The 116,183-nt window shown below is 42.0% G+C and overlaps 2 protein-coding genes and 1 non-coding gene across 3 annotated transcripts in view; 1 reads left to right on the top strand and 2 right to left on the bottom strand.

The window, feature by feature from the left end:
- LOC139338182 (G1/S-specific cyclin-D1-like) overlaps positions 1-6,174 on the bottom strand; it is a 7,425-nt gene extending 1,251 nt beyond the window's left edge. Inside the window, exons 1-5 of the mRNA XM_070973144.1 lie at positions 5,525-6,174; positions 3,216-3,431; positions 2,554-2,713; positions 1,142-1,290; positions 1-1,038 (exon numbers count right to left, since the gene is read on the bottom strand). The exon at positions 1-1,038 is cut by the window's left edge and continues 1,251 nt beyond it. Of these exons, the coding sequence (XP_070829245.1) occupies positions 877-1,038; positions 1,142-1,290; positions 2,554-2,713; positions 3,216-3,431; positions 5,525-5,728 (891 nt within the window). The 5' untranslated portion in view covers positions 5,729-6,174 and the 3' untranslated portion in view covers positions 1-876. The remainder of the gene's footprint in view (positions 1,039-1,141; positions 1,291-2,553; positions 2,714-3,215; positions 3,432-5,524) is intronic.
- Positions 6,175-36,665: 30,491 nt separating this feature from the next.
- Positions 36,666-36,737, top strand: trnap-ugg (transfer RNA proline (anticodon UGG)). The gene has a single exon. It is a non-coding gene; the product is annotated as a tRNA-Pro (tRNA).
- Positions 36,738-38,671: 1,934 nt separating this feature from the next.
- On the bottom strand, positions 38,672-101,611 carry lrp5 (low density lipoprotein receptor-related protein 5). The gene is made up of 29 exons (XM_070972025.1): positions 101,355-101,611; positions 90,339-90,539; positions 89,993-90,209; positions 85,618-85,686; positions 85,338-85,466; positions 80,179-80,375; positions 79,645-79,776; positions 75,316-75,404; positions 74,955-75,173; positions 74,704-74,792; positions 73,932-74,103; positions 56,050-56,266; positions 55,779-55,932; positions 55,101-55,236; positions 54,553-54,797; positions 53,419-53,603; positions 51,848-51,996; positions 51,384-51,561; positions 49,682-49,878; positions 48,531-48,736; positions 48,157-48,347; positions 45,070-45,279; positions 44,818-44,943; positions 43,999-44,235; positions 43,564-43,674; positions 43,222-43,461; positions 42,989-43,131; positions 42,439-42,536; positions 38,672-42,065 (listed from the first exon to the last, which is right to left on the bottom strand). Exons 1-29 carry the CDS (start codon positions 101,437-101,439, stop codon positions 41,741-41,743), a joined length of 4,947 nt encoding a protein of 1,648 aa, XP_070828126.1. The 5' UTR covers positions 101,440-101,611; the 3' UTR covers positions 38,672-41,740.
- Positions 101,612-116,183: the final 14,572 nt, after the last annotated feature.

Raw genomic sequence — 116,183 nt, 5'->3', positions numbered from 1 at the left:
CAAAAATGCTCTTAAATTTAAGAAAGGTCTCTTAGGAGTATTGAGGTCTTTGATGGCTGCAGTGCAGACATAGAGACGCAGACACACACACATGCACACACACACACCCCTTCTAAGACATGTTTTAAAATGTAAAAAGCAGTATAGGTAATATGTATAATACATAATATGAAGCAACACTTGTAATTCAGAATAGGCTAGTGTTAAGCAACTTCGCTTTCCCGTAAACTTGCATCCAAACGCACATTTGATAGGATGATGCATCGCTTTATGTTTCCAGTTGATCACTGTAAAAAGTGAGCTTCACGGTCACTTGATAAATCTGCCTTATTGCTCCCTTTTAGCAAAGACAATTTTTCACTCATTGGAGCATTCTTAGTGTTCTTCTTAAATGTTTGATAATTATGCCCAGCAACGTCTCAACACACCAATCAATTTCTGGCTCTCAGGGTAGACAGTTTCAATTTGGGAGGAGGTGTAGGTTCAGAGAGGACTACTAGGCCTTGAAACACCGTAGCAGGTGCATCCAGCTGTTACCCACAGGTAACAGGCTGCCCTTAACACACATTACTCTTTCAGACTTTCCTTCAGTGTTAGAGGAATCCCAGTCTTAAGCTTGTCGATGTCCCGGACGTCACGGTGTCCTGTCAGCATCTCCCTCTGGTACCTGCCACAGTTCAAACTGGACTTTATATTGACAGTTCTGATACACTGTTGAGTCCAGTCTCTTGCGAGTGCTCCAAAACACAAGCACTACATCATGTAAAACAAAGCCATGTGTGTTTTTGTATTTGTGGGTATCAAAAATGGCCGTCCACTTTATCAGTTCAACCTGCTTCTCTTTTCTCATCCAGCAGCATGATTTGCAGCACTCAATCAGATGTTTACGTCCCGGACATCTGTGGGTGTAGTCGAGAGGTCCTGCCCCTCGCTGATGCTCTTCGTTTCCATGGTAACCGAGTGCTGCTGCTGTTGTGCCTGTCTGAGACTGGTTTCCAGCAGCGACTCGATCTGTTCCTGGCACGCCCTGAGACAGTCCTGAAGAGTGAGAGTGAGAGTTAGTTTGAACATCAGAGCTCATCTTCGTTCTGTGAGTGTGGCTGTAATGTGTGCTGATCATGTCGTGGGCAGATGTACCCACCGGGTCGCTCCTGATGGTCTGTGCCAGCTGCTCTGTCAGTTTCTGAGACATCGTGGCACTGCCCACCATTCTCATCTGTAGGCCCTCCATTGCTGCCACCGTGCTGCCTGCTGCGATCATGGACGGAGGGCTCGCGATGAATTTAACATCTGGGGAGCATCAGAATGAAGCTTTATGTTAATATGACCCCTTCTTTAAGAGCTGATGACAATTATAAGAACCAAGAAAAACATTCAGAATTCACTCTTTAAAGTCACTCTCAGACAGGATTTTACAACTCTGGAAAGTTATCAAGGTGGCAACGATTTCATTTTTTGTTGAAACAAACATGAGATAAACAGTAGAAGTACAGCATTCATGTTAAAAGGTAATCTATAGCCTCTGAAACGCTCCAGGTGGGGTGCGCAGCCACGTGGAGGGTGTAACAAGAGTGCGTTGCAGACATAATGCCGCTGAGATGTTGTAGGTACAATGTGAAAATGGTAAATTAAAGCTGCAGTAGGCAACAATTAAAGACACACAAAGCAAAGCCCTCCACTTCTCTCTCTGCTGCCTTGCATCGGTTTGGCTGTTTGTGCTTCCAGGCCAGTAAGCAAGAGATCAAAGTCTACATTTGTTAAGATGTTTTTTTCCTCGTGTCAGTACTGTCGTCCTCCAAATTTCATATATGAAAATTAGCTTCATTATGGAAGGAAGTATGAATTATTCAATTAGTCCACATTTCCTCAGATTGATGTGTTAATTAAAGCTGCTGCAGGATCAATCTGACGTAACGGAATTGTTGGTTTCTTTGTAGATAAAAGAGCTTGGTCTGTACTAGCTCTATATGGAAAGTGTCCTGAGACAACTTCTGTTGTGATTTGGCGCTATACAAATAAATAAATTGAATTGAATTGAATTGTAGCGGGCTGCACAGTGACGCAGCAGGTAGTGCGCGTGCCTCACAGCACGAAGGTTGCCGGTTCGATCCCCGGGTCAGGCGGGGCCTTTTCTTCCCGTGCATGCGTGGGTTCTCTCCGGGTACTCCGGCTTCCTCCCACAGACCAAAAACATGCTCATTAGGTTAATTGATGACTCTAAATTGTCCGTAGGTGTGAGAGTGAGTGTGAATGTTTGTTTGTCCTTGCATGTGGCCCTGCAATCGGCTGGCGACCGGCTCAGGACCGCCTCTCGCCCATTGTAGCTGGGATAGGCTCCAGCCCCCCGCAACCCCGAAAGGGATAGGCGGTATAGATAATGGATGGATGAATTGTAACTGTCAGAAGGAATACTGCACAACTAAGGATGACCTTAACAAGTGGCTCAGTGGAATTGGTGCCGTCTTAGTAAACAGATCTAAATGGTAAACCGCCCGAGACAAATGTCCCCCTTATATAAACACAGTCATGTATGTAATAAAGACCAATGCATACCTGTAGCACACAGCGCCACAAAGGTCTGAGCGTGCTTCCTGAGGATGGGCCTGTTCTCTCTCCTGACATGCAGCTGAGACAGGAAGTGGTCAATGAAGTCAAGGGGGGTTACTGAGGCCAGGTCCCACTTCAGCTTGTTCAAAACCAGCAGCTCCATTTGCTGTGAGCAGATGTGGACAGAGAGAGGGACAGAAGGACAGGTTCAAGTGTGATCCAAACAGACAGATGCAGGGATTAACAAAGATGGTGATGGACATTTTTGTGTCTGCTTGGTGGGATTTTGGGCTTTAAGGTGGCAATGGAGGAAAGGTCCAGGGGTCATCCTGGACCTTTGACTGTCTATAATGTGACTGTCCATGACTGTCTATAATGAACTTTCAGTTCATTCTGTTCAGTCATGGTCAAACGTGCTGGTCAAGAGGAAATTTTAACCTTGTGGTGGTGCTGCATGATTAGATCAGGAGATTACCAAAACTATTAAGAATCCTCAAGGGACCATAAAATCCATAAGAATATGGCCACTACCTGCTGAGATATCTTGATCTGAACAGAAGAGTTCAGACATGCAGGAGGCCACAATGTTTTATACATATGACCATAAATTATGGTGTCCACACTTAGACAGAGAGCTGTAATGTGCTGGTCACTACTGAATGACTTACCAGCAGCTGGGTAATTGTGATAGAGTTGTCTGTGTAGATGCAGAGTTTCTCAGCAGTGAGTGGGATGGTCTCCTTCAGTTTGGAAGCCAGGAACATACAGGCAGCCCCCAGCAGCTGCAGATGGTTCTTCTTGGTGGGCTCCACTGACAGGAAACGGTCCATGTAATTCATAGCCAGAGGGAAAACCTCCTCCTCACACTTCTGCTCCTCACATACCTGCAAAGACAAACCGGGCGACAACACTGCCATTAAATACGGCTTCTTCATCAATGATGTTTGAAAATTCACCGGTGCAACTATCAGTTGTATGAGTTTAAGTCACAGAGAGCTGCTCACTCAGCTTTTTAGGGCCACAGCAATCCCTGACTTCATGTTACTTTACCCCACGAAAGAAAAGGTTGTCTCTGTACATTTCTTTCACCTACGTGCTTCATTGAGTATATTATTCATTTTTACTGCACATACTGCAAACAAAAGAGGTCACAAGCTAGTGTGATGCCAGTGTAAGCTTTAGGGACTCCTATTTCCAGGACTCCGTTCCATGGAGTCAGCAGTACATGCAGTGATGTTTACTGGGAACAAAATGGCAGATTTTGGCGAGCATGTCAGACTATGTCATGACAGTAAGAGAATTAAGAAACTAACATAGAAACCCGAACAGTTACAGTGAAAAAAAAAAAAAGACTAGTCGCAAGACCATTTTAATTAATTAAACCACTTCACAAGTAAAAGCGAACATTACTGGTTGCAACTTTGTTAACATGAGAATTTGTTGCTTTTCTTTGAAATCATTAACTGGAAAAAAAAAAAAAAGTGCTCTATGCAGAAAAATCCCCCCATGACTGTTATATATTATATCATAACATAATTACTACTCATGCATTAATGCAAAGCAGGGTTTACTGTTGTATTTGTTTGAGGTGGAGTTCATTTTAACTATTCTGTATAGGACTGTACCTATGACTTTTTTCATTATGGATTCATCTGCTGATTGCTTTCTCCATTAACTTTGGAAAAATTCAGAAAATAGTAAGCAGGAATGTCAAATTATTATCGCAATAATTGCTGGATAATTTTTAGCTGTACTTGTATGAACTGTTGGATAAATTCTTTCACAACAAAAAAATATTTCAGACACTTTTAATGTGTTTTGTATGTAAAAATCTTAATATGTAAAGTCAGGAGTAGCTAAAGCTTTCAGATAAATGTAGTGATGTAAAGTACAGCATTTCCCTCTGTTGCCCTCATGGATTAGTGGCAGACTTCTGTCACTGCATGAGGAAAATCAAGACTGAACAGCATCGTGCAAAAAGACGACAAGCACCAGACTGCAGTAAAAACAAACAAACAAACAAACAAACAAACAAACAAACAGTCATGCTCGTGTAGAGTGGCTGTCCCGGTAGCTGTGTGACAGGCCTGGAAAGCTGCAGAAATGTGAAATCCAGGTCTAAAGGAAGGACGTGGAGCGTCACTAGTGGCGAAGCTTGAGAAGTTCCTCACGAGCCCCCAACACAAAGGCAGCGCGTGGTCTGATAGACTGGCAGCTAGCAACATTTTTCAACAATATTTTAAAAATATTTCTGGGTTATTTAACGATATCTCACGATTTGTCTTCTCTGGGGAGTTGAATTTTCTCTCTACACTCTCAAGTTAAACGCGCATGGAAATAGTTTATTGTAAGTAAAGCCGGCGTCTCGTTTGTTTAAGTCCTGACTACTTTTCAACTCCATAAACTGCCGCAAAAAAATAAATACCATTTTACACTCGGTAGACTCAATTTCACCTCATCAACACGCTACATGTAGTTACAAAATATACTTTGTGGACCAGTATTGTGCCAATGGTCAACTAATGATATGTACTTGATAGCAACTCCAGCACGTTACTCCATTGACAAAAAACCGAAAATCCAAAGTCGCTGCTTGTTTATCGACAAAACTGCATTACATGTGACTTATCCAGGCACTACCGAGCCTTATGGACTAGGACTTCAATTCGGCATCCATTTCGTCCACCTTTGGAAAAATAAATACAGACACCTTTTATTCCTCTGTCCCCTTCCATAACCTCAGCAGTGGTGCTAGTGAGCAGCCTGGATATATTCATTTCACTGTGAGATATCATTTACGTTACATATTCTGTTGCATGTACGCCGAATTCACCGACGGCTCTTACTATACTCGCAAAGAGACGACACATTATTGTACCAAGAAAATTACTGAGCAGATAACCAAAGCAGATTTAAAACACCAATTTTGTGAACGCGATCCTGGTCGTACAACACATGTGTACTGGCTTTAACTCACCTCCAAAATCCAGGTAGCCACTATCCTCCTCATGTACGGAACTACTTCTCTCTGGACGCATTTGAAGTAGTTTGGAGCGGGCAGATACTTGTCCTCAGCACGCAGCAGAGTCTGCAACACCCGGTCAGTCAACAGGTTGGAGTCCCGGTAGGCCCTCCGGATGGCAGGCCTGTCTCCCTCACAGCACAACAACTGAGTTTCCATTTACCTTCCTCTGCCCCTAACCTAACACGCTGTGTCTGTTTCAACTCTTTCCTTCGGCCACTGTGCTATCAGACCTGAAAACAAGCTTTGACTTGGCTCTCAGTAACGAATTGTTAGCCGCTCCACATTTTAGAGACAAAAGGGTCTTCCAACTTTCTTTTTACTTGTGGCAGAATATTACCACCTTTAATTGCCGGTTTGAGTAGTGATGAAAAATGCAGGCTTGGTGAATGAAACGATTCCTTGTTTGTCCTCGTTGTGTCTGTGGCTTAGTTTATTCCTTTTCCGCCTGGTTATGAGTTACTTTCTTTTGTTGCACGCGACAGAATTACAGGACAAACCGGAGTAGCAGCAGTCCCTCCAGCGACAGACTGGAGCAAGTATACAATCAACCCCCTGCTGCTGCGCTGTTTTGTCACTGGACCGCGTCAAGTCAGCTAGCATATGACAACGTCCTACCAAGAATTTCAAAATAAAATAGCACGACGTTTCCTCTTTTCTTCTTTTTTTTTTTTCTACCGCTGAAGATCACATCAAGAAACTATATTTAAATGATCGGTTCAGCTGAATTAGACTACAAAAATATATACTTTTAGTGATCTATAAATGTTGAGTTGTTGTTTTGTGCTGAGATTTTGAAATATCCACTGTTAAGACTTCTGACAGCATCACACGCACTGCAGTGCAAAAAGGTTGTACTTAAAATGTTATTTACTTCCGAATTATTGAGAAAATATATTGAAAATCCAAGTGTGGGTTTTTCACCAGATTAATCCTGGTGGTTTTAATTAATTAGTTATATCTTATTTATAGTCGCCTTTGTATGGTTAAGTAGTATCACACCACTGAATATATTCAATATTAATATTATTAAATTCATAACCATAACCATTGAATATGATGTGAAGTAGTCAAGAATTCACCTGTATGACAAAACGTGCTTCTTATTGTACTTATTGTAAGTAATCTTTCTGCTCTTATTTTAAAGTCGAGAGAGATTTACTTCTGGTATCACAGCTAGGCTCGGTTAACTTGATTCTGAACATGAGCGCGCGCGCACTTTCAGAGACAGAGTCTTTAATTAGTCTTTAATTCCTTTAAAAGGCTTTATGACTCACTCGTTACACAGCTTAGAAGCGGAAAGCAGCTTTCCTATTGTTGAAATTTTTTGAGGAATAATCTTAATGTTCTGGCTGGAACGTAAAATTAGGAATTTTTAAGAAAATCTTTGACTGATAATTGAGGATTTGTAAAAAGACCAGAGATAGCATTAAAATGACACCAAAATTGACAGCAGTTCACACAGAAAGTTTTTAAAGATGCTATAGTTGCTTTAAATTTTTCTTAGCAAGGACTTTAATCTGTTAGTCCAGACAGCAAATTGCTGAGTGCAATTTCTCTCTTCTAAAATATGATCATACAAAGACAATAACTGTTTTCTCTTCATTTAGTTGTTAAGAAAACTTGAATCATCTAAATGTTGAGGTTAATGAGACTGGTGGCAAGGGTTCGGGTCATGTGGCAAAATGGAAAAGCACAGTTGTTGATCATCTGCATAATACTGTGTTGCTAATGTTGGCGAGCGAGCTTGTAGAAAGAAGAAATAATAAAAAAGCCTTCTTGAAAAACTCCACGTTCTGTGATACATAATCACGCTTTCCAAACAAGTATAAAGTCAGAGAGAGAAAGAAATGATATTGGTGTCTAGCAATAGTTTGAACAGAATAAGGAGTGTACTCATATAAGTTACGTCTGAAAATTTTCATGAAGGACACACACACACACACACACACACACACACACACACACACACACACACACACACACACACACACACACACACACACACACAATGCCCTGATAACAACACAACACAACATATACATATATGTATTACAGTATAAAATACATCTAAAAATTAAAAGACATATAAAACAATAGCCTTTTGTACCACAAAGGACGCAGAACATTATTCCGCGGCTGTAGCTCAGTAGGTAGAGCAGTCGCTCACCGATCAGGAGGTTGGTGGTTTGATCCCTGGCCTCAGCAGTGCACATGCCAAAGTATCCTTGGGCAAGATGCCGAACCCCAAAACTGCCCCTGATGCTGTGCCATTGGTGTGCGAATTCATATGTACAGCGCTTTGGATAAAAGCGTCTGCCAAATGACTAATTTTGATTGTAACATTAACTTTTATCTACATCTAGTACAGCACGCATGTATTATGCACTGTCCAAACAGTAAATTACATTAAATTAACTTCACAACAAACAGACAAGGACAGCATCAGTTTAAATGAAATACCTAAACAGCAGTCCGTGTCTTTCAAAAGAGATCTAAACTGATTAAAATGGATCAGCTTGCAGTTGGAAGAGTTTCTGCAGGTTGTTCCAATTGTGTGGTGCGTAGTACTTAGTGCCAGTTTCCACATCTCAGTATTGATATGGTGACCCTTGAGGACCAAATAGTCTTTGGATTAGTGCAGTGAAAACTTGATTTACAGTTAGAAGACATGAGAAATACTCAGGTAGTTTGTAGAAGAAAAGAGTGCAGTGCTCTTGTCTTCTGACTGCTAATGACTACCACCCAACTTTCTCATATAGAAAACATTGACATGTTCTGAAACTGTCAGTCAGTTAGGAAACTAAGGGTAGAATGATAGACTGCACATAAAGCCCATAAAAGTGCTAAAAGCTTAACAGCCTCAATAAAAAGGGATTGGCTAGCCTAGCCAAGGTAGCAATAGTCCAGTAAGCTGTAAGTTTAGTGTGAAATTGTATCTTAAAAACTGGATGAAAAGGGGAGTTTATGACAGAGCTTCTGGCAGACAAAGTGCTGATGCACATTCCCCTAGGTGATGTAAGGTGTTACAACCCAAACTAACACCTGGAGGTTAGCTCCTTCTGTGTGGAGCTTGTATGCTCTCCTTGGCGCTGTGTTTCTGGGTGCTCTTGTTTCCTTCCACAGTCCAAAGAATGGAGTGCCCAAACAAATGCACTATTTCCTCCTACTTGAGTAATCTTTGCTAAAAACTACAGTGTTTGAGGAAATTACTGAGCCTTCTTTAAAAAACACATGACACATTTTTGAGCCAATTTATGTGTTCACTATAGTTGCAAACTGTGTTACAAGTAAAGGTGTACAAGTAGAAGTCCTGCATTTACAGTTCTAGTTGAGTAGAACTATATTATTACTAGCAAAATGTACTGAAAGTATAAAAATATGCACAGTAAACTACATCCTGAAAACAATGGGCACATTAGGGAAGTGAAAGTCAGATTTCGTGAACACAGGGAAAAGATTTGTTTCACATTAAACCTGAATATACTTGAAAACTGAGTATAAATATGTTGTCTGTCCGCATGTGTTATTTCTGCTATAGACTGGCAACCTTTTCCAGGATGGAGACCACATGCATGCTGGGATATGCCCCAGCAACCCTTGGTCCTAACATGGGCTGAAAAGGATGGATTCACAGGCCTTTTCTAAGAGCTGATGTGCTCATGCTGGCTCTGCAGAATGCAGTACAATCCTTAAGTTTTACTGTATCATAGCACTTAAATCTCTCACTCCTTGTCTCACAGTCTGTAGACCACAAATGAACTGATTTCAAGGTGTCGATGGACTCTGAAGAAAGACGGAGACAGAGAACCCTGTCGCCATGTCTCTCTCTGTCTGTGTGTGTGACCTTTAACCTCAGTTTCTCAGGGTGGCCGGGTCCAGGGTCATACTCTGGACACGGCATACAATAGCAGTATATAGATTCCATTGATTCGCTGTGATTGATCCTTCTTACAATAGAGACTGATCCGTGGTGATCAGCTTCGCTAGCCTTCTGTTATGTTATCCATTAATGTTGCTGGACGGACTTTGGCCTGCAGAGCACAGAACAGGACTCAGTGAAGACATTATAATGGCACCAATAGTGTTCCCTTTATGAAATAAGCATCCAGGAGTGGAAACATTTCAGTTTCTACCAACACACTGCGACTGCCCACTTACTGATGTGGTATTACATTTTCATTGGTTGTATCAAAATTACATAACTTATATCTTATCTTATCTGTACCTCTGACCCAATATATTTTTTTAATCTCATATTAAGTCCAAATAAACATTCATTCTCAGCTTTACAAATATGCTAAGACCAGAGTAGGTAGAGATAGAAATATACAGAGCTAGAGAGTGTGTGAACCCAGTTATAATGCTGAAGATGAATGTGGTGGCAGCTATAGAGAGCACAAAGAGGTCTCCATGCTGAGGAATCTAACCTTACCATCTTTCACTGGAGATAAATGAACAGAAATGGACCTGACAGAATGGCTTCACAGAGACAGAAAGGGAGAGTAATGGCTGAGTAATGGTCACTTTGCCACTGGTGCTGGGTTTTGTTTTTTTCTTAGCTGTAAGCTAACATACCTTTTCTTTTTGTAGATAACCAGTGTCCTCAAATGTACACAATTTACATGCAAACAATGACAAATATTCAGTGACTCTAAAGGTAGCCAACCACCAATCAACATGACTGCTATAAAGAACATAATGTGTCATGGCAGGTTTACATCATGTTTATTTGGTGGAGTCAGCATAGAGCCTCCAGAGGCAGGCATCACCAACTGGCAGCTCTCAAATGTTTAACGAAAGACAGTTATTGCTGATAGATGAGACTCAGGTTTTTTTCCACATGACTTCTGTATATCGAAACAGCCGCAAAGAAAGCAAGACCTGATGGAAAATTCAAACATAACACAAAAGGAGACCCTCTGGAAAACGTCCACTCATACCAGAAACCCTTTAGAACCCAACCAGTACCGACCGTTGCAGTTACTTCAACATTCACGAAATGCGTTGAAAAACTGATCCTGATTACCATCTTGACAGCTGGATCCCTGCTAGTTTACCTACAGGGTCAAACAAGGGATAGAGGGTGCTGTCGCATGCCTCCATCACTCCCTCCTCCAACATCTGGAATCACTGGACAACTTGGCCACAATCCTCTTTGTTGACTTCAGCTCCGCCTTCAGTACAATTCAGTGCCACCAGATGATCAAGAAACTTCTCCACCTCAACATCCCTCCACTCTTCATCCACAGCAATGGACCACAGGCACAGTATCATCATCTTCTGTCATCACCAACAGTGGAGCCCCTCAGGGCTGTGTCCTCAGTCCCTTCCTTTACACCCACTTCACGAATGACTTCACCAGCCCCTCACAAAATTATCCCATAATGCTCTTCATAATCATAATCTCATAATCTTCGTCTCCAGACAGCATGAAACATGGCTAATACTGGCTGACATTAAAGAACAATTAGCTTGTTCAAAGGAACAAATTCCCGCAGACCTCTCTCCAAGTTAGAACGTTGGGAAGTGACAAAAGTTTTCGGTTTTAACAAATGACTTTTAATTAAGTTCTTAAAACACTTATTTATCATAATTCACATAAACAGTTAAGCGAATAGAGACTGCGCCGATTTATCACTTCATCATTTATCATTTTTCCTCCTAACGATAGGATCGGTCATTTCAGCTTGTGTGCCAAAACGACATATGTTTACATTCAACTGACAAAGCCCTTTAGTGGCTGCAGTAATTATGAGTCATGTCCATCAGGAGCAAAAAAGGAAGTTGATGATGTTATCATCGAGTCACAAAGTGATGGTGAATGGATAGGTCAGCAATACATCAGACTTAGCAGTTCAATTCCCATTTCCTACCCCAAGTCAGCATGGGTTTCTCTTAATTATGACCACAATCTTTCTGCATCATTAACCACATCGTTATTATTGTAGCCATGACCAGAAAGGTCCCCCAACATTGACAAAGACAAGGAATTTTAATCCAAACCATGCTCTCTCCTTAACTCTACGCAAGCTGTTTTTTGTCCTAACCAAACCTTAACTATAATGCTGTCACATCATAAAACAGATTTATTTTTCAGCAGTGATTTCTAACAGTTTTGGAAGGCACAGACAAACGATGTCAGCCTGCCGATCGATGCATCGGATCAGAAAATGCTGAAAGATTCTGTAGAAATGGCCGAGCACTCCTGACATTATCAGAGCACTGAATAGCATTAACAACATCTCTTAACAGAATAAGCTGCTGATGAAGGAGAAGTGCTACACAACAGACAGCGTCCTGCACACCCTACAATGTGTGTGTATATGTGTGTGTGTATGTGTGTGTGTTTGTCAAGGGAAGGAAGGACGCTCCCACTGGCTCTCAAGTGCGTCAGCGCCTTTTAAGTTTTTGAATGGCCTGGTATCACGGCTATCAAGTCTGGACACCAGGACAGAGAATGGACCAGGGCTTCTTCCCAAAGAATCTGCCCTTCATCCCTCACCACCAGCCCCCATCTCCTCTACTAACTGGGGGGATGGTACTGTGCTGTGCTTCCACTGGGGGTTTAAAACTCAGCAATTTACTGCAACATGCAGGGGAACAATTGGTAGCTTTGAGGTTTTAAAAAAGGGCACTTTTACAAATGTTTTATGAATTCATTTGAAATCAGAGGCAGAGCCATCCCAGCATTTCTTTTGCAGTAAAATGTGTGTTGTCAAATCTTCTCCTACCCACTGAATAACACCGTTTGCTAAATCTACAAGCCAAATGTAACGTCACATGCTCCTAAGAATCTAAAGTAAGTCCAGGTGCCTTAGACCCAGTCATAGAGGCCATGATGTATCTAGAGGTATAGAGTCTTGATAGACTTTAAGATAAACCAATGTCTACCATTATTAGCTTTTTCATCTTTTATATTTATATTCATTTATATCATTTATATCTACAAAGCAAGATGCTTATAAAGTGTAATCAAAGAGCTTTGGAGCTGAAGTGGGAGATGTATTTATATTTTGATGGAGGGAACCTTGAACTATCTCACAACATGAGGTACACTGATGAAAATGATTCTTTCCTTATTTGAAAAGTGCATTTTCCAACTGTCGTTTTTGGTTCGCGCACTGTGACTTTTTTCAATTGAGAACTTGACCAACCTCGTCAAATTCTTCATTGTTCTTTTCTTTTTCATTGTTACCACACATAACTGAAAACCAAAGGACACCTGTTAGCATGTGCTCAGCTGCCACAACTGCTTTACCAAAAGAATGCTAACAATGCTGCAGACAACAGATTCAATATTTATTTTTTTCATAGAGAAGGTGAGAAATGCCTGGCAGAACACAACGATGTAAAATTTCTAATCATTCAGGCAGGCCTTTAACAGACCACTAAATCTTGACAAGTCTGCCACTGACCCTGAACCTAAATCAGTATCATCACTGTTTTAAATGCTACAATGTGAATGTAGCCAAGAAGAAAGAGTTGAAAGAAGAGAAAGAGATGGTTTCCCCATAAAAGCTTTCTAAACCGAGGGTACAAACACAATAGACCATAATGAAAAGATGGATAGAGTAATTGTCCTGTTAAGTGATCCGAAAAGACAGGCTAGGAGGGGGTGAAGGGGACGGCGGTGTGCGTCTGTGAGTGTGTGTGTGTGTTTGTGTGTGACACAGCACACTGAGAGGCCAAGGGTGCTAACAAGAGGAAAACCCCAAGACAATACACTCCTCAATGGGTGCCCAACACTCTGTCTCTACCCCCCAAAAGACATACAGAAGTAGAGTCTGGATACCAGAGTGGACTGGTTAGAAGACCAGAGGAGTCCAGCAATCTGCCCCAGACAAGTGGTGTCTTTCTCCTGATCTGCTGCACTCAGTGTGGACCACCCCCAATAATAGACAAATAATAAACATAACAATAAAATGAAAGTGTAGTGAATTTACTCACGTTCTCAGCAAGTTTGAGCAAAAAACTGGCCATCAGAAGCTTAAAGGTGCAACATGTGGCAGAGCTGTTTACTGGATTGCATTAGACTTTTTGATTCATGCTTTTACCGTCAGTGGACTACCAGCTGAACTGACCACTTGATCATAATCCTGCAAGTGCACAGTGCAGCCATTACAAACTGACACGTACAACAGTGTGTTCACATAAACAGATACGAAGTGGCAGGCGGTCTCAAGTCACTCGAGCATGTTTGTGCTTAACGTGTAAGTCCTCAAAATTAAAGCACAATATGTTTGTCCATGCCCATAGAATCAACCATAGAAGCATTTTCTGATTTAATGACTGGTTAGGGTTAGGAAAAGATTATGGTTCCCATTTTGTTGAACCATCCATCCACACCAACCACCTCCCTCTGGGCATTTTACTTCTCTGTAAGAACATCATGAAAATTCATCCTTTGCTCACAACGGACAAAAGTCATAATTAATGCAGTGTATGTCCTTTTGGGACATTTGCTGGAATGACTGATGTTGTCTTTTCTTGGGTGGACAGTCTCTGTAACTCATCCTCAGCTCCAACAGTTTTTTTTAATGTTGCCACCATGTTGGCGAATGACAACAGAGCTAACAGTGATGTTTTTCATTGCATTGCTGTTCTTATTAAACAGCCCCCAGTAACTCAACATCATAAAGAACTGGGAGTTAGTTTCATGCAAATTTCATTCATATAATGTCACTGTGCTGACGGAGTTAACAGCTGAAATCGCATGCCCATACAATGTATTGAAGACCTTTATTTTTTAACAGTGAAATGCACAGTTTGTATGTAATAATAATAATAAAAAAAAAAACCTCTGACACAGCACTTCTGACAAAGTGCAAATGTAAGAATGTAAAACATTTTCATTTGGGGCATTCATGGTGTGTGGTGGAGGCTGACATTAGAAAATATCAAACAGGAGGTGTGTCAGCCATGATCACATGGCGCCCAGCAAATTCATCCGTCAAAGTTCAGCAGGATTTGTTTCACTTTCACACCAGAACAATAAGCTTTTGACTGCACAAGCACCCTCACATGGACCCTTTGCCTCGCCTTGCCTGCAACACATGTGGGCCTGTTTTACTTTACTACAGTCAATAAGCTGTCATGTCTATATATACATGAAAATATGATTAGAATGCATTTGGTTTTGATTGAACAACATGGGAAATGACAGGTATCCTCTGTGTGTGTGTGTGTGTGTGTGTGTGTGTGTGTGTGTGTGTGTGTGTGTGTGTGTGTGTGTGTGTGTGTGTGTGCGTGCGTGTGCGTGTGTGTGTGTGTGTGTGTGTGTGTATTGTGTATCAAATGACATTCCTGCTGCAAAAGAATGAATACACCAGTGTCTACCACAATCAGTGCTTTCTGAAGAAAGAAAGATACTGTCACTGAATTTATTGAAGACTGATTTTTAAAGACAAAATATGGTCGTAAATTCATATTACGCTAAATAGCATTTGAGACCAACATGAGTGTTCAAAGTTTGGCTAGACTTGCAACAGTCAATATTATGTGATAGCAGTAATGTGGATGTGGCAGTTGTCATGTCAGAAAGTAAACTGATAGCTTTCCCCCCAAATTTTATCCTCGTCAGGACTGAAAAGTCACTTAAAGTTTAAGTAAAATTAAATAAAGTTTTTTTTTGTCTGCTGCAGGATATAGGGCCTATAGAATATCACCACACACCTTGACAATAGTCACTTTTTTGTCCTCTAGCCTAAAATCAAAAATATTTTATTCAGTATATTTTCACACACACAGAAAAAAGAAAAAGGCCATAGACTGGGACTTGACGAGCTCCTCACAGGTTAGATACCCGGCACTTCCAACCACCCAGTTAGAACTGAAGAAGCCCCTTGAATGAAAGATGAAACTTTTTAAAGCACCTACAGCGTAGTCCAGTTGCCTGTATGGAGTATTTGTTCATTCTTCCTTGCAGAATTGTCGGAGTTCAGTCAAGTTTTGTTCTGATGAAGTCACAAGCGCAGATTTAGGTCAGGGCTTTGACTTGGTCACTCAAGGACGTTCACCTTCCTGTCCTTTTAGCCACTGCTTCGTTTTCGGTCTGTTTTTGTTGGGTTGAACTGCTTGTCCATCTTCAGCTGTCTAGCAGAGGGACACAGGTTTTCATCCAGAAGACCTTTCGTGAACTTGGTAGTTCTGTTTTCATGTATGTACACAGTCACACAAACATTATATTCGCTTACCATTTGTTGAAGTGTGTTGCACATCCATATTCATTGGCTTAACAGGGGAGTGACATTGTCCTCTGTTATATAGCATGTTCTCGCATGCTTTGATGGTCATGTGAACTACATAAATATGTTTCTTGTTTGCAAATAATGTGTTTTGAATGAAGCAAACTGTTGACAATGTCAATCCTTGTTGAAAATAGATTTGGTTTTAAGAAGCTGTAATACTTTATGGAGGTTTTTTTATGTAGTTGCTAAACCTAGTGGGAGGGGCTGCCAGTATTGCCTTGCCTTTGGTCAGTCTTCATTGGTAACTGAGAAGGTAACACCTGTTGAACTTCCAGACTGTGTATTATATTGTATTGTATTTTTATTGTTTTTTTTATTTTCTGATAGATATTTGAGTTCTTGAGGGACACCTTTTTGTAAATTTTCTAATCTTGTATCTTGGGACCACGCTGAGGAGTGCCGCTGATACTCAATAAAAGGCAGATGTAGTGTGTTGACGTGCTGCTTCAGGTATGTAGATCATGTGTTGCTGAACGATATTAGCAAATATCAAACCTGGAGTTGTCCTTTTGTCAGCGTCTGTTGTATTTGTCCCCCACGGTTTGATGTTTTTGATAAAGTGTGTGAAGCAGCCTTTCCCTTCAATTGCTGCAGTTCAGCCCAGCAGCAAATGGTAGGTAGGATAGGAGGGGGGGTGCCCTCTGACCCTTTGTCTCTCTCTCTGTCCAATCCTTGGCAGCCATGAATCTAGGAGCTGAGAGAGATAGATGGCTGGAAACCCCCTTCTATCAGCCCTCCACTGCGCTCTCTTTGCTCTTTTCCTTCCTCTTTCTGCTTTATCCCCTCTCTGCCCTCCCCCCATGACCCATTACTTCCATTTTCTCTCTCACCTCTTTCTCCTCTGCCTTAACCTCCCAACAACCCCCCTTTTCCTTATTGTCCCTCCCTCTACTTCTCTTTTCCCAGTTACAGCATGTGGTCGAGTTTGACTGCACCAGGTTTATACAGGAACTTTGGTTCTTGTATAAATATTCTGAAACGGTGCTTTAAACTGTCATGGGACATAAAAACTGAACCCACTAGCACCCACATGACCTTCTTTTCTTGTTAGCAGCTGTTTAAGGCAGAGGGACCACCAGGATTTTCATTTAACTCCTTTAAAATCAGGAATGCACTGAGAACAAAACCGAGGTGACTCATTAGTGTTTTGGTGACTTATACTGGATAACTAGATAGGACATGTAAAAAGGCTGCTTTGGAGTTGCTGTAAGTTGTATTTTTCCACCGCTGACAGAGCTGAGTTTCCTCCTTGGGCTAAACTCAGCTAACCCCATCATTGGACATACTGTGTCTTTGCTCTGGATGCCCAGAGACTGATATCAATCTTGTATCAGATTACGTCAAACTAACAAAGTCAGTTTTGCTCTGCTTGTTGAAAGACTGGCTCCTGTGTGCTCGTGTTGCCAAAAGTCCAGATTTGTGAATTACTTGTGACTGATGTCCATCCAGCAGAGCTCTGTAATTCTGTCATTCTGTTGTATATGAGCAACTGCAGTTCTCACTAACCATTGTTATAGTGGGTGTTTTCCCTCCAACTGCCAGAGGGGACAGTGATGAACCTATTCTGGTTTGGTGGACCAGCATGGACTCAAATAAAAAACATTAAAAGACACAGTTTTCTGAATGGATTATATTATATTATAATGCAAGCATTTTCAAATGCTGTTCAAGTTGAAACCTGCTCTTTTGCTCTTGAATTATTAGGAAACACACTTGAGGACTGACATCTACAGCACGTGTTGACATGTGTAGTGCTAACATTTGTACATTTATTCTTGCATTGTTTGTCTGTCAGACTGTCGTGTGAGTAAAGGTATGACATGTAGCAGTTCATATTAAAACGTTTAAAAACGACTAGACCTACGTGATATGTTTTGTTGAGTTGTATACTCACTATCCAAAATGTGTCCAACAATGTTCAAACCCAGAGAATTCTGCAGTTTTATTCAAGGTAATGGTGCATTTTATTTGATTACCTGACATGGTCGGCAAACACTGTTGTACAGCCAATCATATGACCAACAAACAAAAAAAATGAGATAATGATGAGGTTCCTGTTAGTACAGGACCTAAGGACAGAGAGAACGATTGAGTGATGAAAGCTTTAGCATTTTCTCTCATATATGGAGAGATATGTTAGGTTGATAGCTACAGTTAGACTTTCTACCAGTTGGAGGCTATAACATGTTATGTGTTGCACAGCGAGAGCCAGCATAGAATGATAGCAGCAGCAAATCTTTCAGTTTAGCTGAAAAATCGCTCCTCTTCATAACCTCACAGGATCACATCCGACATAATCTCATTTTCTGTTCGTACAATTCTCTCGTTATTTCATCTGAACTAGCACAGTAAGAACTTTCCTCCATCTCCTCCATTGTGGTTTTCACCTCTTACCCTCCATCTGAATTTAACAATCTGTAAGTGACACCAAGGGGTTCTGACTAAGCGTCCATATGTGACCAGTTAGGAATGAGAACAAGTTGTTCCATTATAACAATCAACAGTTTGCAGTTATAAATGACAGTGTCTGTTCCTCTTTAATGATACCAGACAGTCTGACTGTTGAGTCCTTTAAATCCAAACTTAAAAGTCATTCTTCAGGCCCTATACCTTTCTGGTGGGTTGGTCTCAGCCTTAACCACTGCATCTCCCTAACGCTCTCTCTTTGTTCATGTACCACAAGCACATGAATGCCCAAGATGTGTGCCTATCTGTCGTGTTGTGTTTCGTCCCTCATAAAGAAGGGAAGTGCCCACAATGGGACTGTTTGTAAATGCATTTATGTCTCCACAGCATGAGTAATACACGTCCACACAGACTCACACAAATGGCAGACGCAGCAGCATCAGCATAAAATCCATTTTTGTCTACCCAACAAAAAGCATAGCCAATAAAAAATAATATTGAAATAGTCAATAGGCTACTACACTCCGAAATGATAAATTAGCTTACTTAAGAGGACTTACTGCAGGAGACAGTGGGGCTTGGTGTCATCATAATCCAACAATTCATTCAGTTCTCTTCCAAAGGAGACCAGCGAGTTCAGTCTGTATGTCATCATTGATGCAGGTTTTCTATCTCAGCCTGCATTTTGTTTTTTTCTTTTCTTTTGGAGTGCTGCTATTTCCTCCCTTTTTTTCTTTCTCTTTCTCTCTCAATTTGAGTACTGCTACCAGTAACCACACAGTACTCCAGTAGTGATGTAGGGCATAGTTCAGCCAGGGAGTTGTAGCATTGAGTGCATCATGGTATTTTAAGAAGTTTTGCTCACTTTTCATTAGTGTCATGTCATGTTTTTTGTTACTTTTGAGTACAATGAATTGGGAAATTGTGGAAAAGTTTAATTTTCTTTTAGACCATGTTGGGTGATTGATTCGGTCATAAAAGACCAAAGGCACAAGCCTGTGGACAAAATGAAAGTCAGCTACACCTTCCAAAGTGCACACTTGACATCAAGGTGAAACTTCCCTCAGTGGGTTCATATTTTCAGCATTTTTCCAAATGAGTCACAGAGCTGAGAGTCACTAGTGACACTTATTCAGTATGATAGATGTTCTAAAATGACACACCATGCCACTGGCACAGTGTGTTTCAGGGTGCTAAAATGACCATTTTATCAAACATGAGATTAAAGTGGAGTTATGTAATTATTTACATGATTATGCAACAGTCCATATGCACATGTTCCTTAAATCATAATCCTTAAATAAACAACAGAATAGCCTTATAGGATTAACACTGAACAACATATGGTTCGTATCCTGCGCGCGCGCACACACACACACACACACACACACACACACACACGCACGCGCTGTGTTTCCATCACTATTGGGGTCATCACATAGACTTACATTAATTTCTTTCCTTAACCATGTCCCTAACCACTACTTGCCTAACCACAACCCTTATGGGAATTTACATATTTTCTCTATAGATTGACAATTTATGCAAAGATTTATGTCCTCACAGCGCGTGTAACACACACACACACACACACACACACACACACACACACACACCATAACTGGTGCTTAAGCACGGCCCCATTTCATAACCACTGGTTCAATAAGCAGATGAGTGGTTCCTCTTGGCCCACTTACAGAACAATAGACAGACTAAAGGTCACATACACAAGACTGTGGGAAGAGAGAAGAGGACAGAGAGAGGGTGAAGGATGGAGGGAAGGATGAAGGGGGCTGGGAGGTAGAAGATGGGCAGAGATGGGGTGTGAACTTGAGAGCTTGGGCGAGGGGGGAAGAAATGCTGATGCTCATCAGTCATGATTATCTGTAGATACTAGAAACCCCATGTTTTAGTGACCCTTTTACCTTTCCTCTAATACCCCCACAAGGCCAAAATTTCATCTCCATCTACACTTTAATGCATCACAAGATACTGTATTTAGAGAAGTAATGGCTTCATCTCTATGAACTTTGCTGTTGACATTCATGTGCCCCAGAGGTGAATAAATAGAAACGTTTATAAAGGTTGTGTGCGTTCTCCCTCGTCCTAATTAATTGGAACACAAAATCCTGATGTGTGTGTGTGTTATGAAAATTCCCTTTAGACTCAGCTACTTCTTATTTTCTGACAGTGTGTTCTTCTTTCTATGTGTTCCCAGTTATAAAAAGGAATTATCCTTCAGTATTGTTAAATAAATACACAGCTTTCATTTGTGTCTAGTGCAGTTAGTTGTTTACATTTGCTGTTTGTGGCAATCATAGTGAGACAAAGCTAACTACAATTTCTAAGACGTTCAAAGCACTCCTGCCATTCAAAGACAACATCTGCTGTCAGTGTTAATGTCTACTCTTTCAGTATACTACCAACTCCACTTCTTCAAATGCAAGTTCCCTGTTTCTAGTGTATGCTTCATCTTGTTTTTCTCAGTTTAATTGTATGTAATGGATTGTGATGTGACCTGGTTTACACTGTAAATCATTTCTTAATGAATTTCACAGTCAAATGTGTCTGGAAATAAATAAGCCATGATTTGCAGAGATGAAAGTAAGGGGCGAGGAGGACACGTGTGTGTGAGTGCCGGACTGGAAGTGAATTTAAATCGAAAGTACAGTCTGATTCATAAAGGAATGTCGGCATTTCACCTCTGAACTTGTGTTATCAGATGCTATCAGCCCGCTGTAAATATGCTCCATTGATAAAGCCGCGCTGCTTTGCATTGATCACAAGAGCTAGGGTGTGTGCATGTGTGTGACAGACAGACCAAAGTTTAAATGGAACACACTTTCAACCTGTTGTGTTTCTTAGGACACTCAGGAAGCCCATATATGGAGTTCCTTTTCATTCACTGCTTTTTTTTTAACTCTTCACCAGTTTTCTCACCAATCTTTACTTCTTGACCGTGTCGTCAGTGAACTAATTAGACAGGAAACAAACATTTTAGCCACATACAGCAAATGCTAATTGATTTAGAATTTTACCAAACATGAAGTATCTTAATGTTTTCAGACAATGTTGTCTGGGTACTTAAATTGTTCATTACACTGTCAAATGATATGTGTAATCACAAAACACACCACAAATAAATGATAATAAAAAATGAAAGCTAGTGTTGTCAGGACCTCGCACTTTCTGCTCCTCAGACTGCTGGCATCCAACCTGATATTTTCCAGTCCGCACCTCGGCCTGCTAGCCTCTTGCCATCTCCAGATCTTAGGTCAATGAGCCAACAGCCTCCTATGCTCCAGCCATGTCCTGTTCCTGAGATTACTGACTCAGAGTCCGCCTCTGATGATTCCCAGGAGTCTCCTTTCTGGGAGACCCAACAAGCTTTTAAGATGTTCTTCTGCTAAGCCCTCCAGATGGAAGCATGCCCCCCGCAGACATTGTGCCTCTCAGCTGCCCAGATCCTCCTCCATTCTTCTGTGGAAGTTCCACTACCCAGCTCCCCAGTCAACATTTCTGCATTTCCTGGGTTGATCAGGGGCAAGACAGCTCTTGGATCCGCTGACACCTTGTACATTCCCAAGTCTGAGACTGATGTCTCCCTGTTTCTGAGTCTGATGTCTCTTCAACCCCTGAGTGAGCCAATGCCACATCAGCTCCTGGTTCCCTGTAGGTAGTCCAGCCAACAACTGCTCCTGGTTCCCTGTCAGCAGCACCCAACACCCACCACTGAGCTGCATCACTCACCAGTCTCCATGCCACAGCAATCTTGTGCTGCAGCAGTCTTTTGTGGTTGTGTCTCAATAGCCTCCTGTTTGCATGGGCCAACCAGCTCCCCTGGAGCCCTGCTGAAGACTGGCAATACCCTGGAATACGGGGAAAATGTGTGTTATAAATAAATAAAATATGCTGCATATGTTTGATGCATATTATATGCATCAAACATATTGGAGCCTAGTTTATTATTTCAAATATATAATACAAACATGATGAAATGTAAATATTGACACGTGTTAACATATAGAATTCAAGCCAATATTTGCTTGTAACCACATAAGAGACACAACAAACAAGATAAAGGATAACAGAGGTTAGTATTAATGAAACTCCAATGAACTTACCGACAATACTGTCAATACTCTGAAATGTAGCAGATGTCAGTGGAGACCAAAGCTTCTTCCTTCCTGCTAAACTGAGCAATGATCAGCCAGACTAAGATACAAATGCCTTGTTCTCAACTACTGACAGTACATCCAACATGTTTGCAGTGTGCTCCTGCATCATTATGTGTGGGATATAAAGTGTTGATGACTGTGTGTGCCCCTTGGAAAAGTAACTGGAAAAATGCAGCTGCTTCATTTATTTCAGATACAGTAAGATGACACACTTCCAGTGTCAGTGAAGCACCTGCTGCTCTGTGTGCACCATGTGGACATCTGGTCCATTCACTAAACCAGGACAGCTTATTGTGGGATGTATTTTTGAAATCCTTTCCTGTTTTACATCTCAATGGAGATCAATCTTGTGCTATTTGTCCATCTGCTTTTATGATAAGGCTTGGTAATACTGTATCTATGTTACATTTGATAGCCTCTGTCCATTTTAAAAATGGTAAATGTTTCACTGATAAGTGATGACAGGCCATAAAATAATGTATGACCTCCTATGTGGGTAAAAGGTAATTCAGAGTGACTGGCTCAAAAAAAGTTAGAGATGTTGGCACCAGCGGCTTTTAAGGTTGATATAAGTGCCAATGCTGTTTTATACTGTTTTTCTTGTAGATGCCATTTTTGTTCTGATAACCAAACCTTTATGCTAGATAGCTTTGTAAAACAGCTTTTTGATAATTCAACCATCCTAAACAAAAAAAAAGTGTAAGAAAAAAAAAAAGAAGAAGAAGAAAAAGAAGAAGGATCACATCTCATTCAAATCAATTCAGGTCAAAGGCTTTCATGTCCAACCAGTCAAGTTAGAAGCTTAGAAGTAGAAGAAGTATTGTAACGGGCTAGAATAGTGACTTGAAAAAATATGGCTTTGAAAACAAAACCTGAACTGAAAAAGGAAATGTTGACATTGAAACACTTTTGCGTTTTGATTTGGGAAAAGGTGTGTGGGCATTAAAACAAGTACTGACACTGAAAAATCTCTACTGTTGTTTTTCCATAAAGAACCAGGAATGAACGTTAACTGATGCTGTGCTAATGTGGCAGAGGTCAGCTGGAACGAGTATTAACCATGGCTAACATCAGCCAGTGTCAGCTATCATAGCTAATGTAAGCTAATGTCAGTTATCAGAGCTAACGAGTGAAAGACAACAGCAGAGAGAAACAGACTTACTTGTGGCTTGAGAGATTGTGAAAGCTGCTGCTGTAGGTTTGTGATCATCTCACATCTTACTCCAGTTGGTGCAATTGTGGCTGTTTTGCATTTGCAGTTCAAGTCAAGTTAAAGCATTTATTGTCACACAGTTAAAAACAAGTTTCCCTGTACCATGAAATTTGTTCAGATTTCTGGCACTGTTTTAATCCAGTGAAGAGTCATAAAGTTTGAGGAGGAAATATCATTGTGTTACAGCTCCCTTTGAGGTAGCTTTCCCTGTAATGTAAAGTAACGTTCCCTGTAATGCTTTCGCTTGTGCTACACTGCGGCAGGAAGTAATACTAGAAGCAGAAATGTGTCCTTACATAGTTGTAGATTGACATTGATGCCAACCCAGATAAATCATCATGGAGGTGACCACCACTGACACAGTCAATCAGATTCCCTGACTACAATATCTGTCCCCTTTAGCTTTTAGCCAGGCCTCTGGAACTGGCAAAAACCTCAGGATCTCAAAGGGCATACTGGCTTGTAGAGACATCATTAAGGGCCTTAAAAGTAATCCGTAAAATCTTAAAAATTTTATCTAAAACATACTTAGAAACCTACGTAAAGATGATTAAACAAGTGTGATACAATCACATCTCTTAGTTCTGGCAGCAGAACCAAGAGTAGGGTTGGTTCTGGTCCTGGTAGGACAGTTCTGTACAGGCTGGTGGAGATCAATAGATTTTTGGTTCAGGCAAGTGCACCTGTAGTTCCAAAAATGTTGGGACTCAACTACATTGATTTTTGTAAATATATGTTCATTTGGAATTTGATGCCAGCAACACATTTCGAACAAAGTTGGGACAGGAGCAGCTAAAGACTGGGAAAGTTGTGGAACGCTCCAAAAAACCTGTTTGGAACATTCCACAGGTAAACAGGTTGATTGGTAACAGGTGATAGTTTCATGATTGGGTATGAAAGGGACATCCTGCAAAGACTCGGTCATTAAAAAGCAAAGATGGAGCAAGGTTCACCATTTTATATGATAGCTTACATTAGCTAACATTAGCTGTAATAGCTGACATTAGCTAACATTAGGTATGATAGCTGACATTAGCTAACATTAGGTATGATAGCTGACGTTAGCTAACATTAGCTTTGGTAGCTGACGTTAGCTAACATTAGCTATGTTAGCTGATATTAGCTAAGGTTAGTGCTTGTTCCAGCAGACCTGTGGCAGACAAGCATAACATCAGTTAAAAGTTCATTTAAACTCATCCTGGTTCTATGTCAACAGCAGAGATAAACAGAGCTAACATACTCGCAGTTTCAAGTGAACTCATGAAAGCCATTGCTGTATTTTAGGTGTGTGGTCATGTCAGAGGATTGGAGCAGACCTCAGGTCTATAGGGTCCAAATTACACTGTCCTTGCCTCTTCAAACCCTGCTCTCCACCCTAAGACAGTAACAGAGGGTTGAGACTGAAAATTAACAATGCTCATTGAAAAACACATTAAATGATAAAAAAAAACAAACAAACCATAGTTTAAAATGATATCATTTTTAATGTCTGCGTTTTATTTTTTGGTGACACTTTTTTCAGTGCCAAAACACCTTTTAAAAAAGTGTTTTAATGCCACGGTTTCCTTTTTCAGCTCTGGTATTGTTTTCAATGCTAAATTTCATTTATTTTATTTATCATTATTTAGTTTAAAGTCACTGTCCTTGCCCCATAGTGCTGGCCCTAAATATGTCTGAAAGCCTAACATGTGGAATGAGTCTCCTCCTCTTGAGTGTGTCCGTCCCACCCTCTGACTCAGTGTGTTTGTGTGTGTGTGGGTGGGTGATAAGCCTTTCATCTTCTGTTAGACAAAGATGCCGCACTATCAAATCAGCTGTTAAGCTCTTAACCTCCCAAGATATGTTTCTGGAAAAGGGATTGGTCTTTACTGTATTTTTCTGTTCTCACTCTTTTGTATCGCTGTCGTGGAGACAACAGACCATCACAGACCTCCACTGTTGCAGGTGTGCAGTAACCTGGAATAGTCCATTGTTGTCTGAACTGAGGGTGGCTGTTCGATGACTAAGCTCCCCTCCCCCATCACTTCAGTCCTAAACACTGAAGTGGTCCGAGGAGACAGAGTTATGTCTGCTGTCACAGCTTTAGGTCCACAGACAGTGTGAAGGAGGAGTGCTGTCACACACAGCAGGTCTAAGTGTCCTTCATGCCTGTCATAGAAATGATGGCCTTCTGTTCACCATTTACAGCACATGCCACATTATGAACATCCTGTTACACGTTAGGAATTCAGAATCTAATAATTCATACTGTCACAGTCTTCTTTTTTACTTGTGTAAACTGAACTGAGAATTTTTGAAATGTCTCTGAAGATCTTTCATTGAACTACATGACCTGCTGCACTAATGCATCCTCACATCGTCACCATCAGCTTCATCAGCTAAGCAGAAGGTCTGTGGATGACAGGTAGCATACTGGTGAGGATCAACTCTTAATCTCAGGACAGAGTAGCTTATCACATGTTTGAAGTAAATGTTTCTGGTATCTGAATATTTGTATCATTGTGAAACAGGCAAAATTCATCATCTGGCATATAAATGTAAGAGGGTCATTCTGTAATTTTGGTGTACATGGTTGAGCATGCACCGAGGGCAATTCAAATAATTCAATGGTTATTTGAAAGGCATGTCTTGTATCACTACAGTTTGATGTGGCTACAGCTCAGGCAAAACCAGAGTTGCCTGATTTCACAAAACAATCTCAACTCAAGATCCAATTATAGCTTTTACTCGAACTTTTAATTGCAACCCATGGTCATCAATGTGAGCAAAGTGAGCAAAGTATAGAACTATGGTCACGTGATAGCAAGTGGTCACATATGGGTGATTGAACCCTGCGCTCTGTTCAAATCACTAAATACTATGTAGATATATATATATCTATATATGTAGATTTCATTTGGCAACAGAAATTACATCCACTGGGCCCTTAAATCTGTTGGACTGGTATGTGTTTACATGAAAATGACATAATGGTGTATTTACTATTGCTACAAAATGTAATTTTAACTGAAGTTAAAATATTTTTCCTGGCTGTCCTGCTCATTGAAACATCTTGTTTGGAAACTTGAGCATGCTGTCTGGAACCAGGTCCGCTTCACTGCTGTCCTTCAGAGGGAAACATGAGAGTGATGTAAACTCCAGCAACCCTCTGTCCCATCGACCTTCCAAAGCCCTAATGACGAGTTTCAGATTGTCCTCTCCATATGTCCCGATTCTGTGGGAAGCCTGTGATCTGCATTTATCCTCCCTCTCTACTGTGACTGAATAAAAGTCAGGCCCTCCCTGACACCTTACAGCACAGTCTCAGTAAGCGTTTGTCTGAAACTGTCAAAAGAGACTGTGGGAACCACAGACAGGCATTTCTTGCTGTCTGTGCATGGAAAGACACAGAAGAAGTAACTTTCTAGTAATCTGTTTTTAATTCAACCCCTATGAAGTCCTTTGTCAGAATTAATCCACACATCTTGGCTGAAAATTTGGCTCTCGAAGTCTAGTGATGAAGTGACTGCACTACTGACTAGCTGTGATAGTGAACTGTAGTTAGCGAGGTAATGGCTAACGCGCTAACCAGCCAGGGCATGCAAGCGTTGTCGGTCACAATAGCCTCCCAAGCTTCTTTCTATTGTCTCTGTACTGGGCCGTTTACTCCCCCCTGGCATTTTGTTCTCAGGATTGTTCATCATTTCATTCAATATAGGGTTAATGAAGAGGAAAAAAAACCTCTCTGAGCTAACGAGGACATATTTGTAACATGCCTGAACCATGTTTCTTGTGGAGCAGTTTGTTAGAGGAGGGTCAATAAAACTGGAGGGTGACGCACAGTCCTGAGCGCCGATAGCTTCCTCCAAAGTCAGATTATTAGATGCTGGTGTGACCAGGCCTTACGCTAATAAGACAGCCCTGATCAAAACCAGGGTACTGGCAGACGTTAAAATGTGATGCATGTTTCTGATCCCTGTCCGCCATGTGCCCATGTGTTAACCACCTGTCGCTTACATCAGGTAAATGTTGTGAAGCGTGATGTTTATTATCTTTCACAAACTTTTGTCTTCAATATATTGTGAAAAATACTGCAGCAGCTGATTCCAAATGTGGTCCCATTTGAATTTTACTGTTATTAGACACTGTTAACAGACATGGTGAAAAGTGCCAAAACACCGAGGGGTGGAGAAGAAGTCTAAGAAGAACAAAAAGAAGGTAATATAATGTAAAAATCCCATCTGACTTTCAGTATGTGAGTTTCTGAGAGCCAGTATTGATGCTGATATGCAGAGAGTTCACTGATTACACAGACTGGGGATATCCAGTCCAGTCAAGCTGCTGTCTAGCTCTGTAGGCCCATAGGTGAGGTCACTTGGCAGGTGCAGTGCTTTTTTTTGGGGGGGGGGGTACGAACAGCGGTGAGGGAGGAGAGGGAACATTAAAAGAATTTCAGGAGAAGAGAGGGAGATAAAACAGAGGTGACAGAGGAGGCAGAAAGAGAGAAAGAGAAAAAAGACCCTCAGGTTCCAGGCAGCTGGTTTAATTACAGAGCGGCAAGCACACAGAGAGAATAAAGGAAAAGAAAAAACAAAAAGAAGTTGTAGAAGTTGTAGTGCTGGTCTCCACCTCTTCCCTGCCTCTGTTCAGCCCTTTGCACCTGTCTGCCAGCTGGACAGCCCTCACTGGAAAGTTGCCCACTTCACCTGGACAAACTGGCTACCTTCATTTTATTCTGACCTTGGTAGAGTCTCAGAGCTGTTCCTCGTATCCCATCTGCATGGTTACACTTATACTTCAAACTGAGTTTACCTTTACTTTTTACATTCCAGGCAGCCATTGGTTTGCAATTGTGACCAACTTGCAAAGACTTGAAGCTTTCCTGACATGCGTACCATTACAGAAGCAGACTGAGACAAGTCAAGATTAAAATGAGTGTGACAGCACATGGCTGTAACAGAGAATGGCTTAGCTCTGTTAACTTATATTGTATATTTTCTGCATGTTTTCATTCTTTCTTTTTTATCTTTTTTCTTTTTTTCTACCTTTTATTTTATTGTAGTTATATTAACTAAATTAATAAAGTTCTCTAAAAAAAAAAAAAGTGGCATACTTATTCCCATTTAGAGCATGTGACATGTACTGGTCTCTGTGCAGTTTAAAGTAGGATTTGACATTGACTTTGGCGACTCCCAGTGGACTGAAAGCAACATTGCACTCAGGCTGGACCTTTCATTTCTCTGCAAACAAAAACCAATGGCATCAGAATAAAAGATGGCATAAGTGTGTACAAATTCAACTCATTCCACTTCAGGCTTTAAAAGTCAGATTAGTGGAGTACCACACCTGTTTGTTTTCCATTATGCCCAGAGTTTAACAGGAGTACTTATTGACATTTGCTAAAGGATGTGGCTGAAATCTAATCTATCAATGTAAATTGGACGCTACCCAGAGGGTCGAAGAAGTTTAGATACTCCAAACTGCAGTCCACGTGCCTGCGGATGCCTTCCTCCTTAACAATAACATTTTTTACTCATTACTTCATTGTGGCTGCTTTTGTAAATGTTCTGTCATGTCAGAGCGATGTAAAAATGTCATGCCAAACTCTGAGACATAGAAGGCAGAAATATTGCTGAATATATTCTACATGTTCTAAGAGTTTGAAGATGTTGGTTTGTGTCTTTTTGAATGGAACACAGGAAATGAAGATCTGCATTTGTCAGATCAGGTTAGTAGTTTGTAGACTTTGCAGTAGTGTGATTTCCGAGACCCACTTCAGGTTTCTTCCTAAGGAAACCAACTGCTGCCCCAGGCAAGAACTAACACACGGCTGACAACAGGATGCCATGCATTCTGCAGCAGATCTAAACAATACAATATGTTATATATCCAGAAAATACTACACAATATCCAACTGGTTCATGTATAGAAGGTATCTAGATCATGTAACGGCGTCAAATGTGATGACAATAGCAATAAACCTTTGGTTATTTTAGTAGAAAATGGAAATGGCCTTTAGCTTCAGAGGTCCAAACACAATAGAGTGAACAGAAGAACCACAGAGATCTAAAACTGTGTATCTTTGTAAGTGCAGTGGAGCTGGTTCACACGCATACACACACACACAGCTGTGGCCTGAGGGGATCATTAGAGAGCCACATTACTACTGCTGGACACCAGGAGGATGGATTTACAATGTCACTGGGAAATTCCCTCTCACCTTAAAGAAGAAGACAGCCACATTGAGCTGCTAGTAGCCCGGAGGTGAGAGAACAGAGGAAGCAAGAGCGTTGCTGGTTCAGATGCCTGGGAAAGTCTTCAGCAGGAGGTGAGTGGGGGGTCATTCTCCTTTGCAGTGTCATAAGCAGGGGCGGACGGGACAAAAAATCGGCCCTGGCATTTTGGACCATACCAGCCCACCACATTCGATAACGCACACCTTTTCAGTCTTTTCGGTCTCTTGAATGTGTATACCAACTGTGCAACTCTTTAAAGCCACGTACCTTAAGCCATGCAATAAGTTAACAGGAATCAGTGAGATTGGGCACATTAATTACTCCCAAAAAGTGTAATTTATTAACACTACAAAAAAAGTACACTCCACCACTCCATCACAGTAATGGATCTTTAAGCAGAATTCATCCTGCTGGGTGTACCTATGTGTTTCAGGGAGGAAGAAAAGAGAAAGAGAAAGAATAGAGATATGAGAGAAATGATGGATCAGATGCTAACTCTTCCAAGAGTAGTACTCAATAAATTGTGAACTAACCCAGTCCAAAAAGTTGAATGTAGCTGAACTCCTGAATGAACTTTGAACTCTGTGTATGTATGTTTGAGAGAGAAAGCAAGAGAGATTTAATTATTGGTCAGACTTCAAGATAAAAATAGCAGTGTAGACACTGAAAACTGAAGAGGGATGATGACACATGAATGAGGGAGAGAGAAAGAGAAATAATAGACATGGTTGATTGATCTGATTATCACTGTTTTCCAGACAGTGCTGAATAAAGAAGGCCTGTGAACTTGGGCAAATCCTTAAAAAAAAAAGAGACATCATCCTATATGTGTGTGACAGATAGAAAGAGAATGAGAGGATCATCTGTGTTTTCCATTACATTAACTGAGAACTTACCAAGGAAAAGGGATGCAAGTGAAGTCATCCCCTAAAGGACTCCGATAACAAACAAGTGAAGGCATCCAGTGTGTGTGTGTGTGTGTGTGTGTGTGTGTGTGTGTGTGTGTGTGTGTGTGTGTGTGTGTGTGTGTGTGTGTTAGAGAGAGAGAGAGAGAGAGAGAGAGAGAGAGAGAGAGAGAGAGAGAGGGGTGTTTCATGATATGATTGGGCAAGATGAGCCCCGTCAAGTGTCAGTGAATAATTTAATAACCTATCGGCCACAGACCAAGTTGTGTCGAGGGTCGGTCGGTGGTTATGAACAAGCTCTTGTGCTGACTTTTTTTTTTTTTTTTTTTTTTTTTGCCGAATGGATTACGCCGGCTAGACCAAAGCGAAAGGGGTTGGTGTTTAACGATGTGATGGGGCAGCTGGTCGACTGTCTGGTATTATGGGCTGGTCAGACGAATATTTAAAATAAATAAAAAGTGGCCGACTATCGACCCAAATAGCACGTCGGCCCACCGGGAAAATGCCCGCTATGCCAGATGGTCAGTCCACACACACACACACACACACACACACACACACACACACACACACACACACACACACACACCAATAATAATAATAATAATAATAATAATAATAATAATAATAATAATAATAATAATAAAGTCCCGGGAAATTTCCGGATCGGTCACGGGTAAGTTACCTGGTCCGACCCGGGACCAGACCCGGATCCGACCGGGACTAGCACACACACACACACACACACACACACACACACACACACACACACACACACACACACACACACACACACACACACACACCAATAATATTAATGATAATAGAGAGGAGAGAGTGTGTGTCAGTGTTGTTGTTGTGTGTTGGAATCCTGTCAGAAAGGAGGAAAGCAGTCCAGTTTACCGCAGGTTTTACTGCATGTCCCTGTTCGATGTCGCCACCACCGCTGTCATCGGCCACGGGAGCTGATGAAGACTCTGACGTGGCAAACATATCAGAAATTTTGCGCATTTGGCAGAGTTGGCTTGAAGAGCCAGCTTCTTCTTGTCTCGCAGTTTCTCTGCACCTCCTTTTTGTTTTCTCTCCATTTTCGAAGATCCTAACAGATTACGTTACCGGCGCAAATGAGGGGAAGTGTTTCATGATATGATTGGGCGAGATGAGTTCCGTCAAGTGTCAGTGAATTTAATAACCTATGGGCCGCAGACCAGCGAATTAAAGGTATGAATCAGTTTTTCAGCATCTGACCCGGGATCCGACCCGGTACCTACCGGGTCCGACCCGGAACTTTACCGGATCGGTCTAGAACTTACCCGGGTCGATGTCCCGGGAAATTTCTGGGTCGGTTCTGGGAAAGTCCCGGGAAATTTCCGGGTCGGTCCCGGGTAAGGTACCCGGGTCCGACCCGGGACTAGCACAATAATAATAATAATAATAATAATAATAATAATAATAATAATAATAATAATAATAATCCGTCCAGGATCTGATCCGGGACACACACACACCAATAATATCGATGTCGCCACCACCGCTGTCATCGGCCACGGGAGCTGATGAAGACTCTGACGTGGCAAACATATCAGAAATTTTGTACATTTGGCAGAGTCTCTGCGCCTCCTTTTCGTTTTCTCTCCATTTTCGAAGATCCTAACAGATTACGTTACCGACGCAAATGAGGGGAAGTGTTTCATGATATGATTGGGCGAGATGAGTTCTGTCAAGTGTCAGTGAAGAAAATAAACTTTGGGCCGCAGACCAGCGTGTGTAGAGGGCCGGTCGGTGGTTATAAACAAACACTTGTGCTGACTTTTTTTTTTTTTTTTTTTTGCCGAATGCATTATGCCGGATAGACCAAAGCGAAAGGGGTTGGTGTTTAACGAAGTGATGGGGCCGCTGATCGACTGTCTGGGCTGGTCAGATGAATATTTAAAATAAATAAAAAGTGGCCGACTATCGGCACAAATAGCACGTCGGCCCACCGGGAAAATGCCCGCTATGCCAGATGGTCATCCCGGAATTCCCACAGACCCCTAAGCGCTTCAGCAGACCACCACACAGACACGGTAAAGTTACCAGCAGGAGAAGACGACAGAGGAAGCAGACTAATATGTCGGATATTATCTTATCATGGTTAAATTTTGCGCACGAGGCTACGCGCCGTTGCTTTGTTTGGTATTTGTTTTTATGTCAGTCGCACAATATGAAAACTACAATTTCAGAAATTTCCCCAAGGAGGAGCTCATGCCCCTCACGGCTGCGTATGGACTGGCTTTGGACTATTACGCAGCAGAGAGGTGGGCGGAATCGATCCATTATTTGGAATTGAGTTTGCGCTTGCACCGGCTTCTTAGGGACAGCGTGAGAAACTGCATGCTGCACTGTAGCAGCAGCAGCACACATGAAGCACCGTCCTTTGCAGGAAACCTGGATCTCCGCGTCTACTGGCACGTTATGATGAGAGCGTCCTGTCAGAAGAAGTGCAGGGCGCACTTCCCCGCGCTGCAGTTCCCTGTCCCTGGCACACTGATGATAATAACAACTGGGCCAGTCAGCTTGAGTTAAAGGCATGATCTGGGATCGGGATCTGACCCAACACACACACACACACACACACACACACACACACACACACACACACACACACACACACACACACACACACAATAATAATAATGACAATAATAATAAGACCCGGGACACACACTGATGATAATAATGATGGTAACAGCTGCATCGAGTCAGCTTGAATTAAAGGTATGAATTAGTTTTTCAGCATCTGACCCGGGATCCGACCCGGTACCTACCCGGGTCCGACCCGGAACTTTCCCGGATCGGTCTAGAACTTACCCGGGTCAATGTCCCGGGAAATTTCCGGGTCGGTCCCGGTAAAGTGCCGGTCGGTGGTTATGAACAAACTCTTGTGCACGTCGGCCCACTGGGAAAATGCCCGCTATGCCAGATGGTCAGTCCACCCACCCACCCACCCACCCACACACACACACACACACACACACACACACACACACACACACCAATAATAATAATAATAATAATAATAATAATAATAATAATAATAGTATCAACAACCCGGCTGGGATCCGACCCAGGACACACACTGATGATAATAATGATGATAACAGCTGCATCGAGTCAGCTTGAATTAAAGGTATGAATCAGTTTTTCAGCATCTGACCCGGGATCCGACCCGGTACCTACCCGGGTCAGACCCGGAACTTTACCTGATCGGTCTCGAACTTACCCGGGTCGGTCCCGGTAAAGTCCCGGGAAATTTCCGAATCGGTCACAGGTAAGATACCTGGTCCGACCCGGGACCAGACCCGGATCCGACCGGGACTAGCACACACACACATACACACACACACACACACACACACACACACACACACACACACACACACACACACACACACCAATAATATTAATGATAACAGAGAGGAGAGAGTGTGTGTTGGTGTTGTTGTTGTGTGTTGGAATCCTGTCAGAAAGGAGGAAAGCAGTCCAGTTTACCGCAGGTTTTACTGCATGTCCCTGTTCGATGTCGCCACCACCGCTGTCATCGGCCACGGGAGCTGATGAAGACTCTGACGTGGCAAACATATCAGAAATTTTCATTTTCTCTCCATTTTCGAAGATCCTAACAGATTACGTTACCGACGCAAATGAGGGGAAGTGTTTCATGATATGATTGGGCGAGATGAGTTCCGTCAAGTGTCAGTGAATTTAATAACCTAACCTAAAATAAATAAAAAGTGGCCGACTATCGGCCCAAATAGCACGTCGGCCCACCGGGAAAATGCCCGCTATGCCAGATGGTCAGTCCACACACACACACACACACACACACACACACACACACACACACACACACACACACACACACACACACCAATAATAATAATAATAATAATAATAATAATAATAATAAGAAGAAGAAGAAGAAGAAGAAGAAGAAGAAGAAGAAGAAGAATAGTATCAAAAACCCGGCTGCGATCCGACCCGGGACACACACTGATGATAATAATGATGATAATAGCTGCGTTGAGTCAGCTTGAATTAAAGGTATGAATCAGTTTTTCAGCATCTGACCCGGGATCCGACCCGGTACCTACCGGGTCCGACCCGGAACTTTACCGGATCGGTCTCGAACTTACCCGGGTCAATGTCCCGGGAAATTTCCGGGTCGGTCCCGGAAAGTCCCGGGAAATTTCCGGGTCGGTCCCGGATAAGTTACCCGGGTCCGACCGGGGACCAGACCCGGATCCGACCGGGACAAGCACACACTAATATAATAATGATAATAGTAACAACAATAACAATAATAATAACAATAATAATAATAATAATAATAATAATAATAATAATAATAATAATAATAATCCGGCCGGGATCTGATCCGGGACACAGCGTGTGTCGAGGGTCGGTCGGTGGTTATGAACAAACTCTTGCGCTGACTTTTTTTTTTTTTGCCGAATGCATTATGCCGGCTAGACGAAAGCGAAAGGGGTTGGTGTTTAACGATGTGATGGGGCAGCTGATCGACTGTCTGATATTATGGGCTTGTCAGACGAATATTTAAAATAAATAAAAAGTGGCCGACTATCGGCCCAAATAGCACGTCGGCCCACCGGGAAAATGCTCGCTATGCCAGATGGTCAGTCTGTCCCTGGTCATAAGGACAGATATCAGGCCCCACAGCACTTCACAGGGATGGCAGTGGCATCATTCCGGTCATGAGTATCCTCTGGTTGAAATATTTCTGACTAGGATTTTATTGGAGTTTGCATTTGTTGTATACATTGGGCAGATGCTGGACTTGTAAGGTGAGGTTATCTAATGTATCTGATAAGACTGTGGTGGTGGGCTGCTGTAGGTGCCACCACCCCTATTAATCTTCCATGAGAAGGTAGAATTCATTCATCAGGCGCAATCAAAGGCACCGAGGGACAGAGGGCAAAGTTCAAATACATGAAGTATGACCTACAAAAGGTGGAAATGCAGTGTGACCAATCAAACTGGAAACACCTGAGAACCTGTAATAAGGCTAAACCAAACCTGTCAGTCTCTGAGATAATCAAGTTGATGCACTGTCATTCAGATAAGACCAGACTGTCTTGAAGAGAGCTGAACCTCAACATGATGTTTTTCAGACCACTTGATCTACATTCCAGTTGGGTGGTGAGCTCTGAGAATGGACTTGGCTATAAGAAAATAGCACACCTCCTTTGCTTTGAAAGACGATGGCAAGAGTATGGAAAGATGTGAAGAAAGATGACATGTATGCTGACACTTGTCATGTTTGTTCATTGTCTGTCCGTGTCTTTTCCTGTCTTACATCCTTCCAGGAATCTTCGTTTACTCCCTCCTAGTAGAGTATATAGGCGCCCTGACTCAAAACAATGGAGCTCTGTGACAGGCCCTACAAACACTGGCTGGTGTGTGTCTCCCTGTCTGGTTCGGAGTATGCCTCACACAGCTCCAACAAGCTGACTGAAATCAGCTTTAACAACAGACAATTACACTGCACCGTATGAGAAGCTGAGCTGACATTAAAGTGAAATAGAAGTTAAAAAGAATGCTTTTTATTTAAAGTATCGTTTGTGTAAGTCTGATGTTTTCCAGAAGAAAGAGACATAATGTAAAACTGACCCCAGTGCAGACAATGCTACATGTAACTGAACTGACTGCATCTGTAATTCATAAGCTCATTGATAGCCGACATTTTGACGTGCCGTGTCGAATGAAAGCACAGGTGTAATTAATGTCGGGAAAAATCATACGAGTTGAAATCAATATAGTGTGATTAGTTTGTCCTACCGCTAGATGTCAACCTTACATCAAGAACGATAACAGACAAACGTGAAAGGAAATGACTCAATACTTTTCTGTTGCCTCCCTTTGGTACAGTGGCTCGTTGGTCTAGGGGTATGATTCTCGCTTTGGGTGCGAGAGGTCCCGGGTTCAAATCCCGGACGAGCCCACCTGCTTTTCCTGTGCCTTCCACTGTCCTTCTTTTCAGAATTTGAATCAGCGTCATCGGCTATGTACGTGTACACGCACAAGCATGTAACACTGGCGTTTTGTTCCTCTGAATGTGTAAACACAGCCATCTATGTGCACATGAACACTGTATAAATCAACTTTTTTTCTCTCTCTCACTGTATGATTACTGCATTATAGGATCTATAAATACCTGCCAAATTTTCTACAGCAGAATTTAATTTAACCAAGAACCACTTTTATTACTACTTTTGATCATTTTGCACACTATGTGTCAAGGCCTTACAAATTCAATTAATTCAATTCATTGAGCAAAGTTAGCACAGGAGACTATTTAATAATAATTTAATAATAATCATCACTCATTTTCAAGCCTCTAATATGAATCACATTCAGATCTGCTTGAATTTCAAATATCTTTGGACACAAAAACAGAATATTGATGCTTTTCAAGTTTTACTTTTGTTAATCTATTTACTTCTATTCTACTTTTGCCTTTCAAGTTTCAGGCAAAAGTAGAAGTAAATGGATTAACAAAAGTAAAGAATGGTGAGTGGAGGAACAGATACTTGACCTCAGAGCATCCATCCTCAGGAGCTGCTCCGCCTGATCACGTGTTCCAATGAGTGTCCTAAATGGAATGCAGCCATTATTTTTCTCACTATGGCACGTTAATGGTCTACAGCAGGAACAGAACAGCTGTGTTCCATTTCGGTTTAGGTGTGCCAGTTCTGGTATTGTGCATGCTGGTTTACAGCCATGGCTTTTCATCATTAATGTTATTATTTCCACCTGTATTTTCCTGCAAGTGTCTGCAGTGATAAGCTTGCAGCTTCCATCGCTGTTACTTATCATAGATTGGTAGTCAAAATACTGCAACTTTCTGTGTGGAGTTTGCATGTTCTCCCCGTGTTCACCTGGGGTATCCTCCCCTACCTACCCCCACTAAAAACATGCAAGAAGATCACCATCTGACCAATGGTGACAAAAGGAACTGGTCCCCGGGCGCCGGTCAGCTGGCAGCCCACCGCTCTTGGTCTGCCGCGGAGGAAGGACGGACCAAGGATGGGTCAAATGCAGAGAAAGAATTTCACATATGCATAGCGTGTGCAGTTTCCCCCCCTAACTCTGCATGTTGTGTTCATTGTGACAAATAAAGGATGTTTCCTCTTCTTCTTCTTAGATCTTGTCACACTGTGATTACTACTGATGTAACTATTACTGCTGGAGCTCAGTGCATACCGCTTTGCACAGGAAACAAGAAAACCCTCCGCATTCACAGACCTTCAACTCAAGGCTAACAGACACGGCATTCCTTAAAATAGAACCTTTATTATATAAAAATGCTTTTGATACAAAAAATGTCACGAGTGTAAATTACACAAAGCATTTTTAGCTGAGACAACAAATACAGGGTTTCAAGGAGTTGTACTGACACAGTGGTTTGAGGCAGGCCCTACAGCCCTTAACAAAATGTGCTGTTCAGAGAGTTCCCACTGACACACACAGACGCTACTTCAGCTGTTATCTGGAAATCCACCTCCAGCCAGTCACCTGACATCAGCTGTAATGTCACCTGGCGGGAGTTGGCTTTATCGGGCAACAGCAACAAGATTAATGCAAGTTCCAGACGTTCCCCATCTCCAAAAGTGCTGGCATACTTTCCTATCAGGAAACTGCAATGTTCTCTGACTGGGCTGACACAGATGAACCTCCTCAAGGCTTAGTGACCATCAGTGATTCATTCATTAATTCATGGCTGCATTCACGTTTGCTTAGTTCTTGGAGGACTGGAGCAGCAGACAACAAAAATGTCCCTCTGACCTCTTAATCTGTCTTTAAACTTTGCTGGCAAGAAAGAGGAAGAAGCTTGATGTGTTCTCTTTCACAAGAAGAAGAAGAAGAAGAAGAAGAAGAAGAATCTGATGACAATCACTGAGGCTTTTTTTTTTTTATCTAAGTGGACCACAGAGGTAGGAAATTAATAAGGAAAACATGTCGCATCAGCACTGATATTGGAAAAAAGTCCTAAAGCCCAGATAGCACCCCCTACAGGCTGCAGTGTTCAGCGCACTCCTCCATTATCCAAGTGTTGGAAACGTCAAGCTGATGACTTTGATTTTCTTAAAGCCTTAATGGTAGTGAGAACAGGTGCTAAAGTTTGTCCCTAGAGTTGATATTGTGAAGATCCACTTAACACTAAAATCACCTGGAGTTAGTGAATCATATTAATTACATTAAAATAAGTACAGTAACTGTATTGTACTGCCAGTTGATTCTGGTTCCAGTCTATAGTTTTAATTGTGACAGTCATGCTTTGTATTGTGTCCTTCAGACCAAGCAAAAATCTGATGCTGTGACTTGTTCTCATCCAGAATTGATACAGTTACATATGTAACTGTGGTTTGGACTGATTTATGAGCTAGCTGGATCTAAAGAGCAAAGGTCAGGGGGTCGTCAAAGTCCTTGGGAGTCAACCTCAGGGGACCACGACCATCCACAGAAGATTTCATAGAAGTCTGTCCTGCAGGTGATCCGATATCTTGCAAAAGATGAGATCAAAGGCAAGACGAAAAAACGGAATCATGCTCATGCACCTTTTCACATCCACTCTACGCAGTGATTGGCTGGGAGTGTGGAGGTGTGAAGGCAGAGACTACAAAAACACAAAGAAGAGTTCTCAGAGAGAGATGGGGGGGAGATTCATCTGAAGCATCGTGAGACCTTCAGCTGATTTCTGGCACAGCTCTGAATAACGTGCGTCAGTGGGAACTCCTTCAACGTTTCCAAAAAGACTCCTTCAAACCAGACATGGCGACTGACACAGAAACATACATAATGATCTACACACAAACAGAAATACGAATAACAAAGGTCGCTATAAGAATAATTTGTTATTAACTGTAAAATAGCTTCATGATCTAGTATCAGTATCAGAGTGGTAATTTTGGGCGTTCTGTGTAATTATAAGTCATAGTAAGTGATATAGTATGTACACAATAGCAGCAAACATACTTTTGGTAAACGGGACGATGAGGGTAAAGTAAATGTGGTGAAAGAGGTTCAGATTCACAATGGAAAGCATTCACTTCTCACAACTCAATCACTGACTTCATTACACATATGTACAATAGCTTTACATGTAGATATTCATTTGGTATGTTGTTGTCAGGTGGTGATTTCATGGGACAGAAAAGGGGACTGCTGGCAGATTTGTCTTTGTTGATTGGGGAAAGCTCCACCACTTCAAAAGGCCCCCGTGTTCGACGACATTGTTCAGTTCGAAATGAGAGGGACATCATTTCAAAACAATGAACAGAAGATTTCACACTTTTGATCTTGGCCCTATTGTGATGGAGTCAGATCGGCCTCTATATTAATGAATGCGCGCAGAAGGATTCACAAATGCACTCAGAAATAGCCATTGTCATATATAAGATAAAAACAAATCCACATATAAAAAAAATGAGGTTCACACATAGATTTCTGATGCACACACAAATATTTCTTGTTTTAAATAAAATTTGCAATTTTCATCAAATCATATTTGGATGTTGCAGCATTTACACAGACTGTTGTTACACCGCATTCACACACTGCTTCTCATTTGTGGACTTAACTGCATTTGTCTGTGGGCTTTTGAGACTCTCCTGAGATGGCTCAATTCACAAATGCACTTTGTCAACTAGGAATTATCTGTAGCCAATCAGATGGCTCCTTCTATTTCAGCCAATCACGTAAGTGTAGATTGGTATCAGTCGTTAATGTGGTCAAATAGCGCAGTAGGGTCTGCAAATCCATATCTGTGGATTTCTGCTGAATTCATTCAAAACAAGAAATATTTGAGTGCGCATTAGAAATGAATTCTTAATTATTAGTACATTTATAAATAACAACTATTTTTGTGTGCACTGAAAAATATTTCTGTGGAGAAGTCATTTACATGTAACGGTGAAACGTGAATGCTCCTGCTTGCATTCATTAACACTGAGCCTGATCTGACTCCATATATTGCATCCACACACTCAGTCATTCACACTTCAGTCAGTCACTCCTGCAAATCTAATTTCCTACATCAAGTGAAACATTCAGACATGCTCGTGTAAACAGCTGTCCAGTCATTCATCTGTCTGTCATTCATTCATTCAGTCATTCATACATCCACTCAAAGATCTGTCCTTTGCTGTCTGGAGCGTGGTGGATCAGCCAACATGAATAAAATAGTAAAATAATTTCCTCTCTGATTTCTTTTTGTTCATATTATTTTAAAACTATATACAGTCCTGCCGCTGGTCTGGACGCTGTGAGGAAGGAGAAGACAAATGGTGAGAAGCTGAGAGGGGTCAGCCGAGTGGCGGTCCATACCTTGGCTTCAACCTTAATGATTTGTGGCACTGGACTCATTTCGGTTTTCTTACAAGAAAAGCACCGACTGGTAACTCTCTCAGTCAGTGAGTTAACTGCAATTGCTGAAGAGTTTAGGGGAGGGCAGGAGCATCATGAGGTGAGGATTTAGGCGCATGTTTGGACAGATGGAAGTCTTGAAATTTTGTGATCAAGAAGTGGCCCAGCAAAGGAAGTTTCCTTCTTTTGATGGAATGAAAATTCAAGAGTGGATGTATTCACTCATCATCTCCTTTTTGTGCCCTGCAGCAAGGCAAGTAGCGCCTCAGGCCTTCACCCGCCACGAGTGAGTGAATGTCAGAGCAGGACACGTGGAAGACAGACATACAGCTGATCAGATGATGGTCACCCTGAGAGCTCCAGGATGACTGGAATGATGAAATGACCGATGTGGGACGTAGGGACTTTGAGCAATGCACTTGAGCCTAACCAGCTGTTACAAAGCAGCACATGTGAGCTGGTCAGGGCTGGAAGTTGGCACATGAGTTTTTTTCCCTGGTAAAGTGGGCCAGACGAGGCCAGTTCTTGTAGTGGACTTCATCCCTTCCTTCCTCACAGGGCTCCTGGGCTGTTGGAGGGTCACGAGGAGTCGGTGCAGGGCGAGGGAGGAGGGGGGCACAGGTGGAAATAGGAGCGCTCAGTGGAAGGGGACGGGGGGCAGCTCTCCTCAGCTGACAGGTACTGGGAGCGAGGGGTGGGGGGTGGAGGGTAGGGGTCCGAGTCTGAGTTAAGGTCCATGTAGTACTTGTTGTGTTTCCCGTGGCTGCCGTGGCCCGCGGCCTTCCAGCGGCCCGCTGATGATGCCAGCCCAGCCGGCGGGTGGTGGGGGGTGTAGTCGCTGTCGCACACGTCAGTGCTGCAGGGAGTGGTGGGTGGGGCGGCACCACGGACTGGGTGGTAGGGTCTAATGGAGAAGAGACACAGAGTTACTTTAGATCAGGATTCAGGTTCACTTCTGATTCATCTTTATTTGAATCTGTCCTCTCATTAATAACTGAGTATCAGCATGTCTCCTCAACAGCAGTGAGTGCTCTGTCAACTACAGACTAAGAAGACGAAACTACATGATTCCTTGTTATTAGTCCTTAAAATTCAATCACACACCTCCCACCAACATGTGAAACTGTTACAATGCGCTTTGCAAAACATCGACAAAAAGACAACAAAAGGCAAACAGAAAAGCCAACCCTTGATGCAGCTGCAACCTTTTCAAACATTTTCTGGTGAGATGGAAATGGTCCATCTGTGTGTGTCACCACACTGTGTGAGTGTGTTACCTGTATGATCTGGTGGTGGATGGACTGTTGGAGGAATAGAAGACCTCTGTGTTGTAGAGAGAGCGGTCAGTAGCTGGGGACGGAGGAGGGTTCAGGATCTACAAACAGAAAATATCTGCCTGTTACCTAACTGTGGAGAGGAAACAGCAAACAGTGTGCATGCAGACTGTGTGACCTGGTATTTATCACGTTGTGGGCACAAAAATCTGTTTACACAGTCACATTGTGGGGACTCACCTGCCTTATGGGGACAAAATGCAGGTGCCCTTAATGTACATCATTAGGTTAGGTATAGGGTTAGGAATAGGAAATGAATGCAAGTCTATGTAATGTCCCCACAAGTGATAAAAACACAACATGTGTGTGTGTGTGTGTGTGTGTGTGTGTTAAGGTTAGGGTAAGGTTAAGAGTTAGGGCTATGCAAGTAGTGGTTATGGTTAGGTTAAATCTCCAGGAAATTAATGTAAGTCTATGTAATGTGCCAAAAAGTGATGGAAACCTAACGTGTGTGTGTGTATGTGTGTGTATCTGTGTGTATCTGTGTGTGTACCTGAGGGTAGAAGGCTCCCTTGGTAGATGATGAGCTGCTCGATGAGGCTCCAGTCACATGGTTCCTGTCATAGAGAGGAGCCCCACTGCTGCTGCTGCCCATCAGGCTGACTGAACTCATAATGGACTTTCCACAGGAAATACCTGCACACAGCAGTTCACGTTTTACAAATCCCATTACACATGAGTAGTGCGGTAAGTTTAGCACCACTTCTGCCGTGTGTCCGATCTTACCTTGGAAGGTGCCATGCTGGGAGCTGCTAGGGGCGATGAAGTTGAGGGGCACATGGGGCGTACCACTAATGTACTCATGAGGAAAAGTCCCACTGGGGCCCTTGTAGCGTCGACACACGACACGCTGGCAGACAAAATAAGCTCCCCCGATCACGAAGACAAGCAGGATGATGGCAATGACTGGACCGATGGTGTTCGGCCCAGTATTAGGGATTCCACTGGAGGGAGGAGACACATACTCTAAAAGAAAAAGAAAAGAAGGAGGCAAGAGTCAGTGACAATTTTGAAGGAAGGACTTAAGCAGAAACATGATGTGTGCACGAGCGTTTTCAGTGTTTTTACCACAGGCGAGCTCGTCTGATCCATCGGGACAGTCAGAGTAATTGTCACACTGTTGTTTCTTGGTGATACACTGGTTGTCACCACAGCGAAACTGGTTAGGAGGGCAGATGACTGGAGGAGAGCAAGAAACAAACATGTCAATTTCTTACTAATGACACGGATTTGTACGACAACATGCTTGGCACATTCTTGAGATATCAGATCATGCACTAATTTGAAAAAATAAAAATAAATAAAAAAATAATACATCTGTAGTATTTATGATTCTGTGGTGGGCATGGCAAAGTTGCATTTAAACTTTATTTCTATGTATTCTTTCAGAACAATAAGGAGGACAGTGAGGCTGCATTATCTGGGCTAATCGTGCGTTCAAATGTTAATTTAATAAAAATAAATAAAATAAATTAAATGCTAAGTAAGTGAGTTTAAACCTACTTTCACAGTCCTGCTCGTCAGAGTGATCAGCACAATCCGGTTCACCATTGCAGCGCCTTTGGGCATCAATGCAGCCTCCTTTATCACACTGGAACTGGAAAGCTGAGCAAACGGGGCAGTTCTCCTCATCACTGCTGTCGTCACATTCAGGGAAGCCGTCACAGCGCCAGGCCATAGGAATACAGTCAATCTCCCCTGTGGAGCAGGTGAACTGCTCTGTGGAGCAGGTGGGAGGCTCTGAGAGAGAGGAGGAGTAGGCGACATGTGTTCACAGTGTGGAGGAGGAAGAGAGGAAGAGGAGAAAAAGACAAAGAGTGAGGAGCAGTGACACATTTAACACTGAATGTAGATGAAAGGAGTGACCACTGAATGTCAGGAGAGATCACAGCCTTCAGTGTGTGAAGATCCTGAAGCAGTCAGACCAAAATCAGTGGGGATGAGAAATAGTGGGCTGGGTTGTAAAGATAAACTCTGGTAGCTAGCTTGACTAGCATGCTAACAACAGCAGTCCACAAAGGTGTTCAATAACACAGCGTTTTATCATTTCAGTAACCTCTGTCAATGTCCTTACACTCACTGCAGCCACACAGCAATCCTTCTTCTCTGCTGCTTCTAGTATGTCATCATGGATTTGCAGAACTATAAAACCAGGAGTACACTGGAGAGCCAAGTGATTTCATGTGCCAAAGTTTAATCAGGTTGAACCTTGTGTGCAGCAAAGGAGGAGTGTGGGTTCACTTCAGTTCTTGCCTTGTTACTCATAGAAATGACTTTAAGTCTGACTGCACCATAATCCTGTGGGTATGGTTTTATGTTCACCTCCACAGTGCAGCAGGTCCTGCAGTAACACCAGGTGCATCGGACAGGAGCAGCGAGGTGTGCCATCACCCTTAGCAATGCAGATGTGAGAACAGCCCCCGTTGTCACGGGAACAAGGGTGCGATGCTGGAGAAATGAAACAGTTGTTACTAAAACAGGCAAACACAAACCACTACCTCGACAAAGCTCCACTAATATGACCTTGCAATGAGCTACTCTTCATGTGCGTGTGGCAGTAACAGAGGTCCATACCAAACTCATGTGGATCCATCTCTTCCACAGCGTGGATGGAGGTCAGGTATGATATCCGTCCCTGTATGCGTGTGCGTCCATCTCCAGTCAGTTTGTCCACCCGCTCTATCATCTGCTGCTGCCGGTCGATCCAGTACAGGTGATCTCCCAGAACTGTCAGTCCCATTGGCTGGAGAATGTTGGAGTCCTGGAGGACGATGCGATTGGCTCCTGGGAGAGACAGAATGCTTTCATAAGAATATGAAAATAGTCTTAAAAATCTCTAAAAAAGAGAAGGTTTTTGTGGCAGAGAAGGAAATTGAGATTAAACTGACTTTGTATAAAGTGTCTAATTTGTAAGAAATGGAATAAATTATGAGGTGGTACAGCAAATGTGATGTAAGGACATAAATATGTCCTCTTTATACAACAGCCCCATAACTTCCTTTCTGAACCACTAATCAAATGAATCAGCTATGAGCTAGGCTGGGAACAGATGCTGGCTGCAACTGGGCACAAGTTACAATAGGTTTTTGATATTTGCTGCCCTTGTAAAAATAATTTCCAGAGCTGTTTTAATATCCCAAATCAATAACAAACTAAGGCTGTCAGGCTTTTTAAAGAAGTCATTTGAGGTGAAGCCTGGAAAACACAAGCGTAAATGTAAGAACTTTGGAAGAATGTTCATTTTAATTGTGTTACTTCGTCCAGTGATAAGGGCGTTGTGGACCAGTGAGTAAGATCCTGTTGGGTACAATCCAGAAGTGAAGAAAAATTGGCCTTTTGGAGATGAGAGTGTGATTCTATAACAAAATATAGATAACTCAGTTTATTATATGCTATTTTTAACAGTAGAAAATAGAAAGAAATTTGGCTGGCAGCAGTGGCAATCAGTAAGCTTAATTTTATCAAAAAGTCTGTATCCTGAAAATCTACCAAACTCTTTGAGTGTTGAGGATATGTGGGATGGACAAGGGAAGATCAGACACATAGAGAAGGACATTGTGTACATATAATGAGAGTTTGTGTTACTGGTTTGCTCTAGAAATCCCCTTAATATCTGTACAGTGCCAAGCTGAGGTTGCCAGGGCCTCCATAACCAATGCAAAAAGCAGTGGAGATAACACACCCCTGTCTTGTCCCAACTGGGGCCACAGGCAAGATACACAACCACAGTCCCTGAAGCCAAACTGCCAGGGAACATAAACAGGTACCCCATTCAACACGATCAAAGGCCTTTTCAGTGTCCAAGGACAGAAGAACGTCTGGATGCTGTGACGAAGATGAAGTCCAACAGATATTTAATACATGCTTGTCATTAAAAACAGAATGTTCTCTCTGAGGAAATAATAGTGGACAAGATAGACTCCAGGCGGAGAGCCAGCAGTGTCTTATCGGATGGTAGGAGGAGCAATTCAAAGGATCCTTGCCTTTTTTTCAAAAGTAAGGATGCTGACGTCTGACAGAGGGTTGATGAATCTAAGCTATCATCAAATACAGTAAGTAAGGGAAAGGTTTTGGAGAAAATTTCTGATAAAATTCTATAGGAAAACCATCTGCACCTGGACGCTCTGCATACACATGATAACACTTTTTAATTAATCTGAGGTAATAGGGTTGTCCAGGAATTCTCTAGAGAAAAGGGCCGTGTGGCTGCAGGTTTTTCCTCCAACCAATCAAGAGCACGCAGTCTGACCAATCAGCTGTCTGAAGACTGAGATCAGCTAATGAAATGAGTCAAGTCTGTTGTGCTGCTGCTTGGTTGGAAAGAAAACTTTCAGCCACTCGGCCCTTTGTGGAATGAGTTTGAGACCTGTGCTCTGGTCTGTCTGACCAGGAAGTTGTAATTACACAGTTTGACCACTATGTCACATTAACCTCATGGCCCAGTGCTTTTCCTGAGGGCTTGTTAAGAAGAACCCAATCTGTTTGAGAGCTGCTCAACTCGAGTTGGCAGCTTAGTATCAAGTTACCCAGTCACCCAGTCGCACCACTGAACCGACAAGCTCCACCCACTCCCAGTCCCCACTGATCCTCACACTTAGACAACAAATTCTCAAAGGCGAACACATTCATTTTTAAATTTCTCTCTCTCTCTCCCACTTGCTCTGGGTCATCAGTACAGTTGGTACTTTGCGAGCCAGCAGGCTGTGGTAACTCTTGAAGGACGGAGACTGCGCCTTGATGGAGAGCAGCTGTTTGAGTATCCATCTTCATGCTCCACATATCAATCGCTCTCAATCCTCAAGCTTGTGGGCTTATGACTGACCATTAATTAAGGATGGCTTACCGTGCATAAGCTTTCTCCTTTTGTCTAAATTGACACAATGCTGGTATATCACATGCTATATCAACTATAAATATGAAGGTTGTTTGCAAAGGTCAAGACTGAAATATTATTTTCAACCCATACACTGTACTGTCAGTGGCTAGAAAAGCAACAGGCATTCTTAACTTATTGCACTCATCACCAATAGTCGATTTGCTTCTCAATATGAAAAATGGCTGTTTGGAGTTGGCTCGACCCATCAGACCAAAAAAAAGACAAAACAGTGCTGCAGTATCTGTCTCAGTCTGTGTTCTTTGGTCTCAGTTCAGCAAATATAATATCAATCTGAGTGAGGAATGGCTTCAGTAAATGTCTGTTTTTGGTCATGTTTTCCATGTGGCTGCACGTGGTTATAAATAAGTCCTGGTAGTCAACGATCTCGAGGACAGGGAACAATCAGGGAAGAAGTGGAGCAAGAACGTTAATTCAAGTTGTTTTACAATCAGCACTCTGTTGAACTATCACCTGATTTCTCCAACCACAGAGATAAGGCTTTCTTTAAACATGTTGTTTATAGTCTCCATTACCATGACCTTTGGTGAGAACTTTTTCATAAAGTGGATTAGATCAAACACATTCCAGTATCTTTCAATCTTTGATGATTGCTATATATTTCACTGAGTGTCACATTAGACAGCTTAGTCATCTTGTTATACTGTCAATACAGTCTAAATTTCTGGTATGTCTGGTAGTGCTACTCTTCATTTCCTTAAACTGGGCAATAACATAATACTTATTCCACGTCTTTATTTGAGTTATTTCTGTGTATGCTAACTCACCTGTCAGGTCACTGCTCTCAATGCGTTTGAGGTCAGCGTCAACCCAGAACAGTTTTCCTAGTTTATTGTCCAGAGCCAGAGCTACTGGTCTGATCAGACCAGTGGTGAACAGAGACTCTCTCTCTGTCCCATCCAGACTGGCTCCTTCGATCTTTGCTGAGCGCTCCTGCACTGTGGTGAAATACATGTACCTGCAGAGGGGACACAGACACGTTTATATAGGATGTTACAACTGCCCGTGCTCATTGTGTCACTGGGATATAACAGTAAGTCCACAGTTACACAGCTCATACATATAACAGAACATATCTTAAGGTAACCAGGGATTTATTTTGTGGAACCATCTGCAGCCACCAAAATGAAAACGAGCTCACCCTTTCTCCGCGTTGACCACGATGGCCCGTGGCTTATCGGTGTCGTCCTTCAGGACCACGCCCACGGTGTGTCCGTCCATCCTCTGGACGTTGATGGTGTTGGTTGTCTCACAGGTCCAGTAAATGTGGCGGCTGTAGGGGTCCAGGCTCAGGTCATGAAGCTGGTTGTCCACTGGTTGAACACTGCTGCTCACTATCATGGAAGACTGGAGGCAAACACGGCCACAAGTTTTATTCAAATTCATGTAAAGCTTTACAAACTGCTCTCTGTCTCACGACCACAGTCGATCTATCAGTGTGCATATAGCTGCAGTGTTCATCTTTCTATGAAGCTGCATAGGTTAGGATAATTCTTGTGGCTGATTTTAGTCTTTATTGTGATAGGATGGAGCAAATGAAGCCAGTTTCGATTGCAATATGTTGCCTTTTTATTTAGTCGTATCATTGTGATGTGGGATGATTTTTATCAAAGCTTCATGTGAGTAAAACTTGTTTCACTGGGCCTCAGAGCTTTTTTCTTTTATTTGGAGTTTCCATCTCTCAGTTTATTTGTTTGCTGTGGATACTAAAATTACTGACTAAAAGCGTCAAACTCCAGCTGTGTCCCAATTTAGAGGTTTGCTCCATCAAAGTCTGCATTTTAAGACTAAGACATCATTACAGGCTTACAGGGCTGTCCCACTGTTAAAGGCTCAACGTGATTTCTTCTTTCATTCACACATTCGAAAATGTGGATGAAAATCAAGCACAGTACACACGTAAAATTCTTCCTTGTTTTAAGTCCTGGTATTCCCAAGATTTGCGAAATTCCAGGTGTTTTCCGAATGATGAAAAACACCTGCTTGATTAGATTTGGTCTTTGTGAGGAGAATCCTCTATAAGACGCTTCGTTTTGGGGTGAGGGAGCAGGGTAAACTTGGTAGCCAACTAATGCTGTGTGCATAATTTACTGGCCTACAGCAGAGCATCATTATTATTGAAGTGAGAACACCTTTACTAATGGTTAGATCAGATGTTTCTAAAATAGTAAGCAACTGAGTTTAAGGAGAAACATGTTGAGGATCCTGTCTAACATGTTGCATCCACTACTATCCATTAGCATCCTTATAGGTGTCATACAGTGTCAGTGTATGTTTCAGGTTGAGATTTACCAGGGCTCCATCATCTCTGGCCCTGCGTATGTTCTGTCGTCCATCCAGCCAGTAGACCAGCTGGTCCAGCGGGTCGTAGCTGACAGCTCGGACGTTCCTCAGGACGTGGATGGGCAGGATGATGTCCGGACTCTGCTCTCCCAAAACCATCCTGCTGATACTGGCCTTCTGACTGAAAAGCAGGAAACTAGAGGGAGCTGCAGACAGAGAAGCGAGAAGGAGAGGATGATGGATGAAGGAATGGAGAAAGAGTGAGTGCGCTGAGCGGACACAGTGTTCTTTCTCACTAAAGGAGGGTTGAAGTTTACTCAATGCATATTGTGAAATATAAAGACAAATACGCAGGGTCAAAACCCAGAACACCATGCCTAAACTCACACACACACATACGCACACACACAGCATGACATCAGAACAGCTGAAAACGCTCTGAATGATGTTCCCCAGAGCTGAGGAAGTGTGGAGGGCCTCTTTGGAAACAACAAAAGTATGCTGGATTTCAATGTGTGTGTGTGTGCATGTGTGTGTGTGCGCACGCGTGTGCATATTTTCACAAAAAGTCAACTGAGGTTAATCCTTTTAACTTACTTCTGTTCCATTTGTTTTTGACTCCCAAATAAGGCTGCATTTAAGCAGAAAAGCAGGGAAACCCCTTAAACATGGGGCCATGTCCATCAGAGGGCAAACACACAATTACACATACACGTACAAATTTCATTCCATCTCACTGTGGATATTTTGCAACTCAATTGTGAACTGTTATAAGTACCTGGACCTGTACTGTTTTAATGGGGAGAGGAAAGAAGTGCTGCCAAATCTACGCTTCTCATTGATGCTAAAATTAATAGCACTGAAGCTTCTTGTATAGATGTGCTTTGATCGTGTTCGACCACAGTCTTCTACTGCTGGTGAGTGTGGAGCTCAGCTGGAGCAACTGTACTATAAATCCCGAAACAGGGGCCTTTATTTTCCCCACTGCAGACAGAAACATGCCTTTATTTGAAACAGGCTTCTTTAAGAGACCAGCCTTTATTCTTTTTTCCCTTTGTTTTATAAATGTATTTGATCATGTTTACTCTGTTCCTCTTTCAATCATCTCAACAAACTCAATGCTTCCTTCATGTTACTTGAACTCCAGCAGTACCACAACAGAATCATGTCATGCTCACATACTGCTCTCACTTTCTCCTTTTCAACAGCAATACAGTTTCCATTCATTAAATTTCCAAGATATGCAAATCTAAATATTTTGGGAGGCCATTTTTCCTTTGGGCCCTCTGCAGTCTACTCAGTGATTGGACTGAATAGGTTTTAACTGTGATTTTGTTCGGCTGATATTCTGCTGTCCAATTCAAACAGTGCTAACCTTGGACTAACCTTCTATTCTATTTTTAAGTTTCAACACTAGCTTTGCTAAACCAACATGCCTGTTAATTCCAGCTTGTTTACTGTGCACTTGGCACTGAAACAGGAACCTGTTTTTCTTTATGCTCAACTTCCAATTTTGTTTACCAATGACTGGTCATATCTTACCTTCTTATTTAACTGTTATTTTACTGTTCAAGGACACCTCAACTCGAGTTATTAAAGGCAGGGATGTTTCTCATTTGTCTTTACAGCCAGTCTTGGGATTCAAGCCAGTGGCCTTCCATTCCCACACAATCTTGTGTTTCTCTCTGAATCCCAGCAGTTCTGTACTTACAGCTACAGTTTCGTCCATCAGTGTTCAAAGTGTAGTGGGAGGCACAGCGGCACTGGGCACCAGCGGGTGTGGCGAGGCAAAGGTGGGCACAGTTGCCGTTGTTATGTGAGCACTCGTTGGTACCCTCCTGACGGGACGAGTGGAACACCAGGATGTCCAGCATCAACTCCAACTGGCCCTGAAGACACAGTGATGTAACAGTGGTAACAGTCAGTATCTCTGCACTGAGTATACAGTATTGTGACTGTCTGATATTTTTAGCGATCATTTTAATAGCAAAAATGCCCCCTGTCAAGGTATAAAGCATGTCCCAAAAAGCGATCATTTTAATAGCAAAAATGCCCCCTGTCAAGGTATAAAGCATGTCCCAAAAAGTTAATGAAAGGGAGCACCAACAGTAAAATCAAACATTTGGGTTACTGAATTTGCTGACAATTCACCCATAAATTAAACTGGTTCCATACCTGCAGCACCACAGTACGGTTGAGTCCGCTGCGTTTGTCTGCCCGTTCAATACTTCGCAGGTTAAAATCAGTCCAGTAGATAAAATCCCGGTACTGAGTCAGACCAAAGGGGTGAGGGAGGTCGTCTACTATGATCTCCCTCTGAAGACCTGCAGAAGATCAACAACATCAATACAACTATTCATCTTGTCAACTACAGCAATGTCATCATGCCAGCATCATGGCAGCATGAAATTGCACTCCTTGGTGGGTGTCTAAACCAATACTGCCAACTACATCATTTATTTGATGAATGGATTTCCACTTTGGATGTATCGTATATTGCCATTAAACCATTAAGCAATCTTTAGTCAAGGTTCACTTAGCAGACCATGAGATGCAGTTTCAAGTCCAGAAAGATTCTCTCTATTCAGCAATAAAAATCAACATGTTTAAGAAAGAAAGAGTCTAATTTATTCATTTTGTCCCTCTCCTCATGATCTCACAAGCGGCTGGGTGTAGGTCAATATTTTAGTTTGAGAAAATCTAATATCTGCTGGACAATTTGTAAGACTGTCTTCATTAGGTAATACAGCTGTGTGCCATCAGTAGCAGTAGCAGAAATTTCATGCCTATGAATAATGTGGCCAAGAGGGAACACAGACATAGACAACATAGAGAGTAAAATTAGTCTCAGTATAGACCTCCGATCCAGAGATGCTGTCTGCATTCTGAACTGAATTTTTTCCTAAATGTTGTTTTGTCTCAATGTTTTGAGGGGCTGTAGTGGAGACACTCTTCTTAAAGACTTTTGCAAAAAAAGGTAATTTTGAAATTGGTCTGTAATTGCTGCATTCTGATGGATTGAGGCTGGATTTTTTTAATGAGTGGTTGCACACAAACAGTCTTCACATATTCTGGGACGCAGCCAGAGGATAAAGAACTGTTAGATACTGAGAGCAACCGAGGGGCAGTCATTACTTCACAGAGAAATTTAGGAGGCATTACATCTACGAGGTGCACCACAGTGATCATAAGCTCATTTAGAGAGCGTGGCATGAATCTTAACATAAAATAGCATGGTTGGGGCAGGTGGCATCAATGAAAGAATCAGGGAGCCACAATTTTGGACTGTATCTCATTGTTTTTTTCATTGACAAAGTGTAAGACATTCCTCACTAGATGGCTTGCCCCAAGTCTACACCACACATCACATCAAGACGGCGGCAACACTGAGGTGACTGTCCTCCCATCTTGCCCACAAATTTCAAAGCGTCAAGCAGCAAGGGAGCAGCCAAATTTACTGTGCAGCATGTGGTTTTTCCTTTGATATGTGTGAATATTCCTGATCTAATTTTTCCATCAACAGAAATAGGGCAGAGTGTGTGTGCATAGTGTGTGTGTGACTCAGCAAGAGAGAGAGTGACAATTGAGAGCTGGTCTGATGTACAGTGTGGGTTACAGTTTGCGCATGAATAAACACTGCAGCTCCTCAACAACCAAGAAGTTCCCATGTCTTGCTTTCAGCTGCTGGGCAAAAGTACACAGTGGGATTACAAACTGGAGCGCTCTGCTCCACCTAGGTAGCAAACCTTGCATGTTGGTGCTTTCAATCATGCATGTGTCCAAGTCAGTCCAGTAGAGTCGATGGTCCACGTAGTCAATGGTCAGCCCATTGGCCCGGCCCACTTTATCCACCAGGGTCGTGATGGTGCTGCCATCCATGTACGCTCTGGCTATCCGCGGTCGCCCGCCCCACTCTGTCCAGTACATGTAGCTGTGGAGACAAAACACTATTTCAGGATGTGACACTGCATATGACATGTACAGTACCGATCTCTGTATGGTACATACTTATCAAACAGTGGTTGAGGTAGTTTCAGTATCGTTTTTTTTTTTTCTAACAGAATATTTATTGAATTGGATCATCTATTCCAGAAGGGGCACCTGTTTCCACTTTGTAACTTTTGTTTTGTTAAGTTCAACAGAAGACAACTTTGCTTTTATTATTTTTATTAACGTGTGAGCGTGGTATGTGATCATAAAATGACATCAGATGCCTCCAGGAAAGCGTGTTGACAGCTCTGGGCCATGACATCATCAGGACATCATCCAGTGAGTGACACGTGTTAGGGAATTTGACACGCTGGCACAGGTACTCATACAAACACACACACACGCAAAGACTCACACACACGTACACAGACTCACACAGAGGAAGATCGGAGTGTCTCAGGGTGGTTTGGCTGAGGATGAACAGTGAAATGTCAGCTTTGTTAACAAACAGGTTTAATAGAATCATCCCTCCGTCAGCTGGAGGTTACAGGGGAAAAGAGGTGGGATGCTGGCTGTTGTGCCAACATACCAGCACAATGACATTGCTACACTCCCACTACCTCAGATGGAGTGAAGAGACACGCCACATGAAGTCACTGGCACCAGCTCATACCCTTGAGAGATGCGGACCTCCAGTGTAAAACAGGTGTCCGATAGTGAATCACTTCCTTAGGGCTGCTCCACGAACTGTTCTCATTAACTGTTCAGCTGTTTGCAGCTGCAGCTTTGTAATGACATACACTGTATCTCACACAACACTGTCCATGCTGGAGGTGGAAAATTAAGAGCAATGAAAGAATACATGAGGGAAGTCAATCGACAAGGCTGTAGATGTTGCACAAATTAAATGCCATACAGGTTTAAAAAAAGAGCATAGTTCAAATCCTTACCCATTGGCTGGGTCCAGTGCGAGTGACCGCGGGTTGTCCAGTGAACGCGGGTTGTCAAGATCCTTACAGACCAGAACCTGCCGGTACTGGCCGTCCAGCCGAGCCACCTCGATACGGTTAGTGCCTGTATCAGCCCAGTAGATGTTACGACCCATCCAGTCGACTGCCATGCCCTCTGGGTAGTCCAGTCCGAACTCGATGACGTGTTCTACAGAGCTGCCATTCATGTATGCTCTGCTGATCGTCTGAGACAAAGAGAAAGGAGTGAAATGGGAGTGAGAGGAAAATAGAAAGACAACACAACTTGAGGTGAAAACCCCAAATTAATCTCAACAAATCTCAGCTTTCCTCTTAGGGAGGGAATCTGCTTTGATTTGATTTGATTCAATACAAATTCCTTCTCTCTGTGTCAGGATTTAATTCAAAATTGACGATGTTATTGACCTTATATGAAAACACACATTTTAAATACCATTTTGTAAATACAATTTTTAATTTAAATTCAAATTCAAACTCAAACTTCAGTCAATTTCTGCAGCCCAGCTCACCTTGGCCTGTATGTCTGTCCAGTATATTCTTCTTTCAGACACATCAAAGTCGAGAGCCGAGGCCTCTTTAACTCCGGTCAGAGGAATGGCCACGTCGTTGCTGTTGGTACCCAAAGAGATACTCCTGATGTTGTCCCTGAGGAAAAAACAGCATGACGATGTTTTTTTAATACACAGCTGCTTTCATTTTTGCCAAGTGAGTGCAAGTTAACCTCATCAACACTCATTTTTCCATTTTTCACACCCATTTATTCCTGTATGAGTAATAAAAAGGCAGGGCTGTAATCAAGACCACTTTAACTGAGACGGAGAGTCCAAGTGTTTTGTTTCTCGAGTGTTTTTGAGATTGAGTCAAGACCAAATCAAAATGGAAGTGAAACTAAGTCCAGACACGGACATTGAAAGAATTAAAGAAAGAGAAAGAGGGGCCATTCAATATCCCTCACTCTTTTGTCTTGCTGTTGTTCATGGTGGCAGTTAGCTATCATGAAACTTCAATCGCTCTGTGGACTTTGTGCTTTTAGAAAAGTCTGAAACGTGAAGAGAACTTGTCATTTGTTTTTAGCTTATATTTTCTAAACATATATGGACAACATTAATGCAAAGTACTCTAGAAGCCGTTAACAGGAACAGTGGAACGTCTTTTTAGCTCTACTGCAGGGTGACAGGTAGGTGTACCTGTTAGTGAAGAACAGGAAGGCCTCCGGCACCACACAGGTCTGGAGGTCTGAAAGGAGCTCCATCCCCATGGGACAGGCACAGCTGACAGCCTGCCGGCACCAGAAACACAGATGGCTGCATCCCCCGTTGTTCACTGCACAGCCATTTGTGCCTAGACACAGAGATTTAATATTTATGTCACACTGCATTCTACAAATATTTTCATTATTGCTCAGCATGTTCTACAGCTGACCTGTTACAAAACCACCTGAAAACCCATCCTCCTTACCGTACGTCTCTGTCACTTTAGTGGCCTTCAGCCCCATTAAGTCCGGCAGCTGATCGATGATGATCTCTCGTACTGCCGTTGCTTTGTGGACCCTCTCAATGCTGCGTCTCTGCCAGTCAGTCCAGTAGATGTAATCACCCAGGAGAGTAAAACCAAAGATATGGGGCAGCTTGTCCTCCAGCAGAGTCTGCCTGTTACTGCCGTCCACATTGATCACCTGAGATGGAAACAGACAGAGGACACAGAGAAACCTTCAGAGCTTTTCTTCAGCTAGAGTGCAGGTTTAAAATTCAGCCTTACTTTTGACTGTAACCTGCCGGCTATGGTAGAATATAATACATACAAGCATTGTGTGGAGAATAAAACATTAACCCGCAAAGGTAAAACAATGTCCAAAAGAATGTGGTGACAACTTCACTGAAGTGTCCTTGAGCAATACGTCAAATCCACCAACTCATAGTTGCTATTCTAAAGCTGACCCTGACCTTTGACTTCCCAGGGGAGTGGTCCATTTCCATCAAGGGAGTCATATAAGAGCACATATGATAGAGGTTGTGGGTAAAGAGGCTGGGAAAGTGGTGGAAAGGAAAGAGAGGAGCTGGAGGAAACAGGATGAAGGGAGATACTGACTGATGAGACAAAAGGCAGAAAACGGGGATGTTCACAGGAAGTTATGTGTCCAGAAATAACTGACATCTACAGAGCATGACAAAATAATGGAAACACCAGGTGAAAAGTGATTTTAAAAGGGACTTCCACCCATTTCAATGTCAACCTATTCCCGTCTTTGCCACCAGAGAGTTTCTGCGATGACCGGCTACAAGTTCAACTACAATCACATGAAGCACATGGTGGAGCAAGTGGGCCTGGTCTTTTTTTAGTAAGATGAAATGTTGGTGAAAATTGGGAGCTACAGTGTTTCAGTTTATTTGAGTGGGCCACCAAGGTATAAAAAAAGCATATTCTGGTGACCCATTTTGCATTTGCTCTGCAGAGAAAGAGAAAGCTTGTAAGCACACTTGGATGATCTCAGTTGAACAGATTCAAGTAGTTTGTGAGTAAAAAGTAAAATAAGCTGGAGCATTAAATACAATTAAAATGGTAAAATAAGAAACATAAAATCATTGAAACATTGAAATTGGGCAACGTATGCTTTTAGAAATATTTTCAACAGACACATTTAACCACCCATTCAATCTGAAATGGAACATCAGGAGGACCAAGAAAGTGCTGACATTTAGCTCTTTTCTGCCCTTCCTGAGAAAACAGCTGTTATCTACAAACCTGTTATCTATTACACATCTAAACCGCAAGAAGATAAAGAAAACAACCGCTCCGCTTTGACAACACAAACATAGCACACAGCAGCGACGCCACAGTGAAATGACACGGCGTTGTTGCTCCAGCTGTTGCTTTAAGTCCTGATTTGTAAAATATAGTGGAAACACAAGGAAGACTGGTGTTACGTCTTCCAGGATAATGTACACAGTTTTGAGATTCTTGTTTAATCACAGCTGACAGTAACAGACGAAGAGGCCACATTCTGTGAGACTGAAAGTGGCCTGCTGATGCACAGATTGCAAAATCACAGGCAAAACTCAGTGAAACACACAACACTAAAGCACATATACAACACCCAGTTTCTCAAAACCTGTTTCTGTATTCTGCGTGTGTGTGTGTGTGTGCATATCAGTTACAAGGCATCTATTACTAGGCTGTTGAAAACTGATACAGGCACCCCTGCCAACAAATCTCCTGCTGTGTGTGTGTGTGTGTGTGTGTGTGTGTGTGTGTGTGTGTGTGTGTGTGTGTGTGTGTGTGTGTGTCTCTACGCATTTCTACGGGCGGAAAGTGAGAGCTGCAATTGACAAGGCTGCAATTAGAACTCGGGTCCAGCCCTCCTCCTCACCGCCTGTGCTATTACTGGACTGCGTCGACTGAAATAGACACAAGCTTTTATTTTAGACACACTACAGTCATCTGCAGCCTGCGCGAGGGTGCGCGTTAGCGTGTGTGTGTGTCACACGCTGCCTTCGGTTCTTCAGTGTGCCATGCCAGAGATTTCACAAATGGGAAGAATTCTGTTGGAGAGTTTGCAACACTATATGTGTATGACAAACTGATAAATTAAAACTGAATGCTTGGGAATAGTTGAGTGCAGTACAGTGTATACAAGTGAGCCTGCGGCTGGTGGGATCTACTGGTCTGAGTGAGCCAGGATTAAGATGCTGAACAGGCTATTTTCCATGTTAAAGCTCACAGATTCCCACAAACGGTGAAATCACAGGCCAGTTTATGAAATGTAACAGCTGTTCATGTATTTTCTTTTCTTACTGTGGTCTGGGTTATGCAGCACTAGTACTAGACTTGAGGGTACAAGGCCATGGTCAGACTGACGCTAACATTGCACACAGGGCTCTGGCAACGCAATGCAGCATGATAATATCTTTCTCTAAAACCAGCATGGTTTCAGACTTCTAAATCACTGCCCAAATCTCCAGTTTATTCAGCATTTCAAATGGGTCTGTTGTTAGGCTCATTGACAGCTGCTCCTTTGTTGACCTTTGTTTGTGGGATTAAGAAAGGGGGCTAACTTGCTACCAAGCAAAACAGAGACAGAAACATGTCTGCTGCTTTGAATCATCTACAGTGGGTTTTCACATCAGAAATATTCACCACAAGAGCAGAGGTGACCTTTGGATGACTTGCTGGCAACTGAACTGTTACAAAGTATTTAAAACCCGATAAACTAAATAACTAGGCTTAATGTTTGCAAGTCATTTTACTTTTGCTCTGAGAAGTATGACTGTTCAGATAATATCACTATGTTAGAACAACCACCAGACTATGACATTGAGATAATGTGTTACCACACTGCTGTAGCCTGGAGGGCTGTGGGTGCTGCTGCGTACAGGAGTGTGGCGGTGTCTTTCAACATGTTTTCCAAATTGCAGTTTGTTCCCGTCAAGTTTCTATAATTTCTGATTCTTCCACTGTGGTCCCTGTTTCCAGACAAACAACACTTTACTTGTGGCCTTAGTCAGTTAGTCAGTTATTATGAAACCAAATAAAGTCTTAATCCACCACAGTTCATCTCTCAGGCAGTAAATGCACCGACGCTGCCAAGCTGTTCATCCTATATAGTATGTATAAACCCAGGTTCGCATCTTTTAATTGACTAATTGACAATATGAACGTAAGGACAGCACGTAATTAATGTGACTTCAAAAGTTTAGAAGTCCATGTGTGTCTCGGTGTGTGAATATGAGGTAGGGTGACAAAACGCAGTGGAGAAAATAAAGCAATAAATGACTGAAAAGAAATCTGGACACATTTGTATCTGTATAATTTCTTGAGAGAGGGGACGCACTGGCCACTGTCCCCATCCCCTGCCACTTTACACCACCATAAAACAGGCATGCAAGGCATTGAGGCAGCCTAGGAAGCAAACTGATGGTGGCCATGAAAGCCAAAACTGGACTGAGACAGGGCATGAAGACCAGGCCAACTTGGGTGTGAAGCTTTTAGTGCTTTCAGACTCCAGCAACAGGGTGGACTAGTGATTTAGCCATTTCCACAGTAAAGAGCTGTTTCATTTCAGGGCAGTTTCATTCTCGGGAGAAGTTGTCATTTCTTTGTTGATCATTTCGACACCAGCCAAGAGTGTTGTGGAATGTGGTACATTTCAGGCCTCATGCAAGAATGCACCTAAAGCAAATACACTGATGATGCATCCGATCCCATCAGACAAATGACACCAAGTCTTTGATGGAGACACTGTCACCTGCAAAGTTCACAAGAAGGAAACTGGGAGACGGCAGAAAAGAAGCATCACGGCACCTTGTTGCAGTACTCTGTCCTCTGCAAGAAGCACTCCATTTGTAAGTGTGCACAGTGTGATGTGGCACTGTGTCTTGTGGCCCACAGGAACTGCTTCAGTCAGTGGCACAGCAGCAAGGCATCACACGGTGGCACATAAAACATCAGGACTGTTTTCATTTGCACTGGATAAAACATTTATCTCTCTCATCTCTCTCTCTATATAGTTTGTGAAGCTCATTTTCGCTTGTGTATATTTTGATGCACATTTGCAACTGTTACTTTTCTCTCTATTTGTATGTAATTTGTAATATAGTTGAGTAATACTAGACAGTGGAACAGAAAGGAACATGTGAGCGTACCAAAATGAGCAGTTTAAGAGGAGAGCAGGGGACTAGAGAAAGAGAAACAAAAAAAAAGGAGTGAGAAAGTCACAGTAATGCATGGGTGCCTACAGACACTGACTCCTCTGTTCACACACACAAGCACGCACACACACATGCACACACACAATCACGCTTCCATCACCTTTGGGGACATTACATAACCTTACATTCATTTCCTGGACACTTAACCCAACCATAACCATAAGCACAACTTGCTTAACCCTAACCTTAACCTAACCTTAACACCAGTCTACAACCTAAAATGTAATGATTTATATTATGGGGACCTGCCTTTGGTCCTCCCAATGTGAGTAATACATGGGCACACACACAAACACACACGCAGGAAATAGTCCACTGCACTCCAATGTACTGCATTTCCACAAGAAAACAGTAGGAACTGATTGTGCAGAGGAATGGGTTTGGTAAGAGCTGGAACTGCTCCCGCAGTAATGGATTTCACACTGACTTCACAACAAACATTTGCTCAAGTGTACCACATGTTTTGATTTCATTTTGCCATCACGCAGTAAGTATTTTTGTGTTGCTATGAGCCAGAAGAAAATATGCAGGACAAAAAAAAAATTGCAGAATAACAAGAATTAGGGTTGTTGCTGTGATGAGCAGCAGTGTATGCAGCTATCTGTTTAGTGAATACTCATTTAAATATCCATTCAGAGGGTGGGGGTGAGCAAACAGAAAAAATAAACCATTCACTTTGATGGGCCTCTGATCCAAGGGAGGTTCCTGACCCCTCCACAAAAAACCTATTCATTTATCACTGTGACACAATTAGACATGGCCATCCCAGTGAAAAGATGGCAGAGAGACTCCCTTTCTCTGCCCTCTCCTCCTCTCTTGCTCGCTCTTTCTCTCCACTGGCTTTTTCAGGAAGAATTATGCTCTGGGAGAGTGATTTTTTTTCCCTCGTCTTTTTTTATTTTGGGTGTGAGAACGTCTCATTTCTTGATGGGCATGGGGAAAAAAGGACAAAAAGGCCAAAAGACAGCAAACAGAAAAGTAACAAAGGTCTCATCGGACACGCAGGGAGAAGTCGGACCGTCGCAGGACAGTTCGCATACGCTCACACACACGGATATTCCTTCATAAACATAATGAAACACGGAGGATGAATGGATTCACGCAGAAAACAGGAGGTTCGCACGGTGTTTCACCACGAACCCCCAAAAAACTCTCAACTACTTGCATTTTGGAGAATGAAAAATACCGCAAATGAACTTTGAACCTTGATTAACGGGCAATTACCAGAGATGGACAGTAAGGTGCTGAAGTTAGATAATGTACTTATGTCACATTGTGTATGTAACAGTAATGTACTTATTTTAAGCCATAATCTTTCCTAAATCTAACCAAGTGGTTTTGTTGCCTAAAAATAAACAAACTGCAACCATTTCACAACCTTAACGATGTGAGGACAAAGGTCCGTTGCTGATTCTCTCCAATAGTGATATATTATTGACCTATTCACTCATTCATTAACATACAAAGAGCACATAGCTACAAGCAAACTTCAGATATGCCATTCAAAACAATATAAGTTGACATTAAAAGCCCAGTATTTCCTCATTGTGCCAGCTGACATAAAGCCTGTATACGGGGAGGAAATAATAGATAACTTTTCCTGTGCACTCATCCTTTTTTTAAATTAGATTTTGTATAGTTGGACAAAATGTACAAGAAAACAGTCATTATAAACTGTGTGAGAATGGAGCAGGAGGAAATGAGCCTAATGAGCAGCTGCAGCAGAGAAGGAGCTGTCGGTGTGTCCGCCGCCCCAGGAGGTCAGAGCTCCATGTCCAGAGAGGTGACAGTCTGCACTCAGCTGACACTCGTCGTTATGGCTGAGAGTTAAGGTTAGCATTACTGCACCTTGGCATAGGCCAAAATAAAAGGCTGCATTTACCTTAGTTAATCACTGATTAGATGCACCACCTGGTCGATGCACGCCATGTGACCCAAATCAAACCCACCCACTCACATGTTGCATGCGACTAAAATGTTCACAGTGGATCGTCCGGCAGTGACTGCACTGCTGTTTTGTGTTCATAGACTTTTTATTTCATTTTTCTTAATTGTATGAGTTTTTTTTTTTTTTTTACTTTTCCTCTTTTCTGGGTAATTGTGGTCAGGCTATAGCGACGAAGATGGCTGCACATTTTTTAAAGCTTTTATGAATTGCATATTGATGCACAGTCTGCAAAAGTCCATCTACAGGGAAAGGATTATTGTTGGTTTGGTTGAGGGCTCGCTGACAGTGCTAATGCACATATAAAACATATTTTGCCTCTAAACTGCTGACATATTAATTACCTGACCCTTATCCAAAACTGTGCTGGCCCACAGTCAGAACACACACATACATAAACACACAGTGCTATCAGTTTCCTACAAAAGCAAGTAAAGAACATAAATACACCCTGGGAGTGTTTACTTGTGTGTATGTTTCATAATGGGAGCATTTCTCAAGAATGTGCAACCTGAGACTAACCAGCGTTTGACAGATGATACACTCAAGTCATCCTGTAATTCAAGAAGAAAATCGGTTGGTAATAATAGCAGCCACCACTGAGTTCCAGTTGCTTTTGCCTGTGGTTGTACCTATCTTTTTCTGCTCCGCTGTCCCCTTTAAATGCTAATAAGCTATAATTTAGAAGGACTTTCTGTTCTAAAAATTCATAGTAATTCCTGTCCTGTTTATAATTCAGAAGTCAAAAATAATATTTTGTGTTGTTTGTGCATGCTAATACTCTTTCAAACAGAACTTGCCATGTTCCCTGTTTTCCTGATTGGGTGCTATATGTCATGTTACCTTTAGAAAGTACCTTTTTGATTTAGTTGATTACATCTAATGGTTCTGTCCCAGTCTGTAGTGTGTGTTTTTCCTGAGAAAAGTAGTTGTGTCGACTTGATCTGAAAACAACCTGTGAAAATAGGGGAGGTGTGTGTCAGAGTTCAGAATGCAGTTTTACAATTTGTGAGGGGGGCGTGTTAAGGTGTTAAGTTGCTCTTTCAACACCACTGTGCACAGGTATAATATGTCTTCCTGATGTGGAAGTTGTTACTGGGAGTTGTCGTCTACATAGCCAGAAGAAATTATGTAATATATCAGCAAAGATACAACACAGGAAAATGGCTGAGTCTGATCAACCTGAGATTTAAGATGTGTACTGCACTACTGTAACACTTCACAATTAATCACATTAAAGCCCTGACCTCAACTCATTTCTCAAACTGATTAAAATCATAGACATCACAGAATGCATACATTATTATTACATCTGGAGGCAGTTTTATGTGAATCAACAGAAGGCCGATGCTCAAAATGGAACAGAATCAACAACTTAATGTCACTCAGATTCAAAATAATGAACCAACCCCTGCTAACTCCAGCTATCTCTAGTCATCAAAACACCTTGCCGACACTGACATGTGTGCCTGATTCCACTGTCTGGAACATTTGACTATAGGAGAGGAGTGAGGACACACGCACGGATGATACAAGCAGGGTTTTCCATGGTGACACAAACATGAAAACAATATGAGGCTACTCATTTTTGGTGAAATGGAAGTCGTCACTACATTGACTTGTGTGATTCCAGTGTGTAATTTCTAGTGAGAAACATGCTGTCTTCACTTACAGTCAAAGACTAGATTTGTGGGGTCACAGTGACTTTGACCTTTGACGTTCAACCACCGAAAACTAATGGTTTCATCCTTGAGCCCAAGTTAACATTTGCACCAAATCTGAAAAAATTCCCTCGAGGCGTTCTTGAGATATCGTGTTCACAAGAATGGGACAGACAGGCAGACAACCCGAAAACATAATGCCTCCGGCCACTGCTGTCGCCGGCATGGAGGCGTAATAAGTTGACCCGAGCATTCACTGTGTGTCTTATCCACATGGGACACACTAGAAACAAACACACACAGCTGTGGGCTAGTAGCTGCTATTGCTTACTCACCACAACAGTGCTTACATCTGACCACAATATTACCATTCTAATGGGATACATAAGATCAGCCGCAACACACACACACAGATGTGGGCCAAAGGCTGAGCTCCCAGAGGAAATGAGACATGCAGCTACTGTCACTTTGTGGTAACAGGGATGGAGGAGCACATACAGCAGAGAGACAGAGAGAGGGATACCGCACGGAAGAAACAGGGAGGGGAGAGAGCTGGCTGTGGAAACTCTGAGCAACAACAGGTGTTATTTCACTTCACCTGAGAGCCAGTCACACAGAAAGCTCAATAAGGATTTATGGAAACACGCAGTGTCAGAGGGGCAATCAATCAGACATCAGGTCATGGCCAGGAAAAACTCCAAACTTCAGTCTCAGAACTGAAGTATGTTGTCTGATACCAGAGTTCAGCATGTTCATGGGGTGGCACTATCTGTTAAACCTGGATCACATTGTGCACTCCAACACAAATCCTGCAATTTATACTAGATCTGTGAAGCTTTTAACGTTCCATTTTTGTTGAACTGAGACGCACTGACTCGGTTCTGGGGTAATTATGTTGTAAATGCAGGCTTCACCAGCAACACACCCCGACAACACTGTTTGAGATTGCCTGCAGTAATGGACAGTATAAACAATCTTGGCTGGACTTGATCTGACTTGCCTTTGAATTTCAATCAGCCGGCTTTTGTTGTGTCGAGCACTAACATCTAACCCTCTTCATTGTCAGTATACCTTCCATATCAGCGCCGTAGTACATTACACGCTTGTCGTGCTGCATGCTGTATTACTACTGCTTTAAGTGAATTATGAAGCATAGCTAGCCGTAAGGTTATCTTAAAATATGTTCATGTTTGAGGGAGTGGTGCATTATTTTTCTAGAACCGGATGGGTTCACTTGGATTCCTCTATGTACACTGAAGGTTTTTCTGAGAAATACAGTTTTTAAATGGAAGCTTGACCTAAGATGACCCACAGGCTCGGGATCAGGATCAGGGCTGATTGAGGCATTTTTAATAGACTTGGTGTTGGCTTTTTTAAGTGTAGAGCCTAGGAGGCGTATTTTGATCTTGGCCTGAGATATCTGGCTATTCTTCAGGTTTTACCTCTCACACACAACCCTGTCTTATCCGTGAGATCACTTAGACACATTTTATAGGATAACAGACTGTTTGGCTGTAAAGATTTTGATGACACTGTGGATGTCATCCAGCTCATATAAAATTCAGCTTCAGGGTTCTGGAGGCTTCATAAATGTCTTCTTTGTCATCTTCATCAAACTTCTGGCTGACTGAATGTGCTGCACCAAAGGCGTTTGCTAGTCTCTACAAGAGGGGAGGAGGCATAATATATGATATCAAATTGAGAGCATGATTTGTTTTCTCCCTGGCCCCTCCCAAACTCCATTGTAAAGACTGACTCATTCTTATTTTTTATTTGTATTACCTTTACTGTGCTCCAGGTATGTGAACTGTATCAACAGTACATTGCATCATGCTACACTGACAGATGTGTTAAAATATGGTCATTTTGAGCCGCTCTCACAAGGGCTGTTGGTTGAAAACTACAATCAAGCGTTGTTTTTTGTTCACGCTGCAAAATGTGGAGAATCTGTCCAAATCCTGTCCAAACCTTCCTACTACAGGAAAGCTTCACACTGACACTCTCTGTCCTGAGGAGTTATACAAAATATCATAGAAACCCAAGAAAAATCTACTGCAGAGCTTGTAAGCTGTCAAACACATCGAAAACATTTAACTATTTAAAAGCATTTTAAAAGAGCACGGAGGAAAACTGTCAGAAAAACAGAACTCGGCATTGGCAGATGCTCAATACTGAAAGTGTTGGAAAAGGTTCAAAGCCAAGAAAAGCTCATCTGAAAATAATGCACACACAGTCTAAACACGCCATATAAATCAAATACAATCCACACAGCATTTACCAGTGGAGCCAAATAAAGCTCCTAAAGCTTCACTTATAACAGTAGGACTAGTATCAATGTCAAATATTCATCAAGCATCTCCACCAAACTGGTTGGTCTGACTCACTAAGTTTGCTCGCAGGCAGCAAGCTCCTACTTCTTTGCCTGTCAGGGAGTAGGAGCTTATACGTGTGTGTTTGCCTGTCCTTGGCTGCCTGCTCTATTATTACCACTGCCAGTGTTTTAAAGAGAGGCTCCACCGTTTCACAAAGCCATCTCAAATCGTCTTTCACGGCCCTCACAGGGGATAAAGCATCAGGGCAGCACAGAGCCTCTCAGAGGCCAGCGTCCACACAAAACTTCATTTCAATCTTTTATCTAATTGATTCATCCAGCTATGCACCATTTGCCAGGCAGCTATTAAAGGCAGCGCAGACCGGAGCCAAATCACTGATCTTCACTGTTGCTTCAGGAAAAGCACTCAAAGGAAAAAAGTCAAGTTTGCTGTGTCAACATCTATATGTTACATTGGTAGATAAAGTGAGATCCTTTTCCCTCATGCCTTCGTCCTCTTCATATGTTCTAATGTTATTGTGCAAACCACATGTCCTACAGTTAGTCACATGTTCATACTGTCAAACTGACAGCATACACTATATTTATAGTTCACACATTCCAGCCACAGAGTCTCGGTCGTGTTATGTTAACCCCTAACCACCAGGTTTACTCTTATTCTGGCGTTCTGTTTTCATAGTCTGTGACACAGAGTATGTGTTAAAGTAAGTCATGAGCCACAACCATGGCAACAACGTGCATGACTGAATGTGTTCATCAGTTTAGCGTCCCCTCGAAACTTTGTTTTGTAACTTGGTTCCATTTTTTCTCTGCAGCTTGAAGCATTTCTGTTCTGTTTGCTTGTGTTTCTTTCTGGGGATTGGGCTGTTCTTCAGTGAGCAGCAGACCTTAGGTTTTACTCAATAATTTTACTAATAATCCCTCCTTTGAGAAAAATGCTGAAAAATCGGAGCACCTGGAACAAACCCTCTGAGGCAGGAAACACCTTCAGCTGCTCCTGCACTCTTAGAGGTTTCTCCTCTCTGAGGTTTTCTCAGAGCTCCTTAATTTCTTGCTGCAGGGTTTTGAGTCCTTGAAGTGAAGCTTCATGGAGTCTCCTCTCCATCCATCAGTTTCAGCATCAGCTCCTCGATCCGTTTCAGGATCTGAGCTCGATGGAGCTGCTGTTTCGGGTAGATACATAGTAACTGTTCTTCTTTTAGCTTGTTTTGGGGATTTTCTTTAATCTCCAAGAATTTAGCTGCTGGGCATCTTTTTTTTTTTTTTTTTTTTTTTTTGGTCTGTGTTATATTTTTCATTCAGGGCTCTGAGCATCTTAAGTGATGACTATTCTTTTTAAGGTAGATGACTTCCTCTTTGTGTTTCAGCTCCTCTTGCTGTCCAAGTGTCTCCTCCATCTCAGCAGGCTCCACCTGCTCCTGGATACACAAGCTTTGTTCAGTTTGGAGCTTTGTGTTGCGCTCCTGGATGTTTTGTCTCAGGTTTTCAGTCTGTTGCCTCATGGACTCCCTTTTTTCTTCAGTACATCAAACTTCAATGAATTTGATCTTTCAGAGCTATTTGTTCTGTGTTTGTTGGAGCGGGGTCTGGTCCTCCTCCTCTTCCCACACTTGACCAGATACCTCTCTAATCTGGTTTAGACCAGTTCAGAATGAAGTGTTAAGTGTTACATCTGGGCTTTCAGGCAAGCACACTAAGACAATATATGCTAACGTTACGGTAGTTAAGCTCTTTTTGAAAATAGATCCAAGCTCTTTGGGGCACGCAAAATAATGATTCTTAACTGTTTTCTCCAAACGGTGTTATAGCTGACATGACTGTGTGCCAGGCTTTTGTCTTCAACGTAACATCAACACTAATCACTTCATAGCATTGACTATATTGCATGTTAGTGATCTAACTTATACTAGTTTGTGCTTGCTGTGGCATCGAAAATATGACCAGATGAATGGAACATTAACTTTGAGCCTTCAATTGCACCTCCTCCAAATGTTTTAATTCAGGTAAGTAAAGCTGGGCTGAACTGCCATAATACAAACATAACCGTAATAACAAAGCTAAGAAAAACTGACACATGCAAAGGAAAAAGGAAAACAGGTAATGCTTTCACACTGGAGCTTCATTTTCAGATTCAAATCACACTTCTCTGCATATCATACTGTAGCCCTTTGTCATATTTTGGCCTGTTATGGTATTATGGGTTGCAGTTATTGATGGATAGTTTGTGATTCCAGACTTCTTTTTTTTTTTTTTAATAGCAGACTAAATAAATCCCTGGGTCAGGACTCAGTGTCTACTTCACAGGCGAGCTGAGAGGAAAATTTAAGTGTCTCAAAACTGTACTTAAATACTACTTAAGTAAGTGTACTTACTTAATTTTACATTGGTTACATTCCACCACAGACATTATGTCTCAGATGGTGCTGTACAGACTCAGTCCATTTAGCTGGACGGTCACAGAAACAAGACACAGGCAAGGAGACTGACTATTAAAACAAGGTGCAGGGCCTTAAGCAGGGGAAATTCCACCATACACACCTCCCTGTTCTCCACCTCATACACACACGCGCACACACGCACACGCACACACACCCTCACAAGCAGTTACCATATGGCTCCACAGTGTGATTGAATGGCTCTACGCATAGTCAATCTGCATAATCACAACAAAGCAGCCGTTTTGTGTGTGTGCGCAGCGCAAAGCAAAGCAACACATCAGTCAAAGCAGCTAACACTCTCACACACATTAACACGCACACACACACCCTTTCAAAAGGAGGGTGCCTGTGCGGTAACTTCAGAGGGTTTTTTTTTTCCACCGACGAGGGGGTGGGGCAGGAGGTTGCAAAGGGGGAGTCAGATTTCTTTAAAAAAGACTTGAAAACACAGAGTGAGTGAGAGAGAGAGAGAGAGAGAGAGAGAGAGAGAGAGAGAGAGAGAGAGAGAGAGAGAGAGAGAGAGAGCATTCCTCCAGTGCTCTTGGATAAAGTCTTCAGTCTGCCTCAGTCATTTATCATTCTCTCTCTTCTCTCTTTCAAAAGCTAAAATGCTGGGCGCTGTTCAGTTTTCAGCTGTTTGGCAGGCTCGCCTCACACACAAACACACACACATACACACGTACGAAGGCACACACACACTCCATTGTCTGAAGTAGAGGTAAAATCCAGATATCTTTGTATACTACATGTACACACCACTAACACATTAAATATATTCAATTACTGTCAACTGGCACTCATGACAAAGCAGCCGGGCCTTCAACACACAGCACAGATGACATTAACATTTTTTAAACTAAACATGAATTAACTGAAAACAAGGTGAATCAGTAATAAGACATTTTCCCAGGCTGCGACTGCTGATCTTATCTGACCGTACTTTATGGAATTTTGTCGTAACAGAACAAATTACAAGCTCTTGCAATAACACAAGGATTGGATAAATCTGTATTCTTCTTGTTTTTGTGATGTAAAACTCCTTGGGCTGGTAGGATCAAAGCATGACATGAGTATGCAACATAGTAGTGTTGAAACACTAACATAGTATTAGTGGCTTTCTTTGACTCTGACATTGCAGGCATCGGGCTTGCGCACCTCCAACTTCCGAGCAAGGCAACAACCTCCTTTCAGTTTCACCTTGTCCTGCTGTCTGCAGACTCGAGTCACGTGCAGCATAAAATGAGATCCCGGTTGCTCACAGAATGATGAGAAAGGCCAACTATTGCCTGACATCTTTATCAATACGACAACAGTCTGTTTTACTAGCTGCATATTTAAGAACCTAGACCCATCAAATGTTTGCCGTCTTTCCTTAATGCAGAATAATTTTCTTCAATCAATCAACTAATTGTTGCAGTTCAAGAATAAAATCTCATTAACGTAGAGTCTACACTTTCAGTTTGACGCATTACGTAACACATTGATGCAAGTCTCTAGGTTTTCAGTTCAGGGAATTACACTTATCCTTTTTTCCCCTTTATACGATAAACGCTAAACAACATTTACACATTCTTTGGTCAATATTTTTCCCATTCCATCCTCTTCATTTTAATCTCTGTACAGCTCTTCATTTTATTATGTAGTATATTTGGCCTATTTCAATTATAAATTTCTATTTGATACTTTCTTTCTCTTACTTTGTCTCTTACTTTGCTTATTTCGATGGTTGTGCACCACAGCACCGAGGCAAATTCCTGGTATGTGAAATGTGACCTCTGAACGATGTCATGCTCATCAAATCTCAGGAATGCTAGTAGATAGCTCTACCTGTGTTACCATAGTTGGGAGTGCACTGGTTTCTTCAGACTAATGTAGCCTGGCTTGTGTGACTCTAACAGTATTAAGCTACAACCTGAGCTTATCTGGACGCTTTCACACTGACTATTACAACTCACCTCCTTTAGTATGGAGGCTACAATCGAAAGATCAACTTCCCACAACACCCAATGAACTACATCACACCCACGCAGGTTAAAAATAAAGGAAAATATTTTCTTAAGACTAGCTGATAGTCATATTAACAATTCAATTGTTTGGCATTTAATGACTATTTGAAATCATGACCTATCCCAAACATAAATGCATCAGTTTCTCTTTCCACTCATTTTGCTTCCAGCTTCTAGTTTCCCAGTTTCTCTTGGGGCCACTGCTTGAATGGCATGATGAAAAAAATGCAAAAATAAGAATTATCCTTTAATTCAACCTCTACTGAATCTACTATTCTGTCATTGAGGTGTAAATCTGGCAAATGGGATATGGGGTTTCAGCTTTTGCCTTCATGCATGTGTGTGCAATAACAAACACACACACACATGTGCACACAAATGCGCACACACACACACGCGCGCGCGCGCGAAAGAGACGCAGGCAGACATACAATGGAAATGTCTTCACACCCAGCAGCAATTTCTTTTCAACAGGATAAAAACAAGGCTGAAACGTAAAAAAAAAAAAAAAAAAGCCCTTTGAGGTGGGCCCTTTCACCCTGACAGAGAGAGAGAGAGAGAGAGAGAGAGAGAGAGAGAGAGAGAGAGAGAGAGAGAGAGAGAGAGAGAGAGAGCAACAGAGCAGCCACCTTTTTTCACTTGGTAAGCATTCACCCAGAAAGCTCAGGCATTCACTCTCTTGTTCTAGTCTTTTCTCTTCTTCTGTCTGCTGCTAAGAAAATATGTTAACACTAGTAAACTCGTCCAATTCTGCAGACGCCACAACAACAGCCAAATCACAGTAATGACAGTGTAACCAGGCAAAATCAGAGACAAATGTTGAAGAACGAGGATTGAAAAGAAAAAGAAGTCCAATCAAAGAGTAGTAACAAACTGAAAGTGGGGAAAAATTTAAATACAGGGAAGAAAAGAGCAGGTGAAGGACAAGTAGCTATTGGGATGTCTTAAAAAAAGAGACATAGCATTTGATAGAGACAGAGTGAAGGAGAAAGGAGAACATCTGCTTTAAAGGAGCTGTAGGATTCTTGGGGAGAGGGGGAAGGGCAATAAGAACAACATCCACCCCCAACCCTCACTTCACTTCGCTGTCCTCTGGACTCACAGTCAGTGAAGTTAACGCGACTGTTATGGCTTTGTCATTAACAAAATGTAGACAATATCTACAGAAGGTCTGAAACATGCAGGAATTATCAGGGTGTTCTCTATTTAGTACAAATTCGACTTCTCTCCATGTTGAAAAAAATGAGTACACCGCCACACTGACATGCACTGAAGAAATTTCAGCATTGTCAGCTTTTTGCCAGTAACCTGGATTGAGGCCAGAAACTTTCTCAGCACCTGAGATGGCCTGAATCTTCTGTCACAGAGCGTGACCTGCATTGCTGATGGCAAGCCTGCCATGGTGTGCATATTTAAAACCATATTCAGACGATATCTGAGACCAAAACACTAGAATCAGAATGGAATCGGCACTTGTGCCCGTCATGACCGTCGTCAGTCGCAGACGCTACAGCCTTTTTCACACATTTTTCATTTTATCAGCCAAAAACAAGAGGGATGAATAGCATAAATAGTATTCTTTAAGAGCGTCTCTCCTGCTGAGGACTGCACCAGAGCTGAGAGCCAACAGAGAGGGGCTGCGCTGCTCTGCGTCATGCTGCTCCCTGTTTCCATTACATGTCTCTGCTTTATTCACAATTAATGGTGACTGTAGGTCAAGTAGGTAGGTAGAGTTGACTCAGGGTGTACTCGACTGATGACTCAAACCATTGACTTTTAGGAGTCAGACCTAAAAAAAAAAATTCAAACATCTTCTAGTCTGCACTATCTTTAAACAAACTGATCGCAGAACAAAATGGGCGTGCATAATCAGCGGCAGCACATCAATAAAATAAAAAAAAGAGAGAAGAGAAGACTTGTCAGAAGGAGACAACATGAGCTGGCAATTCTACAACATACAGTACATTCAACACAAAGACAGCCATGCCAACCATAGCCCATCATTCTGAAGTGGTCTTGTTGAAATGACAAACTTATTAAATGACAAGATGACAGCTGGCAGCATGCAGTCATTTCCCAATATGCCCCTTACAGTCACCAGGCGGGAGTCATAGCAACAGTACTGCTGCTCCAGAAGCAGCCACACAGTCAGAATATCAAGTTTTTCACATGTTCTGACATATTTCAAGTCAGCCAACAATCATTCATGAGAAGATATTTTCTTCATTGTACATGTCTATGATACCAGATGTATACAATGTATCTTAATAGCTTTCTCTTACGCTCTCCTTTAATAACATAATACACTACATAAAGTAATACAATGTTGAGAGCTACTGAGAGCCAATTGGCTGTAGGTTTTCATTCTGTTCATCTACTGCAGTGGCTCGCTTCGAAACAAATTTTCAATCAAAGAGGAAATGCTCAATAGTAACATCATCTGCTGTTGTTTGAAGTAAGACCCTGCAGACTCTTGGCGAATAAACAACATCAAAAGCATTTGGAGCCTTAATAGCAGCTTTCTGATGGATCGGTTCTTCTTTTGAGACAAACTGAAAACAGGTGGCACAAGGATGTTTGTGAGAGCCATGCAGCTCCCATTCAGACTTGGGGGATCTTAAGCTGATGTTTTTCTTCATGGATGACTGGTATCAGATCAGAGACATATTCCATCAGTGGCTTCTATCTTCCCTAAACAGAATGAATGGAGCATTCCTACAGACAACGTATACTGTGTAGAGTATTTATCAGCTTGAACGACAGCAACAATCTGGATGGTCCGTGAATTGACATTTATCAAAATACATATTTTCTATCGTAGCCCCTCACTAGTGTTCTTTCCTTTGTCTCATCAAATCAGAGACAATCAAGTTCAGTATTCAGCAAATTGACACTTGGCAGTATGTGTAGTGGTTAAAAAATTTATCTGTCAACGGACAAAACGTCCAACACAATTAGATCAATACAGACTGTACAAACCAGACCAGACAAGAATGAGACAAGGCCACATCAGACCAGTAGAGACCAGACCAGATGACTACAATCTAGCACAGTGGTGTGTGAGCCTGTCCAGCTATTGCATAACTCCACATTGCCTTGGATAAAAAGCACTTGCATGCACATACATCTAATTTCTCCTCATTCCACTCAACCTTTCTCTGATTTCTCCCCTTTCCTTTCTACCTTTCAGCTGTGTCCCACCTGAGAGGGAGCTGGTGAAACCAAACACAGATGTTGTTGCCTTTAGACATACCTCTATCTTGTCAGTTTTAGCATCTCCCCAGTACAGCTTTCCTGCAGCGTAATCTATAGCCAGTCCATTGGGCCAGCCCAGAGAGCTGTTGAGAAGAACCACCCGGTCCATTCCATCAAGGTTGGCCCGCTCAATTTTGGGATGCTCGCCCCAGTCGGTCCAGTACATGTAGCTGAAAGAGACAGAGGCAACAAGAGAAGGTGGAGATTAGTTTCAGTCATGGGGAGATCATACATTTTACACATTGAACAATTGTAAGTGTCCAAGTTTAAGGCCTTTTTTGAGTGGTAGACAGCGGTGATTACAAAGCAGAAGCAGACAAAGATGTTGATTCAACAATTCTTGATCTATGGTGAAAATAGAAGTGATTCTTATTACTGTATAGCAATGCAACTATTGTTCTAAGTTTAACAATTAGTGCATTAATGTGATGCTTTAAGTGAAGATTATAGTCCATCCATCTACTTGGCTTTGTTTGAACTACCATTAACTTATGCTTATGTAATAGGAGTTAGAGTGAATCAAATGAATACTGCAGACATCGAATGGCTGACTGTGAAGAGGGTGCAGTACAATATGAAGCTGTGTCATCCACATAAAGGCAAAATTTACGGGTTTCAGAAGAAGGGACAATATTATTTCTGTAACTTGAGAATGATAGTGGACCCAACACGGAACCTTGAGGAACCCCTTTACTAATATCTAGAAGTAACATCATGCATTTTCACACATTGTAATCTATAAGAGAGACTGTTTTCATGCTGACACCAACCCATTCACGGGGTCCAGGACGATGGCTCTGGGTTCATCAAGGTTCTCAGAAATCAAAATTTTCCGAGAGGTTCCATTGAGCCTGGTAACCTGGAAAACCACATGACACAATTCAATGTTAAAATACAATATACTCACAGTACGACATTGTTTATATTCATCCAACCTAGTATGTGTATTTATTTTCTTGGTTCTCTTTTTTTTCCTTATTAACAATCACCCCATGTTGGTTGGTTTTTGTCTAACATGTACCTCAATCCGATCAGTGCCAGTGTCAGTCCAGTACAGGTTTCTGGCCACCCAATCCACAGCAATGCCATCTGGGTGGTTGATCTCTGTGGTAACCAGCATCATGGCATTGCTTCCATCAATGTGGGATCGTCGGATAGCCCGAACCTCATCATCTGTCCAATAAACGTAACCCTCAACCGGGTCATAGTCTATAGCTATGGCATGCCGTATATCATCAACCTGTAAAAACCGGAGAAACAACAATCAATACATTGGAGTGCAACAAGACAGAATTGATTTTGATTGGTGTGTGTGTGTGTGTGTGTGTGTGTGTGTGTGTGTGTGTGTGTGTGTGTGTGTGTGTGTGTGGGCCTGTGTTTACCTGTAGGACTATGTCAGTGAAATCTGGCAGGTCCAGTGAGATCCTCCTCAGGTCAGTCCGACGCGCCAGCAGCAGAACCTGCTCTGCTCCTAAACAAACAAGACAAGTTTCGATAGCTCTTAAATTTTAATCCATGTAGATTTTAGCAGCACTTGTTTGCAGTCAAAATGCGCTCACTGGAGGGCTTGTGACAGAGTTGATTTAGCTCTGAGACAGCCGGTCTTACTTTGATCTCATGGATTCACTGCATATGAACACCAGTATAGTGTTACAGTGCATTCAACCTACACAAACTCTGAACTAATGAAAAGTGCAGCCCTTTGCACTCTTTCAAATTACAATGTCAATTTAAAACAATGAATTGCTCAGCTCTAGATTGTGCTGTTTTAGAAAAGTGTACTGCCAAATTGTTGAGTACATTGGGTGCATAATTACATGACAACATGAATTCATCAGCCTATGCTTAACGATGGTCATGAGACAGTTAGGTGCGACAGTGCAGCAGTATTGTTCCATTCTTTAAAGAAGGCCCCGCTGGTCAATAACAGAATCAAAGGCGGATTGACGGATACATTTACCCAAAGTCTCTCTACATCTAAGGTAGTCTGGCCTTATTGAAACCAAGCAGCATCCATCCCGCATATCCAAGACTCCTCTGCTGTTCAGCCATTAGAAACTTGACAAACAGCAGACATTTTTCCTCCATTTCTTCAAAGCTTGTGTCATTAAAGGGATCCTCTAGTATCATGTTTTCCCTTATTTATATTTATATAAGTTTACAATGTTTTTTTTTCTACTTTCATGATGAGTTGTCACAAACTCGTCATCAACTTGTTTATTGATCATCTGCTTCAGGCACACCATAACCACGAAGTATGTGAACATGCAGCTGCTCAGTCTGCATATTCATACCGAGGTGATTTAAGTACAGCGGCTCCGACCAGAACTCTGATCTGGATCATATTTTATGGAGAAAATATTTTCAGCTTTTCCCTCTGATGTCCTCCGACTGCTCTGCCTGAACTCTCTGATTTACAGATGTTCCTGATGGACAAATAGCTTAACTTGTAGCAAAAGTTCCTGCTAACTGGTGCTAACAGTAACGTTAGATGCTATTAGCTAGTCCTATCAGATGAGTCTGAGTGTTTGGCATCTGGATTAGAACCAAAGCCCACAGTCCAACATCAGCCTATCTGTGGTGATTAAGATTTCAAGCCTGTTCCCAACCCAGTGATGAGGCCACTCCAAAGGATAACAAGTCTGAGGACTTGTGAGATTAGAAACTGGACTGGGAGAAAAAAAAAAGTTACATTCAAATGAAATATTGAATCATTTCACCTCTTTGGGCCTCAAAAACAAACAATTTGTGAGGTTTCTCTTGTCTCTGAGGTGGAACTGCTAATAATTCAATGATGATCTACCACGTGGAAAAGAGCAGCAACATCAAAAATAAAAATGACCTGCCAACAAACTAACTCCAATAACATCAATCGATCAGTGGTGAAAAGGATTTCACGTCTGAGTCGAGCTCTGCTGTTATCACTTTTCTTGCCTCCTCCTTACTCTATCCAGCCTGGAAACAAAGGGCTCTGCTGTCCCGAGGGATCCTCCACTGTTTGGCTGTTGGTTCAGACTTAACAGGAGCCAAACTCACCTCATGGGAGACAATTAACTGTTTTTCTTTGTCTCTCACACCTCTGACTCTGAGGAGCTCACATTTAAAGCAGTTCAAAGTGTCTCTCTCTTTTTATTCCCCTATCTGCCTTATTTATCTTTTAGTCTCACATCTCAAATTGATTCACTTGAATCCGACAAAATGACTGTATAGCAGACAGAATCCTCACATTTCGAGTATGTCCGTAAATAATTGACATTTTAAAAAAAAAACCTACAAAGATCAAATTATGTGTAATTAAATTGTGTGCCCCACAATAGAACATTATACAATGCATGGCAAATAATCTCCAATATTTAAAATAATGACAGGTAGCTCAGATATCTAAAACCCATGGTTCTACAAATAATACAAATCTCCCCATCCAGCTGCACTTTCACAACCAATCAATAACTGGCATCTGTCAGCCTTGGCACCAATCAGATTTGACACCGAAAGTTGTTCCATTGTTACCTAAACGACTGCGGCGAGGGGGATAAATGAGGGGAAAGAATGACAAGGAAGGAGGGAAAGCATCTGTGATTCCACTCTTGTCTTCGCTTGACTTCATTCTGAGACACTTACAGACCCCTGACAAACAGTCTCTCTCTCTCTCACACACACACACACACACACACACACACACACACACACACACACACACACACACACACACACACACACACACACACACACACACACACACACACACACTCGGCTGCCAGCACAATAACAAACGCCTTCAATTTAACCAGCCAAGCAAAACAAATTAGAAGCATGGACACAAAGACACACACACACACACACACACACACACACACACACACACACACACACACACACACACACACACACACACACACACACACACACACACACACACACACACACACACACACACACACACACACACGCACACACACACACACACACACACAACTTGCAGGCTGACACAATAGACCATTGTTGTTTTTATTGTCAACAGTGGCTAAGTGATTGGTTGGCATGCTTCATTCCAATTTAATACAATCACATAACACAGCCTAACAGACACAGACACACTCTAACACAGTGTTGAGTTTTTGCAGAATAAGGCGCTATTGTTTTAGCATCGTGGGAATCAACATGGCGGCTGGTCAGTTAATGTCCCACTCCGCTAGAGGAGAGGTCATTTTTACTCGTTTTCAAGCTGATACACTCAATGCAGCATCACGACATTGCACACCGAAAACAATGCTAATGGAGGTCAGCAACAGTAAATATTAATTACACTGTGTACCAACTGCCAGGGCTGGGTTTCACTACAATGTGTCATATCTGACTCCAGTATCTCATGTGGTTATTCAATCTAAATCCCTTTAAATGGACTTGAGATTTAGTATTCACATTTGTAAGTCAAAACTAGGAGAGGGTATTTTATTATATCTTATTTTATTTCATTAATTTTTCATTATATGATCAAAAAAAATGAAAAGGTACACTGTGATCTAATTGCATGTACTGTATATTTGTGAGGATGTATGCATGTTTATGTATATATATATGTATGTAACATGCTTGAATAAAAACCATTTGACACAATGATGGAACTTTGCATATGGCAGAAGGTCGCATCAGTTAAAACCTCTGGAAAAAAATAATAAGTGGACAATTTTTGGTCAAACTACTGTTTCCACAATCAAGAAAAAACATTCATGTTTTTGTGCCTAAACAAAAAGTCAATTTAAATCTGTAAACAGCTTTTGTTGGCTGAGAAGGCAGAAACGGTTGTTAGCGGCAGCCTAATTAATGCTCACCAGTGAGCAGCAGCAGATACAAAATATTAATTAAATGTATCTGAAACACTGAAAAGTGTGAGAACAGCTGTAGCTTCCTGGACCACATAATTTTTCATGAGTTACTTACTGCAAATAATGGAGGTACTGCAGGACCACGAAGTTCATGGAAGTCGAGCTGAGAGACTCGGAGTAAACAGAAGAACTCCACATGAAATTATTTCTGCCAAAGTTTCTTTTTGGCATATGATGTTAATACAGGTGACTGTTTCAGCTATGAAACAATACCGACTGTGGGAGCAGCTGCAGCAGCAGGAACAGAGCTGAGCACCGGCTAACTGTAGCCCCTGTTTGTGCCTCTCACATACTGAGCTAGCTGCTGGTTGCATTAGCAGAAATGGTGGAAAAATGACATAACCCATGGGCCCACTGATAACTGTGCTATATTCAGAGCTTAATACAATATTTGGAGCTGACAAAATAATGTTAACCATGAAAAATAGCTACAGCTTTGTAATGGCAATCCCCCACAGACAAACACCCCAGACAGCCGCAGATATTAGAGCCTCTAGCTCAGCTACAACACAAGTGCCCACACATCACTCCAAGGGCCACAAACATGTTTCTAGTAATTGTCAAAGCACCACCGGACCCCCTGTCTGTCCAGCGGGGAAGCAGACAGACTGAAAACCATGTGTCTCATGGCTGGTAAGCTGTGACTATCACCTCTAAGTCACTGTCCACTCCTACAGTCACGCACTCCTTTTTAAAGCACTGACTAACCATACTGGCTCTGCCAAAAAACATCAGCAGTGCACCTCTCACAAGCTTTCCTATTTTTTCTTAGGGATTACCAGTGGCTCATGACTGGGGTCATACTGGTATAAATAAGATCCATACCTGGCTTGCATGTCTTTCCATCTAGTTTAAGCTGGACTCCAGTGGGGCAGGCACAGCTGTAGAAGGGCTGGACTGGAGAGAGTAGGCAGAGATGACTACAGCCTCCATTATTCTCACTACAAGGAGTCTGGACTGTAGTGGTAACAACAAAAAGACGAGATAAAGAGAGAGAAAGGACAGAGAGGTGAAGCAGAAATATGATTAGTTTAGCAGCTAAGACACGTTTCTTTCATCCTGAAAAGGCGATATAATGCAGATATGAATACATTTTTACCTACAGGAAATGACATGGTTGTAAAACAATAACTGTGCTGTAGAAAGTCTCCATAGCTTTAGCTTTTCAAATGCTCTCCTTTATGTTGCTACAAAGATTTGTGTTCAATAATAGACTTTTTAATCATTTATCAATCATTCCAGATCAATCACAATACTCACTCCAGTTGGGTTAGTTTAATATAATGGTTTGCTCGTATATTGATCTCATGCTGATGCATATGTACTGTGCTGTGCCTGTGAGGAAAAGATTTGGCTTACTGTAAGGCTGCCGGTAGGACTCCAGGACCTGGATGTCCATGGGAGAGTAAATCCCACTGAGGATCTCTCTGGCTTTGTCTCCGCTGTCTTTGTTACAGGCATGGATGGAGCGTGTCTGCCAGTCGGTCCAGTACAAGGTCTCCTCAGACAGCGTTAGGGCAAAGGGATGGGTCAGCGTACCCTCCACCACCGTTTCACTGCAGGACAAAGTCAAAGCTTCTTTAGGATGAGAGGAAGGTTTGTGTTTCAACCCTACTGCAAAATGCTATTTTTCTGCTGTGGAAGCAAACTAAAAAAATACTATTAAAAAGATATTCATGACATCTGAATGATATTGATGTTTATAGATTTTTAACATAAGATAATGAGCTGTTTTAGATGTTCACCCCTCATGAACAAGCCATTCTGAATTGTTCAGGGGATGTAGCAATTGCAAGTGATTATTATATTATTGTTATATTATTATAAAAAATCAGCACATGCCACATGCACTTGGATTATTACTTTAATGTATCTCAAGTTCTTTCACTAGAATAATGCACCTTCAGGGGTGCGGGGGGCACTCCTGAAGACCTTCTATGACTGTGTTGTGGCCTCTGCCTTGTTCTATGGTGTAGTCTGCTGGGGGAGCAGCATCACAACAGCTGACAGGAAGAGGAAGATGCTGCTGTGAAATTCGGAATTTCCCCTCGAGGGACGAATAAAGGAATATTGAATTGAATTGAATTGAATTGAATATCCCTCAAACACACATATGCACCTGGTGTGTGTTAACAGTTCTGCAATTTTGAAAGACCAGGAGCAGCAATATCATGCAAAACCGGTATCAAAATCACACAGCACTGCCTAATCAGCCAAACACAACTTCAGCTTCTCCACTCAACCCAGCTGAGGCTGGGTATGATCTGAAACGCTTTGATAACGGTGCTGAAACATTACCCGATACCAAAATAATGCTTTTTTTCATTTAATTCATTTAATTTAATAATTTAAGTCCGACACTGTGCAAGAAATTCGAGGCTAGCATTCAGTTCTGAGAGCTACAGTCAAATTTTGGTTCAGTGCCAAAAAAATATTGAGATTTGATTCCACGCCCTACACCCAACGCAGCACAGGCGGGTTCACTTGGAGGTAGACACAAAACACACAAACGCAAAGGAATGGATCGTTCATCAAAAAGCCTGAAGCCCCACTATCGACTCCTGAGCTGCAATGTTCATTAAACCACAAAAAACACAGGTGAGAGACGATCGGGAAAACTGCTCAATCAGCAGTGAAGCTAAAACAGGGTCAAACAAGTCATGAGGTCACATAAAGACTTTTTAAAAGACTTTTGACCCCTGCCCTTCACGAAAAGCACTGAAAGTGAAATAAGTGGAAATAATCAGATGTTCTTTGGGGAACAAGAATTATGACATTTTCATCTCACGGAGGCTGGAGGAAGATCAGAGAGCGATTAGGAATCCTTCTCTGGGGACCATGAATACCTAGACCGCATTCCACAGCAATGTAGTCAGTAGTTACTGTATTATTAAAACAAAGCATTTAGGAGCGTGTGCAGTGCTGGTGAAGGTATTCTCTCTCTATCCTCAAGGCCAAACAATTAGAAAAAGCATGAAGGCTGGAGAAGTGTGCATGAGCATGAAGTGTTAGATTTTATCAAGAGAGAGTGGTTCTTTTCTAAAACACACTTTAGAATCACTTACAGGAAAATGCACTCACACAAGCGCATTTAGGCACGAGATCAAAGGAGGCTTGTATTTAGAATATCAACACACCAGAAACTGGCTTTCATCAATCATCATTTCTAGTCCTGTGTGAGTGTGTGAGTGTGTGTGTGTGTGTGTGTGTGTGTGTGTGTGTGTGTGCTGTAAAAGCAGAGGTGCCTGCCAGCAGTGGTGAAGGGAAAAAAAAGAAAGAACAAATTTAACCAACTCCAGATTTCAAAGCTCTGTTCAGCTTTTGTGTGTGTGTGTGTGTGTGTGTGTGTGTGTGTGTGTGTGTGTGTGTGTGTGTGTGTGTGTGTGTGTGTGTGTGTGTGTGTGTGTGTGTGCGCGCATGTGTGTGTGTGTGTGTGTGTGTGCAAATTAATAAGCAAACAGGTAAATTATTTCATTACTCAAGCTGTCAGGTACATTCAGATTAAAGCCTTCCCTTCTGACTGAGTTGTACACGTCTCTACTGTGACTAGTGTATAAACCTCACGTACATATGAACATACCCTGTCTTGGCTGCACAATGAGTGCTGTGGTTACAGAAAAACACTGTGCTGTGCAGCAGGAGAGCTATGGTGTATATAGTGGCAGAAGAACGAGTGTGCTGCTGTTATAGGAACAAAGTCGCTGGCTGAGGTTACCACATTTTTCCAACACTGTCAAACATTTCCACTAAGATTCGGGCTGGATTTTAGCCAGCCTCCACCATAGTGTAACCTCTGTAGAAATTAGCTGCAGGTAACAAATTACACTACTCAAGAAGGAGTTTCCAAGAGAATGGCTGCCTTTATAGTTATTTCTGATTCTCTATGCTGGGTGAATAATGGGCTAAAATTGTCTATAATCTTAGTTTTTTAAAATACTACTTTTTGGGGCATTTTGTGGCTTTTTTGACAGATGGCAGGAAACGAGGAGACAGAGAGAGAGATGAGGAATGACATGCAGCACAGGTCCGTGGCTGGATGTGACCTGCGGATGCTGCAATTTATGGACGTAGCCTCGTCCCCTACGTCAAAAGAGCAAAAAAACTGAGCTTGGTAGACGTCTGCCTGGAAACTTCCACTGTAAGTGAAGCAGTAGGAGAATGATGGAGCACGGCTGGATGGATGCAGAGAGAGAGAATGATAATATGTGGAGAAAAAGGCTGATAGATGGACTAAAGGACAGAAAGACAGACAAAGCTGAGAGAGATGCACTGGAAGTGTGTGTGAAGCTGTGTGTGTGTGTGTGTGTGTGTGTGTGTGTGTGTGTGTGTGTGTGTGTGTGTGTGTGTGTGTGTGTGTGTTAACTGGGGCCTCCATACCACAGCTCTGTTTGTGTTGGACAACTCTCTCATACTCTCTCCCTCTCTCTCTATTTTTCTTTCATTCTGTCTGTAAAGCTTTTTTTTTTCTTCTTTCTCGCTTCCCCTCCTCTCCTTCTCCGTTGGAAAGAAGTTGAACGGGGTGAAAACTCCAAAATTTTTCTGCTGATCTTGAGAGTTTCAACAGGGGATCCTGAAAGAATGTTTAAAGGCGCGAGACTTAAGGAGTGCGTTTTATTTCCAACTTGCTCACACAGGCCATGTAAGCTGGTCCACAATAGCAGCTAATAATCAAGAAGAGCATATCAAGTCAGCTACTGCTGTTAAAAACCTTTCATCAATGCTGATCACAGGCTTTAAAGGTTGATTTAATGTTTTAAGAAGCGTAATTGAGTACTGACATCATGGCAGCATTTCTGCTTACTGTCTCCATGTTTGTGTTCAGTATAGAGAGTTAATTTAATATTCATTTAATTATTTATTTTCATATTTTTTATTCCTATGTTTATGTTGTCCATTTTGAGGGCTGCACGGTGGCGCAAGCAGGTAGTGCGCGTGCCTCACAGCAAGAAGGTCGCCAGTTCGATTCCCGGGTCTGGCCTTTCTGTGTGAAGTTTGCATGTTCTTCCCGTGCATGCGTGGGTTCTCTCCGGGCACTCCGGCTTCCTCCCACAGACCAAAAACATGCTCATTAGGTTGATTGGTGAGTCTAAATTGCCCCTAGGTGTGAGTGTGAGTGTGAATGCTTGTGTGTTTGTGCCTTGCGACCGGTCCAGGGCCCGGTCGCCCGCTGACAGCTGAGATAGGCTCTCCCCCCCCCCCCCCCCCCTCCCCCCCCGACCCCGAAAGGGATAAGCGGCGTAGAAAATGGATGGATTGATGTTGTCCATTTTGTGCCAACTGTACATGCCCTGTTTCTCCTGTAACACAATTTCCCTCAACTAAGAATTCAATTATCTTATATTACTGGTAGTGTAGTGTTAAATAACATTTCAGTGGTGCTTTAAATTTACAACAACCTATTAAACTGAAACTTGCAATATTTAGTGATAATTTCAATGTTTTGACAAAATGAACTGTGTCACCATGGAGCTAATGTCATTTGTCAGGAAGCAGCTGGCCCCAGCCATCACACCGGGCATGCTTCTGGTCAACGTTTCAACCTCGACAGTGATTCATGATGAGTCATAGAGCGGTCTGACAAGTTAACAAACCTCATCATAAGCACCAAGTTACACATAATCCAATAGCTGTCCATGAGACACCAAACTTTATCTCAGCTCCAGTGCAGGTTCGGATTCCTGGAGCTCAGAGCTTACTTTGGAGGTTGCTTGTCCACAGTAGCAAACACATTGTTCATAAAGGGAAAAACTGGCATACATTAATATATTTTAACTGTGTGGGGAATTCAAACTCAATGTGTTAGAAGAATTATACAGATTAACAAGATGAAATATGCTAAAAATTGACTCAAATTTGGTTGTGCATTCAAACTACTGGTTGGGGTAGAACGAGGGAGCTGGAGGTATAGAATGAGGTCAGTTGTCTGCTCCTTGCACCGGGTTCAGCAGACACATGTGCACAGCTTCACCACTTTGTGAAACACGTGATTGAATAAAGGATATTACTACACAAGCTCGAGAATACTTTGTAAAGCCTTTGTAAACATGGTATGTTTGCAAGTGATTGCATTGTGGGATTTTTTTTGTTTTTTTTTTACTTTTGTACAGGTCCCAACTTCTTTTTTGGAATCGGGTTTGTAGCCGCCTGGGGAAAGATATTCTATATCATCACTATCTCCTTTACTGGCTTAAGTGTATGCTTCAGGGAGTGATGAGGTCTGGGCCAAGACGTCAGAGATGAACTTAACTGCAAGGCCATATTCACATGGCAATAAACTTTTCTATGTGAGTTGGCTGACTTCACCATGTCTGTAAAAATACTCACCACTCTCCAAATTTAAGTTCATTTGAGATTACAGCTATTTGAGATTAAATATGACTTCTTAATGTAAGCTTGTGGAGCTTGTTGTTCAAAACATTTTGTATTAAATATAAGTATACAGTCATATGTTCGCACAGGTGTACTGTATATAATGAAACTGTATTCACTCCCATACACACAAACATAAAGGTCCGTACCGTGCTGATCCGTCCAGGTTAGCTCTGTGAATGAAGCTGAGTTTGGCATCTGCCCAGTACAGCTTCTGTTCCACCAGGTCTATCGTCAGACCGTTGGGCCAGTATATGTCCACATCCACTATAACTTTCCTGTTTGAAAGAGAGGCATGATCTTACGACTGGTGCTTTTGTTTTGTTATTCTTGGAGAATTGTTACTGCTTCTGCACATCTAGATGCACAGGGGACACTGTACTAAAACACAGAAGTTGGGTTCGCTTCAGAGTTAAGTAGTTCCAGTACCTGTTGCTGCCGTCCATACCGGCACGCTCTATCCTGGGCTCCTCTCCCCAGTCTGTCCAGTACATGTAGCTGGAGGAGAAAACAGAGAAGAAACATGTCAATAAAACAAACACGGGGACGCTGAGCAATTTAGAGGTAAACATGAGTTTACAGACTCTAAAAAACACACCACAGCATCTGCACAGGGTGAATAAGGAGTCGCTGATTGCTTGAACAGCTCCTCACTCTCCTGCTTTTTGGAAAGAAAATTCCCCACGCGCTAACATTTCAGGTCACCTGTCTTCTGGTCCTCTTTGCTCTCTGATGTCTTTTTGATGTAAAACAGTCCCTTTAATGCTTCCACTAATTACAGCCCACTGAGCTTGGATGATGTCATATTCAATGGTTTTTCCTCTTCTTTCGCCTTACCTCCTTATATTTCACTAAGTCTCATTCACATTCTCCATTTTACTATCCTCCACTTCTAGGCTTTGTTTGGGGAGTACAAATTTATTCAGCAATAATAATAACCATCATCATGATAATTGTACGATTATAGTATAAAACTATAATAGAACAAACAACAAATGAAGTATTCTGCATTTCATGGGAAAAAGACAAACAATGAACAGAGGATGGATATACCAGTAAACTGGTGTTGTGGTTTAAATCAAATCTGCAGTTAAATTACTAACACTCTGTTCGAGTTCTCAGTGAAATAAAGTGAAGAACAATAAATCTGCCTGTCACATAACCAACAGTTATTGGTTTGAATTGAACTTCTTAAATGCTATGGCAGTGTGTGTGTGTGTGTGTGTGTGTGTGTGTGTGTGTGTGTGTGTGTGTGAGAGAGAGAGAGCGCTAGAGATACACACAGAGATACGTGTGTGTACCTACAGTTGCAGAATGACAGATAGATCTGCATTCCTTTGGCCAGCAATGTAGAAATGACAATTACAGAGCAGGAAACCAGAGAGAAGAGGGGAAAAAAGAAGGGAGATGAAGTGAAAGCAGAGCATCCTCTTTCTGTTCTGTCGGTGTGGTTTTATTTGTGTGATCAGCTCCTGTGCATGTACACACATATTTCTGCAATATTTATAATACAAGAGCAAACTACTGCCTCGAGCTACACTGACTTCATTGGGATGGACTACGTTTGGCTTTACCTGAAAGCTGAAGAAGCATCACTTAACTTTGCTTGAACTCAGTTGAATGAGCCAACTTGAGTTAAATCAGAAGACCAAAGAGACTTGACGTCGCTTTAAAGATGAATGTTTCAAAGCGATTTATTCTGAAGGCAGTTTAATCACATTTAGACCATCAATTTGCAGTTTGGGGCTATCTGTCTCTGAACAAATCCCATGAAAAGACCAAAACCGTGTCTCTCTTTCTCTGACCTTCGCTGTCTGTGGCTCTCAGCCCAAAGTCCATTGTTCCTACTGAAGACACGACTCTAAAAAAAACAGCTCACAAATACATAATTTCACTTTAAAAACTTACTTTACTTAAACAGGAGGAAAAAGCAGATTTGTTGGGGCCTATTTTCAGCAGGGTATGAATCCACATTTGGTGCTCTACTGAGAATTTGGGGCAGTAGGATTGTTTATTCGGGACTGAGTCAAAATAAACTACAGTGTGTGGTTCATTCGTTGATGGTTTCTATCTTTAATAGAATTTGTCGACAGAAGGAAACACATAGGATATCAATAAATAAATAATATCCTTACATATAGCATGGGGAAAAATATGTTATAGTAACTGCACATTGTAATATACGTTTGCATGTAGATTTGTCACAAACCACTGCAAATATACAGTGTGTTACTGATGCATTTTAGATATCAAATATAATCTTGTTAAATGCTGAAACAATGAATTGTACACTATTTTCAAGGTTACTACAGGTCATATCCAAACTCTTGAGGGCTCTCAAACCGTCTCTGTTTTCAAAAATGTTAGACAAGCATTTCGGAAACTGTTTTTAATTATTTTCTTACTAAATAATTCAATTAAACTGACTTCACTGAGGTGACTTGGGCTGAATAGACTGATTTAAGGAGGTGATCAACCTGAACGGCATTTTTGAAGTTTTGGTCTTCATTCCTTTTGTTGCTCATTTTTTTGCTTATCAAAGAGTCAAACTATAAAAGGACATCTAGGTCACAACATCTAATGTTCACCTTTGTTTCCTCTTAGAGGAAAGCCGTGTAGCTTTTGACCTGCGTTATCTCTACAATGTGTCTGAGAGCTTGTGTTCTCAGTCTGCGCTCCTTTGTGAAGGCGTGTATTGTAAAATTGCTCACGTGTTATCAGAAACAAGAGGAATGCTGGACAACGCTATGAAAACAAGACACTCATGTGGCAAGAAAAGATCAGTCTCTGAGATAGTTCAACATGACTTCTTGGAGTTTTGTGACGTTTAAGAGAGTGGGAGTAAAGAAATGCCAGTCAGTAGAAAAGTATGCTGTGGTAGCAGTGCACCAGGATGAAAGAATGATCACTAGCTGTTTTCCAAATGCTTAAATCTGTTTGGTGCCCTCAGCTGATCAGTAGATGTTTTGTTAGATTTAAATACAAATTTGTACAGTGCGGAAAAGCTCTGCGCTCTCACTACAGAGCCTCTTCTCTGACGGTGCAGTCAGTCCAAAGAGTCCAAGATGCCGTACACAGAACAAATCTACTTCACATATTTCATCTTCAGTTCAAGAGGACGGTGTGGGTAGAGGAGAAACCTGATTACTCATCCAGTGTTAACACATTTTACACATTTTAAACCTACTACTAAACCAATTTCCTGCCTTAGACTGATTTTTTTTCCCAGTAACCTGCTTTAAAGTGACTGCGGCTGGCGTTTCCCTGAGCTGTACAACAATAAATAAAAGAACCTCGAACCTTGTTGTGAGCTTGTTAACACAATCAACCCGATCACCCTACGCTAGCTATCATGCTGTCCCCTGCTGCCAGTGTATTTCCATGTTTGCATTTTCTCTTTTTTCCCGCCTGTCCTGCACCCACAGAGGTTCAGTCACAGACATACCAACAACTCCAAACACAGACACACCCTGTGGTTATCATCAAATATATAAACGTTAGCTGTACATATCTGTGATCTGACTGTTTCTGGTGCTGACATGGTATTCAGGCTGTTCAAGACAACTGTTCACAGTATGATAGACCTTTAATGCTTGAGCAAAACAGGAATAAATGAGTGTTTAATTGCAGTTGAAGCTGATTCAGTGCATGTAGTCTGAACTGAAGGAGTCCAGTGAACTCACTGAACCTCTGGTTAAAGTGTGGTGTCTTTATACAAGCTAATAAAACACATTTTAGACGCTGCATAACTTGCAGTTGCAGAATTCTGTACCTCAACCTATCATGTAAACTGTTAAAATATAATCACAAGTCATTTGAGTAAAAAAATGGCTATTTCAAAAAGAACAGGAAGTCTCACATAACAACGTCAAATACCATTTAAGGCAATTAGCAGAAATGCTCTTTTGTGCTACACTGTAATCTAACAGGACTGAATCAAGCCACAACAGTAAATCCATCATCTGAGGAGCTCAGGCTTTGCTGATCCAACAAGTTGTGTGTAAGAGAGACAGGAGGTCAGTGTGAGGTCAAACCACAGAGAAAGGAAACTGTGCAGAGCAGGCCCATCTTTTCTATTCACTTCATTCTCACAACGTTGCTGTTTGTCTACATATCTCATTGACAATGCATCCTACACCTTCAGCTCAAGTATGCTGGGCCAGCTGGGGTATTCAGGCACATTTTGCACTATTTTATTTCAAGACATTCATGTCAAAGCTTATGTGGGCATATTCTCTGTAAGGCTCTTCTCTTCTCTGTAAGGGGTAAAGAAAGTGACTTGTTCTTACTGAACAATAAGGGATGCCTTTAAAGGGTCTGTTCCAGAAACATATTTTCCTCACATTCCTCTTGTGGCATTTAGCCATGCAGTTTTGGTTTTGCAGTATTGATGTAGGCTTTGGAGATATCAGTGATGAAACTGTGAGAAACAGGCACACTAGAGGGGGCATAAGTATATCTTAAAAGTTTTCATAGAACATAGAACCATTGTAACACACCAACTCGAACACTCATGAAGCTGTTGTCTGTATGTTGTAAACTTACAAACTACATTTATATTGACTGATTTCTGTTGTTATTTGGCATGATGAGACTCACATTTTGGTAGGACAGTTCATTCAGTCACTGTCCTCCCTGCTTTTCAGAATAGTGACACCATAACACACCACATCTGCACACTGATGTGAATTCAGAATCATTCTGAAAACACATGTTTTCTATCTGAACACACCTTTACAACTCAAATACTGATTTTCTTGTAGGCTTTACAGTAACAGTGCTATGAACAGTGTGTGTTTGTTACCGTTGAGCAGGGTTGAGAGCGATAGCCCTGGGCTGGTCTAAGTCCATCCAAAACAAGACCTTCCTGGAGGTACCGTCCAGGTTGGCCACTTCAATCCGATTGGTCTCCGAGTCTGTCCAGTACAGTTTTCGACCCAACCAGTCACAGGCCAGCCCGTCAGGACTGTCTAGGCCTGATACCACTACAGTCTGGCCAGTTCCCAGTGCCTCTTTAAGGGCTGCAATGAGAAAACATGCACAGTGTCAAACAGCGACATGAACATGAAGCCACTTAATATTTGCAACTTATAAAGCCACAGTCTTTATGAGGAAGCGTTCGCTGAGCAGGAAACAGTCTGCAGTCTTACAGTTGGATGACTGATTCCAGTGCGTCTGTTTGATGGCCTCCTCACTGACATCTGTCCAAAATATCAGGCCCTCAGCATACAGGAAGTCCACCGCTGCTGCATCCTCCAGGTCACTGACAACGATGGCCGACTCACCCCGCACGCCCTCTGCGTCTACCAATCGTACGTCACGCCGGTTGGCAAACAGGAGGAGAGGTGAGCCTGAAAAAGAGAAGATATTCTAATTGACAACTGAAACATTACATTCAAAACCTTTCTACAAAAAACATGGCAGTTTTTACCACAATGAGAACAGAAAGCAACACGAGTCCAAAATCCTGCAACTGTCACATCGTATGAAAAATGAAATCCATCTGCAGCCAGCTGACTGCTTGCCCAACCTGTCAATATGACAATGGCTTGATTATAGATCATAGCTGAGTGCTGCCGTTCCAGCACTGGTTATTTGATTTAGGGTTGCAATGTTGCTTACACTGAATAAATTCTGCCAATTATATTGTATTGGTCTGCTAAAAGAACTGAATCAAATTGCTGTGGCTTCAGTATTATTTGATATGAAAAGCTTCAAAATTAGAGGTAATAATCTGCCTCAAACTTTAACAAAAGAGGTTCTTCTTAAACCTAAGTGATCCATTATGACAATCACCGCGGGATACTTTTAATCTCAGCAATATTCACTTAATGTTTGTCTTTTTGAGGTGAAATGATGTGTAGCCAGTTCATGGAATAATTTTAAAAAACATGCTCGGCAAGTTTTGGAAGATTTGGCACACTGTGACAAACTATGATGTTCTTAACTCTTGGAGGGTATCTTATGAACTTGTACTTTCATTTCTTGTTGAAAGTGATGACTTTTTTTCTTTTACAAAAATAGACTAAATATTTTTGAGACAGCTCAAAAGCCCATCATGTCTGTTTCTGCCTTTGGGCTCACTGTAATGGAGGCTAACATTACAAACATGGTCGACAACAAATACATGTGTTGATGCATCAAGCTGATTTTGACCTTTTGAAATACCATCGACCAGCTGACCACCAATCTAAGAGAAGTTTAGTTTCAGTAATCTGCTTTGCTGATTGTTTTAAAGGCCTGGCGTATCTGTCAAATCATCACCTCTACACCCCCACAGCATCACAGCATCAAGTTCCCAGCAAGTCACCAAAATACCAAACAAGCTTTGGCAAAATCAAAAACTGTTTGCACCAGACAGGACTGCTACTCGTTGGAGCAAAGCCCAACCATGACATGTCAAAAACATAAAACCTCTAACATTACTGCCATCTGGCAACAATTTGCAGAGGCCACCGAAAGAAAAAAGACGAGGACCAAGACCAGAAGCTCTTTTGTTTGCACAAACAAGTTTTACATTGATCCTTCTGTCCTTGAAATTGCATGCTCTATCAGATAAAAAACAAAAACAAGTTGGACGACATATATAGGAAATGCTTACGTTTATCAAAATGACAGGGAAAGAGATATTCTGAACCTTGACAGTATGTCTGTAAAGTATGTGTATGTCAGGGTCCATATTGCAGAAGTCACACTGTCTGTGTGAGTTATGGATGTTGTCCTCCCCCTGTTGGAGGCAGTAACTGTCACAGCAGCTGCCACAGTGCTGTGACAGCTTGTGGTTTTGGCCTGGCAGGGTGGCAGAGCTGCTACGCTGTGGTTTGGCATAACCATGCCTACTGTAATCCCACAGCATTAAGAAACACTGCCTCTGTCCATACGGATGCTGTCCCAATGCAACACACAGTCCTTAAAAGAGACACTACATTACAATTCTTTTAATTTATTAATCATTAATTTAACAATACTTGACTTTGAAATAATCCATTTACAGTTTACACAAACACTTTTATATGACCGCAATAGACCCATCTTTGGTGGCAGGTTGGCGAGCTTTGAGAGTCTATGTGTTCTCTTCCTGTGCATTCTTTTGTTTTCTAGTTAGTTTTAATAATATTTTAGTGGTTAGATAATAAGACTCAAACATACTGAAGAGTCTTGATTTCATAGTCTTTGTGTCAATGAGTAATGAGTCACATGGAAAGGAACTACAAAAGCCTGCTGGCTGAGATTAAGAACAAATCTCTGGGTGGAAGTGTGAACTGAAAGAAGAACCAGGGGGTAAAAAATAAAAATTGGCATCAGTGACAAAACTTGAACAACACAAAGGTGTAAAACTCTTGTGTATGACAAGAAGAAGTTGGTGTGGCAAAGGGAAGTGGCATCCATTCAGTTTAGAAACAGGTACCCACGGCACTATTACGGAGTCTTTGAGCAAGCTGTAGCATTCTTTGGACATTTAGGTCAAAGTGTGTCACATCTATTAGACTGCAGTACTGCACTGACTTACAGACCTGTAAACAGAAGATATACTGGGATGATGTCAGTGGAGCACTGAGGCTGACTATAATGTTGGCAAAATAATGTGAGACTTTTATTCCTCAGTATAATCACTGTTTAAAATGTTGCCATCAAACTGGAAGTATAATTATCTTTCTGCACAAGAATGAAAGTTCACATCTGCTAAGATAGATCAGCCTAACGCAATATCAGCTATATACTGTAAATGCACAAGCCTGCAGCTGTAAAAAAAAAAAAAAAAAACTCCGATCAAGAGGCTCATCTATCAACAGAGCTACAGTCCAAAGGAAATGACACAGATGAAAATAAATGACAGAAAATCACAGCAGAGACAGAAACAGGGAGCAGGGCAGTCCACAGCCCGAGGGCCTCTTAAGGTCACCTCACAGAGACGCTGCAGTGAGGATCACTGCTGAGCCAGCTGAGGCTTCCTCATGAGTGAGAGGACAAGGCCAGACTGCTCGCATCCAAATATCGCACTCACATATAGAACAAAAGAGCGTTGTTACAAGCAGTGAATGTAAAGTTCCTGGCTGCTTCACACAAACAGAAGCGACACATATTCTGGAAGATTTCAGACACACACCTCAGGATGTAAATGTACCGGCAGTTTTACATGTTGGCCTTTCAGCCCCTAACCTTAACCCCCATCCCCCCACCCCCACAGTCTTTGGTCTGAAATTTGTCCCCATACATTCATGCACGCACACACACACACACACACACACACACACACACACACACACACACACACACACACACACACACACACACACACACACACACACACACACACACTACTTCTCAGTGCTCCTCTTTTGTTCTGCTTAGAGAGGGCCAACAGGCTCCCTCGCTTTACATCTTATCAGACCCCATCTTAACAGAACCCTCTGTGTGTGTGTGTGTGTGTGTGTGTGTGTGTGTGTGTGTGTGTGTGTGTGTGTGTGTGTGTGTGTGTGTGTGTGTGTGTGTGTGTGTGAAGGGTTGCAAGGAAGGAAGAGATTTTCTTCACACCTCCCCAGTTGGGACAAGAAAAATGTGTGTGACGAGCGCAGAGAGCATATTTATACAGCCTGAGTGCGTCTGCATGTCTGTGTGTGTGTATGTGTGTCTGTGTGTGTGGGGACCCCAGAGAAATCAAGGTAGACTGTATAGACTTCCCCTCTTTCTTCCACCTCTGCTCCTTTCTCTCCCTCCCTCCACCTTTCCTCCTCCCGTTGTCCTGCCTGTCTCCTCCCCACGTCTCCTCCTCTCCTCTTTTCTCTCTCTCCTCTCGAATATTTTCCTCTCACTCCTTTCCATTTCCTCTCTGTCCTCCCTCCATCAGGCGTGCATGAAATCCAAACAGCACGGGACCTCCTTGAGTTTCACACCAGAGCAACACAAACAGGAAAAGATATCAATCTCTTCCTTACATTCCTCCTCAGCACTGTCACCAAATCTCTTCTCCCGACCTTCAGCCCCTTGAGATTTCCCTTCCAGTCAACTCTTTTCTTTTCCCTGCTGCCATGAGCCGACCAACTAATAATCTTGTGCATCTCATTTACTGGCTATCTGCAGGGCTGGGTATCAAACACTTTTTTTTGGTACTAACCAATCAGATATTTCCGATTTCAAACACAATATTCCTCATTTTAGACTGTTTTTTACACAGGCAAAGTTATATCAGTGATTGAACACTTCTAATAAACGGTGTGAAAATGAGGCAAATTCATCCTTTTTGAAGATTGTGTCATTCTGGTTGCTTGTTCCATTTCATGAAAAAAATATGTTTCGTTTCCTATTGAATGACTGAAAATATTAGAAAGTGGTCTGGTGAAAAGTATCAGGAGTATCAGCTCTGCTCTCAGTCAGCCTGCGCTATGTCTTGCCCTGTTTTGTTGAGTGTCGAGTGTGCCTCCATCCAAACAAAAGAACAGGCTCAGCGTACGAAGCCTGAATGCACTGAATGCAATGGTCCATATAGTGCAGGCTAATGGCGAGGAGTGTGGAAATCACCTATTGGTTGGTCTCAGCAGTGGAAAGAGAAAATACCCCAGGCTCCCAGGGCAAAAGAGTCTTTTTTTTTTTTTCGGTGGCCCACCCAAATAGACTAGTCCACACCCAGAAGATTCATTTTTTCGATTCACATGTCAGTACAGCTGGAAATCGAACCTCAATACTTTTTCCACTACTGACCAAAAAACACGTACGGATGCTTGTGTTTACACTTTTAACAAATGGAACTTAAACAAAAAAACAAACAAACAAAAAAAGAACTCTGCCGATAAACAGGTTTTTATTCTCAAAGTACGCTTTCAATAACAGTCTTGTTCTGGTACTGTCACTGAAACTCAACCATGGATGCATTTAAAACGATACCCAGCAATATGAGACATTTGTACATTTTAGTTTAGCCTTCCCTCTCGAGGCAGGACCAGACAGAGGTACAGACAAGCATCTTATTTATTATAAGTGATGTTCAGGTTCTCAGTCAAAGAAGACAAGGTGCACAAAGTAGTGAGTAAATTAAACGTTTCATCTGAGGCTGATATGGCCAAAAAATAAATCTAAATCCAGATTTTTAAGCTTGGAGATGATTCACAATTGCGACCTATTTTTTTCCTGTAAAATGCAGTAAGTCTCATTTCTCAGTTTTCTGACATGTTACGGACCCAACTAACAGAATAACCGAGAGCTGAAAACTTAATTAAAATAAAAGCTGGCTGCAGTCCGAAACTGAAATCAGTTTTTAAGAAGCCTCTTTATGCTGAATTTAATGAATCCAAGTGTTTATGTATCTTGAGATATTTGTTTTCTCAGGCCTTTTTTGGACACAATTAGCAGTGAAAAGAGAGCTTTGATTAAATGTCTGGCATGTTACGTTCAAAGTTTTCTGTAATTCAGTATGTACGCTGTGTCTTACTGACAGTCTAAGACGTGTGAAGCAGGAGAAGCAGGATATGGAGTCTGTTTTTGTTCTGTGTTTGGTGGTGTCCCAGAGATACTGGATGTTCTGCTTAACCAATCACTGTTTGTTTGATGCAGATACATACAATGTGGAATTCAGACTCTGAATATCAGCTCCTCGGTAAGCCTAAGAAAGCTATAATTACTTCGCTTCTTCGCTGAAGCATGATATGTCATTCTGGAGAAAAAAAAAATCTGAACAGCCAAACTACTGTTGTTCAACAACTGACAAACGCAGTGTAAGGCAATTATTGTGTCCAAATCGTAGACTCACAGACCTCAAAGTAATCCTCACTAAAATCAGGGAGAAGTCACGCAGCCAAAGAGTCTGTGAGAGCAGCACGAGGCCCTGAGCAGACCTGCAGTCGAAGCGGGACTCCGATGGCTGTGTTCAACACACTTAAAAACTTTGTTATGCCTCACATCCACATTGTCTGTCTTGACTCTTTCAGCTCGCCAAACTAGCAAAGCTATACACGAAACACCAACACTGAGCACGTGCAGTGACATCTGCCTGACACTGAGCGACTCTCCAGACTCATTTCAGAATAAGCTACCATGGTTCTGGTCTCCTCAGGGGATCTGCTTCTAATAACACAAAGACAAACCAAAACCAGCTGTATCCTTCAATACTTTCACCAAACATGTTCTCTTTGCCCATCACTCGACGCAGAGCATCACACAGCTGAAAACACAGCAACAGTGTCAAACACTCAGCCATATTCATGCCAGGAGCTAGTAAGAAGTTTAGAGTTTCACTTAAAAGTGTGGTCTCAACGCACATCAAGTTTGGGTTGGGTGTTCATCTTTGTCACTGTTGGCTGTCCAAAGACCAAAGGACATCTGGTAGTCGAGATGTCAAATCATAAAAGAGAAGAAAAGTTTATTCTTGTCCTCGGAAGCAGTTGTTTGACTGAGACACCTTCATTACTTCTGACTAAACTCCACCCACCGCTAAAGACCGTCTAATGTGGTTGAAAGCTCCAGAAAAAGCTATTACGTGGACCCCATGTTAAGACTGTGAACTCATGTTTGGTAGCACATAGCTTGTTTCCTTCTTGACTTCCAATTTATTTGTCTATTTTGCATTGCTATAAAAGTCAAAATTGAAGAAAAAAAAAAGAGTTTGGAGTCATTTAAATATTTCAATATTGTCGGCAATACCTGAGTTTTAGCACAGATCCCAAAGCAGTGTTTATTTGAACAGTTTGGGGAGTATGCAAAGCTGCTCAGCTGCATCAGCTTTAAAAAAGAGCTTCGCCTGAATGAAATTTGGTCAAACCTTTCCAGATTCCTGTCAAAAAGTGAGTTAACATTCAATGTTAACTTTAGATTCTTGTCAAAATATAATGCTGCAAGCATATTTCAGCTGGTACTCACCAAGTATTGATGTTTGACACCCAGCCCCGGTCAAAATTGATACAACATTGGTATTTTGTGTCAAGGGTAAAATATAGTGAGAGAAAAGCAAAGCAGCAACGATCAGCTCACAAATCATTGTCGTGACTTCAGCTCAGATTCTTCTCCACTTGCCAAAATGCATCATCGACCCAACTTTAGTCAAACTCACACCACAGATGTCTGAAATGTCCAGTTTGAGTGAGCCAACTGAGAGTATGTCCACATTAAGCTGGTTAAATCTGTAAACGCATCTTTTTCTCTCCATTTCAGCTCTCCACCCAGACTAAACATCACTTTTCTCCCCCCCAAAATTTAGCTTTTCAAAAATGGTTTCCAGTGTGCAGAAATCTTAAGACACCAGCTTGGGAAGGACCTCTTGTATATGTGAGACGCAATTAAAAAACTGTTACATACTCACTGTCTGACTACAGAAACAGAAAAATATGTAAGTGACAACAATTATACCATGAATTCGGCTGTACGGTCCAATGATGAGACAGCAGGACGACAGTGGACAGAGGCCGTCCCTCAGCAGAGGAGCCAGCTGGCTCTGTAGCCTGTCCAGTGTCAGTCGAGTGTGTCACACTGAGGTTAAGACAACTCCCTGTCATCTCTACTGTTCTCTTTGATGACTAATTTTGAATGTTAATACAGCTAATGATAAAGCATAGCTGTTGTGTGACTTTGTCAGATGACGTCACAACGATAAATAACGGTTTGGCCGGGTGTCTGTCCCACTTCTAACCAGACGTTGGCTCTGAAGCCACTTAAAAGGAGGACGAAGAAGAAGAAGAAGAGATTTAGCTGTTTCTCTTTTGTTCAGGTGTTTCACTGTGGAGAGCCTGGAAACACTAGTGTGTTGACGTGCCCCGACCGAGGATAATTTATGAAAAAGTACTTTGCAGAGTGATCCAACAGTCTGTCAACACACACACAGAGCTGTGATGTTTGCCTGGCAGAGTACTGACACTACTCTGGTGTTTTTGGCCAGTGGGTGTGAAGTGTGTGTACATGTGGCCACCTCAGTGCCAAACTTAGGACATCATTCTTCTTCTCTCAGGACGAACGAGAGCCAATCACTTCAACTGATTTAGTATTTAACCCTATTGGTCCAAGCAGAGGGCCATTTTTCTGTACACTGACAAAGTAAGACTCAGGCATTGATGATTAGTTTGTTTTATCGTCAATCAACATGGCAATAGCCATCACGCTTGACTGTTGTTAAGGCAATGCGATCTGTGGTCGAGCTGGAACAGGCAGGCTGGACGCGAAGGCAGAAAGGAGGATGAAGGATAAAATCACAGCCGTCTTGGATGACCCCCCTCGCACTCCTCACGATGAGCTGTGGCAGATGGGCCGTTCATTCAGACACTGCATCATCCCACCAAGGTCCAAAACTGAGCGCTTCAATCCCTCATTTGGACCGCTGCTATCAGACGGTACAACAGCAGTGAAGACCGCAGACAGGCATCACACTGACCCCGGTCCCTCCCAAAATCACCAAATCACACACACACAATTTCTACATTTCAACCGAGTCTGGCCTCAGCACTCTCATACTACTCTCCCTCTCCGTCGTCTGTTGACTGATTTCTATGTTTATTTATATGTTTATATGCACACAGCACCTTGGTTAAAGTGAGGGAAAGATCATGATTTCATGATTTCACCTAAGTGTTAATAAAAAATCTCAAGTCACTTTGTTTTTTGTTTTTCCTCTCTTTATCTGTACTTATTCTTTCGAGCTGCTTTAACCCAAACCCTCCGGGCATCAATAAAGGTTTATCTTGTCTTATGAGCAATATCTGCTCTGAAAAGAGGCCTAAGTTGCTGATATTGGTCACAACCATTTTGCAAATTTGTTGTTGGCTCTTGGCGCTCGTTAAAGTCAGTCAGCAGCCTGGTAAAAGTTTGTTAAAAGTTACTTTGAGTATACATTGTTGTTGCACTTCACATATTTTTGCCTGTGTTATTTACTGGTTATGATGCTGTTATAAGTCCATAGTCAGTTACACAAATAACCTCACAGGTTTCAGTGATTAGTTGTATTACTGTCGTGTACTAAGCTGTTCAAATTGACATCTTTCCAGACAAACTTAAATTGTACACATATACAATCCATCCTAAATCTTGACCACAACCATTCAAATCAATACTTCTCCATTTTCAAACAGTCCTGATTATCAGACATTCAAGCACAGCAAATAAACCTGTGCTATGTTTAAAGCTTAAACACTAGAAGGGAGAACACAGACCTCTGCCAAGGCCAGTAGTCCACTCCTCTATGAGCTGGAAATCTGCACATGTAGCCGTTATTTGCTAGAATTACGTCACAGGACGGTTGTGCTTGGCTGAAGCCTCATCATCTCAGCTGTGCATTTATTATGTGCTTCTAATTTGGAAATATTCGCAAATGTAAAATACAGAAAATCCCATAGCTTCACCTCAGTTTGAGTAAGTAATTCATGTATCTGCCCCACGATTTGGATCCACTCCACAATGTAATAGCCCTTCCTTGGCCTGTCCTACACCCTTCCACAAAGTTTCATGAAAATCAGGCCTGCAGGTTTTTTTTGTAATCCTGCTGAATAAACAGGCGAACAAATCGAACCAAACAGTGAATATCTGATCACAAAATAAGTAAAAGTACTTTCACCACAATGCACTTTAAAATGTCGACCAGCCACCCTGTCATACAGGTGTTACTATACACCTGGCAGGAAATGAGTGTGTATTGATTACATCTGAAAGTGTGCGTATGAAAAGCTCTTGATGTGTTTGAGGGCTACAGCACCTCAGACCCAGTGGATGCATTTCCTTTGTTCTTTTGGCTTCATACCAAAAGACAAAAGAAGCACCATTTATTCTTTCTGATCATGTCTGTAAAGAATTTAAGCAATGAGACTAAAGTCTGCTTTGAGTTCTGACCTTTGGGACGCTCATCAGTCATGCACAGAGCTGCAGCGATTAATCAATTAGTTGTCAACTATCAAATTAATCGCCAACTATTCTGATAATCAATTAATTGGTTTGAGTAATATCGGAGAAAAGTCTCTGATTCCAGCTTCTTAAATGTGAATATATTCTGTTTCCTTCACTCTTTTATGACAACAAACTGAGTGTCTTTGGGTTGTGGACAGAACAAGATATTTGAGGACGTCATCCTGCGCTTTGGGAAACACTGCTCGACATTTTTCACCATTTTCTGACGTTTTATAGAGCAAACAACTCATCGATGAAGGGAGAAAACAATCGTTGGGTGCAGGACTATCAGGAGTCAGACTCGGTTAAAATCTTTTGTATAAAAATAAATGTGATTCGACGGGGCAGGACAGGAGGCTGTAAACTCATCCTAAACCAGCCTTTTCCTTTGAGACGAGTGGTGTGCACCATAATGAGGACTACTCTCCTGCAGATACTGACACTTACACGAAGAAATAGCTTTTACAGGGCAAAGCAAAGACTGTGTCTTTCATCAAAATGGATTTGACGCTAACACATGCATCTTTTCACGCGGCGCTCTGTGAGCTCACACGGACTTAGTAATAGAGCTATTCAGCAGGAGCTTATACGGAATATAAAATATGAAGCTTTAGTTTTAAGATGCAAGCAGACAAACGAGAGCTAGCCTGAAGACCTGATGTAATGCCTAACATCCATATGAGAAAGCGAAGCTCCGCCTCTGACTGGGCAGCTTCACATTAAATAGTAAGACCGCAAATCAGGCGGTGGAGAAAGTAAGGCTTATAAAGACACTGATCCACGGGGAGAAAACCTCCAACCAGCAGCGTTTCATTCCCCACATATGCATTCCTCTTTCTTTCGCTATTCCTCCTTTTCACTATGAAAGAAGAAAGTCTGCTTGACACCCGACACCGAGAAGGAATGGCTGGAGCTGCCGAGGCCCGAGAAAATAGCCCAGGCTGCCTTCAAACTTCACTCCTGCTGCACATAAACTCATAAAGTACACCGGCTGTGAACGCATCAGGCGCCGTTTGGCCACACGGACTCTGTCCTCCGCTGTTTCCCGCACTCCACCGCAAAGTTTCGAGACTTCCATTGTAACTACTGTGTTGTTGTACCCTTGGGACATAAAAACCTCAACTTTCAGACAAGGGAGCGCAGCTAGCCTTCTCCTTCGTCTCCGTGTGGGGAACATTAGAGGGCACAGCCGGAGCACAGCACGGCAACTACCAGCTTCTTATCATGTCGCGTCCCGCTGGCCCCTCAGCCCCTGTCCCCCACAGCCCGTGTCCCCCTAAGGATCCATGTTGTGAACAAAAAAGTCAACGTACCGTCAACCGCCGACAGCAGGCAACTCCGCAGCAGAAGCACCACCAGCAGACCGCCCATTTCAAGTCCTCTGCGCTTTAAATCCATAACTCCCACTCCATTTTCCCGATATTCACTCCTTAATTAAGTTGTAAGACGTCCACTCTTCCGTGTGTACATGTACACACCTGGGCCTGTATTCCGCTGTACTGCTCGCGCTGTGTCTGCACGCGTGTGTGTGCGCTTCTGTGTGTGTCCCTGTCCACAGCCCGTGGGCTACTTTTTTTTTTTCCCCCAGTTAAGGCGCTCGCGCTACTTTATACTTTGGACTGTCGAGCTCGCGCACGGAGAGAGAGGGCAGGCGGACGTGGTGTGACGTCATCCGACACGAGGCAGCAGAATACTTTGTATCACCAGTTTGTGTTCGTCTTAAATTTGCGTGTGATGGACGGAAACGCGGCGGTGTGAGGAGAGGAAAGGCTGCGGAGTTGCTTCAAAGACAGACATCTCACATCGAGGCAGTTTACAACATAATAAATTGTGCTGATTCGTCAAAAGAATTAGAAATTTTGAAATTATTGTTGCTGTTAATTATCAGTGTACTAACCTTACATAAAACAGTTTTACTGAGAGAGAGGACTAATACTTAAATCAGTTCTGTCCGAGCTGTGCAGCTACACTATTAAAAGCCATTTCAAGGCAACCAAACAATTAAAACTCTGACAATATAACTTCTTTTTCTAAACACTCACTGCAGTAAATTGTGCTGCAAAGATGACAAAAGTATATTAGCCAAGACAAAACTTGAGTATGAGTATTTCTGCCTTTCCTTCATGCTGGTGTGGATGTATTTAACATGCAGAAAGAGGCTTTGGGGAGCTGTTCCATGAGCAGCAGCATCATGGTGCAGCACCTGCATGCAGTCTCTCTAAAACTCCTGTCCTCAGAGTGGAGATGGCTTCACTGCTGGCAAAGCTCTGAACAAAACCACGATGACCTCCGGATGTATGTTTAAACACTTGAAAGAGTTTGTCAATGATACTTACATTTTTGTCTCCACTTGATAGATGTATTTCCACTCCAAACATTCTTGTGATAGGATTAAGCATAAAGCTTTCAGCAGTTATTTGTGTATAAATCGTACAAACACAGTCTGCAGTTGTTTAATATACGTGATGTGTGGGGAGCCTAGTTGCCAGTGACAAAAGCTTGAGACAGAGGAGACAGCATCTGAAAAGTCTGAGGATTCACAATCCCTGATTTAAAATACAAAATAAAATATGTTTGGATTATCTACCCTTCACTGCATACTTTACATAAGCCCGTTTGTACCTGTTTAAGACAGGGACAAGACAGGTTTACCCAACAGGGGGAAGACCCAGGGCAGAAGCCCACTGTGTGGCAATCCGGCTGTGGCAATTTCATAATTTCATTACTTGCAAATGCAGTATGCACCACCAAAGCACATTATAAACAGAAATGATGGGGGCTTTAAGGCAAACCTGCATCATTACCTTGTTACTGATATCTATCTTGACGAGGGGACGGAGTTAAAAATCTAGTTGCAGTCTTTCAGTTTATATTTTGCTCAGGTGGGGTAGTTTACGCAGGGGTTAGATCAATCAGTGAGCAACAATGTCCAGTTTAAGTCAGAACATGATCACAATCAACAGAGAGCAATATTTTCTAAAAGTCTACAAACAGTCAAAAAGAAATGTTCAGTATCAAACCCAGAGATTCATAGGAGCAGGCTGCCTGAAGGTGTGTCCTATTGTCTGATCATTGACAAAACAGTATTGTTGATCATAGTCGCTGCACACGTTCCCATCAGTTTTTACAGTGGCTGAGTCACATTTCCCTATAGAAGTTGACTTTTTTCAAAACTCTTCACAAGGTCAGAACAACAAAGGTCAGTGTGGACTTAACGGTGGAGAACTTTTCATTAGCTTTGACACAATGCACTCAATGACCGAACATTAAAAAAAAGGGGAAAAAAATGTGTATCACAGGATAAGCTTGTCACCAAATGCGGAAGATGGAGTTGACTGGCACTGCTGTCTTTCTACATTTGTAACTAACATATGCAAGTATGCATAGTGAACATGTGTAGTTTGTATTGCATTATTGGAATTACTGTAGTTTCATTTGGTGCACTTGAAATTTCTCCCATCTCTATGAAAAAATGGAAAGAAGAAGCCAACTGAAGTAAATTTCTGTGACATGTACTGTAAGTCTGTAATTTTTGTTGTAAGGGAATCTCGCTTTACACTAAATGCATGATCAAAATAAAAGCTACTTTTCCAAAGACAATAGTGACTTCAAGTTATGCACTTGTGGCCAAACCACTGTTGTTTTGGACCAATCAGCTTCCTATGAGGAACTGCTGGCATGTACAGCCGTGGTTTAGATGTAACAGCAGCAAGAGAAGTGACTGTTAGAAAACAACAATGGCAGCTCCTGAGGAGAGGATCCATCCAATGGTGATTCCTATGAAGGTGTCGAAGGCTTTTCTAAATGGAAAAGATGTTTAAGCTCTTCTCCCGTCTGGCTTTGGTGAGAACCCCAGTTGCATGCAATGGATGCAGACTGTATTTAGTTCCAGTTATTAAAACAAGTATCTTTAAAAGAGTTAGTACATAAGTACATAATAAAGTGTGTGAACCATTTGGGAAGAAGATGCTCATAACGTGCCCTTTTATCGAGCGGCTCTGAGATGCTGCTGCATTGATCATTAAACCTCGCAAAACTACAGTGGCACATTGATGTTTGTTATTCCTACGGCCATGACAGCAGCAGTTAAGCTTTAACAAAGGCCCAGTCAGTGATCTGAGAATTACATTATAGATTTGCTGTCAACTAAGGAGTCTATATAAAGATGGAGGACAGCTCCTCAAAAGTGAAGCCAAAACGTCTTGATCGCCCCCTGATGGCTGACTGCAGTGTAGGTCATAAATCCCACTCCCCAGGCTTGCAGATGGTACATGGGCCAAACTAAAAAAAACAACATAAACGTCAAATGAATTTGACCCAAAGATTATTTTAGGCAGTTCTTATCACAGTGATCTACGTTAAAGAGCTCATTATTCTGACAAGTTTGGTTTTAATTAGTTATTTGATGCTATAAAGTCATGATGGACAGCTAAGCCTAACCAATGATTTGATGAGGGTGACGTATGGGCGGGACCTCAACACCTGGGCTCCATCATCATCACCAAAGCAAGATGGCAGCGCCTTTATCCAGGACGTTTTGGCTTCATTTTTGAACCGTGGGTGGCAGCGGAGATGCGTCATCCATCTTTATTTACAGTCATTGCTTTCAACGCAAAGAAATTTCTATAAAATCAATGAAATGAAGAATAAAGGATCTTCACTGAGACAAGAATGCTATTTGGCCACAACTGTCAAAAGAGGGAGAGACGATCTCTAAATGACACAGATCCACACATTCTTATGCAGCTTCAGCCAGTGCCAAACCAATTGTTGCTACTCAGTGGAAACACACATGATGCATGGTACCTCGCTTTTTTTTGGGACACATTCATTTCAGAGTTCAGATGTTAGAACACACACTGCCAAACAGTGTAATGTCAATCTGTTAAATAATGCCAGAGAACAGATCAAGGCTTTGAATACCCAGCTTGTCTTTATTCGAACCACCTGTAGATGTTGGAGGCTTGTTTTGTTTTGGATGTGTTGAGTATTAACTGGCATCACACAGTAACCAGCTCAAACTGTTACTGTTATGTGGCCGCTTTTCTTTTTGGGTAAGGTTGATGAAAATTGTAAATCAGCTTTGTTAGTTTGTTTGTGTTTCTTCTTCCTTATATATGACAAGATAAAACTACCCTAAAACACTGTGGCTGCTATGAGGTGCAGTTGTTGTTATGTGGCAAACATGTCTTCTAGAAATGACCGTAATATACTTCATTACATTTAAAAAATCTGTACTTAACTAGGATCATGATTATTTCTGAACCGTGGTCGAGTTCTGTGAGAGTCTAAACAGAACCATAAAGATGAACATCATGCTTCGCTCGCCATGATTGTAAATGAAACACATGGTCAGTGAACATTGCGCAACTTGGCAAATTCATTTAAAGCATTTCCTCATTTTGCTGATAAAAAGCATTATGTTCCTTTCAAAACGTACTTGCTGTTGCACATTCTGTGGTATCTGAATGTAATTTCTAGGAGGCAGGGTCGTCTGCAGCTGTTTATCATGTTTCCAGCCTGGACTCGTTGCTCCAATTAAAGGAATAGTTCAGCATTTTGGATCCTGCTCTTACAAACTTTATTCCCCAGAGTTAGATGAGATGATCAATATCAATTCAGTGTCTGTGGCTGAGGGATTCCTGCCCTAAAGCCTTTCTATGACACGGTTAACATTGTGAAACGGTTGCAGTTGGTTCAGCTCAGGCAGCAAAACTACTCGGTTAAGTTTTGGAAATGATGGTTGACTTTTGGTTTCACTTTTAAGATCGTTAAATTTGAAAGTCCTGCGTGTGACCCACCACTCTACCTTGACCTACAACCCTCCCAGGACTTCATCACTCTTTCTAGCAAGCTGCTGTCGACGTTTTGCCACAGATGGTTTGCGCTCATAGAGAAGGTACCCTGTTTGTTTGTATGAGACGCTGAGAGGTGGGGCTAAAGGTCAGTATCTGATGTCCTGCGATGACCTTTATTTCATGTCATTCTCTATGTCTCTCAGCCCTCATTCCTGTCATCTCTCTGCTGTCCACTTCCAAATAAATGCACAAAATAGCCCTTGTTTCTGTAGGAGCTCTGTACCTCATGTGCAGAGCTGAGATTGATTGATTGATTGATTCATTCTCATCTTACTCTCAGAAACAAACAACTGTATTTCCCAAAATATTGAACTATTTCCTTTAGGCAACTTGTACTGCTCCAGCATGCAATTATATTTTAGACACAATGTTCTTCCAACTTTGTGTCAACAGTTTGTTTGTCTCTTTCCTGTTTGAACATGACAATGCCCCCATGCACAAAGCCAGCTCCATGAAGAAATGGTTTTCCCGGTTAGCTGTGGAAGACCTTGACTGGCCTGCACAGAGTCTATATCTCAACCCCATCCAGCACCTTTGGGATGAACAGGAAGACAGAGTGTGAGCCAGACGTCATCACTGTTGGACTCCACCACTGCTCTCGTGTCTAAATGGGGGTAAATCTCTGCAGCCAGGTGCCAACATCTGGTGGAAAGTCTTAAACCAGAAGAATGGAGGCTGTTTGGGGATATTGTTCAGGTGTCCGCATACTTTTGGTCATGAAGTGTATATTCAAAACTTGTCCAAACAGTGTGTGTGTCCCAGTTCGTGCAGTAAGCAGATTTAAGTGAATCTTTGGAGCATAAAGGGGACTAAGCTTCATGTATTAACTTGTCATCTGTTCACATTCGCCTAAATAACATCTTGATTGCTTGACTGCACATCTGGGCTGCAATGTTCTTTGCTGCAGTACACAACAATAGATCTTCCATAACATCTTCCAAGAATAGACAGTACAACAGCAGAACATCTTGAATAGTGAGGATGAATTATTTGGTCAATGTTTTACACTGGACTTCGCAGCCATGAGGCAAAGAGGGACTTCATGACTTCAAAACAAAAGATGGACACACACCACTGCTTGCACACTGATGGAAACAGAGATGAAACGTCCCAGATCTCTGTCTTCACACACACCTGAAGTCAAGCCAACCCTGGCATTACTCCTCTCCTTTCTGGATTCCTTGTTTCTCTGCTCCAACTGGCCTCCACTCTAAAGGCTGTGTAAACTCAAAGCACATGTTCTCCTCCTCTGCCTCCCCATGTACATGTGAGAGAGGCAGGCAGCTATTCCACACCACAGAATATGCAGCACAGACCAGGTATTATTGGTCACTTTGGCAGAGTTTGTAGCTGAGGCTGTAGTGGCACCTCTAGCAGCAGCACATTTTATTATTGAAAGTATTCAGATTGCTTACAATTAGCAATACCACCATGTAAAAATAAAGTATTGGCTTTAAAATGTTATTGAAGCAGAAGTACACATCAAGAAGAGATGCCTCCCATCAATCATTACAGGACTTTAAAGCACAGGTTGACTGTCTTAAAACACCAGTCATACTGTATGTACTTCTGCATATGTGCACTAGAACAGGTTTTGTTGCTGCTTCCTCCTCTTCACACTCACCTCTAACAGTCCTTCATAAGTGACATAGGTCAAAATCCACAGTCTATCCTCATTCTACAAGCATGTTGTTATCTTGCTCTTGAAATCAAGATTCCACGGACCATAAAAAGGAGAAAGAGGGCACAAGGTGCAACATATGTAAATTGTCTTATTGTCTTTTAGTATGTTACATTATTATGTATAAGGCATTATGTGCAATCCTTCAATCCTCTTTTTTTTTTTTAGAGGTGTGGTGGTAGCAGTCACTGTCTTTGTTTCTGTTGTAAACAGTATCTGCATCTGTGCTGGTCTCCAAGACATACTTTGCTTTGCCTGCAGATTTGACCTGTCTGTATGTATCAGACAGATATAGACGTAGATAATGGATGGATGCTAACAGTATCTTTAGGGTAACACAGTAGCAATAATCAAACTGCAGTGGTAATGATAGCAACACTGTTAATACTGTAAACGTGAGTACGACAATAAAAGCACTAATAGGATATTTGTTGGAACATAATTACCAAAAAATTATGCTCTTTGTTGTCTCACAAAAATAGAGCAGTGTATAAAACAGATTCATTTTAGGACCTACCTTCTGTGTTGGTCATGCGCCTGGTGCTCTTGGGTTGCCTGGAATACAAACATTCATGTGAATCATCTCTGTGCAGTTCAGGACAGTTGATATGCTTTTCATAGCAATACAAAACTGTTAATGAATTTCCATTTTCTGGGAAACAATAACCACACTGGCGACAAACCAGTGTAGGTTTGGTAGTTTCCTTGGTGGAAAGATGCTGATTAAGTTTATTCTCAGGTTTTGATCTAAGTTCACTGAATGCAGTGTGAAAAATCATTGAGTCAACAGAGTTAAAGGATGGATTTATTTTTCTCTAAGCTAATATGCATTTTTTTTTTTGTTCTCATATTCTTTGTCATGTTTTATTTATTGTGAAAACAGAACATATATGTTGATGTTTTTACAGTTTTGTCTTTCTTTATGTGTGTTAATTCATATTTTAATATTGTGCCCATTCAGTTCATAATTCTCAGTCATTTCTTTTAGATATGTTTTGACAAGTTGGACAGCTGTTGTCCCCATGTGATTATCATTAAAGTTGTGGTTCAGTTACCTTTTTTTTTATCTTCTGCTAACCTTAAGTGGCCCTTCTATTCATTCTGGTTCTATGCTCCGGCCTGGCCCTGGAATGCCGTAATGAAACATATTTTCTTCCCCAAGTCACCTGCAACCCACAGCCGCCGGCCGCGCTTTGATCCACACACCGCTCTCTACAAATATCAAAACGATCTTCGCATTGGTCTGCGTTCCTCGCTCTATAAAGACTGAGGCTCAGGAGTTATATAGCTGAGTGTAACAAATACCTTTCTCTTTCTCCGCATAACAAGGAACAGGTGAGGCTCCCAAGCGTCTGAGGCCGCAACGAGGGGATGGCTTTATGAAACAGAACTGTTTCACATGTGGGATGTGTTAATCAGACTCACACTTGGCTCACTGCAAACACCTGCATTAAGACACACTACGACATTGAATAAGATATTCTTAGTATTTCGCTCTGCAGGCAGATCTCAGTGCGCAGTTGGTGGTTTTCATTCTTCTGGTCCTACTATGATTTACATGAGAATACTGTATGTGTGTTCCCATACTAAAAAACATACAAGCCGGCATGCATAATTTGTACCCTGGCTGACTTAAAGGCTTAGGATCTCCAGTTCTTTAAACTTTAATCCGAGTATAAAATATAACAAGCAAGGACGACAAAGCTCAACTTGATAAAACAGTTGCGCAAATGTTATCAAGGGTCCAAGCAGCAAAGCTTAAGTGTGTGTGTCCTGTTTCTGTCCAGCTGTTGTGGTTTAAGAGTTGACATGTTATTTCCTGCGCTGCTTTTGCAATTTCCAGGTTTGAATTCCCAATCAATCAGTTACTTTTCTCTGCTATATTAGCTATCTGCTAAGTGTGCAGCAAAAACCACAAGACCTAGAAACACCAGAAATTTAGCAGGTGAGTTAAAAATTCCACCCACGACTCAGTCACACGACACTCATCGACCTGAAGGCCACGCTGTAAAATCAAGTTTTCGCAATTATGGAAAATGGTTTGACCTAGAGTCAAGATGCTTTGATTATTTTAATCTATCAGGTTATCTGCATCTCCTTTTCTGCTCTAAATATCTCAATTTATTTGCAATCTGCGTGGACTATAATTATTGCAGCTTGTGGCTATATTTCTTATTCTATTCTATCTATAATTGATTTCTTGGGAACAAAAGGGCCCTGGTCAGGCATGAAGCCATGTGGGGGATAGAGAAAAACAGGCAGAACGTGAAGCAGTGGTGCCCGGTGGAATCCAGCCGTGGTTCAATAACTGCAGAGTTGATGGTAAGTCTCTGTGGATTCATCGCCTCCACATTGCACAAAGTCATTCGATCTTTTATCAATTTACAAATATTGACACATGCAGCTTCGAGTTCAACTGCATCATTTGCAGAGCAGCGCTGTGGAGCACTTGTAAAGGACCCAGGGAGTAGGATTTTAAGAAAGCATGAAAGATCACCTCCCTCTCAGTTTGACGGAACAAAAAGCTGTTTGTAATAGCATTTAGCCTCATTCCTGCTCTCGTTAAAAACAAACAAACAAAGGGGTGACGTCAGCTCAAAAATACGAGTTACACAGCTGGACGTCACTGAACAATCCATTCCTTCGACTTCACAACCAGGCTGTCAGGAACACAAATAAACACCTTTGTTTTCTCTACAGTCAGCTGAAGTCAACCAATTCTTTCCCAGAAAAAAAAAAAGAAAGAAAAAATCATTGCAAGAGTCTAACATTAAAACAGAGGACCCCAAAAGAGATGTGAGCGTTCATGATTCGAAGAGAAGTAGACCTGAATATCATGTGCATGTAGATTTCCTGTTGAAGCAGACCCTTTGTCTCACTTTGAGAAGACAGGTAGTGCGATTTTACAGAGAGGCTCTATGAGAACAAGGCTGATTGTTTTATTGGTTGGAATTTTTATTAATGGCTACTTGTGTGGTCACCATTATAGGTGAACTCTACCACCAACCAGAAACAAGTCAGTAGCTTTGCCTAACCCTTACCTGAAGCCTTTAATGACTCTGCTGCCTGCTCTCATGTGCCACTTATATTAGCATGCTCTGAGAATATAAACCCCCTCAGACTTATGCTCATTCTGTCTAACCCTCCCGTCCTCTAGTGGGATGTGATGTACGTTGCAGCCTTTTGGGTCCGCCAGCAGAGCTTCAAACTCTTAAAGCCTGTGTTGCTGTCCCCTTGTGTTTTTGTCAACAGCTTGGTTGGATTATGGCTATGATAGGAATGGGGAACAAACAAGCATATCTGGTACTGGGCCACTCTCACAGGGTGTTGGCAGGGTTACGTGTTGTTTTCTAATCTAAATTTAGACACAATAATCAATCAGCCTGAACCATCTGCGCTAGTCAACTTTGGAGCAAACCTACTAATGAGAACTTGGATGAAGCCTGTGGTTTTAGTCTTTCTGAGCACTGGGTTAATATGTCATCTGTCAGCTGGTCTCAAATCAGCTCTGTTCTCAGGACAGAGATCAGACAGGCCACACGTACACAGAGTGTGTACGTGGTTGAATGTTGTGCCGCAATTCCCCAATGTCCCATTTTTGTGTCTGCAAGGAAGGAATATATTGTGTAACTGCTGTCTCAAGATCAGCAGTTAATTATTTCATTATCTCAAGATAATGAAATAATTCATGTCCTACTTTGTTAAAACACAAGGTCATTTCCTGGTATTACTTGTATTGTTTGTCAGAGATCAGGAGTGCCGTGCCAGCATGCATAGGTGGTGTCATGATAACTGCAGCACCTGATCCAAGCTGGAAAATGTCAGGTCAAGGAGCACCTATTACTGATCAATGCATCAGAAGTTAAGCAAACCGGCCTCTGTGAGAGTGAGTGCGGATGGACATCAGTGAAGCTGTGACTTTAAACTGATGATGATTGTATGTAATTTTAATCCTGAAAACTAAAGAGCAATTTTCAACAATATAGATTGGTGGATAACATCAATATCCCATTCAGAAATTAAAGGTCCAGTGTGCAAGATTCAGTCGGATCTACTGTCACAATATGGCAGAAATGGAATATAATATTTGAGAGGAAGTTTTCATTTGTGTATAATCACCTGAAAAAGAGAATTGTTGTATTCCTGTTAGCTTAGAATGATTTTGGGGATTTCAGGGATTTTGGTCCCTAAAATGTCGTTTGGTAGTTAAATATTTCAGCCTGGATCAAAGTGGACTAACGGACCAACACTACAACCCTTAGAGCCATGCTGCTAGCATGGCTAAAGGCCACGTTATACTTCTTTATAACACTGAACTAGTACGTACAACATGTTGTCCGACCATGTCCAAAATCAAAAGTCTTCCACCACTGGTTGTCACAGAGGGGGACATGATATCATGAATCAGGATAGCAGCATGTGTCAGTTTCTGCTGGAAGACATTCACGGTGTTGCAGTCTGTTGCTTCAAACGCAGCTTATCTCACCTCCTCATGGTATGTCCTACACTATCAGAAAGAAGGTACGGAGTTGGAGTGGTGCAGTGCAGTGCCTGTTTGAAGAAAAGTTGAGACAAGTTCAACTTGGCACCCGCTGTGGTGCCAGAATTGTTGATTGGAGACACGCACCTGCTGCGTCCAAACCATTGAAAACAACTGAAAAAATGCCCTGTGGTGCTTTGGAAAAGCATCAGCCTCACAGTGAAGTGCAGTAATCACATTACTGAATGTCATCTATTTCACAAGCTGGGCGTGGAAACGAGGAAACCCAGAACAGGCCTTTGAAGCCAGAAAGTTGTGTTCTGACAGTTTTCACACTTAATGGTTCCCATGTTTCCCTCTTAAAACTTTTGTTTTCCCTCAACCTGAAAAGTCCCCCTGCTGTGTGAATGTTGTGTGTGGTTTAGCTGTCCGTGTGGGTGTGCTGCTCATGGGTTTAGGTGCATGTGGGTGTGCATGCGGAGAGTTAATTCATGTGTACAGTACATATCAGCACCAAATGGCAACTTCTCAGGAACTAAGACGAGCAGTCCGATTTTCAAACCATTCGGGTTTTGACTTTATCTGCTGAGTTTTGATTTCAAAGCCAGCCAGGAAGGGAGAGTCTAAACATACTTGTTGCATTCCATTTATTTTCATGGATAAATTCACTTAATCAATTCCAATTTTCTAGTTAATCACATCATTTTATACACATCACCAGTTATGTGACCTTGGTTACCACCGTAGCTAGAACAGGGAGAGACTTCCTATCTGCCATCTCCTGGAATGGTCTCTAAATATTATATTATTGTGTGTCTCGCTGAGGTCTCCGTGTTGTCCAAACTTGAGACCTTTGGGCTCCTAACTGACGAGACGGTCTGTGATAGAACATTCTTTCACAATGGCGATATTAAACAGAGCTAACTTGGCCGTAATACCTCACTAACCTGGAGTGTCAAGAGAATGTTTATGTAATATTTTAAGTAGGCTGGAGTTAGCTGGAAAGTGTGTGTATGTGTGTGTGTGTGTGTGTGCGGAGTCCCTGCTCAGTAACAGAGGGAACCCACAGCTGTGCTGAGTGCAACCGATATTTTGTGTCAGCGACACAATTGTGATATATTTTGTGGTTATCTGTACAATATGTTTCATGCACTTTGGAAAGTTCGGATTTTGTGAGAGTTTACTGATCATTAGCTACTTTGTCTTGATAGGAAGTAAAAATAAGAAGATTTCCTGTCGATGTGTTTATTTGTGAATTGTCACACTTTTGTAAAATGACCAGACTAAAGGCCTCGCTGAGGAAACACCACACTGTCACTCTCATGACTGTTTCTCATTTTTCAGGAGGGTAACGTGCACAAAGAGGCAAATCCATGCTGAAGCTGTTGTATGCCTCTTCACAAATGTAACACATGCAGGCCATCCAAGACTGCATTTCCATGACAAATACATAATGAGGCTTTTATTTTGGCTTAATTGAAATGGATCCTCTGATAAAAGCAGAATCCGTATGCCATGAAACACGAGACACAGAACCAAAAACACTATCTGCCCCAAATGTTGCAGCGTCACTGAAATGACTGAAATATATTCAACACAGCTTAAAACACACACACACGCACGCACACACACCTCTGTGTGTGTTCGTCTCGCACCAATTAACTCCCTCAGATCATCAGGCCAGTCTGATTCCCAGCAAACAGGATGCACGGCGCGAACGCGCTGCTTTCAGGAAGCAATCAGCCCTCTGCAGATGGCTCTTTGTGTCTCGACCTCCATGATTATTGTGAGACATGACTCACATTAACTGGCCAATAAAACGCCCCAAAACTCTGGGAAACAACACTTTCTAACCAAATAAAAGCCCATACCAAACACACCTCATCGCATCAGTGCAGGCAGTCACATTATTCTGAGAAGACTTACATTGGGAAAGAAAGGGCCAGGCTGTCCTCACAGGTGACAAACCGATCTCTGGATTGTGTCCATGGGTCAGACTTAACTTGTCTTGTTGTCAGTGTGAAAACCTTGCCAGTGGTGGTGGAGTCATTCCTGTGTTCCTCAGGTCCCGTGTTCCCACGGTTAGGGTTCGGGTTTTGACCCAAACACAATGTGTGTTAACAGATTATTGAACTGGGGAACGCAGGACCCTGGGATCACAGACACGCTCCCACCCTGCTCAGTGTTTACTCTTTGAGGGGAGGATGCCATGCTGCTGAAGCAGTGCTGGAACATGTGGCTAGTTTCTGGTTAGCAGAAGCACATTCTGGTGCAGCACAGGGGAAACTGTCAAGGAAGTGGCAATTGGGTTAATATCTTCTTAGAAAATGAAAAGTGTCATATGTGTTCAATATGCAGATGACTTTTCCCTGAAGCGCCTTTCACACCCTCCCCTCCTCAGTGTATCAGGCAGTTTATTTGATCATCTGTGCATTGGTTATATTCAGTTATCGTGTTGTTTATTGCGATCTGTGTTGTCGTGAGTGCATTCCCATGTTAGAAATGAAAAGATTAAAATACTGTACTCTTAATTATCCATTCAGAGCGCACAGGCTGGAAGGCCGTGTGTTTGTGTGGCGGTAAACTGCCCAGGATGGCTGAGAAACGTGTTTACGTGTGTGGTGTTTAGTCTGCGTGTGGCTTGCTGTGTTTGGAGTGCCATGCACCCTGACTGATGTGCTGCTGCGCTGTGCTTGTTGTGGGTGTGTTGGCAGAGCTGTGCAGGGTGACTAAGATGAAAAGCACTTGCGGATGCTCTGGAAAACACATCAGCGTGGAGGTGAAGTGGAGCAACCTTGCATTGCAACATGCCGTATTACTGAGGGAGCCGTTTGTAATTTTAATGGTTGAAAGTGTTTGGACAGCGGTACAGTTCAGCCGATGGGATCTTTGTGCTGTGTTTGTAACCTTAATCCATCCCCTCATCCATGGACACATTAAGACCAGAAGGAGACAAAACTGACAAGAACTTCCATTTTAAGTTAAAGTTTTATAGTATGATATACCTCACTGGATCGCGTCATATTCTTTCTTGTTAAAAGCTTTCTACTCACTGAAAGGATCTACTTCCAATCAGGCTTTGATTGTTGCATCTTATGTGATATGATGCAATGTTATAGGTGGAACTACCCAGGATGCAAAGCAGGTACAATTCAGTCCAGCTGGCCCAGCTACGAGACCAAAGTGCATCTTACATATGAATGCATCAGTAATAATAATCCACTATGGTAAACAGTTTAAAAGCAATCATTCTGAGTACTTTTACTTATTATATTTTCAGCACATTTTTCACTTTATTATTCATTTTATACTTAAATGGTAACTACATTACAGCACACTGTAAAAAGTGTTTGATTTGTAGTTAGTGGACTAAAGTTTATGTAATCAGTTAAAATGTCATTGATTTGAAGCCAGCAGAATAGTAATACACCAGTTTCTAGAATCTGCTTTCTGAAACATGGGCAAACACAAGCGCACACTTATAGAAAATAAAATGAAATAAATGAATGTCTTTGTTCACAGCTCTGTCAATTCAAATACCAAACCAAGAGTTTCATCTGTTTGTGTGTTGAATCTTATCTGGGATCTGAATGGAGACACCGCTGCATCCGATTGCCATCATCTCCTCTTGACTCCTCCACCAGCAGCTGCAGTTCACCTCCAGCTCGCTGAAACTCCTCATGGTCATCCTCCCTCAGAGATCGAGCCATGAAAACATAAAACTACAGTTTTTTCAGATCAGTTTGACCTCAGTACAATGTGTAAGATGTGGCCACCTGTCAAAGGTCGCTCCAAACAAACATGGACAGCATATAACCAGAGTAACTGTTAACTGCTGCTCGCTGCACTCTTTGCTGTAGCTACTAGCTGCTGTTAGCTGACCAATGTGTAACTGACCAATTAGAGCAGACTGGGCTGTTTGGAAGGAGCTCCTCAGCAAGGATGTTTCAGGTGAAGAAAATAGCAGGGCTTCAGCAATGGAAAGTATAAGGAAAATAATGTGTTTTTAAACATTAAAGCATGTAAACCTGCTCTAGTAGGTACCTAAATGCTAATTTTCAGGTATTAACCTGAAATTCTGAATCTATAACAGATACTGAAACTACTGCTGAGGTAAGTCTGG

This window comes from Chaetodon trifascialis, chromosome 10 (genome assembly GCF_039877785.1).
Source record: "Chaetodon trifascialis isolate fChaTrf1 chromosome 10, fChaTrf1.hap1, whole genome shotgun sequence".
Lineage (NCBI taxonomy): Eukaryota > Metazoa > Chordata > Actinopteri > Chaetodontiformes > Chaetodontidae > Chaetodon > Chaetodon trifascialis.
Note: the sequence above shows the minus strand (reverse complement) of the source record. Positions and strands in the feature narration are given on the sequence as shown.

What these genes read in the sequence shown, in the direction of transcription:
- lrp5 (XM_070972025.1), bottom strand. Translation starts at nt 101,439, where the DNA reads ATGGATTTAAAGCGCAGAGGACTTGAAATGGGCGGTCTGCTGGTGGTG. An exon ending in GGACAGACATACAGGCCAAG is followed by an intron (nt 54,798 to 55,100) that starts GTGAGCTGGGCT and finishes TCTTTGTCTCAG; the next exon opens with ACGATCAGCAGAGCATACAT. An exon ending in GATGGATCCACATGAGTTTG is followed by an intron (nt 44,944 to 45,069) that starts GTATGGACCTCT and finishes TCATTTCTCCAG; the next exon opens with CATCGCACCCTTGTTCCCGT.